This window comes from Bufo gargarizans, chromosome 7 (assembly GCF_014858855.1).
Source record: "Bufo gargarizans isolate SCDJY-AF-19 chromosome 7, ASM1485885v1, whole genome shotgun sequence".
NCBI classification, from domain to species: domain Eukaryota; kingdom Metazoa; phylum Chordata; class Amphibia; order Anura; family Bufonidae; genus Bufo; species Bufo gargarizans.
Genome location: NC_058086.1, coordinates 7,111,626 through 7,255,804, shown reverse-complemented (window position 1 = coordinate 7,255,804; position 144,179 = coordinate 7,111,626). Strand labels below are relative to the sequence as shown.

Below are 144,179 nucleotides of genomic sequence, written 5' to 3'. Positions count from 1 at the left end.
ATGTCTTAGCAGGGCGCTGGTATTCACGGTAGGATCGGAGAGGTTTGCACGGGACCAACGCTGCGGTCCGCGACATGTAGCGCTCTGAGATGTAGCAGAGTCGGGCGCTAAACGGTTGAATGAGGGTTGTTAGTTGGTTCAAGTCATGCACGCTGTGTTTTTATATCAATGGTAAGAAAAAAAAAAAAAAAAAAAAAATGCTGGAGTATTGCACTTGATGGCATGGTGCCTACAGGGCGGCATGCGATGCGCAGTACTCTGGTTCAAAGCAGAGCGGGGTGCTAACGGTCTAGTGAATGCTCGGCTGTCTAGGGGCTCGTTGGGGGTCATTGCATATAGTTGTTGGCCTAGCAGGCGTCTGGTGTAGGTATGGTCGCAGGTTTCCTCTATTAGAAAAAAATAAATAAAAATGTGTGTTTTTAACATGCAGGGGCACATCCGTAGCTAACGCCAAACATGCAAGGAGTTGGGGCATGTATACCAGGGGTCTCTATGTGGGGATCCATGCAGATCAATCGAGGCGCCCGCATTTGAGTTCTGATGCTCCTGTAGGTAAGAGTGGTTTATCTATAAACTGTATGTTATGGGCACGCATGTGTCAGCGGTTCTGTGCTGGGGTATAGGCGCACTATATGTTGCCTTATTGTCGTTGCTCCAAGGTTCATGTTCATACACGTTTGTGTTTTTTGGGTGGTGCTGTGGTGACCATCCCTGAAAAAAAAAAAAAAAAAAAAGCCTGCAGCATTATGTGGGGGCGTTCAGGGTACTGTAGTCCACCCATTCCAGTTATTACTTTAGTTGCTCTCCTCTGGACCCTCTCCAGCTCTGCTATGTCTGCCTTGTTCACAGGAGCCCAGAACTGTACACAGTACTCCGTGTGTGGTCTGACTAATGATTTGTAAAGTGGTAGGACTATGTTCTCATCACGGGCATCTAAGCCCCTTTTGATGCAACCCATTATCTTATTGGCCTTGGCAGCAGCTGCCTGGCACTGTTTTTTGCAGCTTAGTTTGCTGTTCACTAAAATTCCTTAGGTCCTTTTCCATGTCAGTGTTACCGAGTGTTTTACCATTTAGTATGTACGGGTGACTTGCATTATTACTTCCCATGTGCATAACCTTACATTTCTCAGTGTTAAATCTCATCTGCCACTTATCTGCCCAAGCCTCCAATCTATCCAGATCCATGTGTAGTAGTATATTGTCCTCTTCCATCAATTACTTTACATAGTTTAGTTTCATTTGCAAAAATTTATATTTTACTGTGAAAGCCTTCTACAAGATCATTAATAAATATATTGAAGAGAAAAGGGCCCAATACTGACCCCTGAGGTACCCCACTAGTGATAGTGACCCAATCTGAGTGTGTACCATTAATAACCACCCTCTGTTTTCTATCACTGAGCCAGTTACTTACCCACATACAGACATTTTCTCCCAGTCCAAGCATTCTCATTTTATATACTAAGAAATACAGGAGTGTGTGGTGGCTCACCTGTCATAGCAAATGGATAAGGTGCTGTCACGGACGGTGTACAGGAAACAAGACAATGCAACATGCATATATGACTCACTGGATCCAAAGCTAAGGAACCAAAAGGGAGACCCCTGCACAAGACCTGGCACTTTCCCTGGCTGCTCAGCCTATGCAAAGATCCCAAAGGTGGATGGTTGCATATCCACGTACCTTGACTATATAACCCCTGAACACCCTACAATAGTGAGGGGACACGACCACCGGCTCCCTACACCAGACACGGAGGGAGTCAGGGTCACCTGGGATCCAGCAAACAGAAAATAACAGATAAATGTACAGCACTTAACTTTGTAGCAGACTGGGAAACAGGATCAGCATGCACACACACTCCAGGAAGTAGTATAAGCCACCCATTAATGCATTATGGGGCGGAATTTAAAGGTATGCAATCAGTCCAACTACATGACATCTGAGAGAGGCTAACGAGATGAGGAACTGAACATCACAACAAAGAACCCCCAAGCGAGAACAGAAAGCCTTCCAGAATCTGGAAACAAACTGCGTGCCCCTATCAGAGACTATGTTTGAAGGAATACCGTGCAATTTGACAATGTGATCAATAAATGCCTGCGCCAGCGTCTTAGCATTGGGCAAACCAGGAAAAGGGATGAAATGCACCATTTTGCTAAAACGGTCCACCACCACCAGAATCAGTCTTCCCCGAGGAACGAGGCAGGTCCGTTATGAAGTCCATGGACAGATGTGTCCAAGGACGGGAAGGAATGGGTAAGGGAAGGAGAGGACCTGACGGCCGTGAATGAGGGACTTTGGCACGAGCGCAAGTCTCGCAGGCTGCCACAAAACCCTCAACCGACTTACGAAGCGCAGGCCACCAGAATCTCCGAGCGATGAGATCCAGTGTGGCTCTTGCACCCGGGTGCCCAGCAAGGACTGTATCGTGGTGTTCCTTAAAAATCTTGTGTCTTAAAGCGAGAGGTACAAACAACCTCCCAGGAGGACATGGATCAGGAGCCTCTGACTGGGCTGCCTGCACCTCTGCCTCCAATTCAGAAAAAAGAGCAGAGACCACCACACCTTCGGCCAAAATGGGACCCGGGTCTTCAAAATTCCCGCCTCCCGGAAAACAACGTGACAAGGCATCTGCCTTCACATTCTTAACCCCAGGGCGGAACGTGACAACAAAATTAAATCTTGAAAAGAACAAAGACCATCTGGCCTGTCTCGGGTTCAGACGCTTGGCTGACTCCAAGTAGGCCAGAATTTTATGGTCAGTAAACACGGTAATAGGGTGTCTGGCTCCCTCTAGCCGATGGCGCCATTCCTCAAAAGCCAACTTGATGGCCAACAATTCCCTATCTCCCACATCGTAATTTCTCTCTGCGGAGGAGAGTTTTTTCGAGAAAAAGGCACACGGTCGCCATTTGGCAGGAGAGGAACCCTGAGACAAGACCGCACCCACACCCACCTCAGAAGCATCAACCTCAACTATGAAGGGTAAAGAAATATCAGGTTGCACCAAGATGGGAGCGGAAGCAAAACTCTCCTTGATATTAGAAAAAGCCTTACGCGCCTCTACCGACCAAGAAGAAAAATCTACCCCCTTTCTGGTCATATCAGTGAGTGGTTTAACAATAGAGGAATAATTCAAAATAAACTTCCTGTAATAATTGGCAAAGCCCAAAAAACGCATCAGCGCCTTCTGATTCTCAGGAAGCTCCCACTCAAGCACAGCGCGGACCTTCTCGGGGTCCATGCGAAAACCAGAAGCGGAGAGAAGAAACCCCAGAAATTGAATTTCTGGAACCGCAAACACACATTTTTCCAGTTTCGCATGTAATTTATTCTCCCGCAGTATGAGCAAGACCTGACGTAAATGTTCCTTATGAGTTTTGAAATCAGGAGAAAAAATCAAAATGTCATCCAAATACACTAATACAAATTTTCCCATCAAATGATAAAAAATGCTGTTCACAAAATGCTGAAAAACGGCTGGGGCATTCATCAAACCAAAAGGCATAACCAAATTTTCAAAATGGCCCTCAGGGGTATTGAAGGCCGTCTTCCATTCGTCTCCTTCTCTGACCCTGACCAGGTTGTATGCCCCTCTTAGATCTAATTTGAAAAAGACTTTAGCCCCAACAACCTGGTTAAACAGGTCCGGGATCAGAGGAAGCAGATAAGGGTCACGAATAGTGATACTGTTCAGCTCCCCGAAATCCAGACAAGGTCTTAAAGAACCATCTTTTTTGTTAACAAAGAAAAAACCAGCGGCAACAGGTGACTTCGAGGGTCGTATGTGTCCTTTTCTCAGACTCTCAGAGATATAAGCACGCATAGCGATCCTTTCAGGTTGGGAAAGATTGTATAAACGAGATTTAGGCAGCTTGGCGCCTGGGATGAGATTAATAGGGCAATCGTACTCCCTGTGCGGGGGCAAATCCTGAACTCCACTCTCAGAGAAGACATCCGAAAATTCAGAGAGAAAAGATGGTACAGTCTTAGTAGCAACCTCAGAAACAGATGTCGTGAGGCAATTCTCTCTGCAAAAGTCACTCCAACCATTTATTTGCCTCGCTTGCCAATCAATGGTGGGGTTATGTTTAGTGAGCCAGGGTAGCCCCAACACTAGAGGAGTAGGCAAACCGCTAAGGACGAAACATGACACATCCTCAACATGAGCATCACTCACAATTAAACAGATATTGTGAACTATGCCTTTTAATGATTTCTGAGAAAGTGGAGCGGAATCAATAGCAAAAACAGGAATATCCTTTCCCAAAGTGCACACCTGGAAACCATGAGTTATTGCAAATTGATTATCAATGAGATTGACCGCTGCTCTGCTATCCACAAAAATCTCACAAAAAATGCTCTTGCTCTCTAGCGCTACCCTAGCAGGCAGGACAAAACGGGAACTACAAGCAAACGGAAAACCTTCAATTTCCGCCTCAACCCTGCCAATAGTAACAGACGGAACATTTTTAAAAGTTATTTTCCTCTTTGTTTCTTTATTACTCCCAGAGAACTGCCTGAATCTCCTAGAGGGACAAACATTTGCCAAATGATTTATACCTCCACAACAAAAACAAACCCTCCCATGCGGGCTGAATCTTCTATTGTCAGAAGCAATCAACCCCAGCTGCATGGGCTCCTGCTCAGAAGGGGCTGACAGCGACTGAGACCCCTGCGCACAGAATGGGACCGCTGCACTGTCCTGGGACTGAGTATGACAGGAAGGAGAGATCTCTCCTCTCTCTCTAAGATGCCTGTCAATACGAACGGCCTGAGACATAGCAGAGTCCAAGGAAATAGGCCTTTCATGAAAGGCAAATGCATCTTTCAATCCCTCTAAAAGACCATGGCAAAATTGGCTTCGGAGTGCAGCATCATTCCAACCAGTATCAGCTGCCCATCTCCGAAATTCTGAGCAGTATATCTCTGCGGATTGTTTACCCTGGCATAATAGACGTAGTCTAGACTCAGCCAGAGCAATATGATCCGGATCATCATATATCTGACCCAGGGCTAAAAAGAATTCATCCACTAAACGGAGGGGCCGTGCCCCCTCCGGCAGCGAAAAGGCCCAGGACTGAGCGTTACCCCTGAGCAGCGATATAATGATCCCCCACCCTCTGTTCCTCATCACCAGAGGAATGGGGAAGAAAACGAAAATGCCTCTCTAAAACGCACAAAATTCTCACTACCCCCGGAAAACGTATCCGGGAGCGAGATCTTAGGCTCAGAACAAACTCCATGAACGCCAGCTGAACCGGTCACTTGAAGCTGAGAAAAAGTCCTGCGGAGATCAGCTACCTCCAATGAAAGACCCTGAAAGCGTTCAGCCAAAAGTGAAACCGGATCCATGCTTGAGACGGTTTTGGCGGCTTATAATGTCACGGACGGTGTACAGGAAACAAGACAATGCAACATGCATATATGACTCACTGGATCCAAAGCTAAGGAACCAAAAGGGAGACCCCTGCACAAGACCTGGCACTTTCCCTGGCGAGCAGCCTATGCAAAGATCCCAAAGGTGGATGGTTGCATATCCACGTACCTCGACTATATAACCCCTGAACACCCTACAATAGTGAGGGGACACGACCACCGGCTCCCTACAACAGACACAGAGGGAGTCAGGGTCATGCATTATGGGGCGGAATTTAAAGGGATGCAATCAGTCCAACTCCATGACAGCTGAGAGAGGCTAACGAGATGAGGAACTGAACAGCACCAACAAAGAGAACTCAAGGAGGAGGTTCTGAAAGGCCTCTGTCAGAGCTTCTCAGCTGTCTGGTTGTGACAGGTGCTCTGTTAAAAAGGTTTCCCTGAAAATCCTCACAGAATAAATATGAATAATTATATATAATAGGCACTCTATCATTCAGAACTGCATCGAGTGTCTGTGCACACAGTGATATAGAGATAGTGTAGATTATGTATATTTTTGTATGTGACCGCCCTCCTATGCTCTCAATATCACAGATATAAGTATAATATAATAAAGAGTATCTGCCACGCCAATTAATTGTATAAAATATTATATAGATGAAAGCATATAACTACAATTATTAATAACACCATTTTAATAAGACGGTAGAGTTAATAATATTAAAAAGGGATTACGGTATATATAAGAAAGAAGAAAAAACTGAAAAAATAAAATGTATATATAAAAATATAAAAAATTGATAAATATATACTTTTATGGTTTAATTTAGTTCAATGTCTCCATATTTGATAAATTAGTATATTCGTTATCAAGTTGACCCAAAGAGGTAAAGTTATTCAGTGTCCAGTGATTGTGATGATAAAATAGTGAGAAAGTGTGTATATATCAAAAATGAAAAATTTATGAAAAAATATATAGAAAAAGTAAAAAATAAAAATATTAAAATAAAGAGTTGTATGAAAATGAGTATACAGTCGTGGCCAAAAGTTTTGAGAATGACACAAATATTAGTTTTCACAAAGTTTGCTGCTAAGTGTTAAGCAAAATACTAGTATTTTGCTGTATTTGTGAGAGGAGAGGCTGATTACACGGCTACTTACTTGCACCTGTGAGGCCAGGCTGGTTGGGTACTAGGCTATTTATAGGCTCCTAGGCTGACGACGGTTCAGCTGATTTCACTACCTGTGAGTCAGCTCTAGGATACAGCAGCATGGTGTGGAGGCTCCTTACGGCTGGGCGATGGCAGAATGTCTTAGCAGGGCGCTGGTATTCACGGTAGGATCGGAGAGGTTTGCACGGGACCAACGCTGCGGTCCGCGACATGTAGCGCTCTGAGATGTAGCAGAGTCGGGCGCTAAACGGTTGAATGAGGGTTGTTAGTTGGTTCAAGTCATGCACGCTGTGTTTTTATATCAATGGTAAGAAAAAAAAAAAAAAAAAAAAATGCTGGAGTATTGCACTTGATGGCATGGTGCCTACAGGGCGGCATGCGATGCGCAGTACTCTGGTTCAAAGCAGAGCGGGGTGCTAACGGTCTAGTGAATGCTCGGCTGTCTAGGGGCTCGTTGGGGGTCATTGCATATAGTTGTTGGCCTAGCAGGCGTCTGGTGTAGGTATGGTCGCAGGTTTCCTCTATTAGAAAAAAATAAATAAAAATGTGTGTTTTTAACATGCAGGGGCACATCCGTAGCTAACGCCAAACATGCAAGGAGTTGGGGCATGTATACCAGGGGTCTCTATGTGGGGATCCATGCAGATCAATCGAGGCGCCCGCATTTGAGTTCTGATGCTCCTGTAGGTAAGAGTGGTTTATCTATAAACTGTATGTTATGGGCACGCATGTGTCAGCGGTTCTGTGCTGGGGTATAGGCGCACTATATGTTGCCTTATTGTCGTTGCTCCAAGGTTCATGTTCATACACGTTTGTGTTTTTTGGGTGGTGCTGTGGTGACCATCCCTGAAAAAAAAAAAAAAAAAAAGCCTGCAGCATTATGTGGGGGCGTTACCTTCAAAGCTATGTCCATGTGTCTGCATTTACAATTTATACTCTGTTCACCACTAGAGCTGCGTTCATGCGTTGCTGTTGCATAACATTGATACCCTGTTATCTCAGATTGCATTCACAGCTGCGTTATACAGTGCTCTTCATGCTCACAGCTGGGCCCATACCATGTTTCAGGCACTACTCACATCCAGAGCTGCGTTCACCCACCTGTTCATACATCACTTCGGCTTCCACTTAAGGCCGCATTTTCCTTTTTATTGCTACATCATGGTTACTCAGTATTTTCTCTGGGGCAGTCAGTGCACCGCTCTGATACCGTTCTCCTAATGAACATAGCTGCTTTCCTTCAGGTTACATTTCTTCCCTCGCTGGCGCCTGGCCCCGCCATTAGGGTCTCTCGCGCCTGGCAGTTAATAAGTCCTGTCACGACTACAGGCGATTACAAAATCCTGTCACGTCTACAGGTTAATAAGTCCTGTCACGTCTTCAGGCAATTACGAAATCCTGTCACGTCTACAGGCGATTACGAAATCCTGTCACGACTACAGGTTAATAAGTCCTGTCACGTCTTCAGGCGATTACGAAATCCTGTCACGTCTACAGGTTAATAAGTCCTGTCACAACTACAGGCGATTACGAAATCCTTATATAGTATATAGTGGGCACTCAATACCTGTAGCTACATATAGGGTACAACACATTTATTTAATAACATTATACAATATTCATATATATAACTCAATAAAATTGTAGAAAAATGGCAATTGATATACTCATAAAAGTTACAATTAATATACTCCTAAAAATTCATATCCTGTGTTAAAAAATTCCTTTGAAAATTTGCCACATCATTGGCGATATAAAACAGTATTAAATTGTTATGCAGTTCATTTGATCTCGATATTCAATGTGCTGTATACCAAAATTGGTACGGATATACGGGGTAATGTTTATAGTTCCAGGGATGATATAATGCAGTATACTGATGGTACTTACTGCGTTAGTCCACTCTTTTTGTATCCCTGACCGTAATGGCGTCCCACTACAGATCAGGTCACTCACCCCTCTTCTTATGCGCTATGGCGTGTATCGCTCCACAGTTCGTCCCGATGTCAGTTTCCACGTTTATTCAATGGCGTTCTTCCTGCTTGTATTCAGCGTCCCACGTGTAATATCACGTGATCGGAGCTTAGCAAGATTGTCACGTGATCTATGCTTTGTTCCAGAGGCGGTACCAACCTCTCGCAGGTACTATGTGTAGTTTTTTTCAAGGCAGTCCTTGTGGAATACTGACAATGACTTTTGAGATGCTGTACAGTTTCTTCTTAACGCTGGGATCTCATCCGCTATCGCTATACGCGTTTCGGGGTTCTGTACCCCTTCATCAGTAGCTGGTTTATGAGATCCTCCTCCCTTCTTTATATACTGTTATAAGTTCCACCCCTTGTTCTAATTGAGGTTCTCTACAAAATCTGGTTAGGAGCCTCTAAGGTTCGGAATAGTTTGAGAAATTTCCGCAATTCTTTCTTTCATTTTTTTGAGCTTACTATAAAGATTACTTAATTATACATGTTCACAGGATATTGTTCGCAACATACTAATTTTCTCTATTGACAGACATAGTTAGTGTCCAATGTTCATAGGTTTATAAGTATTTCCTATCCTAGTTCTTAATTATCATTTTCAATATCCTATATAATATTATTATACAATATTGAAAAACATCATAAAATGATCATAAAACAATAAATCATGTTAAAATATTATTAAAATATTCTGATACATATTGCATTGATTCATTATTTGTGTTGTGAGATATGGTGTCTGGGGGAGTAAAGACAAGGGGCCCCACATCCAGAGGAGATCGGAGCGTCCATATAATAGTCAAACACCGATATCCAATCAATGTGGGGCACCAAATCATTTATAAGAATCCAAATATCTCGAAGTCCGCATTTAATCCTTCAGGTTGCAAGGTATTAAAATCATATATACGCCTTGCTTCCTGTCGCGACATGTTCGAGATATGGTCCCCTCCTCTCCAATGTACATCAATCTTTTCAAATGCCATAAATTTCAACAACGAAGGATCCTTATTATGATAAATTTTAAAATGTTTCGACAGTGAATGTTTTTCATATCCAGACCTAATTTTCGTCATATGTTCTCCAATTCTAGTTTTTAGCAGTCTTTTTGTACGTCCTATATACTGCTTCCTACAGGGGCATTCGATTAGATATAGGACGTTGGATGTATTGCAAGATAAAAAAGTATCAATTTCAAATGAAAATGTATTCGTGGTAGAGGAAGCCTTATCGGTCTTTTTAGGGAATTGTGTATTCTTGCAGTTGTTACATTTGTTGCACAGATAGAATCCTTTTAAATTGAATACATTATGCATAATATTCTTTTTCTTCCCATTCCTTACTGTTGGTGCTACCTTTAAGGATAAATTTGGAGCCTTAGTGTAAACCATTTGGGGACCCTTGGTTAAATTTGGTTAAATATGGTCCTATCAGTCTATCTTTGATGACATGATGCCAGTGATTCTTTATAATGGTTTCAATTATTTTATGTTGCACACTATAGGGTAGGATAATCCTCATTAGGTCATCCTCTTTATTGTCTATATCTTTATCTGTCCCTACGTGTTTTTTTTCTTCAAAGAATATTCTCCTATCCATATCACGTACTTCTTTAAGGGATTTTTCCAATTGTTTAATGGGGTACTGTTTGTTAAGGAATTGGGACGCTGAATACAAGCAGGAAGAACGCCATTTAATAAACGTCGAAACTGACATCGGGACGAACTGTGGAGCGATACACGCCATAGCGCATAAGAAGAGGGGTGAGTGACCTGATCTGTAGTGGGACGCCATTACGGTCAGGGATACAAAAAGAGTGGACTAACGCAGTAAGTACCATCAGTATACTGCATTATATCATCCCTGGAACTATAAACATTACCCCGTATATCCGTACCAATTTTGGTATACAGCACATTGAATATCGAGATCAAATGAACTGCATAACAATTTAATACTGTTTTATATCGCCAATGATGTGGCAAATTTTCAAAGGAATTTTTTAACACAGCATATGGATTCTGATTCATGAACTTTCAACACAGGATATGAATTTTTAGGAGTATATTAATTGTAACTTTTATGAGTATATCAATTGCCATTTTTCTACAATTTTATTGAGTTATATATATGAATATTGTACAATGTTATTAAATAAATGTGTTGTACCCTATATGTAGCTACAGGTATTGAGTGCCCACTATATACTATATAATCATTTAATTCTCTTGTGTGGTTGGGGTGAACCGCATTTAGTGTGAGCACCTGTTCATGATATCAGGAGGGGTGAGCTACTATATATATACGATTACGAAATCCTGTCACGACTACAGGTTAATAAGTCCTGTCACGACTACAGGCGATTACGTCCCGATCCATTATCAGAGTTAAGCGGCATATGCCATCCTCTAAGTTTTTGGGTCCTTTATTAATAATAAGAAATAATTTAAGCAGTGGCCTGGGGGATAAGTATAGGTGTAGTATTTGCTACCAGCAATAGTTGGTGTCCGAGCAGGGCCCTTAGCGAATGGTTGGACTTCATTAAGTCTTCCATCACATTCACCATTGTTATTTCAGTCGGCAGCTCCCGGGTTCAGACCTTCTTGTAATATGTTCATATGATCGTCAACATAGGGGTAAATCGTTTCTGACTACCGACCGCTCTTTCAAAACATCAATTTTAGCTACCTCCAAAAACAACGGCACGTGACAAAGAGGTAAGGTATAGAAGTCGCTGATATGTACGGTATATTCCGCACCTTCATCGGGTAGAGTTTTCGGCGTTCAAAGCGGGTATCGTAATGGTATGTATATATTTACTCTAAATAAGGTCTATGCTTTTTGGCCCCTTTAGGCTGCCCTACAGCAGCAGTTACGGCACAATTCTACTGCTTGTTGAAGTTAGGGTTAGATAGGTTAGGGACACCTTTCTGATAGCCGATCCGAACACAAGTGTTAAGCAAAATACTAGTATTTTGCTGTATTTGTGAGAGGAGAGGCTGATTACATGGCTACTTACTTGCACCTGTGAGGCCAGGCTGGTTGGGTACTAGGCTATTTATAGGCTCCTGTAGGCCTAGGCTGACGACGGTTCAGCTGATTTCACCCACCCACCCACGCCATCTTACAGTCACTTCATATAGGGGTGGCCCCCTTTAGGCTGCCCTACAGCAGCAGTTACGGCACAATTCTACTGCTTGTTGAAGTTAGGGTTAGATAGGTTAGGGACACCTTTCTAATAGCCGATCCGAACACAAACTTCTTTTAGATCTTTGTTTCAGTTGTTTCTGTGATGTAGTGAAATATAATTACACGCACTTCATACGTTTCAAAGGCTTTTATCGACAATTACATGTCATTTATGCAAAGAGTCAGTATTTGCAGTGTTGGCCCTTCTTTTTCAGGACCTCTGTAATTCGACTGGGCATGCTCTCAATCAACTTCTGAGCCAATTCCTGACTGATAGCAACCCATTCTTTCATAATCACTTCTTGGAGTTTGTCAGAATTAGTGGGTTTTTGTTTGTCCACCCGCCTCTTGAGGATTGACCACAAGTTCTCAATGGGATTAAGATCTGGGGAGTTTCCAGGCCATGGACCCAAAATGTCAACGTTTTGGTCCCCGAGCCACTTAGTTATCACTTTTGCCTTATGGCACAGTGCTCCATCGTGCTGGAAAATGCATTGTTCTTCACCAAACTGTTGCTGGATTGTTGGAAGAAGTTGCTGTTGGAGGGTGTTTTGGTACCATTCTTTATTCATGGCTGTGTTTTTGGGCAAAATTGTGAGTGAGCCCACTCCCTTGGATGAGAAGCAACCCCACACATGAATGGTCTCAGGATGCTTTACTGTTGGCATGACACAGGACTGATGGTAGCGCTCACCTTTTCTTCTCCGGACAAGCCTTTTTCCTGATGCCCCAAACAATCGGAAAGAGGCTTCATCGGAGAATATGACTTTGCCCCAGTCCTCAGCAGTCCATTCACCATATTTCCTGCAGAAGATCAAAGCTTCTTTGCTGCCCTTCTTGACACCAGGCCATCTTCCAAAAATCTTCGCCTCACTGTGCGTGCAGATGCGCTCACACCTGCCTGCTGCCATTCCTGAGCAAGCTCTGCACTGGTGGCACTCCGATCCTGCAGCTGAATTTTCTTTAGGAGACGATCCTGGCGCTTGCTGGACTTGGATGCCCTGAAGCCTTCTTAACAAGAATTGAACCTCTTTCCTTGAAGTTCTTGATGATCCTATAAATTGTTGATTAAGGTGCAATCTTAGTAGCCACAATATCCTTGCCTGTGAAGCCATTTTTATGAAACGCAATGATGGCTGCACGCGTTTCTTTGCAGGTCACCATGGTTAACAATAGAAGAACAATGATTTCAAGCATCACCCTCCTTTTAACAGGTCAAGTCTGCTATTTTAACCCAATCAGCCTGACATAATGATCTTCAGCCTTGTGCTCGTCAACATTCTCACCTGAGTTAACAAGACAATTACTGAAATGATCTCAGCAGGCCCTTCAATGACAGCAATGAAATGCACTGGAAAGGTTTTTTTGGGATTAAAGGGACACTGACGGGGCCAATAAGCATATTGAGGTCTATATATGTCACCACAGGTCTTATAATGGGTATTACAATCATATAAGTATCCCCCCTGTCCACATTATACAAACAGTAAACTTTAAGTTTTATAACCTGCTCCAACGGTCTGCAATCTGCCCAAGGGGCGGCGTTTCACTTCTCTTGCGCCCAGCCAGCCTCCCCAACTGCCGATTTGAAGCGCCGCCCAGCTCATGAATATTCAGTTTGCTGGGCGGCTTCTGCGGTCCCCGCTCTGAAGCGCTGCGCTGAACAGTGCCCTGCGCATGCGCCGGATCTTGTGAAGTCGGGGACAGTAAGCGCCGCCCAGCGAAGTGAATATTGATGAGCTGGGCGGCGCTTACTGTACCGGACTTCACAAGATCCGGCGCATGCGCCGGGCACTGTTAAGCGAAGCGCTTCAGAGCGGGGACCGCAGAAGCCGCCCAGCAAACTGAATATTCATAACATTCTGGAGTATATGCAAATTGCTATTATAAAAACTTAAGCAGCAACTTTTCCAATTTCCAATATTTATGTAATTCTCAAAACCTTTGGCCATGACTGTACAATAAATATAGTAAACATAGATATAAATAATAGGGATAGACTAGTGATGTTGCCGCATTTATGAATAGTTAGTGTGTCCCTCTGGTTATTACTTGATTGGGGTCTGGAATTGACTCCTTTGTATTAGGATATATGGTTGGTACCAAGCTCAGTATTTATATCAAATTGTGTCAATAATGCGCTATTAGCTACTATGTAGCTCAGTTACCGTATTGACTTCTGTGTTGTGATCTCACCGATTGAGTCCTTTCATTCATTCAGCGGCGGGCTGATACTGCTCCTGAGGTTGGCGTCCCACGTGTTGGCGCGCTTTCCCTCCGGGCTGTTTGAATTGCCGGGCTGTTTTAGATCCTCCTTGCGATTGGGGATTGTAGGAATCTCACCCCGATTAAGTTCCTGACACACTGTGTTCCATGGCTTACGGTAGTATTATTTTCTTTAGTGGATTATCTTTGCAGCGTACGGTGAACTTTTAGTATACAAGAAGCTTCTTTAAAAATACATTCATGCATGGGGAATACATGAATGTAATTTTAAAGAAGCCAATAAACGTGCGCGGAGTTACTGGCACTCACTGTAATGCCGTAGCCATGTTGGCTACTGGCATTACAGTGATTGGCTGGCCGGAAGGTGTCATTAGTTGCTATATATCACCCGATGACACGTGTGCGGCTCAGTCTTAGTCAGGGAGAGCTGTGCTAAAGAAGGGACAGATAGTGTAGGGAGTGAAATAGTAATATTTTAGTGAAAAAACTTGTTAGAGACCCAAAAGTCCTTTTAAGGACTATTGCATCTGGCTGCAATATACACTCACCTAAAGAATTATTAGGAACACCATACTAATACAGTGTTGGACCCCCTTTTGCCTTCAGAACTGCCTTAATTCTACGTGGCATTGATTCAACAAGGTGCTGATAGCATTCTTTAGAAATGTTGGCCCATATTGATAGGATAGCATCTTGCAGTTGATGGAGATTTGAGGGATGCACATCCAGGGCACGAAGCTCCCGTTCCACCATATCCCAAAGGTGCTCTATTGGGTTGAGATCTGGTGACTGTGGGGCCATTTTAGTACAGTGAACTCATTGTCATGTTCAAGAAACCAATTTGAAATGATTCGAGCTTTGTGACATGGTGCATTATCCTGCTGGAAGTAGCCATCAGAGGATGGGTACATGGTGGTCATGAAGGGATGGACATGGTCAGAAACAATGCTCAGGTAGCCCGTGGCATTTAAACGATGGCCAATTGGCACTAAGGGGCCTAAAGTGTGCCCAGAAAACATCCCCAACACCATTACACCACCACCACCAGCCTGCACAGTGGTAACAAGGTATGATGGATACATGTTCTCATTCTGTTTACGCCAAATTCGGACTCTACCATTTGAATGTCTCAACAGAAATCGAGACTCATCAGACCAGGCAACATTTTTCCAGTCTTCAACAGTCCAATTTTGGTGAGCTCGTGCAAATTGTAGCCTCTTTTTCCTATTTGTAGTGGAGACGAGTGGTACCCGGTGGGTTCTTCTGCTGTTGTAGCCCACCTTTCTTTCCCATTCTGACATTCAGTTTGGAGTTCAGGAAATTGTCTTGACCAGGACCACAACCCTACATGCATTGAAGCAACTGCCATTTGATTGGTTGACTACATAATCGCATTAATGAGAAATAGAACAGGTGTTCCTAATAATTCTTTAGGTGAGTGTATATTAGCCTCATCTCAGTGCCCCCTGGAGCACCTCAAGCTGCCGGACATACTTCACATGATAAGTACAGCGTGATTTATCTTTTTTGAGGTTGATATGTGCACTCTTCCGCCGCAAGCTCTGCTTAAATGATAAGTATAGCATCTCTTATCTTTGTTTAGGTGGATGTTTGTACTCTTTTTGCCGCTTGCTCTGCTTATACATTGTCCTTTTGGCTGCATTATCTCTGCATATTTTGTTATATGTCGGGCGGCTTGACATTGCCTTTTGGTGCTCCAGTATTTTGGTTTATGTTTTCTTTTGGATTGTCAATGTATACACGCTGCGGTGTGGCAGCGCTTTATTGGGTTGTTCTCTAGTTGTCTCCTGACGAACCTAATCCACAAGGGGAAACGCGTCGAGACGAGAACCTTTCGTTGAGACAATCATTTTGTATTGATATCTTACTATATTATATGACCTGGGCATCCATAAGGGTCTACTGTGTGTTGTAGGGTTTTTTAAGGACAGATAGGTTAGGCATGGGGACAGAGTGCTCCCACCATCTGGGTGCATCTCTGGGCTGAGTACGAGTAAGGGACACCCTAGGGCTATACTAGGGACCCCTCTGGCCAGCCCTTATTCCTACCTTACCATCCATCCCCCTGTCCTTAATTTAGCCCACTTGTGCTTGTTTGTTTGTCTGTCTAGTCTATTTTTTCCCCATGTGAGGGATTCACGGTAATTTTTAACATTACTTAATAAAAGTTATATTTTAGGTGGTTGACCTCTGTGATAGATATATTATTAGCGCAACCTGCGCTAAATAACTTAAAATTGTTAGTGCCGCTTCTGATAGTGACACAACCTCTGCTACAACTTTTATTTTACATTTGCGCAGCATAAATATCTGTGACATTCAGCGCAATTGTTTGGCCGCTGGTGACAGACACATTACCAACGCTACATCTACTGTATAACGTTTGTGCATCCTAAATATCAGTGAAATTAAATCGGTGTAATTTTTTATTAGCCGCTGGTGACAGCAACATTACTTGCGCTATACCTCCTGTATAACATTTGCGCATCCTAAAATTATCTGTGACATACAGTGTACATTTTTCATAGACGCTGCGGACAGCGACATTATCTGTGACATTCTGTGTACTTTATTTGCGTATACACTTACAAAACCTGCACTACTGTATGTGTGACATACTTGCAAGCATATATACCATTTAATATGCGCAAGGGCTAGCAGTAAGGGACGCTGATGGTGCACACAGAGGCCGTGGCGAAACTGTGCCTGCTGCCAGAGCACAAGAAACACACTCATCCACGATACCTAGCTTCATGTCCCAGTTTGCAGGGCGAGCAGAACACCACTTTCAAAGTCAGACCAGTGCGACCGGGTGGCCGATTATATTGCAGCAGATGATGCTTCCAGTTGGTTAAGCACCACCCTGTCTTCCACAAAGTCCAGTATCAGTAGCCAAGAGTCTGGTCAACAGAATCCTTACCCTGATACTCCTTTCTCCCACCATGGAAAGTCTTGGCAAACAAGTGATCCCACACTCGGATATTCCGAGGAGCTCTTTTCATCGCCATTCCTTGATTTGGGCCTCTCGACAAGCCTGCTTGAAGAGGGACATGAGGAGATATTGTGCCCTGATTCCCAAACTCTTGAGCATCCACAGTCACAAGTAGATGACGGTGGGGAACGGCAATTAGTGTTTTACGAGGTGGATGATGATGAGACACAGTTGCCAATAAGTCAACCGCAATTAGTGTCTCAAGAGGTTCATGATGAGGATGAGACACAGTTGTCAAAAACTGAGGTTGTTGTTAGGTCAACAATTAAGGAGGATAATCAGAGTGAGAAAGTGGAAGAGCAGTTGCTGGACGATGAAGTCACTGACCAAACCTGGAAAGGTGGCAAGCCGAGCGAGAACAGCAGTAAAGAGGGGGAGAGATCCACAGCACCACAGGCTGGAAGAGGCAGTGGGGTGGCAAAAGGGAGAAGGCGGGCCACACCAAACAGGCCCGTAACTGTTCCCTGGAGCACCCCCTTGCAGCAATTTCCCTTGCCACAGTGTTACGCAGTCTGGCGCTGTCACGGATGTAGTATGGGAGAACACCAAAAGACAATCAAGAAGAAAGGGGAAAGACACTAGGCCTCACCTCTAGGGAAGGAAAAGGCTCACCACCTATAAAACCCTGCTCCTGGCCCTAGCTCATATCCATATAGGCACCTCTTGATGGTAGAGATACCCATACACGGAAACTAGAAAACCCTGGTGACCCTCAGATACCCTAAAGATAATGACAGGGCACCACCTGTTCCTTCCCTGGTGAGGAGTGATGGGAAAAGTCAGACTAAATAGGGCAAGGTAAAGGTCACATGATCTACACCTGAACAGGAGGTGTGGACATACCAGCAACACACAGACAAAGTGAAACCAAAAGAGGTTGTCAGATCACTGTGTAGATAACCTTTCAGACCTTCTGGGACCTGTCACAGATGTGACAGGCGCTTTTTTGAGGAAAGTGCGGACGATAAAAGAATTGTCATTTGCAACCTGTGCCATACCAAAATGAGCAGGGGCGTGAACACTAGCAACCTTACCACCACCAGCATGATCCGCCACATGGCATCAAAGCACCCTAATAGGTGAGCCAAACGCATGGGTCCACAATCAGTGTCTGCGGGTCACAACACTACCTCCTCTTCCCCTGTGTTACATGCTGGCCAATCCCCTGTCCAAGACGCAGGCCTGGATGCCTCCCGCCATGCACCTGGACCTTGCAAGCACCATCAGCTAGCACATCCACTTCTGTGTCCCAGAGTAGCGTAAGTATCTATACTCCAGGCCTTTGAACGAAAGCACAAACACCCAGCCACCCACCCACAGGCCATAGCACTAAATGCGTACCTTTGCAAATTGCTGGCCCTGGAAATGTTGCCATTTAGGCTTGTAGACACTGAGGCTTTCCGCAGCCTGATGGCAGTGTCCGTCCCGCGTTACTCTGTCCCCAGCCGCCAATATTTTTCACAGTGTGCAGTTCCAGCCTTACACCAGCATGTGTCTCGTAATATCAACCGTGCCCTGACCAATGCAGTTATTGGGAAGGTCCACTTAACGACTGACACATGGACAAGTGCTTTTGTCCAGGGACGCTACATTTCCATTACGGCACACTGGTTGAACGTTGTGGAGGCCGGGAGCGAGTCGTACCCTGGGATGGCATAGGTCCTACCGACGCTAAGAATTGCAGGCCCTACTTCCATCAGGGTTTCCGCCACCACCTACATTAGTGGCTGCAACCTCCTTCTCCTCCTCCTCCACTTCCACCTCTGAATTATCATCTTGCAGCAACAGTCAGTTAGTAGCTGGAAGCAGTGTAGCACTGCAGTGGGGAAGTTGCAACAGGCTAAATAGCCCATGTAGCCATATCCACGCAGACACACCCAGTGCCACTCCAGTACGCAGACACACCCAGTGCTCACAGACTAGGAAGGGAATTAACCCTTCTCACATCAGGGAAGGGAAGACAGCAACTAAAAGGGGAATACACACAATAAACCCCGTGCACACCAGACAAGGAAAGTGCACACATAAACACACGTTGCCAAAGACAACCGCATGCATGTACGGCGAGCCGCCCAGCAACCAGCTCAGGCTGCTCCACTGCCCAACAACCACAAGTTGCCAGCGGCAACCACACGTGAGGCAAGATACTAGCCCTCACCTGTGGTTGACAACAATACCAGACCGCGGGCAAATGTATGCGGCTCCCAAGGAGTCACGACCATGACCATGGTCGTGACAAGTACGCAGCAGACTGTGTCAGCGTCCTCAGTGATCCCTCTGTGCCTTACAACACAGGTGTGTTGCACAAACTGGCACTCTACGCGCCTGCCCCGCCGCCAGCGTTTTGTCAGAGCATGTATTTAGTGCTGCTGGAGGCATAAAAAGTGATAAGCACATCCGCCTGTCGACTGAAAACGCTGACCAGTTGACTTATAAAAATGAACCAGGCCTGGACTGCCCCTGACTTCTCTACTCCAGAGGAAAGCGGCTGAACATAAAGGCACTCTAAATGTGTTTTTTATGGTGTATTGAATACACTGCATTCCCATGCACCCCTTCCACCTCTAAAAAGGGTATATGGTTCAATCTCCCTTTTCTTGTCCTCCTCCATCATATCAAAATCACCAGCAGGCCCTCACCCATAATGTTTCTGAGGGTCATCAGCAGGCCCTCAGCCATAATGTTTTTGAGGGTCACCAGCAGGCCCTTGTTCATCTTTTGAGGGTCACCAGCAGGCCCTCGCCTTTAATGTTTTAGAGGGTGTTAAAGGGGAATATTAATCACCAATATTTATTCAAATAATGACAATTAACCGCCTCCGGACAGCCTAATGCAGGATCGCGTTCCGGAGGCGGCAGCGCTGCACACAGTCACGCATATACGCGTCATCTCGCGAGACGCGCATGCATGCATGCGCATCGCGGGCCGGCAAAAGTTCGAGGGGGGTCACGTCACCAGCCTGCCAGCCAATGATCGTTGCTAGCAGGCTGGCGATTTTTAAAATATCAAATCAGAAGCCAGATAACACATCATATTAGTAAATATGATGTGTTAAATGGCTTCCCTGCTCCTCTGCTGGTCCTTTTCGTCGGTTGATCTCAGCAGAGGAGCAGGCTTCACAGTGAGTAGCACCAAACAGCACACTTAGCCCCAGATCATCCCCCTGCACCCCAATTAACCCCTTGATCACCCCTTCTTGCCTTTGTCAATCACTAGTGAAAGTGAAAAAAGTGATCAGTGTAAACTGTCACTTTTTTTTTTTCACTGGTATTGACTGTTAGGTTTTAGGGATAGTTTAGGCCCCTTGGTTAGGTAGTTTAGCGATCGGTTAGCGCCCAGCCCACCGCACCGCAGTCCCTTATTCGCTGATTAGTGTATTGCTAATCAGCATTTGTACTTTTATAGTATCTGTAAGTGATCAAAACTGATCACAGTCAGATCTATAATAGTATTAGTGTCACCTTAGTTCGCCCTCCACCCAAAACGCAGTGTTTGCCCGATCAGGCCTGATCGGTCGCCCACACGTGCGTTCGCCCGCGTCAACCCCGCCGCAGTGACAAAAAAAAATTTTTTTTTTGATCACTGCACATTCACTTTACAAGCGCTGCAGCAATAAAAAAATCAGTTTTGATATTTTTTATCAACCGCAGCGGCCTCCGGTACTTCGCTAGCCTCCCATGTGTAAGACAGGCTTGCTTTTTTTCTTGGGTAGTCTCAGGGAATACCCCTAAATTTAGTTGCCCAAATGTCAAACAGGGGGTATTCTTCTGAAGAGGCCTACAGGCTTCTGACCCAGTCGGATGAGGAATGGGAGGGTTCTGACGAATCTAGCGGGTCAAAATATGAACCTGTAGAAAGCAGTGGCAGTCTGACTCAAAGTTCGGACGAGGAGGTTGAGGTCCCTGATACCACCAGGCGTACCCGGCCCCGTGTTGCTAGACCACAGGTTGCGCAGGATCCGCTTCAAGGGCAGCAGAGTGGGGCTGGCGCTGTCGGATTACGTGGTGAGGCATACACCAGCAGCGCAGCCCTCCCTGGACCTAGTACCAGCATGGTGAAGTGGCGAGCACCAGAAGGGCAGTTGAAGCTGGTACGGTGGCACGTGCATTAGTTACCCCGTCGCAGCCACCGCAAAGACAGGCCCGTAGACCCCCTAGATTCCCTGAGGTGCTGGCAAATCCTGATTGGCAGCCCCAAACTTCAGCTGCACCATTAGTTCCCCCTTTCACCGCCCAGTCTGGAGTTCGGGTTGAGACAGCTCAGATCGGTTCGGCCCTGGGATTTTTTTAGCTGTTCTTGACTGCGGAGCTCTTGGACTGTTGTGGCAGAAACAAACCGGTATGCCACACAATTTATATCCGCCAACCCGGGAAGCTTTTATGCCCAGCCTTTCCGGTGGAAACCAGTCCAAGTTTCCGAATTAAAATTTTTTCGGGGCCTTCTCCTCAACATGGGTCTAACCAAAAAGCATGAATTGCGGTCATATTGGTCCACGAACCCAATTCATCACATGCCCATGTTCTCTGCTGCCATGTCCAGGGCACGATTTGAGGCCATCCTGCGTTTCCTGCACTTTAGTGATAACACCACCTCCCGTCCCAGAGGCCACCCAGCTTTTGACCGGCTCCACAAAATTCGGCCCCTCATAGACCACTTCAACCAGAAATTTGCAGATTTGTATACCCCTGAGCAAAACATCTGCGTAGACGAGTCCCTTATACATTTTACCGGGCGCCTTGGCTCCAAACAATACATCCCAAGCAAGCGCGCCCGGTATGGGGTCAAATTGTATAAGTTCTGTGAAAGGGCCACAGGCTATACCCACAAATTTCGGATCTATGAGGGAAAAGATCAGACCCTGGAGCCGGTCGGTTGCCCTGACAACCTGGGGAGCACTGGGAAGACAATCTGGGACTTGGTGTCACCCTTATTTGGCAAGGGGTACCATCTTTATGTGGACAATTTCTACACAAGTGTGGCCCTCTTCGGGCATTTGTTTCTAGAACAGATTGGCTGCTGTGGCACCGCGCGAACTAGTCGTGCGGGCTTCCCCCAACGGCTCGTTACCACCCGTCTTGCAAGGGGAGAGAGGGCTGCCTTGTGTAACGAAGAACTGCTCGCGGTGAAATGGAGAGACAAACGTGACGTTTACCTGCTCTCCTCCATGCACGCAGACACGACAATACAAATTGAGCAAGCAACCAGAGTCATTGAAAAGCCCCTCTCGGTCCACGACTATAATTTGCTCATGGGAGGGGTGGACTTCAATGACCAGATGTTGTCTCCGTATTTAGTTTCCCGACGCACCAGACGCTGGTATAAGAAGGTGTCTGTATATTTGATTCAATTGGCTGCATATAATAGTTTTGTTCTCTACAGTAAGGCTGGGAGAACAGGATCCTTCCTCAAATTTCAGGAAGAGATCATCGAGAACCTCCTGTACCCAGGAGGTTCCGTGGCCCCATCCACCAGTGTAGTTAGCCGTTTACACGAGCGACATTTCCCCAGTGTCGTTCCTGGTACCTCAACCCAACTGTCACCCCGAAAAAGATGTTGTGTCTGTAGCAGGAGTGGAATAAGGCGTGACACCCGCTATTTCTGTCCTGACTGCCCTGACCACCCTGCCCTATGCTTTGGAGAGTGTTTTCGGAAGTACCACACACAGGTACACCTAGCATAGGGATTGCATCTCAGAGGACAGGCACACAGGGCTATTAGGGCCCATTCACACACAGCTGCTGCAAACCTCTCCTTTCACCTGGGATAATATGCATAATGTACTTCGCCACATCTTTGGGCGATTTGCGCTTTGCACATTGTCCCATGGGGAAGGAGAGGTTTGTCCTATAAAGGTAAAAAAAAAAAAAAACACCAGTAAGCAAAAAAGTTAACGTTCAGTTTCAAAAGTTAAAAAGTTTATATGTTCAGTTCTAAAGTTATTATAAAGTTAATAAAAAAATTGCGTTGCGGCCTGGTTTTTTCTTTTTTGTTTCGTTTTTTTTACCTTCCAGGTGGACCAACCAATCGACTAGCTGCAGCACTGATGTGCATTCTGACAGAAGCATTGCGCTGCTGTCAGATTACACACAAGTCAGTGTATGCAGCGCTGCCAGATGAGATTTCTCCTCTGCAGTAAAAGATACGTTTGCCGAGGCATATGAGCTGAGGAGGTGGCGGTGTTCATATGCTTTGGTAAACACTTTGTATATAAAAAAATATATATATATAATCCCGGCAATGGTTTATTCATCCACATCGATTGATGTGAATGGAGAAATCTGGTTTGCCAGGGCATACGAGCTAAGTGGGTATGGATGTTGGGCGGAGCTCCTATGTCCTGGCAGACGCCTTTCCCCTCCTTTTTTTTTTTTTTTTTTTTTTTTTTTTTTTTTTTTGGCAGAGATTTTTTCATCCACATTGATCGATGCGAATGAAGAAATCTGTGCCGTTCATTTTTTCTTTCAGCCCAGAGGCTGAACGGAAAAAAAAAATCTCATTACCCGTATGCTCACTATAAGGAGAATAGCAGAAACTCCTAATGCTGGCCATACATGTAATGATTGCGGAGACCCTCAAATGCCAGGGCAGTACAAACACCCCACAAATAACACCATTTTGGAAAGAAGACACCCCAAGGTATTCTCTGAGGGGCATATTGAGTCCATGAAAGATTGAAATTTTGGTCTCAAGTTAGCGGAAAGGGAGATTTTGTGAGAAAAAACAAAAAATAATCAATTTCCGCTAACTTGTGCCCAAATTTTTTTTTTCCTATGAACTCGCCATGCCCCTCATTGAATACCTTGGGGTGTCTTCTTTCCAAAATGGGGTCACATGTGGGGTATTTATACTGCCCTGGCTTTTTAGGGGCCCTAAAGCTTGAGAAGAAGTCTGGGATCCAAATGTCTAAAAATGCCCTCCTAAAAGGAATTTGGGCCCCTTTGCACCCCTAGGCTGCAAAAAAGTGTCACATGTGGTATCGCCGTACTCAGGAGAAGTTGGGGAATGTGTTTTGGGGTGTCATTTTACATATACCCATGCTGGGTGAGATAAATATCTCGGCAAAAGTCAACTTTTCCCTTTTTTTTATACAAAGTTGGCATTTGACCAAGATATTTCTCTCATCCAGCATGGGTATATGTAAAATGACACCCCAAAACACATTCCCCAACTTATGTGTGACACTTTTTTGCAGCCAAGGTGGGCAAAGGGGCACACATTCCAAAGAGCACCTTTCGGATTTCACCGGTCATTTTTTACAGATTTTGATTGCAAACTACTTCTCACGCATATGGGCCCCTAAAATGCCAGTATAACTACCCCACAAGTGACCCCATTTTGGAAAGAAGACACCCCAAGGTATTCCGTGAGGGGCATGGCGAGTTCCTCAAATTTTTTATTTTTTGTCACAAGTTAGCGGAATATGAGACTTTGTAAGGAAAAAAAAAAATCATCATTTTCCGCTAACTTGTGACAAAAAATAAAAAGTTCTATGAACTCACTATGCCCATCAGCGAATACCTTAGGGTGTCTACTTTCCGAAATAGGGTCATTTGTACTGTCTGGGCATTGTAGAACCTCAGGAAACATGACAGGTGCTCAGAAAGTCAGAGCTGCTTCAAAAAGCGGAAATTCACATTTTTGTACCATAGTTTGTAAACGCTATAACTTTTACCCAAACCATTTTTTTTTGCCCAAACATTTTTTTTTAATCAAAGACATGTAGAACAATAAATTTAGCGAAAAATTTATATATGGATGTCGTTTTTTTTGCAAAATTTTACAACTGAAAGTGAAAAATTTCATTTTTTTGCAAATAAATCGTTAAATTTCGATTAATAACAAAAAAAGTAAAAATGTCAGCAGCAATGAAATACCACCAAATGAAAGCTCTATTAGTGAGAAGAAAAGGAGGTAAAAATCATTTGGGTGGTAAGTTGCATGACCGAGCAATAAACGGTGAAAGTAGTGTAGTGCAGAAGTGTAAAAAGTGGCCTGGTTATTAAGGGTGTTTCAGCTAGGGGGGCTGAGGTGGTTAAAGACGTTTTTTGGGAGTAAGTCATCATTATCTGAGTAGTGGGGGTCCAACACTGATCAGCTGTTTAAAGAGACCATGGAGCTCTGAGTGCTGCCTCCTTACAGCATACCAAGCACAGCGCTGCATGCTGTCTAGTGGCTGTGCTTGGTATTGCAGCCCAGGACTGAGTTACACATAGCCCATGTGGCCATTGGCCTAAAAAGAAACCACAGCCTCTTCAAAGCTGATCGGACTCCCACCAATCAGATATTGAGGACTTATCCTGAGGCTACATCATCAATATTCTACTCCCGGTAAACCCCTTTAATAAGTCTAGCAGGATGTGACAGATTCCCTTTAATTGTATGGAGTTGGAGAGAAAAAAGAAAACAATTTGTTTGTTGCCCATTTTTTTTTTTTTTTTGGAAGCAGACCAGACTGAATAAATCGGCAGTTGAATTGTGAGAAATTTGGAGAAAGTGTATAAAACGTTTTAACGTAACAGATTGTGACTGATACTGACACATAGCAAACAGATTGGAACATGAGAAATGGAGGCACGATTACTCAGTTCTGACCAAACACTTTAGTAGGAGAGGAAAAAAGCTCATCTTCTGAAGACACAATTGGGGGAACATATGCTAAGGTGTGTTTCCAGGGGTGTAGAAGCAAACTGCTCCTAAAAAAGGCTCATGTGCCGGCCAGGCCCGCATTGCGCCCTGCAAACAGCGGACGTTTCTGCACCGCATCAAGAATGCGGACCTATTCACTTGAATCTGGAAGGTCCGATGTGGAATGGAGGCACAGAACCCCATGGAAGCACCACGGAGTCCTTCTGTGGGGTTTTTCTCCGTGCCTCTGCACAACAAAAAAGTAGTGCATGTAATACTTTTTTGCAGTGCAGATGGATCACGGACCCATTCAAGTTGAACCGGTCTGGATCCATTGGCGGAATCCGCATGGATGTTGCCTGTGCATTGGGAACCGCAAATTGCCCGCAATGCACACAACGACTGGGCAAAGGCCGTGTGCATGAGCCCTGAGACTGTTACCTCTGATCGATAGAGATAAGATGACAAATATACCTGTCACACTGATGTGAAAAACGTCACATAGGGGGTAAAAGTCGGCCACGGTTTTGGCTTTAGGTACATGTATTTCCAGACAATGCTGTAAACCTTCATTTACAACTGTGTTATTTCATTTGTTCTGCTCTATTTTAGGGGCATGTAAGAGGGTTGAAACAAAGTGCACCTCCTTTACAAAGAGCTCTATTCTTTCATTTACAAACTTGTCCTAAAGGAAGCAAATCCGTGTGCCTAGAATGAGATCTACGCCTGGTCATGGCTGGCGAAGATTTCAGTCATCACTTACACCAGGAAACTGGTATAAGGGCTCATGCACACGACTGTATTGAAGATGGCAAATAGTGGTCCACAACACACGGGCACCGGCCATGTGCACACATTGGCTGATGTGAACCCATTGACTTCAATGGGTCAACGATCCGCAAGATGTGGACAAAGATATAACATGTTCTATCTTTTTGCGGTGCGGAGGCACGGACCCAAAAAGCCCACGGAACCACTTTGCAGTGCTTCTGTGGGCTTCACATCAATGCCTCTGCTCTGCCAAAGATAGGTTAAGTCCTATCTTTGGTTCTATATTGCGGATCGTGGACCCATTCAAGTCCACGGTCTTGTGCATGAGTCCTAAAGGATGATAAATCTGCAGAGGTTGATGGCCCCATCCACGCCACAAACCTTTTTGAAATCTGGCTAGAACGGCGTAATAATACCATTTGCCCAAAAAAAATTGCTAATTTATAAAGTCGTAAACCTGAAGTTGATGCTAGTTTTGTGGTGTTGGGGCACAATAAATATCTTAATTAAATAACCCCTTTAAAGATTGTATGGGTACTAACTTACACAGGTGCTGGTAGTGGTGCAGCAGAATGCCACACGAAAGAAATCACAGTGAAAACTGCACATACAGTAAATCAGCAGAGTTCTACACAGTCAAGTTACATTATTGTGGTCACTTTCTACTTTCAAATTCATCAGCTCATGAAGGACATCACGTGTGGTGAGCTGGCTTGGTGGGTATATAAGGTGTGTGATAGGCTGTCTGCACACATATCCCTTGTTGCTGTCATGGGTAATCTATCAGAGTTGCAAAAAGAGATAATTATTGGCTTTCTAGCCAACGTTGGTCGTATTTCTGAAACTGTGAATTGTTTGTGTGCTGTTGTGGTGAAAGTGTTTGTTGAGTGAACGAATGGCACCAGTGATGTGGAAACTACAAAGCACCAAGTGCTATTGATATGAGAGATGACCAGCAACTTTGATGGTGTGTGAGGGCGAACCGACCCACTACATGGAGCAGCTCACTGCCAAAAAGAACCAGGGGGCTACCTGATGTGTATAAAACAACAGTTCTGTGAACTATTATGTAAAGGCTCCGAAACAGGCGGATGTTGCATTGGCCGTATCAATTTTCATGGCCGTATCATAAATGGAGCTCCGCTGATTGCCAACGGGTTGCCTTCTCCGATGAGTAATTTTTTCTGCTGCATCAAATGGATGGACATGGTGTGTCAGGTGAGAAACATCAGTGTCACGAGGGTGTCAAGAGCCACGTCTGACTCCGTTATACCCGGGGTCAGGAAGTCGCAGCGGGTGGCTGCGCGCTCTATGTCTAAAGATCACACTGTTTCTTAATGATAGTTTTCTGTGTTTGCCTTACTATCCTTTTGTCTCACTCAGGGATCCGTAGCTTCTCCTCCTCAGCTGTTTCTTGTCTGTCACTCCCAATCTCCTTATATTCTCCTCTCTCACTTCTCTGGTTGCCAGATATAGAGCTTCCTGCCTAGACTTCTATACTGACCCACTGGAGCTGTGAATCCTGGTTGTTGTTCCAGAGTGTTACCCTCCGGATCCCTGTTGGGCTTTTTGTTGTCTTCTGTTGTCGCCCACCTGGGATTATATGTTTGTTGTCTGTATTGTCTGTCCTCCCCTTGGTGTTTTCCTTTAGAGTTAGTGGTGCGGACTAGTGTTCCCACCGCCCTATTCACTATCTAGGGCTCATCTTAGGGAAAGCCAGGGTTTTAGGCACGCGATCAGCGTACGGGTGAGGAACCCGTCTAGGGACATCAGGGCAGTCAGGTGCCAGCCTCAAGGTGAGATAGGGGTCACCACCTTTCCCTCTCCCTTGGACAGAGCCTTCCCTTTTCCCTCCCTTTGTGTCACGTATGTGATAGGCACGCCGGTCGTGATAATCAGAGAGCAAACACGTTGCAACCATTGCTGGAAGTACACAAGCTGGTGGTGGCAGCAGCACTATGGACCGGGGAATGTTTTTGTGGTATTCTCTGGGCCCACTCATCCTTGTGAAAGGCACTCTCACCCATTTTGGGTATGAATCCATCCTTGCAGCTCATGTATAACCATACATGCTATCTTCCATGGGGCGGGTGGGATCTTCCAGTAAACAGTGCGACATGTCACATGGCTAGAAATGTCCAACATTGGAAGAACACGACCAAGACTTCCAAGTACTACCCTAGCCCCCTTAATTCCACAGACTTGAACCCAATTGAGCATCTGTGGGACCACCCTCAATTGTCATGTTCGCTCTGTGGATCCTCCCCCACGCTCCCTCCAGCTGCTGAGGGATGCACGGCAGTCAGCCTGGCTCCAGATACCTGTGACAACCTACCCGGACCATACTGAGTCACTCCCAGGCCATGGTTACTCTGGATATATTAGCTGGTGTCCCTAATAATTTTCCAGTATGTGCTGGTTTGGTAAAAATGCTGGGATGCTTAATTCCCAGACCTATAACTTTTTTCTGCTTGAGGGCTTGTTTCTTGTGGGATGAGTTATACTTTTAACGACATCATTTAGGGTTATATTTATTGTATTTGATAACTTTCACCAAATGGAAAAAAGCAGCCGTTCTGAATTTTTCTTCAGGAATTTGGGGCACGTTTTAGATGCTGGTCTTAATAAAGACCTAAACTGAAGGTGGATCAGCGGAAGTTATGAAGAGGTGCAGACCTCTACATAACTTCAGTGCATCCAGCACCAGTTCTAAATGTAAGACAGTTTTCGAGTGGTCTTACATTTAGACCATCTTCTATTTCAGCATAGTAAATGACTCCCTTTGTTTTTATATCACTTATTCTCCTGTACTGCAATGTGTTATGCCTGTCTGCAATGCAGAGTCGCTGTTATCTGGCTGCAACATCTGAAGAGTTGAATGGTTGTGATAGTAGTTATCTGTGTCACAACTAGCAGCCTCTTCTGACCGTTTGGTCGGGGAAGTAACAAATTAATAAAGAGCTGGGCACTCACACTTATCTGGAGTAGGTGGTAATTTCGTTTTAACATAAAATAAAGATTAAAATTAAATATAACATATACTTTTAAAATGCATGCGTTTACATATAAAAAAAAGTCCTTGATAAGAGGATGATCAATTGGTAGTCTGGCCAGACTCTAAAAGGGCTATCAATCCACCAAAATCAGGGACTAGGCACGGATTTATCACAAACATTCGATTGTATGTCCGAACCAGTCCACCGTGTGACGAATCTACACTGATCTAAAATTATTCATATAATTCGTCCATCCAGCAAGTGCAAAATCAGAAAATAAATCGCATGTGGTAAGTCAGTCTATCAATTGTGCTTCCACAATACTTGTAACAGGAAATTGTCCGTAGTATTCCAAGTTTAAATACCTTAGAACTTTGTCCACACAATTGTCGACTCGGTACCAAATTTGTAAGAACGTTAAGAAATGAGCATCACACCCAGCAAATCACTTGAACATTCCTCTGGATCGTACGGTATACTCACAAACAGGCTCTTTCACGGGCGGGATTCGGTGCATGCTCCGCGGCGTCCCGCGTGGTATGCTGCACCAGGCCCCCTGCTCCTGTTTACTTACGTGAGTGCCGATGTGGTTTGTCAGAGGCGGAAGTCGAGGATGTTGGTTCGTAATATCATGTCTCGAACAAATGTTTTCTGTTAGTCCATATAGTCCTTACCGGCGTCTGTCATATGCAGATAATTTCGTAATTGGCGCCAATACTTGTGCCAGTAACTTCAGATCACTGGTCACCACGGACTTCAAAGTTTTCTTTCGGCGCCAATTGCGAAATTATCTGCATATGACAGACGCCGGTAAGGACTATATGGACTAACAGAAAACATTTGTTCGAGACATCACAATACGAACCAACATCCTCGACTTCCACCTCTGACAAACCACAGCGGCACTCACGTAAGTAAACAGGAGCAGGGGGCCTTTTTTCAGGAAACAAGTTTGAAAGCGGGGTGCATTCCGTCTCTGCCAAAAGCGTACTTTAACCCCTTAAGGACACAACCATATTTCACCTTAAGGACCAGGCAATTTTTTGCAAATCTGACCAGTGTCACTTTATGTGGTGATAACTTTAAAACGCTCTGACTTATCCAGGCCATTCTGAGATCTTTTTCATCACATATTGTACTTCATGGCACTGGTAAAATGGATCATTTTGGGAATGACATTTTATTTTTTGGGGATGTTACAAGGCTTAGAAGTTTAGAAGCAAGAAATTTTCAAAAACCCACTTTTTAAAGGGCTTCTGTCACCCCACAACAGTCATTATATTTTTTTTTGGCTAGTTACATTCATTATAGCGCGATATATGAGAATATAATGTTGTCACTTACTTTCATGCGGCCGTTTCTTGAGAAAACTTACTTGCTGGTAGCCGCCGCAGAAAACCGCCCCTTCGTCGTGTTGATTGACAGGGCCAGCCGTGATCTCCTCCTCCGGCCGGCCCTGTCAGTATTTCAAAAATCGCGCGCCTCTGTTTATTCGGCGCAGGCGCTCTGAGATGAGGATGCTCGTCTCCTCAGAACTCCGTCAGTGCGCCTGCGCCGATGACGTCTTCTCTTTCGGTGATGTCATCGGCGCAGGCGCACTGAGAGTTCTGAGGAGACGAGCCTCCTCATCTCAGAGCGTCTGCGCCGAATGAACAGAGGCGCGCGATTTTTGAAATACTGACAGGGCCGGCCGGAGGAGGAGATCACGGCTGGCCCTGTCAATCAACACGACGAGGGGGCGGTTTTCTGTGGCGGCTACCAGCAAGTAGACGCCCTACTTGCTGGTAGAGACCGGATTTGCATATTATAAAACTTCGTTTTCTCAAGAAACGGCCGCATGAAAGTAAGTGACAACATTATATTCTCATATGTCGCGCTATAATGAATGTAACTAGCCCCAAAAAAAATATATCACTGTTGTGGGGTGACAGAAGCCCTTTAAGGACCAGTTCAGGTCTGAAGTCACTTTGTGAGGCTTACATAATAGAAACCACCCAAAAATGACCCAATTCTTAATTGCAAATGGAGTTAATGGCAAATGGAGATAACATTTCAGAATTTAGATTTTTTTCAAATTTTCAATTTTAATCAATTGTTTCCAGTTACAAAGCAAGGGTTAACAGCCAAACAAAACTCAATATTTATTGCCCCGATTCAGTAGTTTGCAGAAACACCCCATATGTGGCTGTAAACTACTGTATGGGCACACGGCAGGGCGTAGAGGGAAAGGTGCGTTGTGTGGTTTTTGGAAGGCAGATTTTGCTGGACTGGTTTATTTACACCATGTCCCATTTGAAGCCCCTCTGATGTACCCCTAGAGTAGAAACTCCATAAAAGTGGAAAGAAACTACATCTAAGAAACTACACCCCTCAAGGTATTCAAAACTGATTTTACAAACGTTGTTAACCCTTTAGGTGTTGCACAAGAGTTATTGGCAAATGGAGATAAAATTTGAGAATTAAAATTTTGGGCCAGATTTTTCATTTTAATCCACTTTTTCCAGTAACAAAGCAAGGGTTAACAGCCAAACAAAATGCTATATTTATTGCCCTGATTCTGTAGTTTGCAGAAACACCCCATATGTAGCCTTAAACTACTTTACGGGCACACGGTAGGGCGTAGAGGGAAAGGAGTGCTGTGTGGTTTTTGGAAGGCAGATTATGCTGGACTGGTTTATTTACACCATGTCCCATTTAAAGCCCCCCTGATGCACCCCTAGAGTAGAAACTCCATAAAAGTGACCCCATTTTGGAGACTACGGGATAAGGTGGCAGTTTTGTTGGGTACATATGATTTTTGGTTGCTCTATATTACATTTTTGTGAGGCAAGGTTACCAAAAATTGAAATTCTGAAATGTCATCTCCATTTGCCATAAACTGTTGATGAACACCTAAAGGGTTAATAAAGTTTGTAAAAATCAGTTTTGGATACCTTGAGGGGTGTAGTTTCTTATATGGGGTTGCTTTTATGGAGTTTCTACTCTAGGGGTGCATCAGTGGGGCTTCAAATGGGACATGGTGCCAAAAACAAAGTCCATCAAAATCTGCCTTCCAGAAACCATACGGCATTCCTTTTCTTCTGCGCCCTGCCGTTTGGTCATATAGCAGTTTACAACCACATATGGGGTGTTTCTGTAAACTGCAGAATCAGGGTACTAAATAATAACTTTTCTTTGGCTGTTAACCCTTGCTTTGTTACTGGAAAAAATTGATTAAAATTGAAAATTTGCCCAAAAATATCTGTTTTGGCACGTTTTTTTTTTTTTTTACCGTGTTCATCCGTGTTCCTCATAGGGTATTTTTATAGAGAAGATTCTTACGGACGCGGCGATACCTAATATGTCTAAAAATAATAATAATTTAGTTTTAGTGTCTGAGAAACATAGTTTTTTTCCAATTGTCAGTGGCTAAAATTGGGGAAGGGGATTATAAATTTAGTACTCTATGGAAGTGTGGTACTCCCTGAAGCAACCGTCAATGCAGAGGCCAGGATGATCGGGGCATGTGTCACAATGAGATGTGGTGTCCTTCCGTATTCCCCTCCTGCGACACACTGCACTTTTTTTGGGTCCGTCCCTTCTTTCCAGTATGGGGGACCACACCTGGAAAGTGTTGGCCAGGGACGATCGGGGCGCCTCCAGTTTCCGAGGTTCTCCGGCCTGCTCTTTCCCAGTCAGAAAAGATCAGGGCCTTGAGGACTGCCTCATAGAACTGAATGAATTTCCCTGTGATGCCAGAGGAGCACAAAAGAGTTGTACAAGGCAACCTGTACCGAGTAGACCGCAACTTTTTTGTACAATGCCCGGGTTTTGCGCATGGCATTATATGGCTTGAGGACTTGATCAAAGAGATCAACTCCTCCCATATACCGATTGTAGTCGATGATACAATCGGGCTTGAAGACCGTTGCCGCGTTACCTTGCACAGGGACAGGGGTAATGCCGTTACTGTGAATTGTGGACAATACAAGGACATCCCTCTTGTCCTTATATCACCTCTCAGGATCGCAGGATGGCGATTGGTGGTGTATTATCACACCACCGATCACCATCCTGTTCCAGGTTATCGGGTCCCCAGAGACCCGAATAACCCGGAAATGCAGCAAACCGCAGGTTCCGCCAGTGATCGGAAATAACCAGGACGTACCTGTACACCCTGTGTCCCTAAGAGGTTAAGATGTGGTTCCATAGCTCTTATGTTAGCGCCTCTAAAGGGGTGTTGCTATCTCAAAAAAATTACCCTTTAACCATATCCTCACACAATCTGACCCTGAGGGATGCTATATTTCATTAAGGGTAAAATAGGAGTGGATGTTGTTACGCTTGCAAGTCTATATGCACCCAATAGAGGCCAAAAACAATGGCTCAAAAGGCTTACTTTGGCCAAGTTACATCAGTTTGCTGAAGGTACGGTATTCGTATAGAAGGTGGTGACATCAATGTCGCCCTATCACCTACAAATGGCTTAGTAAAGAATCCCCCACTTTAGAGCAATGGGTCAATAAAGTGGATCACATATGTCGCCTTGAAGACCTGGCGGGGTGGAAAAACAGGAATCACCAGAGATATATGAAACTTTGGGGACCCTGGAAACTATACCGTGCGTCAGGACCTAACAAGGTGCCATAGACACCACAACCTTTTATCTGGGCAGCCCTATCTTGTAAGCATATAGATCACACTTTGTCACTTATGGAATACTGAGGCAGTTCCGTACGGCTATCTATTGGAGAATTGCTGGCCACATGGAGCCCTCCCCCTCTCCCCCTATGTATCCTTCCCTATTCCTCCCCTTCCTTTTCTTTTATTCATTATTTCAGTGTTTACATATCTTTTTGGTTTGTTCATATTACGTTCTGCAAACTTAACTCAGTGATAGTAGTCTGACTTTTACTCTTTATATCAGAGAGAATTATAACATCTCCTTAAAATGGTGTCAGATGCTTTACCTTTATTTGCATTTGTGAACTATTGTGAATTACAATGTATGTTGTCAAATTCCGAAACACCCTCCAAAACTGTGTTCCATCTCGAGACAAATCGACAAACTGAGAGGGTCAACCAGGTATTGGTGCAGTTTCTAAGGTGTTTTATTTCTGACTGCCGAAATCAGTGGAAAATGTTTTTGCCCCTGGCGGAGTTCGCTATTAACAACTGTGTCCGCTCATCTAGTGGTATTTCACTTTTTTATTTTAACTATGGTTTTAATCCGTGTTTTTCCTCTGTATCTGGGTCCAGCTCGGTAAATCCTGCTCTGGATGTTATCGATGAGGATCTGACAACGAACAAGCAAATAGAAATCGGTCCGTAGGTCCAAACTTTGTGTTGGGTGATCTAGTATTGCTTTCTACCAAAAATGGACACCTCAGAGTGTAGTTCATAAGAAAGAGAAAACTGTAAAACCCCTTTGAGGGCTCATTCACGTGACCATATGGTCGCCATGTCCATGCTGCGAACCGCAAACAGCAGTCGGCAATGCATGGCAACCGGCCCTGAATCCCATACTGTGGTGTGGACCCATTGACTTGAATGGGTTCGTGATCCGCAAGAAATGGCAGATCTGCAAGAAATGGCAAAAGATAGGACATATCTTTTGCAGTGCGGAGGCATGGACCCGAAAGCCCCACGGAAGCATTTCCGAGTGTTTCCGTGGGCTTCCGATCTGTGCCTTCGCTCCACAAAGGTAAGGACATGTCCTATCTTTTGATGCATTTTGTAGATCGCTGACCCATTCTGCATTCGCAGCACGGAGTGCACATGGCTGGTGCCCATGTATTGTGGACCCGCTCTTAGTGCCCATTTTGGTAGCAGTTGTTTAGGTTTTTGCTAAAGGGGTTGTCTTACTTCAGCAAATGGCATTTATCATGTAGAGAAAGTTAAAGGGGTTATCCATGTTCTCAAACAGCCCCCCATGTGCCGGGCCCCTCACAGGAAATACACTTACCCTGCTCCCTGCACCGCTCCTGGTCCCCGCACCGCTGCTGCTGCTTCTCCTTGTACACAGATGAGAACATCCGGTGTCGGGAGCAGCCAATGGCTGGCGGAGATGGGGACGAGCCTCCCTAGCGTCGACCACGATGCTAGGCAGGCTCGTCCCCCTCTGCCATCGGCTGCTCTCCCCCGACACGGGATGTTTTCATCCGTATACAGCGAGAAGCAGCAGCAGCGGTGCGGAGCGGGGTAAGTATATTACCTGTGAGTGGCCCGGCACATAGGGGGCTGTGGAACATGGATAACCCTTGCATTGTGGGTCAAGACGGATCCGTTATGCTCTGCATTTCAGGATGGAAAGCAAACCGCATCATGCTGCGGTTTTCTCTCCGGTATGAGAATGGAATGGAATGCATTTTGGAACATTCCGTTCTGCTCAGTTACATTTTGTCCCCATTGACAATGAATGGGGACACAACAGAAGCGTTTTTATCCGGCTTTGAGCCCCTATGATGGATCTCAATACCAGAAAATATTAACACTAGTGTGAAAGCAGCCTTAGTTCTCCTCATAAATGGACTAGAAAATAGTAGACATTTTTAGTGAATAAGCCTGGAGTCAAGGTGTTTGTGTCTCCAGGAGGGGCGCTTAGCTCTGGGTTTTAGGGGGCAGCCCTCTCTGCCTCTTGGGGGGGGGGGGGGGGGGGGGTGTAACTTGAAGAAAACTTTTACTCTTAAGAGCGCTTGTTCGTTTTCAGACCAGGCTTTCCCTTTAAGGCCGGGCCTGCTGCTCCCGGACACACGCCCTGTACGTGGCAGAACTTTTCCCTCACAGTTTTTGTCGGCGGACTCTCCCCTGATGTGTATGGAGCCCTCCTCCTCCTCCCCCTCCTCCCCTCTCGTGCAGTGCCCCGGTGTCCATGCAAGCAGCAGCCACGTCACCCGCTCGCAGGGAGTCAGACGGGCACCCTCTGCCAGCCGCACACCGGGCACCCAGCACGGCGCGGTTTTAGTTGCTCAGAAAAGATGAATGTCTTCAGGATTTTAGGAGATGTGTCCCATTTACTGGCGATGATCATCCTGCTGATGAAAATGTGGAAGAGCAAGTCCTGCGCTGGTATGTTCTGGGCAGGGGAGGGCAGGTAGAGGTGTGTAGGTGGCTTCTTACAACTTTCTGTGTGCCCTGACTCCAGAGGGGACTCCTCTCCATCACTGTGGATTGCCCCTTACACGATTGGCGATTTGGAGGTCTTGTTAAAATAGCCCCATAACACAGTCCTGACGCGTTTCAGCAGGCGACCATTGTGGTCATTTCTCACCGTGTGGCCAGTATCATTGCAGCTTTGTTAAGGGCCTTTTTACGTGGACAATAGTCGCCCAATAATTCGTACGACATTCCCGGTCATCGCCCAGTGTGGGTCCAGTGATGGAGCGATGTATGATAATGAATCATCTTTAGTTGGCAGTACGTCCTTCATGTAAACGGGATGTGCTGCCGACAATTATAGGATCTGTACAAAAGGAATGATTTTTTTGTAAAATAAAAAATTCACAATAATCACAATATTTAAAGGTTAGTAAATGGGCGCTGATCGACCTGCTACATTAATTGGTGATCTTTAGGGGGTTAATTTATCTGCCTTTAGGATACATTCACATCAGCGTTTTGAGATCCGGCAGGCTGTTCCTCTGCCGGAAAATGCCACACACGGCTGGATCCCCAGTGACTACTCAGGGATCCGGACGCTTTCCGGTGTAATGCCTTTGACCAGACAAAAAGTTGTGCATGCAGGACTTTTTATTGGGCCAAAAGCCGGCATTTATGGAGGAAAGTGCCTGGATCCCCGTCAGATCCCTGTAGTCAATGGGGCACTATCCAGCTATACTGGATCCGGTGAATTCCTGCAGGCTGCTCCTCTGCCAAATAATGCCACACACCACTGGATCCAATTTGACTACTCTGGGATCCATCTGCTTTCCGGTATAATGCTGACTTTTGGCCGGACAAAAAGTTGTGCATGCAGGACTTCTGAGGATCCTTTCACACTAGCGTTTTTACTGGATCCAGCAGGGTTCATTACGCTTCCATTACTGATAATACAACCGTCTGCATCCGTTTAGAACAGATCCGGTTGTAGTATCTTTAACATAGCCATGACGGATCCGTCATGAACTCCATTGACTTGCATTGGGGGTCATGACGGATCCGGTTTTGCCTTTTTCCCAAAACATGTTGCGGTTTGCTCTCCGGTATGGGAACGTAACTAATCAGAACAGAATGCATTTTGGAGCATTCCGTTCTGTTCAGTTCAGTTTTTTCCCCATTGACAATGAATGGGGACAAAACTGAAGTGTTTTTTTCCGGTATTGAGCCCCTATGACAGATCTCAATACCAGAAAACTTAAACGCTAGTGTGAAAGTAGCGTTACTGGGCTAAAAGACTGCGGTTCCTGTCAGATTCCATTGTAGTCAATGGGGATCCAGCAGTGGAAGGCATTATCTGGCTATGCTGGATCCGGTGAATTCCTGCAGGCCGTTGCTCTGCTGGATTTCAAAACACTGATATGAACGTAGCCAAAAGGGCATTCCGGGTGTAGCAAGCGTTTCTCTTTTCCGGTGTTGAGTTCTGTCCTAGGGGCTCAATACCGGAAAATAACTGATCAGTGTTATCCTAATGCATTCTGAATGGAGAGCAATCCGTTCAGGATGCATCAGTTCAGTCCCTCTTACGTTTTTTGGACGGAGAAAATACCGCAGCATGCTGCAGTTTTCCCCCCCGGCCAAAAAGACTGAACACTTGATCCGGCATTAATTTCCATTGAAGTGTATTAGTGCTAGATCCGGCATTAAGTGTTCCGGCAAGACGGATCCGTTTTTTTAGGTCTGCGCATGTGCAGACCTTTAAAAATGCAAAAAAATAAAATAAAATACCGGATCCGTTTTTCCGGATGACACCAGAGAGACGGATCTGGTATTTCAATGCATTTGTCAGACGGATCCGGATCTTTCTGACAAATGCCATCCGTCTGCGTGAGGATTGCCGGATCCAGCAGGCAGTTCCAGCGACGGAACTGCCTGCCCAAATCCTCTGCCGCAAGTGTGAAAGTACCCTAACTATTACATCAGTGGGGGTCCTACTGCTTGATCCCCCACCAATCATAAGAACAGGGACCCAGTGCCATGCAGTACTGCCACAGGTCAGGCATGTGCACTGCTGCTCCATGTATCTCTATGGGAGAGTACGCCCTCGTCCATTTCCTGAACTCCCATAAAGATGAATGGAGCAGCAGTGTTCACTTGGGGGTGGATGGTACTGGAATGCTCCTTTACATGAGCAGTGTAGATCACCTAATGAGCGTTTGTTGGGTAAAAGCATTTACTAATCCTATAAATGGTCTAAGCTTAGACAGACTGTCTATACTTGCCCCAGATGTATCACAGGGGCTCAGGCTGGAGGATGACTCGGGTGCAGGGATAGACACTTGGCTCTGACTCTATACTAACTATTGGTTATCTTACTTTGAGGCAGAATTTAATGGCAGCATTGTGGCCTCATTTTGGCGCAAAATTGTGCATCTAAGGGTCCGCCCCCTTGTCGAGTATGTCAGGGGTAAAATCGTAGAAACCATAGATGTGCAAAATTTTTGGCACAGACACATTGATCACAGCAGCGACTGCTCATCCTTAGGGCTCATGCACATGAACGTATATTCTTTCCATGTCTGTACCCTTTTTTTATTTTATTTTTGAGGACTGTATACAGAACTATTCATTTCAATGGGTCTGCAAAAAAACCAGAAGTTACTCCGTGTGCATTCCGTTTCCGTATGTCCGTAACAGAAGTTACTCCGTGTTTCCGTTCCGCAAAAGAATAGAACATGTCCTATTATTGTCCGCATTATGGACACGGATAGGACTGTTCTATCAGGAGCCAGAAAAAAAAAATACGGAATGCACATGGATGTCATCTGTATTTTTTGCGGACCTCAAAATACATATGCTGCATGTAAATGATGAGCAGGCAATTATCGGGAATGAATGGTTAATTCCCGATAATTGCCTCGTCGGTAGAACCTCGTAAAGGGGCCTTTAGTTAAGCTCTTATAATTAACTATTGCCTAGCGTAAATGCACATACAGATCAGTGATATACAAAAAAGCCATCACCTATCACGGATGAAAATTGATCAAGCTTGTTTAAAGAGGACCTCTAACCTCTTCATCTTTCTGTTTTAATAACAATTCTGGAGCATCACAAGCAAATTATAAAATATAATAAAATCTGTCCTATGCAGGGAAACCCCCCGACAATTCATTCATAACTTCTAGCAGGAATAATAAAGGAATTGCACAGTATAGAGTCATAAGAATAGATGCTCTCTGCCGTGTATAAACAGTACCCTACCAGTCACCTGTCCAAAGGGCACAGCGGGCGCTCCCCTTATGGATACATCAGCTCAGTACCATAAGTCTGCTGTATTCTTAATAGCTAAATGGCACAACGTTCTTTGTTAAAAAAAAATAATAATTGACCTATAGTTGTAGCATGCCACCCTTCTATATAATAAGCGGCGAGATCACCACTCCTCATGTGTGCAATTGCCGCGGTGTGCCAGTGATTGATGTTCCATTCAGATATGGTGACATACAGTATGTACATTGATCTTACTGATGACACTGTCCTATTTTTTCAATCCATCGAATGTTCTTTAGGGCTCATGCACATGGCTGTAGTCGTTCCCAAATTGAGGATCCACAAAACACGGATACGGGCCGTGTGCATTCAGAATAGAACGTACTGTCCTCTGTAGAACTGTTCTGTCCATATGCGCAAAACAGACAAGAATAGGACATGTTCTATATTTTACATTGAAAAGAATGGGTCCACATCCGACCGGACAAAAATGTGGATCGGATGTGGACCAAAACCACTGTCATGTGCATGAGCCCATAGCGGTCTGAAAGATGGCAGCCTGTAAATGTGGTGAGCATAATTTGTGTTGTTCCCTGCAGGGTTGCATTTATGGGACCAGTCGGAATCCCGATTTGCAGGTTTTGATGTTGATATATACATACAGTGGAGGAAATAATTATTTGACCCCTCACTGATTTTGTAAGTTTGTCCAATGACAAAGAAATGAAAAGTCTCAGAACAGTATCATTTCAATGGTAGGTTTATTGTAACAGTGGCAGATAGCACATCAAAAGGAAAATCGAAAAAATAACTTTAAATAAAAGATAGCAACTGATTTGCATTTCATTGAGTGAAATAAGTATTTGAACCCCTACCAACCATTAAGAGTTCTGGCTCCCACAGAGTGGTTAGACACTTCTACTCAATTAGTCACCCTCATTAAGGACACCTGTCTTAACTAGTCACCTGTATAAAAGACACCTGTCCACAGAATCAATCAATCAAGCAGACTCCAAACTCTCCAACATGGGAAAGACCAAAGAGCTGTCCAAGGATGTCAGAGACAAAATTGTAGACTTGCACAAGGCTGGAATGGGCTACAAAACCATTAGCAAGAAGCTGGGAGAGAAGGTGACAACTGTTGGTGCGATTGTTCGAAAATGGAAGGAGCACAAAATGACCATCAATCGACCTCGCTCTGGGGCTCCACGCAAGATCTCACCTCGTGGGGTGTCAATGGTTCTGAGAAAGGTGAAAAAGCATCCTAGAACTACACGGGAGGAGTTAGTTAATGACCTCAAATTAGCAGGGACCACAGTCACCAAGAAAACCATTGGAAACACATTACACCGCAATGGATTAAAATCCTGCAGGGCTCGCAAGGTCCCCCTGCTCAGGAAGGCACATGTGCAGGCCCGTCTGAAGTTTGCCAATGAACACCTGAATGATTCAGAGAGTGACTGGGAGAAGGTGCTGTGGTCTGATGAGACCAAAATAGAGCTCTTTGGCATTAACTCAACTCGCTGTGTTTGGAGGAAGAAAAATGCTGCCTATGACCCCCAAAACACCGTCCCCACCGTCAAGCATGGGGGTGGAAACATTTTGCTTTGGGGGTGTTTTTCTGCTAAGGGCACAGGACAACTTATTCGCATAAACGGGAAAATGGACGGAGCCATGTATCGTGAAATCCTGAGCGACAACCTCCTTCCCTCTGCCAGGAAACTGAAAATGGGTCGTGGATGGGTGTTCCAGCACGACAATGACCCAAAACATACAGCAAAGGCAACAAAGGAGTGGCTCAAGAAGAAGCACATTAAGGTCATGGAGTGGCCTAGTCAGTCTCCGGACCTTAATCCAATCGAAAACCTATGGAGGGAGCTCAAGCTCAGAGTTGCACAGAGACAGCCTCGAAACCTTAGGGATTTAGAGATGATCTGCAAAGAGGAGTGGACCAACATTCCTCCTAAAATGTGCGCAAACTTGGTCATCAATTACAAGAAACGTTTGACCTCTGTGCTTGCAAACAAGGGTTTTTCCACCAAGTATTAAGTCTTTTTTTGTTAGAGGGTTCAAATACTTATTTCACTCAATGAAATGCAAATCAGTTGCTATCTTTTATTTAAAGTTATTTTTTCGATTTTCCTTTTGATGTGCTATCTGCCACTGTTACAATAAACCTACCATTGAAATGATACTGTTCTGAGACTTTTCATTTCTTTGTCATTGGACAAACTTACAAAATCAAAAAAATTGAGGGGTCAAATAATTATTTCCTCCACTGTATATATATATATATATATATAAAGAAATATAGGGTATAGAAAAGTAATGGCGGCATTGAGCAGACTGAGGGCGGGTGCTATGTCCAAAGCCCAAATGTAAAAAACTGGAAATCGGACAGCACTCCAAATGAAAAACAAAATTTATTCACCCATGTGGCAAAAGAAGGAGCTGTTGCTCCTTTTTTTGCCACATGGGTGAATAAATTTTGTTTTTCATTTGGAGTGCTGTCCGATTTCCAGTTTTTTAAATATATATATATATTTATATTTATATATATATATATATATATATATATATATATATATATTTTTTTTTTTTTACTGAAACCAGAAGCTGGTGCAGTAGAAAAGATGTAGAAGTTTTTCCTTTATACTTCTCCTCTCTAAGTGCTGCTCCTGCGCTGAACCAGAACCGCACGATGTGAACATGGCCTGACACTCCTTTTTCCATAGCCGTTTAGGGACATACAGTTGTGTGCGGCTGTCACTGTCTGTTGACTGTGGTGGCGTGACTGTGTGGCAGTGTATTCTCACCTGTGTGATGTGATCGGCCGGTTGTAGTCTTCCATTAGCTCTGTACAGTTAGTTACCACGCTGGCATTTGCTGCCTTGAGGGAAGACCTGTTAAAACAAGGCTTTAAGCTGTGCAAATATCATCCACTTGTTGACATACTATATGACGTTGACACCTGGCAATAGGGGGTTAACCGCTGGGGCACCTTTTGGTCACAGGAACAGGTGTCGTGTTCCCCCCATGCATCCATCCAGCTCTATGTGACTGCCTTACATAGCTGAGTACAAGTGCTCCGCTCTCTTCATCAGCGACATGTCTTCCAGTGCATTCACATGGGAAACCACAGGCCCTCGTGCATGGTGGGGGCCCCAGCGGTTGGACCCCCGCCAATAAGACACATTCCCATTATCCTCTAGATAGGGGTTAAGTAGTTGTAATGGGACAACCCCCTTTAACCCACCAGTATGCTTTGGGATTTTGAGAGGAAATATCCTTGCAACCAGAGGGAATGTACAAATTCCACATACAGTGCCTTGCAAAAGTTTTCACCCCCCTTGTTACATTACAGCCTAAGGCTACTTTCACACTAGCGTTGTTTTAATCCGGCGTTCAATTCCGACACTGGAACTGCCCACCGGATCCGGAAAAACGTGTGAAAACGGATTACATTTAAATCCTGATCAGGCTTTCGATCACAATGGAAAAATGCATTGGAAAAAACGGATCCGCCATTTATGGACTTTAACTTTTTTTTCACATTTTTCGGGTTTAACATGCAAAAGCCGGATCCGTTTTGACTGAACACACGGGGCCGGATCCGGCGTTAATGCAAGTCAATGGGAAAAAAGCCTGATCAGGCGTTCAGTCAAAGTGTTCAGGCTTTTTGGCCGGAGGTAAAAATACTGCATGCTACGTTTTTCTGAAAAGCCTGATCAGTCAAAAAGACTGAACAGAAGACATCCTGATGCATCCTGAAGGACTGACTCTCCATTCAGAATGCATTAGGATAAAACTGATCAGTTCTTTTCCGGATTTGAGCCCCTAGGACGGAACTCAGCGCCGGAAAAGAAAAACGCTAATGTGAAAGTACCCTTAGGTTCAATGTTTTGTTAATCTAAATTTTATGTGATGGATCAGAACACAATAGTCTAAGTTGGTGAAGTGAAATGAGAAAAATGGCATGTGCGTATGTATTCACCCCCTTTGTTAGGAAGCCCATAAAAAGCTCTGGTGCAACCAATTACCTTCAGAAGTCACATAATTAGTGAAATGATGTCCACCTGTGTGCAATCTAAGTGTCACATGACCTGTTATTACATATACACACCTTTTTTGAAAGGCCCCAGAGGCTGCAACACCTAAGAGGCCTCACTAACCAAACATTGCCATGAAGACCAAGGAACTCTCCAAACAAGTAAGGGACAATGTTGTTAAGAAGTACAAATCAGGGTTAGGTTATAAAAAAATATCTAAATCATTGATGATCCCCAGGAGCACCATCAAATCTATCATAACCAAATGGAAAGAACATGGCACAACAGCAAACCTGCCAAGATACAGCCGCCCACCAAAACTCACGGACCGGGCAAGTAGGGCATTAATCAAAGGCAGTACAGAGACCTAAGGTGACCCTGAAGGAGCTGCAGAGTTCCACAGCAGAGACTGGAGCATCTGTACAAAGGACGACAATAAGCTGTACGCTCCATAGAGTTGGGCTTTATGGCAGAGTGGCCAGAAGAAAGCCATTACTTTCAGTTAAAAACAAAAAGGCACGTTTGTGAGTTTGGGAAAAGGCATGTGGGAGACTCCCAAAATGTATGGAGGAAGCTGCTCTGGTCTGATAAGACTAAAATGGAACTTTTCGGCCATCAAAGAAAATGCTGTCTGGTGCAAACCGAACACATCACATCACCCAAAGAACGCCATCCACACAGTGAAACATGGTGGTGGCAGCATAATGCTGGGGGGATGGGACTGGGAAACTGGTCAGTGTTGAGGGAAAGATGGATGGTGCTAAATACAGGGATATTCTTGAGCAAAACCTGTACTACTCTGTGCATGATTTGAGGCTAGGACGGAGGTCCACCTTCCAGCAGGACAATGACCCCAAACACACTGCTAAAGCAAGACTTGAGTGGTTTAAGGAGAAACATGTAAATGTGTTGGAATGGCCTAGTCAAAGCCCAGATATCAATCCAAAAGAAAATCTATGGTCAGACTTAGGCTACTTTCACACTAGCGTTTGGGTGTCCGCTTGTGAGCTCCGTTTGAAGGGGCTCACAAGCGGCCCCGAACGCATCCGTCCAGATCTAATGCATTCTGAGTGGACGGGGGTCCGCTCAGAATGCATCAGTCTGGCAGCGTTCAGCCTCCGCTCCGCTCAGCAGGCGGACACCTGAACGCTGCTTGCAGCGTTCGGGTGTCCGCCTGGCCGTGCGGAGGCAAGCGGATCCGTCCAGACTTACAATGTAAGTCAATGGGGACGGATCCGTTCGAAGATGACACACTATGGCTCAATCTTCAAACGGATCCGTCCCCCATTGACTTTCAATGTGAAGTCTGGACGGATCCGTCTGAGGCTACTTTCACACTTAGAAATTTTTTAACAATATAATGCAGACGGATCCGTTCTGAACGGAGCCACCGTCTGCATTATATGAGCGGATCCGTCTCAGACGGATCCGCTCTGAACGCAAGTGTGAAAGTAGCCTTAAAGATTGCTGTTCACAAGCGCAAACCATCCAACCTGAAGGAGCTGGAGCAGTTTTGCAAGCAGGAATGGGCAAAAATCCCAGTAGTAAGATGTGGCAAGCTCATAGAGACTTATCCAAAGCGACTTGGAGCTGTGATTGCCACAAAAGGTGGCTCTACAAAGAATTGACTTTAGGGGGGGTGAATAATTATGCACATTGACTTTTTCTGTTATTTTATCCCATTTGTTGTTTGCTTCACAATAAAATAAAAAAAAACATCTTCAAAGTTGTGGACATGTTCTGTAAATTAAATGATGCAAATCCTCAAATAATCCATGTTAATTCCAGGTTGTAAGGCACCAAAATACGAAAAAGTCAAGGGGGGCTGAATACTTTTGCAGGGCACTGTAGATGTTGTAAGTCCACATTTACCGTAAATGCAGTGGATTTTACCTAAGGATTTGTGCAGGTAAGCTCTGCAGCTGAATCCAGTAACACAGAGATGATCAACCTACAGCCCTCCAGCTGTTGTAAAACTACAACTTCCACCATGCCCTTCTGTAGGCTGATAGCTGTAGCCTGTCCGGGAATGATGGGAGTTGTAGTTTTCCAACAGCTGGAGGGCCTCAGGTTGAGCATGCCTGCAATAACAGATCTTACAGATCTCACCACATGCAGAATGTCAAATACTGGTGCAGATTTTACCATCTAGCAGATGTGAAATCCATGGTGAATCCGCATGCTACCCATCAACAGGGTTAGGCTACATTCGCATGACCGTGGTGTAGTCATTCCCATGTAGCAGACCCCAAATCAGGGGTACCGGCCATGTCAACTCCTTGCTCCGGTACAGACCAATTGACTTGAATGTGCCTGAGATCCGAAAGATACAGCAGAAGATAGTGGCCAGCTAGCCAGATATTCCATCCAAGAGTTAGTCGAGCCTAGAGGAGGATATGGCAACAATTCACAAATCCAACATTTTGTAGCAGTAAACTGAAATATTAAAGGGGTTTTCCAAGATACTTTTGTTGGTGACTGTGAGGTATATGGATTAATATTTACTGTCAGCCATGTCCTCACACCCCCATTTTCTGACAAATAGCAGAGGTAGTGAACTCCACAGGAGGGCCCTGCTTCAAAGCCCCAGCCCTGATTGTCATTTGAGTCACCTCTTGGCATGTACATCAGTGTACAGTACAGACCAAAAGTTTGGACACACCTTCTCATTCAAAGAGTTTTCTTTATTTTCATGACTTTAAAAATTGTAGATTCACACTGAAGGCATCAGAACTATGAATTAACACATGTGGAATTATATACATAACAAAAAAGTGTGAAACAACTGAAAATATGTCATATTCTAGGTTCTTCAAAGTAGCCACCTTTTGCTTTGATTACTGCTTTGCACACTCTTGGCATTCTCTTGATGAGCTTCAAGAGGTAGTCACCTGAAATGGTTTTCACTTCACAGGTGTGCCCTGTCAGGTTTAATAAGTGGGATTTCTTGCCTTATAAATGGGTTTGGGACCATCAGTTGCGTTGTGGAGAAGTCAGGTGGATACACAGCTGATAGTCCTACTGAATAGACTGTTAGAATTTGTATTATGGCAAGAAAAAAGCAGCTAAGTAAAGAAAAACAAGTGGTCATCATTACTTTAAGAAATAAAGGTCAGTCAGTCCGAAAAATTGGGAAAACTTTGATAGTGTCCCCAAGTGCAGTCACAAAAACCATCAAGCGCTACAAAGAAATTGGCTCACATGCGGACCGCCCCTAGGAAAGGAAGACCAAGAGTCACCTCTGCTGCGGAGGATAAGTTCATCCGAGTCACCAGCCTCAGAAATCGCAGGTTAACAGCAGCTCAGATTAGAGACCAGGTCAATGCCACACAGAGTTCTAGCAGCAGACATCTCTAGAACAACTGTTAAGAGGAGACTGTGTGAATCAGGCCTTCATGGTAGAATATCTGCTAGGAAACCACTGCTAAGGACAGGCAACAAGCAGAAGAGACTTGTTTAGGCTAAAGAACCCAAGGAATGGACATTAGACCAGTGGAAATCTGTGCTTTGGTCCGAGTCCAAATTTTAGATCTTTGGTTCCAACCACCGTGTCTTTGTGCAACGCAGAAAAGGTGAATGGATGGACTCTACATGCCTGGTTCCCACCGTGAAGCATGGAGGAGAAGGTGTGATGGTGTGGGGGTACTTTGCTGGTGACACTGTTGGGGATTTATTCAAAATTGAGGGCATACTCAACCAGCATGGCTACCACAGCATCTTGCAGCGGCATGCTATTCCATCCGGTTTGCGTTTAGTTGGACCATCATTTATTTTTCAACAGGACAATGACCCCAAACACACACCTCCAGGCTGTTTAAGGGCTATTTGACCATGAAGGAGAGTGATGGGGTGCTGCGCCAGATGACCTGGCCTCCACAGTCACTGGACCTGAACCCAATCGAGATGGTTTGGGGTGAGCTGGACTGCAGAGTGAAGGCAAAAGGGCCAACAAGTGCTAAGCATCTCTGGGGACTCCTTCAAGACTGTTGGAAGACCATTTCAGGTGACTACCTCTTGAAGCTCCTCAAGAGAATGCCAAGAGCGTGCAAAGCAGTAATCAAAGCAAAAGGTGACTACTTTGAAGAACCTAGAATATGACATATTTTCAGTTGTTTAACACTTTTTTTGTTATGTATATAATTCCACATGTGTTAATTCATAGTTTTGATGCCTTCAGTGTGAATCTACAATTTTCATAGTCATGAAAATAAAGAAAACTCTTTGAATGAGAAGGTGTGTCCAAACTTTTGGTCTGTACTGTACATGCAAAATAAGTTCCCACCCCCCAGCCATCTGAGTGTCAGCTGGCAAGGAAGAAAGCCCCAGGGGTCCAGGCTTCAGATGGAGAAGGTCACACCTCTTCCAGCAGCTAGGAGCCAGGCCAAGGTAACAGGAAGGATCTCTCAGTATGGGGTCCCAACCCTTCCCCAGTTCAATCAGATTAGGGTACTTTCACACTTGCGGCAGTGTGATCCTAGCTGTTACTTTGTAGTCCTGGCGCCAAAACTACACCACTCTGTCCAGTGGACGAGGCTGGGGATTCCAGGACTGCTCCCATTCACTTCCATTAGTTACCAGCTCTGTCCACCGCACTCCAGCCGATCTGATATTACTAGGCTGTCTTCAGGACAGACCAGCAATGTCAAAACCTGGACAACCCCTTAATTGTGTGTCATGGCAGACTTGTAAATAGGTAACTAATGATAGTAAGGAGGATTCTTTGTGACTTCCAAAATGTCTAACATGCAGTTCAAGAATCCTACACATGACTGTCATGCAGGCCCATGTGCCGGCCGTACATTTAGTGCCAAGATCGGATGCTGTGTAATCAGGGAAGCCATGGCTATGCGCTCATGTCATCAGATGTACTGACCTTCTGATATTCCAGGTTATTGTTTTATTTTTTTTTAGGAGAATAAGATGTCAAAGGTTTATATAGAAAATGAAAAGCCTAAAATCATTAATGTGGTTTGTATCTTTATTCCAGGTATATCAGGGAAAAGTCAGCTACTGTTTGCTCTGGTATTTACCTCGCGCTACTTGGACTTGCTGACCACATACATATCTCTCTATAACACAGTGATGAAGGTAAGGAGATGCCTTAAAGGGACCCTCCAGTTCATGATAAATAAATAGGGACATTCATTCATAAATAGTGCAAAATTTTGGGACTTTTGGGGGGTTTCAGTTGCTGCTTGCCACTATAATCTACATCAGGAAATTGGCAGAGATTATAGCGTAAATCTACTTCGGCTATAGATCTGCGCGTTGGCACACAGACCTGCAAAGATGCGACACTCATATTAAGAGGTATCAGCACATGGGGGGAATTTATCACTTGCGGTATCTTGACGTCCATTTTGCTGGAGGCAACGTTGCTGTCGTTATTTGGAACAAGTGTATCAAAACATTGCACAATGTTGATAAATGAATATTATGGTTAAATATCTTGAGATTTTTCTAAAGTGTTTATGCCAACCACCTACTGGAGCGAGACGGCGAAAACAATCTGTGACATTATATAGATATTTGCAGAAACATGGTGTGCACTTACTTGCCTAGCTAACTATGCCCACTTCACTGCCAAAACCTAAAAGTGACGCACACAACACAGATTTGTGGAAAGAATGGTGAAATTTATCATTTATTATTAAAACAGTATTGGCACTGTACATATAAAACCCAATGATAAATATGAACAAATATTTAACATATAAATTCAGCAAACACAGCGTCTCTATGCATGTCTTTAATTCTTTACTGTGAAGGGAGGGTTGTTTCAATTTATTGCATATGCCATGTATGATCAGTGGGGATCCTGAGAAAGGGAACGTCAGGTAACCCATTTTCCAGCAAGGTTGCTTTCCCACCATAGTGAAAACCCTAGCGTGTCCACTTGGCTGTTTTCCCCTTCTTACTTCAGGTCAATAACTCCTCCCGACTTTCTGCAAGCAAGCCCAGCGTCCTGCCTTCTTCAGCGCCTCTGCTCCTGAAATCCCATGCCTGCACACTTTAACGCCAGGCAGGCAAATGGCGCATGCACGGTCCAATCAGTGATGCAGCTGCCCACAGTGGGTATAGTACAGCACATTTTGGGGCCTAGCGGTAATATGTGTAAGAGCGGGATTTCAGGAGAGATATGCTGACATAGGCATGCACTGGGCCGGCTTATAGAAAGACGGAGGAGTTATTGACCCGTTAGGGCTCATGCACACAAACTTTTTTCTGTGTCCGTTGCCTTTTTTTTTCGCAGCCTGTATGCGGAACCATTCACTTCAATGGGGCAGCAAAAAAAAAAGGAATTGAGTCTGTGTGCATGCTGTGTCCATATGTCAGTTCAGAAAAAAAATAGAACATGTCCTATTATTATCCACATTACGGACAAGGATAGGACCGTTATATTAGAGGCCAGCCGTTCCGCGGAATGCATACAGCTGGTATCCATGTTTTGCAGATCTGCAATTTGCGTACTGCAGAACATCCAACAGTCATGTGCATGAGCCCTAATGCTGAGGGGCCCAGGCACTTGTAGCAATAGAAAACGCCCCTGGGCACTTGCGAGCTGATAAACATATCACTTCAAACTTAGTTTTTCCACCATTCAGAGAAGGTACCATTTGTGTACTGCGTGTATGAGATATAATGTGATTCTAGCAGGCTGATGTGAGAAAGGACAGACTACCTTTAACATACTCCCTGTGATGACGAGAATACTTCTGCAGACATCCAGGCAGCATAACAATGCCATTCACACTGAGCTTTTAGTGCATATGCACAATGCAGATTTGCCCCAGATCTCACCTGTTGCATTTCAAAGGGTGAAATCAGCATTGAAAATCCACCCAGACACTTGACATGCTGGGATTTCAAAGTCTGCAGCATAGCATAGTAGATTTTCTGAATGAAAATACACGTGGAAAAAATACATGTAATACGCATTTTTAAGGACATTTATTAAGTCATATACCCCACTTGTTGGCGTATTAAAGTCACAGATTTTGTCGCATTGCTCACGACACTTTTCCAGAGTGCCGAGAGAAGGGGGTGTGACGCGGGCACATATGCACTTGCCCCCCTTTGTACATATACCCTTAAAGCACCTTTGAGCCCACTCCCCTATATTCTAAGTTGTAAGATTTAGTTTTCCGCTATTGTGGATCTATGAATTAGTCACCAGGATGCTGTAGGGAGAGGGGCTTCTACGAGAATGAACTTCTAGTATAGTATGGTACCAAAGGCTTCGATACTACATATTCTTACATTTTTCCACAGATCATATTCCTACTTTGTGCATATATCACAATTTATATGATCTACATAAGGCTTCGGAAGACATACGACAGTGAGAACGATACATTCCGACTGGAGTTTCTCTTGGTGCCTGTTATTGGGCTCTCCTTCCTGGAAAACTATGAATTTACACCTTTAGAGGTAAGAGACCAAATTCTACAAAGCCGACAAGGCTGTGGCCAACATTCTTTTACCACATAAGTCTTTATTATGTATATTATAATGTTATAGTTGATGGTTTGATCATTGAGGTGCTGAGACCCCCACCACTCGCCAGCAGCAGAAGCTCTTGGCTGGGCCCCATTTGTAGTTGGCTCCGCTATGCTTTCCTTGGAATTAGCAGGGTCTGGATAGATTTCTGTGAATCCATACATTGCCTTCTGGTAGACAAGTAAGAATGTCACAAAGCATCTCCATTAGTAACAGTAGGAAAATATTAGATAACTGATTTCATATTATCCCCTATAAAGCCTGTATAAGATGGCAGATTCTCTGCCAGCTAATCTCTTAGTGGTCTTAGTAATACTCGTAACGATGATCTGGCAGTGTAATACTGCCACCGATTACCCAATGATTTGCTCGTTCATCGGGTAACCCAAATCTTTTGACATCTTTTATATCAAGCCCTGCCCCTTTAACCTACTGGGTGTATTTCCCCTTATAAACATTGCGGGACGTTTAGAAAATCAGATATGCATGCTTTGTGGCTTTAAAAAATCGCAAGTCACGGCAACTGCGCCGTTTTCTGTGACATTTGGTGTTCCTCACCACTTTTCTAAGTGGTCTGTGTTTAAGAGGTAAAAGTGAGATTAGACCTGGATTATAGCTTATTTACTATGTGCGATTTTTGCAAAAGTCACAACCTATGCCAGGCCACCCCTTGGTATACTTTTACACATATAGGCGTAAACCACATCACACTTCCACCAAATATATTATTAAGGAGCACCAGTTCATAAATTTGGCGCAGGCACAGAAAGCAACAACAGACTTCTAACTGACACAGAAAAAAACTGCAAATGACAAATGTCCACCATTGTTTTTAGGGGAAATTAGCTCATAAATGCTCAGTTTTGCCCTAATGCATATGATACAACACCTTAAGCTACTTTCACACTTGAGTTTTGGCTTTCCGTTTGTCATATCCGTTCAGGGCTCTCATAAGCAGTCCAAAACGGATCAGTTTTGCCCTAATGCATTCTGAATGGAAAAGGATCCGCTCAGAATGCATCAGTTTGCCTCCGTTCAGTCACCATTTTGCTTTGGAGGCGGACACCATAACACTGCCTGCAGCGTTTTGCTGTCCACTTGACGAAACTGAGCCAAACTGATCCGTTCTGACACACAATGTAAGTCAATGGGGAAGGATCAGTTTTCTCTGACACAATAGAAAACGGATCCGTCTCCCGTTGACTTTCAATAGAGTTCATGACAGATCCGTCTTGGCTATGTTACAGATAATACAAACTGATCCGTTCATGACGGATGCATGTGGTTGTATTATTGTAACGGATCCGATTTTGCAGATCCGTGAAGGATCTGCCCAAAACGCGAGTGTGAAAGTAGCCTTATACGGCAGGAACCCTTCTAACCCAAGTCATTTCAGGACTGTAATGTACACCTTTATAAATATTTACTGAGGCATTACTGCAAGGCGGAGGGTGGAACTGGTGCAGAACTAAACTCGGAGTAGAATTACATTAGATTTAAATTTCATAATCCATAAATCATCCACAGTTGTGTCAAATACACTGCGATCTCCCTGCAGTCAGTCCAGTGTCCTCCAGTGTCTACAAGTGTATTATGACTCCGCATGCATGAATTCTTAGGGTCCTACGGGTAGTCCATTCACCCATGTGGCACCTGTAGAAGCAGTACAGCACATGATGGGGCATGCCAGGAAATTATTTTTCTCATCATACAGAGTTCTTCAGAAAAATTACTTAGTATGCCTCCATATAAAATCAGTGATACAATATAGGCCCATACCAGACTTTTCATGGATCCTTATAGAGGTTATCTACATTGGATGACCCCTTATTGCTCGAAGAGTCTCCCTCTACTCGGGCCCTTCAGTGCACTTGGTTGTATTTTGTGGGCGAACCTGGCAGGGGAAATTAGGCATTATACAGTTGTCACTGAAATCAATGGGCTGTACATATAATACATGGATGTGCCAGGTACTTTTACACAAGGCATTACTGTGAATTAAAGGGGTTGTCCCAGGACAGACACTTCTCCTCTATCCACAGTATAGGGGATAAGAATTTGGTCGGTGTTCATGAGAATGGAGACCAGTGTTCTCCCTTGAATGGTTAGGAGGTCACACATACACCGTGTCGCTCCCTTCAACTCTATAGGACTGCAGGATATTGCCCAGCACAGTACTCTGCTATCTCCGGTGGTCCCATAGAGTTCAGTGTAGCGGCAGTGTGCATGCCTGACTGTCACTACATTCAAACGGAAACTGCTCCTTTTGACAGCATTATAATGATTTATAAAGCTGTGTGATCCAGAGAGTTTTGGAATCTACAGAATTACACTGTGATTGTAATAGAATAGTATGCAGTTATCACAATGACTCACGGCCTTAGGCCCCATGCACACGGCCGTTGTTCACGGCCGTGTGCGGGCCGTGGAACCGCGGCCTGGATCCCTCCTGAGAGCAGGAGCGCACGGCGTCACTGGTTGCTATGACGCCGTGCGCTCCCTGCTGCCGGCACAGTACAGTAATACACTGGTATGATCTATACCAGTGTAATACTGTATTGCGGCGGCAGCAGGAAGCGCACGGCGTCATAGCAACCAGCGACGCCATGCGCTCCTGCTGTCAGGAGGGATCCAGGCCGCGGTTCCACGGCCCGCACACGGACGTGAACAACGGCCGTGTGCATGGGGCCTATCAATGCTGTTTGATCCTGTCAGAGGAGCAGCGGTCAGGACGGGAACTCTCACTGACACACGCTGCGAGTTCCTCGCATTGAACTGACTTGTGTGTGCCTGAATAAATAAATGAAAGGGCCACAGCACACCAGTGACCATTACATACACCTTGTTCTGATAATAGGCAGCAACCCCCATTGATAAAACACTAATGTCCCATTAACAAACTGGACAATCCTTTTTTTTATTCAGAAAAACTTTAACCTTTTCTGGGAAAATTATGACACAAATAAAACCTGAATTCTAAAAAAATAATTATTTTATGTTGGCACCCTTACTAATGGTAGACACCTGACACATTGTAAAAATGCCACCCAATACATTATACTCATGGGCATTATGTAATTTTGCAAACATCTGATTCAACAAATAGCCTAATTAGTTGGCGGGGTTGATTTGATGTGTAACTTTTACACAGTGTGACAAATTGAGCGCTTGTGTCTGTTCCTGTTGGTAAGGTGTGATGACCTGTATCACATCCTGGTGTGATGGGCGGCTGTACAGGGGGTGGATGACAGCAGCAAACTGTGATCGGTATTCCTGTGACTTGCAGCTCCCCTCCCTCTTCCTTCAGGCTCATGCACACGAACATGTGCCGGCCGTGCCCATATTGGGGCCCACAAACAATGGGTCCGCAATCCAGAAGTTCTGTACCGCACTGCAACACAATAGAACATGTCCTATTATTGTCCGCATTACGAACAAGGATAGTACAGTTCTATTAGGGGCCAGCTGTTCCGTTCTGCAAAATACATATGGTCATGTGCATGAGTCCTTACACAGATATTGGGGCACATTTATTAAGCTAGTCTGTTTTTAGGCTAAAAATTAGACAGGCGTATTTCATCTAGAGGTCTTTCTTTTGCAAAGTATTTATTAAAAGTCGCACAGCTGTTGATGAATTAGGCGTATTGCTATTAGTCTGACCTCTGGTGGTTCTTATTCATTTAGTCTGGTGTAATGTATTTGCGCCTGAAAAAATGTTGCATCTGTGTGGAGAAAAGTCACACACAAAAAAAAAGGTGCAAAAAAAAAAAGTTTCGACTGTTTTTGTGACAAATTCTGGCTCAAAAAGGCTCATCTACATAAATAGATCAGAAAAAAGTTGCAGTTATTTATTTATTTTATGCACTTATATATACAATAAAACTGCACCTCATACAGAGTGCTGCCTATATTCTCTGTTGTGGACTCTTCATTTGAGGCGAGTTTGACCAAACCCTGTTGTGGCGTGGCATGGCAACGCACCTCTGAGGGCTCATGCAGATGGCCGTTCCCCTGGAACCCCACGGAAGCACTAAGGGTCTGGATCCGTCTGTGGAATCTGCACAGATGTTGCCTGTGCAATGGGCATGTGCATGAGCCCTAACTGTTTATACACACAGATTTGGAGTGCTGTTTTCCACTTTTTTGCTGTATTGGGAGTTGGGATCAGTTAACCCTACCTCAGTAACTGACCACACCGGTGTATCCTTATATTAGAAGCACATACCTGGACCCTTTGTGATAACCATTACATTTCCTAAATATATTCAGTTTTTCCTGCAGGAATAGTATAGTCAGGGCCGTTGCTAGGGTCTCAAAAGATCCAGGGCCCAAGCCCCAATGCATATAGCCCACTTCTCTAAGTCGATCCCCCGCCAACACTCCTCCAAACACTAGCGCTGAAGTTATAGCGCTGCTATACAGTAGCACATACCTCTCACATCCAGAGCCTCCAGGTGACGCCTCCTCTGATGTAGATCTAATCATCTTCTCCATTCGGTCTGGACACTTCTCTCAGCTGTCTCGTCTCTGCAGAGTGTGACACACAGACATCTTAGGCTCCTCACTTTTCTATTATCATCCCCAAACAGTGTTATCCTGCTGCTCACTGTGCTCTCCAATTCCCCCAAGTACTATCCCGAAGAAAAATGAGTCCCCCCCCCCCCTTCATAGTAATGGTGCTCCTCCAAGTCCCATCAATAGTAATTCCCTTCTAGAATGCCCTCGTTAGTAATATTGCCCCTAACAGTGATAGTCCTCCCCAAGAGCCCTCCAGTATTAATAATGCCCTCATAGAGCCCCCACTAGAAATAAGGCCCCCCTATTGTTCCCCCAGCTTTCTACAAACCCCACAGTAGTAAGAAGGCCCCCTATAGTGCTCTTAGTAGAAATAATGTGGATATATAAGTCCCTCTTTTAGTGCCCCCAGTAGTAATAAGAATGCCTAATGTCCCCTACTGTTATAATGCTCACCCCGACGTGCCCCCGGTATTTATACTGTGCCCCCTGTAGTTATATTGCTCCGTTTAGTGTACTCAGAAATTATAATTTCTCAGCCCCTCAACCATACAGTCCCATGTAAATAACATTATTTCCCTCCCTCCTCCGTAGAGTCCCATGTAAATACCATCACACCATCTCTCCAGCCCCCTCCAATATACGGTCCCATGTAAAGAACACCACCCCCTCCCCAGCCGCCTTTAACATACAGTCCCATGTAACTATCACCCCCTCAATATTCAGCCCCATGTAAATAACATCACTCCCTCCCCCAGAGACCTTCAGCATACAGTCCCATGTAAATAACATCACCCTCTGCCAGCCACCTCCAACATGCAGTCCCATGTAAATAACATCACTCCCTCCCACAGCCGCCTTCAACATATAGTCCCATGTAAATAACATCACCCTACCCCAGCCACCTCCAACATGCAGTCCCCATGTAAATAACATTACTCCACCCCACGTAAATAACTTCCCTCCCAAGAATCGCCCCTGAGGACAGTGTAGGTCAGACTCAGTCTCCAAGCAGTATTTGTTGATAAAGTAGGAATTTATATGAGCATACCTGTGTTCCTTTTAGATACTCTGGACTTTTTCGATTTACCTGGAGTCTGTAGCCATTCTGCCGCAGCTCTTCATGATCAGTAAGACGGGGGAAGCTGAGTCTATCACCACCCACTACCTCTTCTTCTTGGGCTTATATCGTATGCTTTACTTGGCCAACTGGATCTGGCGCTACCACACAGAGAAGTTCTATGACCAGATAGCGGTGGTCTCTGGAGTGGTGCAGACCATCTTCTACTTTGACTTCTTCTACCTCTACATCACTAAAGGTAAGAGTTCGGAATTGGAGGCTGAGTAATATGGAACTGAGGGTACAATACACGAAATCGGATCATTACATAGCATTTATTCATATTTGAAGTCTCACTTGCTACAAATGAAATATCCTGTGTAGATTGTAATTACTGTATATTCCTGCATATAAGACTACTTTTTAACACATGAAAATCTTCTCTAAAGTCGGGGGTCGTCTTATACGCCGGGTATGGCGGGCGCTGCAGTGCCGGGACGCCCGAATTATCAACAGAGAGAGCCCGGGCTATTGCCTTGTATCCCCAGCAGCTGAGAGCTGCGATGTAACCCACGGCATATGCCCCCCCTGCGCTGTACCTTGTATACCGCCCCCTGCTCTGTACCTTGTATGCCTCCCCCCTGCTCTGTACCTTGTATGCTCCTTGTACCGCCATCCTCCCGGCCGCTCGCATCTCGCTCCTACGCATGTGCGAGATTTCATGCGGCAAGCGTGGATACACGGGATCCTCACGGCCGCTCGCTCCTGCGCATGTGCGAGATCTCCGTGCGGCGTATCTAAGTGCGGCGCAGATGTGCATATGTATATGTGAATATGAAGAATAACATAACAAAAACATGTTCAGGGTATAGGTGGCACATGTTTAGGGTCTGGGAGGGAGGACAAGGAAGGTGGTGGGATGCAGGGATGGTGGTGATACCATGGGATGGCGGTGGTATCTAGGGATGGTGGTGGGATGCAGGGATGGTGGTGGGATGCAGGGATGGCAGTGGTACCCAGGGATGGTGGTGGGATTCAGGGATGGCAGAGGTACCCAGGGATGGTGGTGGGATGCAGTAATGTACTGCTGTGTGTTGAAAAAGGGGTAGTCTTATATGGCGAGTATATCCCAAACTCTATATTTTCAGTGTAAAAGTTGGGGGTCGTCTTATACGCCGGCATATACGGTATGTTTTAGAGACATACATGGCGCACACATATTTAAAGGGAGGTCTGTCATCTCTTCTGACATGTCTCTTTTCGTAAGTATTTGCATTCCCCATAAAATAATTCTGAAGCATCTATTCCTAAGACTGTATGTTGAGCATTTCCTCTGTTATTCCTACTAAACGTTCATGAATGAATTGCCAGCATTCTGCAGGAAAGTTTCATTTGGGCGTCACCAGTTGGAGGTGTGCCTCTTCACAGTGGCACCACTGATTGGATAACGTCAAACTCTGCAGGGACACACCCCATTGGTACCACCCAGATGAACCTTTATTGCAGACTACTGGCAGTTAAAGGGGTTGTCTGAGTTATGAAAAAATAAATATAGCGCTGTAAATCTGATGGTCAGCAATATATACATAAGCTAATCAAGTTTTGGGCCAAAAAAAATGATTTCCTCATTTCCCTGGTTCTCTTTTGACCCTTTGTTTACCTGCACTAACAACAATCTCTGAGGTTTTCCTCATGAATATTTGTGCCCCTCCCCCTACTCTGTATAGGGAGTGAATACAAGTCTGCCCTGAGTGACATGTCCGCCTGCTGGGAGACTCAGCAGCATGTTGTATATGTAGGACTACAAGTCCCAGATGTACAATAACACTGCTGATACACACAGGATCTTCCCCTTACCTGTTCTTGTGCAATGCTCTGCAGAACTCCCCCAGTCTGTCAGCTCTGTGTCTGCAGGATGAGGAGGGAAGATCCTGTGTCTGTTCGCTGCCTGCAGCTACTCCAGCAAAACGTCAAGCCCTGAGTCTGTGCTGCTGAAGGGGTTAAAGTTTCCTGAATAATCCAGGGAGAGGGCAGACAGCAGTGCAGGGGGCGTGGCCAGAACTGTGACATCGTGTACAGACACCTATCTGCTCTCTCCGGCTTGTGCACGAAACATCTTCAGAGCAGGGAGAGAAGCTGACATCACAGGTCATGTGACCCTCAGTAAAATCTGAGAAAGCAGCCAATGCAGATGAAGTAAGTGCATTGTAAAGCATACAATAGTACACAAAAAAGAACCCTGACAACCCCTTTAATTTTTAAATTTCTAGTAGGAATAATAGATGAACTGTACAACACAGTTGTATGAAAAGCTGCTCCAGAATTGTTATTAGATTGTAAATGCAAGCAGTTAGTAAAACAGACATGTCAGGAGAAGTGACGAGTCCTTTTTTTTAAAGGTTAATTGTTTTTGTGTCTCTCCAAACAGTTCTTCGTGGCAAGAAGCTCAGCCTCCCTATGCCAGTTTAACACCGGGACTCCGGGACCCAAGCCTAATGACATTGAAGAAGCTTATGGACTATGCAAAGGACAGCGTCACTCTGAGTTCACTTTTTGTGCCCTATTAACGCCTAGCACAACTGGGTGATGACAGTATACTTGGTTTTATATTTTCACCTCTTTCCTGAAAATAAAGTATATTTGGGATACACACTTGTAAATATCTTTGTACAAATAAATGAAGCAATGCTTCTCCATGGAAAAACACATAAAGGCTTTTTTTTATGTTGGATTTTAAAGTTTTAGCTCAATGACTTATTTGGCAAAAGTTTTCTGGAGCTCATATATTAAGAATATGTAAGACGATGAGGATGTGCCTAGTGCTGGAAGAGACAGGGTGTATAGTCATTGTGCCAATCACTTCTATAAGTAATGTGAATTTTCTGTTCATTAAAATAATAAAAATCTTTCTATAGCGCCAACATACTCCATAGCAATCAATTCATATTGAGGATTTCACTTGACTGTTTGCAGAGGACAGTGGTCTGCAGATGGTAACCTGCTTTGCAAAAATGATATTTATTTGCTGCTGTGATAACAGTTGGACACTAGTCTACATCTCAGAATCAGAAGAACAGCATATGCTTCACTTGGCCAACTGGATCTGAAGTTCTGTGACCAGACAATGGTGGTCTCCGGAGGGGTGCAGGCCACCTAGAGCACCTCCACATCACTAAAGATGGGAGTTCTGAATCAGAACAATATGTGACCAAAGGCGACCTGACCATATAGCTTATAGGGAAATTTTCTGGTTGGCTGATGCCAAGGGGCTGCCCAACCCATCCTCTCTGCCGCCGTCCATTTGCATAATGAGCTCTCAGCAGTAATTAACACTGTGAGGGTCCATTCACACGTCCGTTTTGGTGTTCCGCGTCCGTTCCGATTAAAAACGGAACGTTATGCGGATCCATTCATTTTCAATGGAATCAGCAAATAATCGGACAGCACTCATGGTGCTCTCCGATTCCGTGATTCCGTTCCGTGGGTCACGTTATTCGGATCCTGGAAAAAAAATATACCCTGTCCTACTATTTGTCCGATTTTGCGTTCCGTCATCCCATTCTAGTCAATGGATCCGTCGAAAATCTGGAAGACATGCTAAAAGCATCCTCATGTCATCCAGATTTTCGGATCCGCAAAAAAGAGGAACGTTTATCTGGAAAGGTAAAAATACTGACGTGTGAATGGACCCTGAGAATGAGGTACTCATGTACACGGCCAGAGACCTAAATTCAACTGCGGTCGTAACGTCCCATCTTCTAACCCAGGAATCAGCAACCTCCAGCTGTTGTGAAACTACAACTCCCAGAATGCTTCATCTACTTACAAGAACAGCTGAGTGTGCATCCTGGGAGTTGTAGGTTCACAGCAGCTGGAGTGCCGAAGGTTGCTGACCCCTATTCTAACACATACACCCGCTGGAGGAGGACAGAACGTGGCAGCTATTGATGGCCACCATAGAGGGACAGCTTTTGGGGCTGTATTTTGTGCAGCACTGTAGTATATGCTTCTGATGGGTCGGTATTTTGCGCTATGGTATTGCTGACCCCACCTACCTTCTGTCAGTTGGGACCACTTAAGTTTTTTTTTATTCCAGGGTCACTTAAAGTTCCCAGTTTTCCCATGTTCTTGACAGAGTACAACATATAACTTTGGTTGATTAGATACCACTTGTTTCCTTTTCATGGTAGCAGTTGCAATTTAAAAAAATCTCATCCACACACTGTGGAACAAAATCCACTACGTAAACTGACATGCAGCGTGGATTTTAAAATCACAGCATGTCAATTTTTGTAGTGATTTCAACCTTTCCAATGCATAAGATAAAATCTGTGGCAAAACTGCAGCAAAATCTGTATCTACACTGGGATTTAGCTGCCGCAACGTCCACAGCAGTAATTGTAAATGTGCTGCAGCGACCCTTGCTTTAAACATAACATTGTAGAAACATCAAATTACAACTTCTTTGGTATCATTTATTATAAAGAAAATATTACACCATTTTACAAATCGAAAAAAAGGAAAAGAAATATAATGCAGAAGGAACAAAGTGCTAACTCTACTTTTACAACAAGCTATTGATATTTTTGCTGGATCACCCAATTGTGTCTCACAGTGTCTCGTATACCAGGTATGTTAGAAAATAGACATTTTTTATTTATTTTTTTGTATAGAGGGATAAAAAAAAAAATGAAAAAAGGGTCATGAGAATGTTGGAAGTCTTTGGCCTGGCAACCAAATTATTTTCTAGTTGTAGCTGTACTAGTGCAGGTTCTAAAATGCAAGCTAAGAGGTTCCTACAGGTTGCTCTGGCCCATTGTCCCAGGGCAAAAAAACATGGAGTACGTAATCCAGCAAAATCACAACTTACAATATATTCTCGGTATTTCCCTTGCAGCAATACTTGCATTTCCTCAGGAGTTTTGCAAGTCAGCATATTAAAGGGAAAATGTTCCAAGACCAGAGAGTGCAGGAGATCTTCAGCGTCCTGTACGAGTCAAGTTCAATTGTGTCACTTACAGACGTCTTCCTTATTCACACAGAGAATACAGAAGATCAATCTCATCCAAATAGTCCTCAAAATCAGAGCTGAGAAAAAAAGATAATAAAAAAATGTCAGTCCAGTTAGGGCTGGGCGATATAGACGATATGCGATATAAACTATATAAATCTGGCCAACGATAGAGATTTCATTTATATCGCCAGATCGCAGTAGAACATGGCATGCACCGCTCTCGGCACTCACCATGTTCTCCTGAGACGGCACAGTGGAGGAGGGAGTCCATCCCTCCCTCCCCAATGTGTGCGGCTGCCGCTGACCACCAATGAGAACAGACTAGAAGGAGGAGGGGAGGGACTGTGGCCACTGTGCCACCAATGAGAACAGACTAGGAGGGGAGGGACTGTAGCCACTGCGCCACCAATGAGAACAGAGGGGAGGGACTGTGGCCACTGCGCCACTAATGAGAACAGAGAGGAGAGGAGGGACTAAATACAAACGTAGCCTGCATGTGCCGGCCATACCCGGCCTCTATTACTGCGCACCGTGATCTGCCGCAATTAACCCCTCAGGTCCTGAGGCGTTAATTGCGGCGGATCACGGCACGCAGTAATAGAGGCCAGGTATGGGATATGGCCGGCACATGCAGGCTACGTTTGTATTCAGGCATATTAACTATATTGATTGGTGGCGCAGTGGCCACAGCCCCTCCCTTCTACTCCCCCTCTTCTAAGTATTATATTAATTGTGCCTCCACACGATTAAATCATTGTTGGCAGTGAAACACGGTTTGGGAGCCCCAGCAGTGTATTCGCGGGGCTCCGATCGGTTACCCTTGCAGCCAAGACACTACCGAAGCCCTGGCTGCCATAGTCGGCTCCCTGCTGCTGTGTGTACTATGCAGCAGAGAGAGTGTGAAGTCCTATTCACCCTAATAGAGCTCTATTAGGATGAATAGGACAAGGGTCCTAGCCCCTAAGGAGGCTATTCGTTATTAAATAAAAAGTATTAAAAAAAAGTTTAAACCCCCCCTCCCCCCCCCCCATGCTTAAAATTATATCGCAATATAGATTTTAGGCCATATCGCCCACCCCTAAGTCCAGTTTTATGTGCAAAATTGCAACCTGCATGGTGGATACTGCAGACTCTAATTCCATACTGTACTTGACATGACAACATCACCATCCGTATGGAGCAGTGTCATGGTCTGCCCTCTCCTCTGCATTGACAAAGATTCCTTCCAATGAATCCCCTAAAGTCAAAAGGCGAGATCCACCAGGCAGCGCAATGGCTCAGTGTTTAGCACTGGGGCCTTGCAGAGCTGGGGTCCTAGGTTCAAATCTGACCCAGGACATCTGCATGGAGTTGTATGTTCTCCTTGGGTTTTTGTGGGTTCCCCCCTCTTCTTTCCTACAATCCAAAGACATACTGATAAGGAACTTAGATTGTGAGCTCTATTTGGGATACCAAGTGAAGATAATGTCTATAAAGTTATAAACAGAATATGTCAGCACCATAGAAGTCAATCAAATAAATATGGCATACTACAGTACTGTTCAGTGCTCAGCTACCTCCATCAGACCCATAAATACTGAATGGAGCAGTAGGCCATATGGGTGGACCACTCCATTAAAACTTATCTGGATTGGGGGGTTCAAGACCATATTTAACAAGGTCCAAACAATCAAACCGCTCCCCCCCCTGATGATTTTCAAAAAACCAAATCAGAAGCCAGTTAACACTTTATATTTATAAATATAAGGTGTTAAATGGCTTCTCTGCTCCTCTGCTGGTCCTTTTGGTCAGTTGGTTCCAGCAGAGGAGCAGACATCACAGTGAGTACACACCAAACACTACACATAGCCCCAGATCACCCCCCATCACCCCAATTAACCCCTTGATCGCCCCTGTCAATCACCTAGTGAAAGGGAAACAAGTGATCAGTGTAAACTGTCACTTTTTATTTTTTTTTCACTGGTATTGACCGTTAGGTTTTAGGATAGTTTAGGCCCCTTGGTTAGGTAGTTAGGGATCGTTTAGCGCCCACCGCACCGCAGTCGCTGATTAGCGTATCGCTAATCAGCATTTATACTTTTATAGTATCTGTAAGTGATCAAAACTGATCACAGTCAGATCTATAATAGCATTAGTGTCACCTTAGTTCGCCCTCCACCCAAAACGCAGTGTTTGCCTGATCGGTCGCCCACACGTGCGTTCACCCACGCCCGCCCCGCCGCAGTGACAAAAATATATATTTTTTTTATCACTGCACAATCACTTCACAAGCGCTGCGGCGATAAAAAAAATCTGTTTTGATATTTTTTATCAATCACAACGGCTTCCGGTACTTCGCTAGTTCCGGTACTTCGCTCCCATTTGTAAGACAGGCTTGCTTTTTTTCTTGGGTAGTCTCAGGGAATACCCCCTAAATTTAGTAGTCCAAATGCCAAATAAGGGGTATTCTTCTGAAGAGGCCTACAGGCTTCTGACCCAGTCGGATGAGGAATGGGAACCCTCATCTGACGAATCCAGCGGGTCAGAATATGAACCTGTAGAAAGCAGTGGCAGTCTGACCCAAAGTTTGGACGAGGAGGTTGAGGTCCCTGATACCACCAGGCGTACCCGGCCCCGTGTTGCTACACCACAGGTTGCTCAGGATCCGCTTCAAGGGCAGCAGAGTGGGGCTGGCGCTGTCGGATTACGTGGTGTGGCTGTCACCACCAGACATCTGAGAAGCTCTGACAGACGTCCTTCAGAACCTCCTCCTTTAGGTTCCTTTTGTTTTGCTTTCATTTTCTCATCTCGTTAGCCTCTCTCAGCTGTCATGTAGTTGCACTGATTGCATCCCTTTAAATCCCTTCCCATACTCCATCACTTTGCGGTTTATAGAACTTCCTGGAGTGTGTGCATGTTGGATGCTACTACTGAGTCTTCTACAGATAAGTTTTGTTCATTCATTTGTATTTTCCTGTTTGCTGGATCCCAGGTGACCCTGACTCCCTCCGTATCAAGTGTAGGGAGCCGGTGGTCGTGTCCCCTCACTATTACAGGGTGTTCAGGTGTTATACAGTCGAGGAACGAGGATATGCGATCATCTACCATTGAGATTTTTGCATAGGCTGAGCAGTTAGGGAGAGAGCCAGGTCTGTTGCAGGGCTATCCCTTTGGTTCCTTAGTTTTGGATCCAGTCAGTCGGATCTTCATTTTGTGTCTTCTAGTTTTCTGTACACCTTCCGTGACAGTGGCATACACCAGCAGCGCAGCCCACCTTGGACCTAGTACCAGCACTGCCGTACAACATGGTGAAGTGGCGAGCACCAGAAGGGCAGTTGAAGCTGGTACGGTGGCACGTGCAGTAGTTACCCCGTTGCAGCCACCGCACAGACAGGCCCGTAGAGCCCCTAGAGTCCCTGAGGTGCTGGCAAACCCTGATTGGCAGTCCCCAACTTCAGCCGCACCATTAGTTCCCCCTTTCACCGCCCAGTCTGGAGTTCGGGTTGAGACAGCTCAGATCGGTTCGGCACTGGGATATTTTGAGCTGCTCTTGACTGCGGAGCTCTTGGACATAGTCGTGGCAGAAACAAATCGGTATGCCACTCAATTTATAGCCGCCAACCCGGGAAGCTATTTTGCCCAGCCTTTCCGGTGGAAACCCGTCCAAGTTTCCAAATTAAACATTTTTCTGGGCCTTCTCAACATGGGTCTAACCAAAAAGCATGAATTGCGGTCATATTGGTCCACGAACCCAATTCATCACATGCCCATGTTCTCTGCTGTCATGTCCAGGGCACGATTTAAGGCCATCCTGCGTTTCCTGCACTTTAGCGGCAACACCACCTCCCGTCCCAGAGGCCACCAAGCTTTTGACCGGCTCCACAAAATTCGGCCCCTCATAGACCACTTTAACAACAAATTTGCAGATTTGTATACCCCTGAGCAAAACATCTGCGTAGACGAATCCCTTATACATTTTACCGGGCGCCTTGGCTTCAAACAATACATCCCAAGCAAGTGTGCCCAGTATGGGGTCAAATTGTATAAGCTCTGTGAAAGGGCCACAGGCTATACCCACAAATTTCAGATCTATGAGGGTAAAGATCAGACCCTGGAGCCGGTCGGTTGCCCTGACTACCTGGGGAGGAGTGGGAAGACAGTCTGGGACTTGGTGTCACCCGTATTTGGCAAGGGGTACCATCTTTATGTGGACAATTTCTACACAAGTGTGCCCCTCTTCAGGCATTTGTTCCTAGAACAGATTGGCTGCTGTGGCACCGCGCGACCTAGTCGCCGGGGCTTCCCCCAACGGCTCGTTACCACCCGTCTTTCAAGGGGGAGAGGGCTGCCTTGTGTAACGAAGAACTGCTCGCGGTGAAATGGAGAGACAAGCGTGACGTTAACATGCTCTCCTCCATTCACGCAGACACGACAATACAAATAGAACGAGCAACCAGTGTCCTTGAAAAGCCCCTCTGTGTCCACGACTATAATTAGCTCATTGGAGGGGTGGACTTCAATGACCAGATGTTGGCTCCTTATTTAGTTTCCCGATGCACCAGATGCTGGTATAAGAAGGTGTCTGTATATTTGATTCAATTGGCTGTATATAATAGTTTTGTTCTCTACAGTAAGGCTGGGAGAACAGGATCCCTCCTCAAATTTCAGCAAGAGATCATCGAGAACCTCCTGTATCCAGGAGGTTCCGTGGCCCCAACCACCAGTGTAGTGAGCCGTCCCCAATGTCGTTGCTGGTACCTCAACCCAACCGTCACCCCGAAAAAGATGTTGTGTCTGTAGCAGGAGTGGAATAAGGCGTGACACCCGCTATTTCTGTCCTGACTGCCCTGACCACCCTGCCCTATGCTGTGTTTCCGGAAGTACCACACACAGGTACACTTAGCATAGGGATTAGGGCCCAATCACACAGAGCTGCTGCAAACCTCTCCTTTCACGTTTGACAAAGTGCATAATGTACTTTGCCACATCTCTGGGCGATTTGCACATTGTCCCATGGGGAAGGAGAGGTTTGTCCTATAGAGGTAAAAAATAAATAAAAATCACCGGTAAGCAAAAAAGTTAACGTTCTGTTCAAAAAGTTAAATAAAGTTTATATGTTCCGTTCAAATGTTATTATAAAGTTAATAAATTTATTGCGTTGTGGCCTGGTTTTTTCTTTTTTCATTTGTTTTTTTTACCTTCCAGGTGGTCCAACCGATCAACTAGCTGCAGCACTGATGTGCATTCTGACAGAAGCATTGCGCTGCTGTCAGATTACACAAAAGTCGGTGTATGCGGCGCTGCAAGACGAGATTTATCCTCTGCAGTAAAAGATACGTTTGCCGAGGCATATGAGCTGAGGGGGCGGCAGTGTTCATATGCTTTGGCAAACACTTTGTATATAAAAAAAAAAAAAAATCCCGGCAATGATTTATTCATCCACATCGATTTGCCAGGGCATACGAGCTAAGTGGGTATGGATGTTGGGCGGAGCTCCCATGTCCTGGCAGACGCCTTTCCCCTCCTTTTTTTTTTTTTTGGGCAGAGATTTTTTTCATCCACATTGATCGATGCGAATGAAGAAATCTGTGCCATTCATTTTTTCTTTCAGCCCAGAGGCTCAACGGAAAAAAAAAATCTTATTACCCGTATGCTCAATATAAGGAGAATAGCAGAAACTCCTAATACTGGCCATACATGTAATGATTGCAGAAACCCTCAAATGCCAGGGCAGTACAAACACCCCACAAATGACCCCATTTTGGAAAGAAGACACCCCAAGGTATTCGCTGAGGGGCATATTGAGTCCATGAAAGATTGAAATATTTGTCCCAAGTTAGCGGAAAGGGAGACTTTGTGAGAAAAAAAATAATAATAATAAATTTCCGCTAACTTGTGCCAAAAAAAATAAAAAATTCTATGAACTCGCCATGCCCCTAATTGAATACCTTGGGGTGTCTTCTTTCCAAAATGGGGTCACATGTGGGGTATTTATACTGCCCTGGCATTTTAGAGGCCCTAAAGCGTGAGAAGAAGTCTGGGATCCAAATGTCTAAAAATGCCCTCCTAAAAGGAATTTGGGCCCCTTTGCGCATCTAGGCTGCAGAAAAGTGTCACACATGTGGTATCGCCGTACTCAGGAGAAGTTAGGCAATGTGTTTTGGGGTGTCATTTTACATATACCCATGCTGGGTGAGATAAATATCTTGGTCAAATGCCAACTTTGTATAAAAAAAATGGGAAAAGTTGTCTTTTGCCGAGATATTTCTCTCACCCAGCATGGGTATATGTAAAATGACACCCCAAAACACATTGCCCAACTTCTCCGGAGTACGTCAATACCACATGTGTGACACTTTTTTGCAGCCTAGGTGGGCAAAGGGGCCCACATTCCAAAGAGCACCTTTAGGATTTCACAGGGCATTTTTTACACATTTTGATTTCAAACTACTTCTCACACATTAGGGCCCCTAAAATGCCAGGACAGTATAACTAACCTACAAGTGACCCCATTTTGGAAAGAAGACACCCCAAGGTATTTCGTGATGGGCATAGTGAGTTCATGGAAGTTTTTCTTTTTTGTCACAAGTTAGTGGAATATGAGACTTTGTAAGGAAAAAAATAAATAAATAAATATTTTATCATTTTCCGCTAAGGCTACTTTCACACTAGCGTTCGATTGGATCCGTTCTGAACGGATCCGATCATATTAATGCAGACGGAGGCTCCGTTCAGTACGGATCCGTCTGCATTAATAACTTAGAAAAAATTCTAAGTGTGAAAGTAGCCTGAGCGGATCCGTTCAGACTTTCAATGTAAAGTCAATGGGGGACAGATCCGCTTGAAGATTGAGCCATATGGTGACATCTTCAAGCGGATCCGTTCCCATTGACTTACATTGTAAGTCTGAACGGATCCGCTCGCCTCCGCACGGCCAGGCGGACAGCTGAACGCTGTCCGCCTGTCCGTGCGGAGGCGAGCGGAGCGGAGGCTGAACGCCGCCAGACTGATGCAGTGTGAGCGGATCCGCTCCATTCAGACTGCATCAGGGCTGGACGGAGGCGTTCGGGTCCGCTCGTGAGCTCCTTCAAACGGAGCTCACGAACGGACCTATGAACGCTAGTGTGAAAGTAGCCTAACTTGTGACAAAAAATAAAAAGTTCTATGAACTAACTATGCCCATCAGCGAATACCTTAGGGTGTCTACTTTCCGAAATGGGGTCATTTGTGGGGTTTTTCTACTGTTTGGGCATTGTAGAACCTCAGGAAACATGACAGGTGCTCAGAAAGTCACAGCTGCTTCAAAAAGCGGAAATTCACATTTTTGTACCATAGTTTGTAAACGCTATAACTTTTACCCAAACAATTTTTTTTTTTTTTACCCAAACATTTTTTTTTTATCAAAGACATGTAGAACAATACATTTAGAGAAAAATTTATATATAGATGTCGTTTTTTTTTTATTATTATTTACAACTGAAAGATGTCATTTTTTTGCAAAAAATTCGGTAAATTTCGATTAATAACAAAAAAAGTAAAAATGTAAGCAGCAATGAAATACCACCAAATGAAAGCTCTATTAGTAAGAAGAAAAGGAGGTAAAATTCATTTGGGTGGTAAGTTGCATGACCGAGCAATAAACGGTGAAAGTAGTGTAGTGCAGAAGTGTAAAAAGTGGTCTGGTCATTAAGGGTATTTAAGCTAGGGGGGCTGAGGTGGTTAAAATGTCACCATCAGTATGAGAGCCAGTCATACAGCCTGCCACTGTGAGATGTCTACATAGTAGTGAGTGATCTTTTCTAGTCCAAGGGCCACAAAAACGTAGTGGTATCACCAACTGAAATATTTCTGAGATATCGAAAGTATATGCCCTAGATACCTGATAGGTGCTGGTTTTATTCCAGGACACCTACAATACCTGTCTTGAAAATGAGTGGTCTGTTCACACTGTACAAAAGAGAAGGCCATGTATAGGAGTGTTTCATTTATCCCATAAACTACCATGAAGATAGCTGGATGCCTGCATGGCTACATCTCCACCTCATCTACTGTCACAAAAGGGTGATCCCCATTCTGCCAATATATGAGGTACCACCAGACATAGCCACACAGTGCACCATCAGTACTTACCTGTCCGTGCCCCCACACTGTGCTCCATTGGTCACTGATATGGAAACTACATGTGAGCAGCCATCTGACTGACCAGATTATGGGAGCGGTACAGTATGGCACTCAGGGATGCATTGGGCACCTGGCTGGTTATGCACCCTGGCTAAGGAGGCCTGGAGGAAATCACTGGCTAAGGGCTCATTCACACGACCGTTGGTGTACCGTTCCCGTATTGTGGACCGCATTTTCCGATCCGCAATACACGGGCACCGTTCCGTTGTCATTCCGCATCACGGATGCGGACCCATTCATTTCAATGGGTCTGCAAATCCGGAGATGCGGAACGGAACACTAAGGAAGCACTACAGAGTGCTTTCTGGGGTTCTGTTCCGTGCCTCCGCACCGCAAAAAAATAGAACATGCTCTATCTTTTTGCGGAACGGAGGGATTGCGGACCCATTCAAGTGAATGGGTCTGCGATCCCCATGCGCCTGCCCCACGGAAAGTGCCCGTGCATTGCGGGCTGCAATTTGCGGTTCACAGCACAGGCACAGGACACCAACGGTCGTGTGAACGAGCCCTAAAGGGAAGTAAGAGGCCCAGGTGGAGGACAAACAGATTTATTTTCAGGATCCAGGGAGCAGTAAGTATGGTGCTCCTAGTCCTAGCTCTGGTATTAGTTCTCTGGGTGCCTGCACTGCAATAAGTCCTGGCAGCGCACAGCTTCAGAATGCGTAGTAGTGCACTATGACCCGATGCTGTGCGACGTCAGGAACTCGGTGTAGAGCGTGCCTAGACGTAGTGCTGCACGAAGAGCAGAGGTGCAATAGGAGAGTTTTGTTTTTTGGTCAGAAATAGAGGAAGGGGTGGCCCCTTCAAAACTTTGCTGTGGGGGCCATTCAGTTCTAGCTACGCCTAGAATCGTAGCACCCAGACTGAGAAGTAATGGCTACAAGAAAGCCGAGCTTCAATAGTTAGAATCATGTCCAAAAGCTTTTGTTTCCCCCATTTTTTTTAAATTCTGTTAGCGTAAATATACAATAAATATAAAAATAGTAGGGCACACCAGCACCTGGATTTCACACGGAGAGTTTAGATACAATAATATGTATTTATTAAACACAAAAAACAATCTATTCCGACATATTATAATGCATAGATAAAATCTATAAAAGACATAGATACAGTGGGTATGTGAATATAAAAATATAAAATATAATATAAAACAGAAATAAAAATTCCTTATATTGACCTATGGGTCAGAGTCTTTTGAGACAAAAGGACTTCACGTGCTCGGCAATAAATTGTTGCTGCAAAGTCAGTAAAATAAATTCACTATTGGTAATAGAATAGATAGGTCGCAGTTGTTTTACTCACTGTTTCGACACTGACGATTTAATTGTAACACTGGTGGCGTCCCACGAGTGATACTATTCTTAATGCGTTACGGTGTAATAGGAATTTCCACCGAGTCTATGTGAATATCAGGTCCGGGATCTTCAGTGATGTAAGAAGCTGTGCTGTCGTAGAAGCCGCTCAGTGGTATCTTAATGCTGCGCTGTTTGTTTATATCACGCAAGCTGTAGAGTCACCAAATGCGCTTCCCATAAGTTACCGACAGGTATCCAGCTTTCCTTTATGAAAGTATATTCTCACCGATCCCTTGGCTGTTGGTTCCTTTTCTTTAAGCGCTTTAATCTTCTAATTCTGTGTCTTATTTCATGGGATTTACCAGTGGTAAATCCCATGAAATAAAACACAGAATTAGAAGATTAAAGCGCTTAAAGAAAAGGAACCAACAGCCAAGGGATCGGTGAGAATATACTTTCATAAAGGAAAGCTGGATACCTGTCGGTAACTTATGGGAAGCGCATTTGGTGACTCTACAGCTTGCGTGATATAAACAAACAGCGCAGCATTAAGATACCACTGAGCGGCTTCTACGACAGCACAGCTTCTTACATCACTGAAGATCCCGGACCTGATATTCACATAGACTCGGTGGAAATTCCTATTACACCGTAACGCATTAAGAATAGTATCACTCGTGGGACGCCACCAGTGTTACAATTAAATCGTCAGTGTCGAAACAGTGAGTAAAACAACTGCGACCTATCTATTCTATTACCAATAGTGAATTTATTTTACTGACTTTGCAGCAACAATTTATTGCCGAGCACGTGAAGTCCTTTTGTCTCAAAAGACTCTGACCCATAGGTCAATATAAGGAATTTTTATTTCTGTTTTATATTATATTTTATATTTTTATATTCACATACCCACTGTATCTATGTCTTTTATAGATTTTATCTATGCATTATAATATGTCGGAATAGATTGTTTTTTGTGTTTAATAAATACATATTATTGTATCTAAACTCTCCGTGTGAAATCCAGGTGCTGGTGTGCCCTACTATTTTTATATTTCTTGTCATAAATTTCAGAGGAGTGGGTGAATCCTCTTGTAGGAGCACCCATATCATTTTTGACTAGTAGGTGAGCCCTCTCTAACCTATACTCTTTGTAAATATACAATAACCACAGAAAACATTATTTAGTATCAGCCGACATACAAGCATCTTCGGAGGAATTCGCATTGTTCTGCACAGACCGCAAAGGGTTAACAGCATTTCATTGCCATAACAACCTAATACTTAACATGTTGTGCTTTTAATTATTATTAGAATCGTTGCGTTCATTTGCATGCGCCCCCTCCCCTGATATCTTTGCTAATGACTATACAGCATCATCCGAGACTGGATTTACTTGTAAGGAGATCAGTAGTTTATCTTCCTGCTGGGAATAAAGATCCGACCTGGAGCTGAAATTATAGGCTGGGGGTCTATAGATACCCACCCCAGGGCACGTCTCCCCCATGTTCAATGTATGGCTTTTCAATATGGAGTGTTAACTATGGGGGCAGCCATATGTCAGGTGATGGAAATGGTTTCTTAAAGAAAAGATGTAACGGTCACATTCATAAATGCATGCGGATCCAATCATATCTCAGTAGTCATGGGATTTCAATGAAAATATTAAGACCTCTTAAAGTGAATCTCATGTCCCAAGCATGTTGCCCAAAAACTCTTTCGCTTCATTGTGACATATCCACAGGATATGGCATGTGTCTGACAGGTGGGGCACCACCATCAATTGGGGGCATAGGGGTGCCCCGACCCCCATTCTGCAATCCAAACAAAGGCAGAGTGTTTATGTGCTTTTCATGACAAGAGAACAATAAATACTACATACGGGCAGATTTATGTTTCTATTGTCTATTATGTTTACAGGTGGAGTCCCAGCGCCAAGAACCATGTGTCTCCTGCCTGCAGCTAAAGTGGTGGTGGGAAAAAAATACTGCAAAATCATATTAAGAAGGGTCTGTCGAAAAATAAATGGTCATTTAAAGAGCTAGGAGGCTCCTAGACAAAAAAAATTTAGGAACCAAATAAAAAAAATTGTTGACCCAGACCACCACTAAAATGCCCCCAGTAATAATAAAACCCTATAGTGTGCTCCCAGTAATAATGTCTGTATAGTGTTACCAAAAATAATGTTGCCTTCTTTGCTCCTGTAATAGAAATGCCCCTACAGTATCTCCAGCATTAATATCCCCTTTTTTACCCCCAGTATTAATATTGTCACCTATAGTGCCCCTAGTAATTCCACCAATAGTGCCTCAGTACTAAAACGCCCCAGTGCCACCAGTAATGCCCGTTTTACTGTCCCCAGTATTAATTCCCCTAGAGTGCCCCAATAATGCTGCCAGTTATGTCCCCCACAGTGCCCCCAGTATTAATGTTCCCCACAATGCCCCTCCATTAGTAATGTCCCTCACAGTGCTCCTCCAGTAGTAATGTCCCCAGCAGTGCTCCCCAAAAGCAATGTCCCCCACAGTGCCCCTCCAGTAGTTATGACCACCATAGTGCCCCTCCAATAGTAATTTCCACCACAGTGCATGTCCAAGAGTAATGTCCCAAATAGTGCTCCTCCAATAGTCCTCCACAGTGCCCCTACAATAGTGATGTCCCAAACAATGCCCCTCCAGTAGTAATGTCTCCCATATTGCACCCCCAAGAAAAGTCCCTCATAGTGCTCACCTCTTCTCCCCTTGAATAATGTCCCCTAAAGTGCGCCACACAGTGCTCTCCTTTCTGTCAGTAATGTCCCCCACGTGGGCACTGATAAAAGGCCAAAAAATAATACTCACCTGTGTCCCATGTTTGCCGGTGTTTGCGATGCAGACCACAACCTCTTCTGGTCTATGGCCTGGGATGGTGAGACGCAGGCAGCCAGTTGCACGCACATCATCGCATTGTATTCCGCAAAGGTGAGCGCAATGACGTCATCACACCTGCCTGCGCCGGGATTTACCACCTCAGAGGCTTCAGACATACTAAGTCTGAGGCCTATGAGGGTGATCAGGGAACTATCAGCTTCCGTGCCCTGCCGCAGTATTTAACTGCAGCGTAGTGGCAGGTCTTATCGCAAATGGCAACAAGAAGCCTTTGCAAATTTGAATTCTAAGTACCGATTTAAAGCTAAGTAAGTAACACCTTTAAAGGGGTTGTTCATCTTCTGGGGGTTGTTCCGGCAAACCCAAAGCAAACTTACCTGCTACTAGGTCCTGCTCCTTCGCCCTTTTCCCTTACTACTGCTACAGCATTTGGATCCCTTGCCAACATCCAGATTGATGCTGCTGCAGCTAATGACTGGCTGCAGCAGTGACCTGACCCCCCAGCCTATAATTTCAGCTCCAGGTCGGATCTTTATTCCCAGCAGGAAGATAATTTACTGATCTCCTTACAAGTAAATCCAGTCTCGGATAATGCTGTATAGTCATAAGCAAAGATATCAGGGGAGGGGGCGCATGCAAATGAAAGCAACTATTCAGTTGGTCACATGACACAAGGGGGAGGATCACCACTGCAGCCAGTCATTGGCTGCAGTGGCATCAAAACAATTGATGACACTGAGGGGACCCCAGCGCTGCAGTGGTGACAGGGAGCAAAGGAGCCAGGTCCCTGCAGCAGGGAGCAGATAAGGTCTGTTTTAGAAATAAAGTAGTGCAGTAACTGAATGGAGATCTCAGGAACTGAGTGATATGACCGTATAACCAGTCCATGGACGTGCAGCATATAGACATGAAACCATACATATTCACCCTCATATAGTTTGGTGCCCAGATCTCGGTTCAGGGACCGCACTGAGATACTAGTTTAGATATATTAGAAAGTTTAATTTATTTCATTGCTAAAGCATGCCTTTTAGGGCCTATTCATGAGAGATATGTATGTCAAGGGTGAAACAGAGAGCACACAGACATCGTAGTCTTATATGGGCAAATACACATGTGCAGTTCTTCATGCAGCACTTTGGGCCAACTCTAAAAGAGGTGAAGGCAGGAACTAGAAGTCTGTGGACCAGCTTTACAGTGACATCTGCAGCTTCTTCTACTATGCCACCCAGCCATGCCCCCTCTATGGACATGGAAAATGGAGCACAGTTGGAGACAGTGGGGCAGATTTATCAAGACTCGTGTTCCCATACACCATTCTTGATCCCCTTGCTCTAAAGTAATATGCGCCTAATTTATTAAGAGGCAGATGCCTTTTAATAAATTCGTTGCATCTCTGGTCCTCTGTGCAGGCACTCTAAGCCGCACCCCTCCCTCTAAGCCCTGCCCTTTTTTCTGGCCATTTTGGAAAAGTGGGAAGAAGATCCAAGAGGCACAAATTATGGCGCAAATATAGCATGCACCATAATTTGTGACTTTTTACACCCCAAAAGTGCAGTAAATAGCTTAATAAATGTCCCCATGATACCACACGGATGAAAAATCGTGTCTTTAGTGGATAGATGATGGACAAGTTTTACAACGCTCGTCTGATTAGACCTTATTCACACAAACCAATTTTTTTTAAAATTAAACATTGTACATCTCATATTTAATAGATTGCACGTACATAGTGTAATGGTGCTTTTAGCAAAGGGTGATATGCATCTTTAAAACACAACATATTGACTAAACATGTATCTAACACAAAAAAGATAAACCCTGATAAAGAGGCAGATCCGATACCCTTAACAAGAGTGACCAGGAAGAGCATATTTTCACACCCGTACCCAAATGAAAAGGTGCAAATAACCGGTACCTATGGAGACTGGAAAATGTCACCCATAAAAGTTGAAGGCACAGAAACAAGCAAACATGTCAGATCTCATCTGCAAGACTTTAGACAACAACAAGACCGTGACTAACAAGGAGCACAGGGGGAGGGGGGGGGGAGGACACATATAAGAGTACTAAGAATGAATCCTCTAGTTTCTCACGCCAGTAAGTTCTGAAAACCCTGGGAGTCCTGGAAGGAGAACCACGGGGCCCAGGCATTCAGAAAGGCACATAGCTGCGAAGTGAGTTCCTCCATTCTCCGGATCTCCTCGACCTTTTGAATCCAGCAGCCGGTCGTTGGAGGCAAGGAGGACTTCCACCTCGCAGGGATGCATGCCCTCGCCGCTATCACCAGGGAGCACAGACAAGACTTCCGAAGCACGCTCATTGGTAAAACTAATAAAAATAATAGGAAAAAAACAGGCGTATTCGGGATTGAGAACTGAAAAATTGAAGACAGCGCTGCTTGGATCGACTGCCAGAAGGGACTGAGTCTGGGGCAACCCCAAAAAATATGAAGCATCGAACCCATGGCTGTTTCACAATGCCAGCACAATGGGGACGCAGATGGGAACATTTTCTGTAATCTGACCGGGACATAATACCATCTGGACATTATCTTATAGCCCGCTTCCTGAAACCTACTCGCAATGGATGACTTGTAGAGCAGGCCGAATAGTTTAGGCCACCAGTGGTCAGGGGGACATTAACTCCCAGGTCCTGCGACCATTTCATCACATATGGGGCCAGATAGTCCTGTAGTGTAGCCACCAATGGCTGGGATTTTCTAGAAATGGGAACAACGGGGAGGGAGAGGGCGAGATTAAAAGATTTTCTTTAACCTTATGGAATTGTGTAATGGTGGGACCGATTGTCGGATGAGTAGAGAGGGGCGGAGGGAGTTTCAGATCCACCCATGGCAAGGAGGCCAGAGGAGAGCTCGAGTACAATTGTTCAATAGAGACCCACTGTTTGTATCGAGTGTGTCGACACCAGTCTATAATCCTTTGGAGCAGGGAGGCAGAGCAATATTTCCGTAAGTCCGGAATGCCCAACCCTCCTTTGTCCCTTGGGATGTGTAAAAGAGATCTAGCTAATCTTAAACTGCCCCTTGCTCAAATAAGTCTGAATAGGTCCCCGTGAATCCTATCGAAAAAGCTAGAGAGGAGTCTAATGGGAAGAGTCTGAAAGAGGTACAACACACACGGAAGGATGTTCATTTTAAAAATAGCACATCTTCCAAACCATGTGTGCAGTCCCTTCGACCATTTCTTAAGGTCTTCTCTTATCTGATCCCGGAAAGGGATATAATTCCTCTGGTATACCTCCTTCAGATCTGAGGGGATATAGAAGTACCCAGATATTTCACTGCTCCGGTTGCCCACTTGAATGGGAAGGATGCGACCAGATCGGACAAAAGAGAATCCGGTAATGATACATTCAAGGCCTTTGATTTCTGAAGGTTGATCTTCAGGTTAGAGAGGCCATGAAATGTGTGGAATTCCAACATCAGATTTGGGAAGGAAATCCTGGGGTTAGTGAGTGTGAACATTAAATCATCCACACATGCTGCAATCTTAAATTCTCTGCCCTCAACTGTAAGTCCCGAAATATTTGAGTTCTGTCGTACAGTCCTCAAGAGAGGTTCCAGAGTAAGCACGAAGATAAGTGGGGAGAGGGGGCATCCTTGGCGGGTCCCATTCCGGATCGCTAAAGATGAAGAGAGCGGGGGGCGTGGCCAACTGCCGACATGAGCGCACGCACTTGAGCTCTGCTCCGTACCCCGATCTACATCCTTCAGCATCCTGACATTCTGGCTGCACAGAAGGACGAGTGGCAGGTGCAGAGGAGGAAGAAAAGACCTGGGAGGACTGACATGGGCCCCAGCAAGGCACAATCAGCGGCTGAAAAGCTGAAAGAATACGTCCGGCAAGAGGCCCAAAATGGCGCCGCTGGTCCTGCTACCCCGCGTGCGGCGGTGACGAGAGGTCAGGCAGCGCTGCAGACGGAAGCGGAGGGAGTGGAGGAGCCGGAGGTGACACTTAAGACTGTCTCTCATCAGCTCCTCTCTGCGATTTCTACCTGCCAGACGTCCCTTACCTGTAAGATTGAGGAGGTGAAGGTGGATCTGGGCCTTCTCAGACAGGACGTGCAGCAGCTCAGAGAACGGGTGCGCCACACGGAGGACAGGGTCTCTGCTCTGGAGGACTTTACCAGGCCTCTAGCAGGCAGGCTGCAGGCTGTGGAGAGGTCTGTTGGCCTTTGGCAGCAAAAATGCGACGACCTCGAAAACAGGGCCAGGCGCAATAACGTAAGAATCCTGGGGCTACCTGAGAGGGCGGAAGGCTCAGACCCGGCCACTTTCCTGGAACTCTGGTTCAAGGCACAGTTCCCTGATGCGCCATTCTCTGGTGCCTACGCAGTTGAGCGAGCTCACCGGGTTCCCGCCAGGCCTCCCCCCCCTGGGGCTCCCCCTAGACCTCTGCTGGCGCGGCTGCTTAATTGGAAGGACAGAGATCTGATCCTAGGGCAAGCAAGAAACAAGCGGGATATTAAACATGAAGGCGCGAATATATCACTATTTCCTGATTTCTCAGCGGAGCTGCAAAAGAAGAGGGCTACCTTCATCTCTATCAAGCGGCGCCTCCGTGATATGAATCTGCAGTACTCCATGGCCTATCCGGCGCGCCTCAGGGTGGTAGATGGCGAGAAGACGGTCTTTTTCGTGGACCCTAAGGAGGCGGAAGAATGGATCTCTAAAAGGCCAAGCCGTCCGGATCCGCGCTGAGGACTCTATATTTTGGGACAGCTACAGCCCTCCGGAGCGGTAACGTTATGTTTTATAGGGGCATCTATGACTTTGGTACCATAACTTGACTTATGGAATTGCCCCATGTTGGGTGCTGCTGCGGACACGTTGCCTGCAGAGCATTCTTATACATTCGCTGCTGGGACTGTGGCTGTCCATCTTATCCCTTTTGTCATGCTCCTGATGTCCGTTTTCCCCCCCTCCCTGTGTCCCCTTTCCCCCTTCTAGTCTTGATTTATGTTGCCCGCTATAACCAGATATGTCTCATTGATATGGGGTTGAGCGGATACCTGCATAGGTTTTTCATCTTCATGCACTATGCAGGTCCCCGATACATCAGCCATGAAACGGGATGACAGAGATGTCACCGACTACAGAGTCACTTATTCAGTCGTTATCTTGTTATTAAGTTGTAAATGGTGTATACTGTTAAAGGCATGGTATGTGAGACACGAGGTGACACCACGTGGGGTGTGCATGAGATGGCCAGAGGTGGGCAGCCACGGTTCATGTGCAGGGAGATGGATGTATTGCATGGAGACTAGTTTACTATATCATCATGGCTGATCTCAAAGTTATGTCGTGGAATGTGAGGGGGCTGGGTAAGCCGAAGAAGAGAATTTCTGTATTCTCCCATGTCAGGCAGTTTACCCCTCATATCCTGGGCTTGCAAGAAACTCATTTAACCCCGGAGACAGGCAACAGGATTAAAAAACCTTGGGTTCAATGGTCAATGAATGCATATGGATCTACACATTCTAGAGGGGTCGCTTTGTTGGTCCACAGGAACATCAGGTGGGAGGTTCAGCGTTCGGTTGCGGATCCTGAGGGTCAATACATCCTGGTGTATGCCTTCATTAACTGCGCCCCATACATTGTAATTAACATCTACAACCCCCCCCCGGCTACTACAACCATATTCCAGGTGGTGATGGGCTTTGCGGCGCAATATCCCAATGCCAAATTTATTTGCATGGGCGATTTTAACCTAGTAATGCACGAAGATCGGGATAGGTTTCGTTCTGGGGACAGAGTGGGTGGCCACACTCCGGGAGATACCACTATGGCTAGAATTGCATCCGAGCTTGGGTGGTTAGATATGTGGAGATTGCGCAATCCCCTTCAGAGAGAGTACTCCTGCTTCACCCCCGCCAGGGGCGCACTATCCAGAATAGACTATATTTTTGGTAGCGCTGCTGTATACACGGATCTTGGTAGTATTGAATATGGTGCACAGGGACCCTCGGACCATGCTCCGGTTTTAGCTCAATTTACTCTATACAACGGCATTAGGCAGAGTGTAAAGATGCGTGTTCACCCTTTTTGGTTGTCTTTGTTGTCTTCTAATGATAGAGTCCCTGATCAGCTCCAGGTGTTCCTTGCTATGCAGGACGAGATGACGGACGGACTGTTGCTCTGGGAGACACTGAAGGCCTATCTGAGAGGGTGCCTTAAGTCATCTATTTCTTATATTAAAAAGGATTCTGCGAGTAAGGAATTAGAGCTACATTCTAATTGTAAGGCGGCTGAGAACTCCTTCAGGTCTAACCCCACGGATGCAAATAGGCAGGACTGGATGCTGAAAGGTAGGCTGTATATGACGCATCTCAGGGAAAAGAGCGAGCGCAAGCTGTTCTTCTTGAAGCAACAGAACTTTGAACTGGGTAGCCAAGCTGGCAAACTACTGGCTCATGTGGTACGTAATAATAGCATGTCTCCCCCGATAATTAGGATAAAGGACGCAGCTGGGGTGGTGGTGGAATCGGTGGGGGACATTCTAAACAGATTTAAGGGCTTCTATCAGGATCTTTATAGTTCAGCGGCTCAATACTCTGCTCGAGAATTGAGGGCCTATCTGGATCAGGTCGTGCATCCGCAACTTAGTGAGGAGGACAGGTCTTTATTGGAGGCTGACATATCACTGGAGGAAATTCAGATAGCCATGTCGGAGCTACCCACTGGGAAAGCACCGGGCCCTGACGGGATCCCAGTGGAGGTTTACAGGAAATACAGTGAGGTTCTAGGGCCTGAGCTCCTTAAACTTTACCAGGCGGCTCAGCAGAAGCGTAGACTCCCGGATTCGATGTATGATGCCACCATAGTGGTGATTCTCAAGCCGGACAAGGATCCCTTGGAGTGCGGGTCGTACAGGCCGATATCACTCCTAAATTTGGATTATAAAATTCTTACAAGACTGATCGCCTCCAGACTGAACAAGGTGATAGCCACTGTTATACACAGAGACCAGTCGGGGTTCATACCGGGACGATCAACGTCTGATAATATCAGAAGGGCGCAGGTTGTAGCTCAGGTAGGAGTGGCGAGGGATAAGCGCTGGGCCATGGCATCTCTAGACACTGCCAAGGCCTTTGACTCTGTGGAGTGGGTGTTCCTTTTAGAGGTGCTACGCTGTTTTGGCTTTGGCCCTAGGTTTATCGAATGGGTAGAAATTCTGTACCACCTCCCCAAAGCTAATATACTGGTAAATGGGTCGATGTCTGAATCCTTTAGCCTCCACAGGGGAACCAGACAGGGCTGCCCCCTGTCACCACTTTTGTTTGCCATAGCCATTGAGCACCTTGCTTTGAGAACTCGGCAGGATCAGGTCTTTAAAGGGATCTCTATGGGCGACAGAACGGACAAAGTCAGACTTTATGCGGATGATCTCCTCCTCTTTATGGACAAGCCCGAGACGACACTCCCTAGAGCGATTGATATAATTGGCGAATTTGGAAGGTTCTCGGGCTTGCACATAAATTGGACGAAATCGGCACTCATGCCCCTGTGGTCGCACACGTGGCCTCCTCAGTATTGTAATCTGCCAGTTGTGGACTCCTTCAAATATTTAGGAATTGTGATCACCAGGGACCCCCAGTTGGCGTACTCCCTGAATATTGCTCCTCTGGAGACCCTGTTTATGGATAAATTTAGGATATGGCAGAACCTACCGCTCTCCATTATGGGTAGATTGAATCTGGTTAAGATGACACTTTTGCCCAAAGGGTTGTATCTGTTGGCGCATGCGTGCTCCCCGGTACCGCAGGGCTTTTTCGCTCGCATCCATTCGTCAGTGGCTAAATTTGTGTGGGGGGGGGCCAGACGGAAGCTGTCTCTTCAGGTTCTTCAGAGGCCCAAGCTAGACGGTGGCGCTGCTTTACCTGACTTCTTCCTTTATTACCTGGCCGGGCAGCTGAGGTTCCTAATTCCTTGGGTCCAGCAGCTGGACTTGCCCAATGCAGAACACTACCTCAGGGAGCACTTGGGCCTTTCCTCTCTGTGGCCGGTGTTGGAAGGGCCACGTTTCATATCCAAGCGCTTGCTCCCCATCCATAGAATGGCCCACCAGGTATGGTCAGCTGCGAAGTTGAGGTCGTTCAGAGACATTCCGGATGACATCCCCCTGTGGGACAATCCTATGTTTGCCCATTTGATAGACTTGGAGGGAGCCAGATGGTGGAAGGTACAGGGCGTCAACAAATTGAGCGATTTATACACTAACGGTAGCTTGTGCTCCTCCTCTCAACTGCAAGAAAAGTTTGAATTGCCTCGCTCCTTCCTTTTCAGATATTTACAATTAAGGCACGCGCTGGCGGCACAGTTTGGGTCGGGGGGTCGCAGAATTTCTAATTATCCCCTGATAGGTGTCCTTAGGTCGCAGGGACCGAGAGGTATCATCTCTGTTCTCTATACGCACCTGCTCAACAATCGGACACTGATGAACCCCCTTGCTGTTGAAGGGAAATGGGAAAACTCCATCCCCTCCCTATCAGCGGATGATTGGAATGAGGCACTGCTGTCTCCAACACGGGTATCCCCGTCGGTCACTAACAGGTTGATTCAACTGTTTATTTTGCATAGAAGCTATCTTACTCCTGTCCGACTGCATAAAATGGGCAGATTGTCACATAGTAGGTGCCACAGGTGTCATCAGGACGGGGCAGACTTCTGGCATCTCATGTGGGATTGCTCGTACTTAAAGAGCTTTTGGGAAGCTGTGGTGGGGGTGCTATCTGCAATAGTTCCAAATACAGTTCCGCTATGCCCTAAGAGTTGCCTACTCGGCATCCTAGATGAGGAGGTTTGGGGTCATCATCATAGGATTTTTCTGAGCGAAACCTTATTTTTTGCCAGAAAGGCCGCCGCCCTGAGATGGATGGATGACAGAGCACCTACACTGGGTCAATGGAAAGCGCTGGTCAATCAGGCTGTAGGCATGGAAAAGGTTGTCTATATTCACAGGAAGTGCCCACAAAAGTTTGACAAAGTGTGGGGTGAATGGTGTGCGTCCCCTTTGACTGTGCACAATGCTTGTATGTTTTCAGCTGCTGATGTGTGATATATTGTTTATATCTATTGAGGCGCTAGCCTCTTCTACCTCATGGTCTATAAACGTCCTCTGACTTGTACACCTCCTTGTTGTACAGGACCTAACGCAATACTATCTTGTACTATTGTGCTTGTACTGTATCCCCTGCGCGGGATCGAACCTGGATTTGCTGCCTCTATGCTTGTGATAATGTAACATGCCTTTCTTGTTAAACTTCAATAAAACGAGTTTAAAAAAAAAAAAAGATGAAGAGAGCACAGCATTTACCTTTGTGGCCGCGGACAGAGACTCATATAGAGCTTGAATCCATGTCGCCATAGGGCCAGTAATGCCTACATAGCGCAGCACCACGAACAACCAAGGCCACCCCACCCTGTCAAAAGCTTTTTCAGCATCCGTAGATAAAAGGCAGAGCGGGATGCCACGTGTCCCAGCTTGATGAATCAGATTAAGTACCTTGGTGGTATCTCTCGCCTCCCGCCACTGAACGAAACCCACCTGGTCATTGTGTATGAGCTCGGATAGCAGCGGGACCAGACGTGTGGCCAGAATTTTAGGGAACAATTAGAGGTCCACGATTAGAAGGGAAATCAGACGGTAGTTAGCGCAGAGGGTGGGGTCTATTCCTTCCTTGTGTATGACCGTTATGTGTGCGTTAGAGATATCTGCAGGGAGTGAGTGTCCAATACTGAGAACACTTAATGCTTTTGCTAGCGGGGTCTGGAGAAGAGGTAAAAATCTTTTGTAGTAAGAGGCCGGGAGGCCATCTGGGCCTGGGGCCTTGCTGGGCTGCATGGTTTTAAGTGCTAATTCCTCAACAGAGATTGGCCTGTCTAAATCTTGGAAGGTGTCTGCAGGAATCTTCGGCATACCATTGCTAAGCACAGTGACCCATTAGAGACGTTGGGTTGTGGAAGGTTATATAGAGATTGGTAATATTGAGCAAAGGCTTTTGCGATAGCAGTGGGGTCATTCAGGAGGGAACCAAGGGCGTTGGCTACGCGAGGAACATAATTCCTCGCTCTCTGATCTCTGAGTAATCTGGCTAACAGTTTACCACTTTTGTTTCCAAACTCAAAGAAATGTCTACGCCCCTTTGCTAAAATTGTTTTCGTACGTACATCCAATTTCTCTTTGGGTTTGCTTCTGGCCAGGAGGAGGGAAGTGCGCGCAGCCGTCGCATGGGATTTTTTTATGGGTCTGCTCAAGGTTAGCAATTTCCTCTAGGAGCTGAGAGATTTCAGCCGCCCTTTCTTTTTTACGTCTTACTCCATGTTTGATGAATTCCCCACGGATTACACATTTGTGAGCTGCCCACACCGTGATAGGCGACATATCATCACTCTGATTGATTTCAAAGTACTGAGAAATCGCCGTGTGAACTCCCTGAGCTACTTCTAAGTCCTGCAGTAAGGACTCATTCAATCTCCACTGCCATGATTTCAGAGTGCGGAGAGGGGACTTCAAGGAAACATGGAGCATCGCATGGTCAGCGGGTCTATTGCGGATGAGTTCAAGAGAGACAGCGCTGAATGTCTCAGCAAGAAGTAGTGTGTCCCTCGCTGCCAAATAAAACGTGAAGTCTTTGACCTCCGGATTAAGTATCCGCCATACGTCTATTAACTGATGGGTGTGGAGAAGTTTTTTGATGCCCCGGAGATCTGAGTGTGCAAGATGAGAGGACCCCCTTTATCAACGACAGGATCTAACGCCACATTAAGATATCCCCCAACCAACAAGGTGCCCCCTGCAAAGTCATCCAAGCCAGACAAAATCCAAGTCAAAGCCTTGAGTTGTTTGGTATTTAGTAGGTATACATTTGCTAGGGTGTACAACTGTCCAGCTAGCTGTCCCTTAAGAAACTGAAAACGACCATTGTAGTCAGTACGAGCATCTATGAATTCCCAAGGAATCGACCTGGCTATGAGTATGCTCACTCCCCTTGACTTGGACCCTGAATAGCAGCTGTGATAGGTGTCAGGAAATCTAGGGGATTTAAACGAAGGCATAGCATCCCTATGGAAGTGGGTCTCTTGAATAAAAGCTACCTGTACCTTTTTACTCCATAGGAGCCGAAAGGATAGAGGAGCGCTTCTCAGGTGTGTTCAGCCCATTGGCGTTGATAGATGAGAACTTTATAGATGACATGGATTCAATCTGTAAGGAAAGGAGTTTAAGAGAGACACAAAGAAACAAGCGGAAGAGACAAGAGGGGGAGGGTAAAAAAAACAAAAACAAGACAGACAAAAAAAGGACTTGCCAGTCAGACCCAAACCTGCTACTCCAGTGAGGGTAAAACAAAATCTGCGAAGTAACCCTCCACAGAACAAAGGTGGGGAAAACCCCCACTATGCGATTCTTGGGAGACCCGAATTGAGTCGACCAAGACTCGCTGACCTAGTTGGAGAGAGGGAGAGCAATCAGGAGATGCGTCCCCGACCCTGGACCCAGATCCCAAAAATTCACTTGGCCACCAGATGCATCAAAAACATTCTAAAACTAAAGCGACATGCCCTCGCTATAGGAGAGCGAGAGATAGTGGGTTCAAGACAAACCCACCCAGAGGCCCCAGGAAAGCCTATTGGTAGCAGCGACAAAGAGGGCCCTCAAGGCTCGCCACCCGCCCATTAATCCGGAGCAGACCTGGGAGAACGTTCCCGCCTCCTTGCTGGTCCCCCACGAGGCGGTGCCTGACCGTCACCCTGTCCCTGGGTACTAGACGAGGCCATAGCCGAGGATATAAGAATCGGGACGTCCAACCAGTTCGGCAGGGACAGAACAGGAACCTCCAAAAAGCGGGACAGGTCCTCCACCTGGCCCGCTGTGTGAAGAGCGAACGTGGTTCCGTTCCTGCAAATAATCAAGTGGAAAGGATGTCCCCATCTGTACGAGGCCCCAGCCTCAGTGATAATTTGGAGGATCGGCTTCAGTGTGCGCCTCATCAACAAGGTCCTCCTGGACACGTCCGGTAAAACTTGGATTTGAGAGTTTGCAAAAGGCACTGGGCCTCGTCTCCAGGCTCTCTGTATCAGGTCCTCTTTTTCTCTGAAGAAATGAACGCGGCAGAGCACATCCTGCGGGTTGGAGGCACCTAATCGACGGGGTCCCAGGACTCGGTGAACCCTATCTAATTCAATCTCGAACTCATCCGGTCTGTCGAGGAGGGTGTTAAAAATAGCCATCACTGCTGTACGCAATCCGGAAGGTTTGATGTCTTCTGGAATCCCCCGCAGCTTAATGCTGTTTCGGCGCCCTCTATTCTCCTGGTTCTTCAAGTTGAAGCAATAGGTGTCTGTTTAGGGCTTGCTGGGAGGACATGCACGCCTCAACCTGCGTAAGACGTAAGTCCAGAGAGCTAGTAACATGTTCCTGGGAGGTCACTTTAGTGGAGATTGCGGCAATATCAGCTTTAACGGACGCAATGGCTTTGTCCCGTTTAGATTCAAGCTTCAATAGCATCGACTCTAAGTCCGTTTTAGTAGGAAGATTGCTGAGCAGCGACCAGATGTCCCTCAATTTGGGCCTCTTAGAGCGGTTGCTAGGAGAAGAGGAGGCTGAGGATGATGAATCTGAAGCCTCCGCAGCCGTCTGAGTACGGAAAATGCACTCCACGGAAAATGCACTCCACATTTTGTTCCCCATTTCCCCCCAATACACCAACATGCACCCAATATGTGCTCCTAAAATGATGTATGGGTGCATGGCAGGGTCCAAAAGGGAAGTAGCGCCATAGGGCTTTTGGAGGACAGATTTTGCAGGATTGGCTTTTGGGAACTATGTTGCATATAAAGACACCCTGAGTTAGCCCTACAGTGGAAATCCCCAAAAAGTGACCCCATTCTGGAAACTACACTCCTCAAGGAATATTTCAAGGTGTGTAGTGAGCACTTAGACCCATCGTCACAGAATTAGGAAACGCTTGGCTGTGAAAATAAGAAATGACATTTTTTTTTTTACAGAAAAAGTAGCTTTACACCCACATTTTTCACTTTCACAAGGGGTAGCAGGACAAAACGCATCCCACATTTTGTTCCCCATTTCCCCCCGAATACGCCAACACCCAATATGTGCTCATAAAATGATGTATGGATGCATGGAAGGGTTCCAGAGTCAAACAGATTTTGCTGATCTGAATTGGCAGACATGGATTTTAGCTGCCATGTCACATTTAAAATTTTTCCAGAGGTCCCCAGAAATGAAAAATCCCCAAAAGTGACCTCATTTGGGAAAGAGCACCCCCGTACAAACATTTCAAGTGGTGGAAAGGGTACTTTTTTACCAAACAGGTATCTCACAAAAGGCAGAAATACTTGAGACAAGCATTTCATAGCACACATTTGTAAAAATTACTAGCAGACCCCAATTTTTCACTTTCACAAGGGGTTAAAGGAGAAAATGCACCCCAGTATATGTTCCCCATTTTCTCCCCATTTTGTAAACACCCCATATGTGCTCGTAGCCTGCTGTATTGGCTCATAGCAGGCCACTACAGGCAAAGTACAATTAGCAGGCCTGAATTGGCAGACGTGGATTTTAGCTGTCATGTCGCATTTAAAACATTTCCAAAGGTCCCCAGAAATGAAAAACCCCAATAAGTGACCCCATTTTGGAAAGGGCACCCCCATACGGACATTTTAAGTGCTGGAAAGGGTACTTTTTACCAAACAGGTGTCTCACAGAAGGCAGAAATACTAGAGAGAGGATTTCAAAGCACACATTTGTAAAAATTAAAAAGTACTAGCAGACCCCAATTTTTCACTTTCACAAGGGGTTAAAGGAGAAAATGCACCCCAGTATATGTTCCCCATTTTCTCCCCATTTTGCAAACACCCCATATGTGCTCGTAGCCTGCTGTATTGGCGCACAGCTGGCGGCTACAGGCAAAGTGCAAAATATGGTTTTTGCAGGCCTGAACTGGCAGACACCCCCGTACGGACATTTTAAGTGGTGGAAAGGGTACTTCTTACCAAACAGGTGTCTCACAGAATAGATTATGTAGTGGTTGTTGAAAAGTGGTTATGCAAGTGAGGTGGACTAAATAAGAGATATGGAAATATTACAGGGAGCATAAAGGATGAAATTAAAAATCCATGGATGAGTGGTAGGTTCGGAAGCATTCTTTCATGCAGAGGCCAGGTTTATCAGGCCAGGTGTCGCACTGATAAATGGTGTCCTTTCGTATTCCCCTTTTGTAACAAACCCGACATCTTTTTGGGGTTTTTCCCCTCTTTGCTGTTTGTGGGACTTCACCAGGGAAATGTTGTCCTGATACAACACGGGCACCATGACCTCCTGAAGTACTCGGGCCCTCCCCTTCCTGACTTTGGAAAATTAGGGACTTGATTACCGCCTCTTGGAACTGAAGCAAAGTTCCTGTCTGGCCTGCAGTTCTATGTAAAATGTAAGCATTGTACATTGCCATCTGTACAATGTATACGGCCAGCTTTTTGTACCACACCTTAGTTTTAAGCATGGCACTGTAGGGCTTCAGAACTTGATCGGACAGATCAATCCCTCCCATGTGCCTGTTGTAATCAATCAAGGATGCAGTCAGGTTTGTTGACAGGAGTACTGGTACCTCGCACTTGGGCAGGAGAACTGGTGTTTGTGTGAATGGTGGTTAGTACAAGGACATCCCTCTTGTCCTTGTACTTAACCGCCAGCATGTTCTCATGGAGGAGAGCCTTACTGTCACCATGCCCTACCAGGGATCTAGGGAGCCCTCTCATTTTTTCGCACTGTGCCGCAAGCCACAGTATCTCGGGCTTTTAGGGACATGAATAGGGGTATGCTGGTGTAATAGTTATCTACATAGAGGTGATAACCATTATCCAGCAGTGGGTGCAGTAAGTCCCACACAATCTTGCCAGTAATTCCTAGGACGGGAGAGCATTCAGGGGGTTGTATTCAGGAATCTTTCCCCTCATAAACCCGGAACCTGTAGGTGTACCCAAAAGGTACTTGCGCGCAGCTTGTACATTCTTATTCCGTACCGTGCCCGAGGTACTGGCGAAATTTAACCCTTCCTTTAAAATGTACAAGGGACTTGTCTATGCTGATTTCTTTTGCTGGGGTGAACACCTCTGTAAATTTTGAGTTGAGGTGCTCCAGAAGGGGTCTTATTTTGAATAGACGGTCAAAATTTGGGTCATTTGGGGGGGGGGGGGGTCACTCCTCCTCACCTTCATCTAAGATGGCTTACTACTGATTAATGCAGTCAGTTTACTCCGGTCACCGTGCGATTCGCCGCGGTGACCGGAGTTATCCATGACGTACTATTATGTCACGATGCAGTAAGTCACCGACTTTCATGACGTACTAGTACGTCATGTGTCGGGAAGGGGTTAAAAGGGAACTTGTCACATTGAACATGGTGTTTGATTTGATGGCGGCATGGTATAGAGCAGGAGGAGCTGAGCAGATTGAGATGTAGTTCTGTGGGAAAAGTATGTACTTTGTATGTACTTTATACATTTAAATTCCTGCTCATTCTGGTCTTTGAAGTCCAGGAGCCGGTCCTATCAGTGACTGACAGCCTTCCCCCTATGACAGTGTGTATACAGAGAGAGCTGTCAGTCACTGATAGGACGTCTCCTTGTCTTCAAAGCTGAGAATGAGCAGCAATGTAAATGAATGAAATACAAGTTATACTGAATCTTTCCCCATAAAACTATATAACAATCTGCTGAGCTCCTCCTGCTCTATAACATACTGCAGCTCAGACACCATGTTCACTATGACAGGTTCCCTTTAAATACTGCCCATGTGTTGCAGCCCTGATGACTGAATGAGGCCAAAGCCCTTAACGATAAGAGTCAGCGGGATCACATAATCAGATGGCACAAACCTGGCAGGTGTCTCAAGGATCATGGGAATCTCATTAAACCGGGGCTCGTTCATCACCTTTCTGAATCCCTCTACACCAATGTGACCTCTGCCTATATTTTCATGACGGTCCAGTCGACAGCCAACTTTACCTGGGAGGATATAAAAAAGTGATTAGCAGAATTTCTACAATGTGTGCAGATTGTTGTGAGAGCAAATGAAAGCAATTATAAATGGGTGGTCTTATCCCAGGCATTGGTCAGCAATTTCCAATCAGCGGGGTCTAACCTCTGACACTACACCCGATCAATAGAACAAGGGGCAGTGGCGACAGAAAATCACCATGTGACTATGTCTGCCAGCTTCGCCTTTTATATGCAATTAAACCTCTAGGAACAACAGGGGTGTTGCCATTACACCTAGAGCCTCAGCTCTCTCTGCACTTTGACAGGGCCAGGCAGGTGTGATCACGTTAACACTGCTAGGCTCTGTCAATCAAAAAGTGAAGAGGGTGCGGCAGTTTCAGAGAAAGCAGAGCCTTTAGGTGTAATGGCAACGCCCCCATTGCTCTTAGAGGCTCATTTGCATATATTACAACATCATTTTTCTCAGCAATGCACATATGAACCTAGGACCAACACAGAGGCCTTCACCTGCCAAGTGCACATGTAACAGGTCAGGCAGTGTCATTGGTACAAAGCTGCCGACAGATGCCCTTTAAGAACTAATTTTTCATGTACTGTAATGTATTTTCCTACTGTCCCCTTTAGTTGCAGTTCAGTTAAAGTGCTGCCCACTAGCACATCCCCAATAAGAAAGGGGGGCCGGCTGCCTGACCTTTAATGACAGAAGACTGTAAATTAACTCTAAATTCCAATCCTTTGCAAATAACAGAGATACAGTCATGAGCAGCATCAAACTGATACAGAAACCTCTATGGATAAAGATGGAGTAATGCTGCACAACTGTGATGTATGGCGCTATTCACACACTCCTGATTAGTAATATCATGAAGGAATTCACATCTATGTAGGAACGTCAGGGAAGATTTACTAGCGAAAAAAAGCTCCAGAATTCTACTGCACATGCCGTGCACCACATTTACTGAGTGCCTTAGACATCTTTTGCACCTTGCTCGACAGACGAGTAGCTATAAAGGAGGTTGTTTTTGTCCGTTTTCATAGCAGTATGAAGGCTTGGTTATTGCAGGACAAGTTATTCTAATGGCACTATTTGTTATTGTATACAATGTACTTGAAAGCTGGAAATTAAAAAACTAAATGGGATGGAAATGGAAAAAAACGCAATTCTGCCATAGTTTCCAGAGTTTCGTTTTTTTTTTTTTAACTCATTTTATTAAAGAGAATAATACAAGTATGGCATACATATAATATATATGATGGCCCACGCAGGGGCACTTCAAAAATGCTGAGAAAACAGTGATACATAAGGACGTCGATATACAGCAGAATTCGCTCATATGAACATACACAATTCCTACTCAGATGGGGTGCATTATTCACGGGGTAATCATATCCCACACATAGATGCTCCAGCATAGACATCAGTATCAATAACACTGCAAGGTATCTACATATTGATTCGAGGATCAGTGAGGCCCGTCGGCTGTCGAGGAGAGGCACACCAATCACCCCAGACTTTCTCAAATTTTTGTGGGCACCCCCTATGTTTATACACAACAGACCCTGTGAGCCACTGTCCCTTCGAGGGGGGGGGAGTCTCCCATCCATCTTATGGCAATTGCCTTTCTAGCTAGAAATAGTGTTGCCGCTAAGAAAATTCTGTGGTAATGTGACCACGATTCTTCATCAATGACTCCCAGAATGCACATCTTGGGACATAGCGGCAGCATCACAGGGACCTTAGTTGCGAGGACTTCCAGAACTGTCGAATGAACTCACAATCCCACATCATATGCCAAAAGTTGGCTCCCTCGGCATCGCATCTATGGCACCTGGAGTGACTAATCCTACCCATCTTTTGAAGTCTGGTGGGCGTGAGGTAACGGTAATAAAGGATAAAAAGCTGAATCATTCTATTGTTTATGGAGGGTGATACCTTGTTCGGAGCCATCAATGCCTCCTCCCAATCCTCGGAAGATAAAGAGGGAATTAGCAACTTCCATCTGTCCTCAACAGCCAAGGGGTCACCAGCAGGCGGCAGCCCAACAAGTGTGTATATAGCGCTGAGACTATGCCTCTAGGGCCTTGCGATGTCAAAACCCCTATAATAGGGTATTTAGAGATACCCCTGTTATCGCTTCTGAACTGGGCCTGCAGTGCATGTCTCAATTGAAGGTATCTGAAGAAGAGAGTGCGCGGCACCTGAAACTTATCCTGAATCTGCGAAAATGACCTAAGCTGCCCACTTTCATATAAATCTCCCATCGTGAGTATGCCATGTCTCTTCCACTCAGACACACCCTCTAGCTTAGCCAGATGTGGGAACATACAATTATCCCATACGGGAACTTCATTTGGCAAATCCTTGTAGGAGTTTAACTTAGATGCCTGCCATATCTGGTGAGCTAGCCTATGTATTGGGAGAAGATCCTTTTGAATATGTCGAGAACCTTTCAGAACAGGCCACAACGTGGGGATTTGCAAGTATTCGTGCAGGTAGTATTCTGCGTTCAGCTTTGAGGCGTCTGTGACCCAATACCTCAGGAATCTAAATTGGCTTGCTACATAGTAAAGAAAGAAGTCTGTAGCTTCGGTCTCTGTAAAACTGACAATGAGAGCTTCCTCCTAGCTTTACCCCATATAAAAGGAGGCTACTATAGCATGTATGCGTTTAAAAAATCCCCTTGGAATTGGAGTACAGGCGTGTGACAGCAAATATAGACCTTTGGGCAGGAGTATCATCTTTACTAGATTCAGTCTGCCCATGACCGACAATGGGAGGGTCTCCAATGTTTTTACCTTATCTTGGAATACCGTCTCTAAGGGTTCAATGTTCAGGACATAGGAGAGTTAAGGCTCTTTAGTGATTATTACTCCTAAATATTTAAACCTGTCAACTACAGGCAGATTGTTTCGGCAACTAGGCCAATCGTGCGTCCAGAGGGGCATGATGGCAGACTTGCCCCAATTTATGTGCAGCCCAGAATATAGCCCAAAGCGCTCAATGATTTCAACTGCTCTTGATAAAGATGCTTCCGGGGCCGACATAAAGAGGATCAAGTCATCCACATACAGTCCAATCCTGTCCTCCCTATCTCCCCCGCTAACACCTGCATAAACCTGATCCTGTCTGAATCTGATGGCCAAATGTTGAATAGCTAGCGCAAACAGCAAAGGCGAGAGCGGGCATCCCTGCCTCGCGCCTCTGAGTAAGGGGAACCTGTCATAATGAGAACCGTTCAGTTGAATGCTAGCAGTGGGTTTTTTGTATAGAGTTTCTATCCATTTAATGAAGTTGGGACCAAAGCTACCTAGCACGGCTGTCAGAAAGGGCCATTCCAACGAATCGAAAGCCTTGGCTGTGTCCAGTGAAGCCAGAGCCCATCTCTCCTTCTTTGCCACCCCTAACTGGGCAATTACCTGAGCTCTCCTAATGTTGTCTGACGTGGAGCTCCCAGGCATGAAGCCCAACTGATCAGCATGGATTATTAACGTGATAACCTTATTCAACCTGTTGGCCAGAACTCTGGTCAGTCCAAGTTTAAAAGAGAGATTGGACGATAAGATCCACACTCCAATGGGTCCTTGCCAGGCTTCAAGATCACAACAATGGAGGCGTCATACATGGAATGTGCCACAGGAATGTGCCGCTCTATACAGGTTCAGCAACTGAGGGCTCAGATTGTCCCCATACCTAGAAAATACCTCTACAGGGACGCCATCTGGGCCAGGGGCCTTCCCTGTCGGCAAGTCCTTAATTGCCTTCTCCACTTCCTCTAGTGTAATATCCTCCTCCATAAGACTCCTATCCAAGTCCCCTAGCCAAGGATGAGACACTTCAGCGAGGTAGGACTCTAAATCTTGCCCTGAATAGGTAGCAGCTGATTTATATAGGTCCCTGTAAAAATTATGAAAGCACTTCAATATGTCTTGCGCCGATTCCAGTATGCGGCCACCAGGCTCCTGTATCCTGAGTATCGGGGGAGACATATTATTGGTGCGTGCTATATGTGCAAGTAACTTCCCTGTCTGACTGCCTGTTTCAAACGACTGCTGCTTAAGGAAGAAAACCTTCCTTTTGCTCTTTTCCTCCAGGTGCATCATGTACATTCTCCCTCTGAATAACCACTCTACCCTGCGCTCTTCAGAGGGGGACTCAGTGAACGCCCTCTCGGCTTCCTTACAACTGGCATGCAACTAATTTTTCTTACGCTGCGAATCTCTCTTAACGTATGAGATTGAGGATTTGATGCATCCTCTAAGGTACGCTTTCATTGTCTCCCATAGCAACAGAGCGTCCGTGGACTCGCCCTGTATCTCAAGAAACATCCTCAGTTGATCAGGGATTCTGTCATTTAAACCAAACAAGGACAGCTAGAAAGGGTGTATACGCATCTTACTGCCAACGCCAGCACAGTCAGTCGGTGCCAGCTCCGCCAGTAATGGGGCATGATCAGAAGGACCCTGTGGACAGTGTCTAATATTCACCAGATCAGTATATACCATGGCATTGCCAAACAAATAATCAATTCTGGACAGGGCACCACTGGCACGGGTAAAGCAAGAGTATTCCCTTGTTAGCGGGTTCTTGGCTCTCCACAAGTCCACCCATCCCATCTCCTGCGATATTCTGGCAAGAACCGCTGTATTCCCTCCCTCCCGCCCCTCCTCCCTCTGTTCTATAGCTAAATCTATCTAAATCCTCACTAACTACCTGATTAAAGTCTCCCATGCATAGGAGACGGGCATTAGGATAATTAGCCACAAAACCCGTGACTGCTTGTAGAAGGGATAGAGATGCAGGAGGGGGATTATACAAATTAACAATCACATAGGGGACACAATTAATGTGAGCATATATGAAGATGTACTGTCCTCCCTGATCCACAGCTGAGTAGTGAATCTCCCATCTGAGGCTTCTATGGAACACCAGGGCCACACCTCTGGAGTGAGAACTCCCATATGAATTGAATAAGTGTTGCGCCCAGTTTTTTTTTAGCCTGTTCCCAGTTTCCGCGATAAGATGGGTTTCTTGGAGGCCCAGAATATGTGGGTTAAAGGAGCATATTTGTGAAAAAAAACGCTATCCTCTTATTAGGGTCTCCCAGCCCCCTCACATTCCAGGACATTACTCTTATGGAGGCCATGGCGTCGCCAAGTTTAAATCAAGGACATATACAGACGTGGACAAAATTGTTGGTACCCTTTGGTCAATGAAAGAAAAAGTCACAATGGTCACAGAAATAACTTTAATCTGACAAAAGTAATAATAAATTAAAATTCTATAAATGTTAACCAATGAAAGTCAGACATTGTTTTTCAACCATGCTTCAACAGAATTATGTAAAAAAATAAACTCATGAAACAGGCATGGACAAAAATGATGGTACCCCTAACTTAATATTTTGTTGCGCAACCTTTTGAGGCAATCACTGCAATCAAACGCTTCCTGTAACTGTCAATGAGACATCTGCACCTCTCAGCAGGTATTTTGGCCCACTCCTCATGAGCAAACTGCTCCAGTTGTGTCCGGTTTGAAGGGTGCCTTTTCCAGACTGCATGTTTCAGCTCCTTCCAAAGATGCTCAATAGGATTGAGGTCAGGGCTCATAGAAGGCCACTTTAGAATAGTCCAATTTTTTCCTCTTAGCCATTCTTGGGTGTTTTTAGCGGTGTGTTTTGGGTCATTGTCCTGTTGCAAGACCCATGACCTGCGACTGAGACCAAGCTTTCTGACACTGGCTAGTACATTTCTCTCTAGAATTCCTTGATAGTCTTGAGATTTCATTGTACCCTGCACAGATTCAAGACACCCTGTGCCAGACGCAGCAAAGCAGCCCCAGAACATAACAGAGCCTCCTCCATGTTTCACAGTAGGGACAGTGTTCTTTTCTTGATATGCTTCATTTTTTCGTCTGTGAACATACAGCTGATGTGCCTTGGCAAAAACTTCGATTTTTGTCTCATCTGTCCACAGGACATTCTCCCAGAAGCTTTGTGGCTTGTCAACATGTAGTTTGGCATATTCCAGTCTTGCTTTTTTATGATTCGTTTTCAACAATGGTGTCCTCCTTGGTCGTCTCCCATGTAGTCCACTTTGGCTCAAACAACGACGGATGGTGCGATCTGACACTGATGTTCCTTGAGCATGAAGTTCACCTTGAATCTCTTTAGAAGTCTTTCTAGGCTCTTTTGTTACCATTCGGATTATCCGTCTCTTAGATTTGTCATCAATTTTCCTCCTGCGGCCACGTCCAGGGAGGTTGGCTACAGTCCCATGGATCTTAAACTTATGAATAATATGTGCAACTGTACTCACAGGAACATCTAGTTGCTTGGAGATGGTCTTATAGCCTTTACCTTTAACATGCTTGTCTATAATTTTCTTTCTGATCTCTTGAGACAGCTCTTTCCTTTGCTTCCTCTGGTCCATGTCGAGTGTGGTACACACCATATCACCAAACAACACAGTGATTACCTGGAGCCATATATATAGGCCCAATGGCTGATTACAAGGTTGTAGACACCTGTGATGCTAATTAGTGGACACACCTTGAATTAACATGTCCCTTTGGTCACATTATGTTCTGTGTTTTCTAGGGGTACCATCATTTTTGTCCATGTCTGTATCCACATCCATACTGCATACACTGACATTTCAGGCATCTGGTCAATGGGAAGCATAAACTTCCCTGCTGCTACCAAGAGATGGGACGGCCATACTTGAGACAAATAAGCTTGAGCATACAAAAACATAGTACAGAACAATAACATTATAAACATGAATATGTCGGATCCCGATCCGACTAACTTGGTGGCCCATAACTCGGGGACCTGTAAGGTGCAAATAGATGTTATAACCATACAGGTACTGCTCCTACCCCCCATTCAGCAAATATATGCAAAAACTGCTAGCCTTAGTACAGGACAATGAGATAAGCTGACAAAGTGTCCAGTGCTGTACATAGGGAAACACCCTAAACCTAAGTGAGATCTCACACAAGACTATCAGATGCAGTCCAGAACATGAAATATAAAACCAGAAGTAGCTGAGGTATATATTAACTAACATCATGCGCATAGTAAACACGATCAAGTCCCCTCAGAATCAGACATAAGAGGGTTCTTTAATTCTTGCTGTGAACAGACAGCGAAAGGTTCAGCGCGGTCCAGGACGCGCAGATTTTCTTGAGGCCCAGTCCTCCGCTTCTCGGGGATCACTGAAAAATACTGTTTTATCGCCGTCTACGACTCTGAGACGAGCCGGGTAAGCCATCGAGTATTGGAGATTTAAATCCCGAAGGCGACGTTGAACCGCAACAAATGTGGCTCTCCTCTTCTGAAGGTCTGCAGAGAAATCCGGAAAAAGGGAGACCTTTGCATTTTCATGCCTGATGTCTTGCTTGCTTCTGGCCTGGCTGAGGATAAGATCCCGGTCTCTCCAATTTAGCAGACGCGCCAAATGGGGTCTAGGAGGAGCCCCTGGCGGGGGATATCTGTCTGGGACCCGGTGTGCTCTCTCCACGGTATATGCAGGAGAAAAGGGTGCCTCAGGGAACTGCTCTTTAAACCAGGCCTCTAAGAAGGCCGCAGGATCTCTGCCTTCAGCTTATTCTGGTAGGCCCAAGATCCTCACGTTGTTGCGGCGCGACCTATTCTCCAGGTCGTCACATTTCTGTTGCCACTGACCTACGGATCGCTCCAGATCTTGCAGCTTCCCTGCCATGGGTCTGGTCAGGTCCTCCAGCGCAGACACGTAGTCTTCCGTATTTTTGACCCGGTCTCTAAGTTGCTGCATGTCATGGCAGAGCAGGCCCACATCCACTCTCACCTCCTCCAGCTTCCCGGTGAGTGAGGTTTGGCATGATGATATTGCCACTAGCAGCTGCTCATACGCTGTCTTTAGGGTGAACTCCTGCTCAGCGCCTTCCTCTGCATCCGCCTGCCCACGGGTAACAGCCGCACGTGCAGGGGTCGCAGACGCGGCTCCACCTTGGGCCTCTGACCTGGCAAACTCTTTAAAGGGAACCTGTCACCTAGATTTTGTGTATAGAGCTGAGGACATGGGTTGCTAGATGGCCGCTAGCACATCCGCAATACCCAGTCCCCATAGCTCTCTGTGCTTTTATGGTGTAAAAAAAACGATTTGATACATATGCAAATTAACATAAAAGAGTCATATCTTACTTGTGTGACCAGAGAAGAGTCATATTTTCAAGCTCTGACTCATCTCAGGTTAATTTGCATATGTATCAAATCGTTTTTTATACACAATAAAAGCACACAGAGCTATGGGGACTGGATATTGCGGATGTGCTAGCGGCCATATAGCAACCCATGTGCTCAGCTCTATACACAAAATCCCGGTGACAGGTTCCCTTTAAGCTTTTCCGCGGCCGTTTGTGCTTTGCTGGGTCCCATATTCGGTGTGCGGGGTCTCCTTCGCCTCCTGCACACCGTCCACTCTGTGCCTGGAGTCGGCAGTTTGTCAGGATGGTGAAGGATTAGCGAGGGTAAGCGGAGCTACTCACAGAAGCGTGCTCACATGCCGGCAGCCGGCCACGCCCCCAAGGTACATAACTTTTAATGCCCAGAGTTTCGTTTTTACTCTGTTACCATAAGAGTTGCCATCATTCTCCAGGTCAGTTACGATTACAGCGATACCACGGTTATATAGTATTTCTTGTGTTTAAATATCTTTTTCTTTGCATTACCATATTCTGACCACCATAACCATTTTTTTTATAGTTATTATTATTATTTTATTATTATACTCACTTATGTAGCACTACTATATTCTTCAGCGCTTTACAGACATTAACATCAGCCTGTCCCCTTTGAGGCTCACAATCTAAGGTCCCTATCAGTATGTCTTTGGAGTGTGGGAGGAAACCAGAGAACCTGGAGGAAACCTACACAAACATGGGGAGAACATACAAACTCCATGCAGATGTTACCCTTGGTAAGAATCTAACCTAGCACCCCAGCGCTGTAAGGCAACAGTACTAAGCACTGAGCCACCATGCTGCCCATACTTATGACTATGGAGCTGTATGTGGCCTGTATGTATGTAGTTTTTAATGATATAAAAAAAAGACATACATAGTCCAAAGTTATAACTTTTTGGGGAGGTGAAGTGACAAAAAAAATGGTATATCGGCCATTAGATTTTTTTTTCCATTATTCTGTGCACCATATAGGATAAATACGTTTACATTTTAATAGTATGGCTGTTTTGAGGTGAAAATTATTATTTTTTTTATTGTTTTTTAATTTTTGTTGATTTTTATCATGGGGAAAGGGGGATGAATTGAATTTTTATATATTTTTAATTTTTTTTTTACTTAAGTCCCCTTAGGGAACTTGAATGCAATCTTTAAATCGCTTCTCCAATATACTGCAATGAATTAACATTGCAGTGTATAGAAGATTCACTATGTTGCTATGAAAGCCCTGCCACCTACAGGGCTCTATAGGAACTATAGCTATAATAGCCTTGATTTCTTCAAAAAGACCAAGGCTGTTACAGAGAGGAAACGGCTTCCCCCATTTCCGCACAGGCAAGCCTTTCTGGCCCCAGGAGCTCAGTGTTCCTGGGGAAAGCTGCCTCAGATGCCATTGTCATAACTGCTGCTCACAAACATTAGCCCATACACTGTCGAATTAACCCATCTTCAGAGAGAGTGCATTATGGAAGCCCATTTATCCCCTAGTTATAGTGATTAGTGGGGGTCTCAGTGCTCAGACCCCAACTGATCAAAACCTGGAGCATGCACACTGCACCTGTTCTGTGTTTAGAGCTGCACCTTGTTTTGGCTCAAAATCACTGATGGAAATCAATGATCAAACACTGATGTGTGAATGAGGCATTGGTTGGGTATCCAGCAGTATTCTTAAAAATGGCAAAAAAAACTGAAATACAAAGTATATTAGAAAATGTTGCCGTTTTACTGGCTAGGGCAGAGTTAAATCCCGCCCATCAGTGCCGGTGATGTCACCGGGGTTCCTGACAGCCCCATGGAGAGCCCCGGTACATCACCGGATCTCCCAAAAATGCCTTTGCCCTGCGCAATTTAGGCAATTTGCCCTGCTGGTAGGCAATTTTCTTAAAATTCCAGACAACCCCTTTAAACTGGGTTTGCTACAATACTGTCACGTGCCTGCGCCGCCTACTTCATTCATAAAGTATGCGGCGCAGGCACGTGACGTCAGTGAGTTACGTCCGGCTGCCCGCCCTGCTCTGCCTGCTACAATACAATTAGTAAGTAGTACAGATGGGGCTGGCGATTGGAACTTCAATTAAAGTTATTATTATAAAAGGTTTAGTCAATAAGGAAGTGAGTGAGCAGCGGGGCCGGAGTACAGTGACCGCACCGGCCCCGCTGCATTTGCATGCCACCGGCTACTCGGACTATTATAGGGTGGGGGATATGTGGATGGCACTGTTATTGGGGGGGGGATATGTGGATGGCCCATAACAGTGCCATCCACAGATCCCCCCCATAACAGTGCCATCCACAGATCACCCCCCCACCATAACAGTGCATCCACAGATCACCCCCCCCCCCATAACAGTGCCATCTACAAATCACCCCCCCATAACAGTGCCATCCACAGATCACCCCCATAACAGTGCCATCCACAGATCCCCATAACAGTGCCACCCACAGATCCCCCATAACAGTGCCACCCACAGATCCCCCCATAACAGTGCCACCCACAGATCCCCCCCCATAACAGTGCCACCCACAGATCCCCCATCATAACAGTGCCATCCACAGATCCCCCATAGTAGTGTCATGCACAGACCACCATTAGTTAAAAACCCACCAAAAGCACACCTTTTGGTTAAAAATATTTTTTTCTTATTTTCCTCCTCAAAAGCCTAGGTGCGTCTTATAGGGCGAAAAATACGGTATTAAAAAGTCAAAGTTTGATTTATGATTATTATTACGTCCCATTACTTTTGGTACCTCAACAAGTGGGAGCACATATGCAAACTGTTGTAATTCATACACCGTTCACCTGATTTAGATGTAAATACCCTCAAATTAAAGCTGACAGTCTGCAGTTAAAGCACATCTTGTTTGTTTCATTTCAAATCCATTGTGGTAGTGTATAGAGCCAAAAATGTTAGAATTGTATCAATGTCCCAATATTTATGGACCTGACTGTATAAAAATTAATTTCTGTCCATCTGGACGTTCTTTATGCGCGACCAAACGACTGGACCGATCTTCACTAAATTTGGCACACAGGTACATCAGGTGTCCAGGAAGGTTTTAGACCGGGTTTCATCTCTTTAGGACGTACCTTTTCTAAGATATTCATAAAAAATGACCCACATTAGCCAATACAAGCCTGCAAGTCTCTCTCTTCAAATTCCAACTGCCATAAACACAATTTTACTCCAGGTTTCCATAACAACCCAGACATTTTTCTTTACTGCTTTGAGGGGCGGACACAGTGGAGGTCACGATTATTAAAGGGGCGACTACTGTGGAGGTCACTTATTAAAGGGGCGGGCGCTATGAAGGTCCCTGTTAAAGGGGCGTTCACTGTTAAATTGGGCAGTCACTGTGAAAGTCACTGTTAAAGGGGCGATCACTGCGAAAGTCACTGTTAAAGGAGCGGCCACTGCAAAAGTCACTGTTAAAGGGGCGGCCACTGCAAAAGTCACTGTTAAAGGGGCGGCCACTGCAAAAGTCACTGTTAAAGGGGCGGCCACTGCAAAAGTCACTGTTAAAGGGGCGGCCACTGCAAAAGTCACTGTTAAAGGGGCGGCCACTGCAAAAGTCACTGTTAAAGGGGCGGCCACTGCAAAAGTCACTGTTAAAGGGACGGCCACTGCAAAAGTCACTGTTAAAGGGGCGGCCACTGCAAAAGTCACTGTTAAAGGGGCGGCCACTGCAAAAGTCACTGTTAAAGGGGCGGCCACTGCAAAAGTCACTGTTAAAGGGGCGGCCACTGCAAAAGTCACTGTTAAAGGGGCGGCCACTGCAAAAGTCACTGTTAAAGGGGCGGCCACTGCAAAAGTCACTGTCAAAGGGGCAGCCACTGCAAAAGTCACTGTTAAAGGGGCGATCACTGCGAAAGTCACTGTTAAAGGAGCGGCCACTGCGAAATTCACTGTTAAAGGGGAGGCCACTGCAAAATTCACTGTTAAATGGGAGGCCACTGCAAAAGTCACTGTTAAAGGGGCGGGCATTATAGAGGTCATTGTTAAAGGGGCGGGTACTGTGGAGGTCATTGTTAATGGGGCGGGTACTGTGGAGGTCATTGTTAATGGGGCGGGTACTGTGGAGGTCATTGTTAAAGGGGCAGGTACTGTGGAGGTCACTGTTATGGCGGAAACTGTTGATATCTTTTTACGACACGGAAACATAAAATGAAATAGATGAAATCTACCCTTGTGAAGTGGGGGCCTTCTGCTAGTATATATATATATATATATATATATATATATATATATCCAGAAAAAGGACGGCACTCCGGTCTTGTAAAAGTAGAAAAGTTCTTTATTCAACCATGCGGTGCAACGTTTCGGCTCCACTGAGCCTTTCTCAAGCAGTGTTACAAATCAAGTGATTGCAATTATATAGGTGAGTTAATTAAAATTCACATCATGTGATCACACCACACCCATAGGGGCGTGTTCAAAAAATACCATTGCATAGAACATGAGATGCACAGTGCAAGTGCAAAACTAGAGCAAATGTCATATATCTAGTGATAATACATCATGAAACTGTAATCAAGTACAAAATCAGACATTTGCGTATTAAAGTGAAAGAGGACAGACCCATCGATCGCACTCTTATACAAGTGCACAACCCGTGGGTATGTCCAGTGTACATGGAAACACACCGAGGGGGAGGAGCTGAGGGACGTGTTAAAGGACACCTGCAAACATTAAAGAATTCCTTCCAGGCGTACACTAGATTGTCTATACACATACACTTACATCGGAGCGGCATAGCATCAGACAGGAAGTAGTGATGACATCTACTACAGGACGCCGAGCGTCATCAGAAGCGGCCCACGTTCCTACGTCACCACAGCGCCACCGCAGTCAGTCTGGGCGTATTGCGGCGCATGCTCCGTCCATAGACACTCTCAGGACGCCATCTTGGAAATTGGAAAAGCAGCCCTTACCTGTATGCGGCCACCAGCAGGGTATTGCAAATTAGACCAGCACGGGCAGCCCGGTAACCAGATTGCCCTCATGCTGCACCCTGATTAGAGGCCACTGACAATACGGAAAACCCGTTATGTACAGGAAGATCTCCATCAGGGGTGTCTGGTCGCATATATACCCAAGGAGGGTTCTCCTCCAATTAGTGCCCAGGTATCACAGGGAGCAAAGCCATACCAACATGATGGAAAAGCAATTATAGCAAATAATTGCTTTTCCATCATGTTGGTATGGCTTTGCTCCCTGTGATACCTGGGCACTAATTGGAGGAGAACCCTCCTTGGGTATATATGCGACCAGACACCCCTGATGGAGATCTTCCTGTACATAACGGGTTTTCCGTATTGTCAGTGGCCTCTAATCAGGGTGCAGCATGAGGGCAATCTGGTTACCGGGCTGCCCGTGCTGGTCTAATTTGCAATACCCTGCTGGTGGCCGCATACAGGTAAGGGCTGCTTTTCCAATTTCCAAGATGGCGTCCTGAGAGTGTCTATGGACGGAGCATGCGCCGCAATACGCCCAGACTGACTGCGGTGGCGCTGTGGTGACGTAGGAACGTGGGCCGCTTCTGATGACGCTCGGCGTCCTGTAGTAGATGTCATCACTACTTCCTGTCTGATGCTATGCCGCTCCGATGTAAGTGTATGTGTATAGACAATCTAGTGTACGCCTGGAAGGAATTCTTTAATGTTTGCAGGTGTCCTTTAACACGTCCCTCAGCTCCTCCCCCTCGGTGTGTTTCCATGTACACTGGACATACCCACGGGTTGTGCACTTGTATAAGAGTGCGATCGATGGGTCTGTCCTCTTTCACTTTAATACGCAAATGTCTGATTTTGTACTTGATTACAGTTTCATGATGTATTATCACTAGATATATGACATTTGCTCTAGTTTTGCACTTGCACTGTGCATCTCATGTTCTATGCAATGGTATTTTTTGAACACGCCCCTATGGGTGTGGTGTGATCACATGATGTGAATTTTAATTAACTCACCTATATAATTGCAATCACTTGATTTGTAACACTGCTTGAGAAAGGCTCAGTGGAGCCGAAACGTTGCACCGCATGGTTGAATAAAGAACTTTTCTACTTTTACAAGACCGGAGTGCCGTCCTTTTTCTGGATATATTAACTTGGGGTAAGAAGTCTATTCCCTTGGAACGTGCACCCAATTTTCTCTACACAGGGTCAGTGCCGCCATTTTTCGTATCTATATATATATATATATATATATAAATAAATATATATATATATATATATATATATATATATATCACAAAGAAAGGACAGCAGCACTTGTAAGTGAAGTCGGGTGCAGAGATCCTCAAACCTTAGGCAAATCGGCCATCAAAATGGTTGTAGTTTTCCAAAAATGAGGCAGCACTCCAAGATAAAGGTGAAATTACCCAGTGCAGTCTTTATTGCAGTCTTTCTCAAGCATAACAATTGGTGTCAAAATATCCACATTTATACCCACAATGCTTTGTGAGTCAATTAATAAAATGAGTAATAATTACATAATCAATTATATGAAAAACATAAAAATACATAAAAAATACTTGATTCTATGTGAATTCATTGTATACAGCATATGTCAAATCATTAGTGCACATCCATTGTGAAACCTTAATCGATGATCTTCCAAAGATCGCAAACATAAATAGCCATATTAATAAAGCGCCTTGTGCTTTAATTAAAGTGAACACCTGTATGTGCTAAGTGGCCGCACATTAATTATAAAAGATAAACTTACACAGCGGAGTACTGTGATGGCGCTTGCCTCAGCGTCCCCGATCCTCCATTGCGCATGCTCGGTAGCCAGGCAACCAGTGTATACAATCAGTGACACGCCCCCTGGAATGTGACGGCAGTCACGATGCGCACACCAGCAGCCAAGCCCCTCCCCCGAAGCGTGACAGGTCAGAAGGCAACGCACCTATGCCCAGCCTCCGGATCACATGACAAGTCATATGAGCCATCGCCTGGCAACCCGGAAGCGTCTGCTCCACCGACATGTCACTTGCCTCCAGGGTCGGACAAAGCACCGCAATGAGGCCTATGCAGGGAAATAAAGCACCACATAGGGAATGATCAGGTTGTCAAGTCCTAGTAGCTAAATTGGTATAGATGAATACTGTAAAACCAGGATATCAAGCCGTAAATATCGGAAGACATGCTCCCCTTAAAGGAACAGTACATAAAATTAAGTTGACTGAAGAGGGTGCGGTATATGTGGTTGTGTCACCTGAGTGACCATCCCCACAGATCTATTATGGCTCTAGGGTACAGAGTGTTGTCAACACCCTATATCCTTTTAGCCAACATCCACCCTTGTATCTCTTCTGTAACTATAGCAACTTCCATTCACGACTTATCCACTTTTTCTTTCCTTCACAGTGAAGACTGTAATTCCAACTCCATTGCCAGGACATAGGAGCTCCGCCCAACATCCATACCCACTTAGCTCGTGTGCCCTGGCAAACCCGATTTCTCCATTCACATCAATCGATGTGGATGAATAAATCATTGCCGGGATTATTATTTTTTTAGATATAAAGTGTTTGCCAAACCATATGAACACCGCCGCCCCCTCAGCTCATATGCCTCGGCAAACGTATCTTTTACTGCAGAGGAGAAATCTCGTCTTGCAGCGCCGCATACACCGACTTTTGTGTAATCTAACAGCAGCACAATGCTTCTGTCAGAATGCACATCAGTGCTGCAGCTAGTCAATCGGTTGGTCCACCTGGAAGGTAAAAAAAACAAAACAAAAAAGAAAAGGCCGCAACGCAATAAATTTATTAACTTTATAATAACATTTGAACGGAACATATAAACTTTATTTAACTCTTTGAACAGAATGTTAACTTTTTTGCTTACCAGTGATTTTTTATTTTTTTACCTTTATAGGACAAACCTCTTCTTCCCCATGGGACAATGTGCAAAGCGCAAATCGCCCAGAGATGTGGCGAAGTACATTATGCACTTTGTCCCAGGTGAAAGGAGAGGTTTGCAGCAGCTCTGTGTGAATGGGCCCTAATAGCCCTGTGTGCCTGTCCTGTGAGATGCAATCCCTATGCTAAGTGTACCTGTGTGTGGTACTTCTGGAAACACTCCCCTAAGCATAGGGCAGGGTGGTCAGGGCAGTCAGGACAAAAATAGCAGGTGTCACGCCTTATTCCACTCCTGCTACAGACACGACACTGGGGAAATGTCGCTCGTGTAGACGGCTCACTACTCTGGTGGTTGGGGCCCTCGATGATCTCTTCCTGAAATTTGAGGAAGGATCTTGTTCTCCCGGTCTTACTGTAGAGAACAAAACTATTATATACAGCCAATTGAATCAAATATACAGAAACCTTCTTATACCAGCGTCTGGTTCTGCTGGAAAGTAAGTAGGGAGCCAACATCTGGTCATTGAAGTCTACCCCTCCCATGAGCGAATTATAGTCGTGGACACAGAGGGGCTTTTCAATGACACTGGTTGCTCGTTCAATTTGGATTGTCGTGTCTGCGTGAATGGAGGAGAGCATGTAAACGTCACGCTTGTCACTCCATTTCACCGCGAGCAGTTCTTGGTTACACAAGGCAGCCCTCTCCCCCCTTGCAAGACGGGTGGTAACGAGCCGTTGGGGGAAGCCCCGGCAACTAGCCCCGGCAATCTGTTCTAGGAACAAAAGCCTGAAGAGGGGCACACTTGTGTAGAAATTGTCCACATAAAGATGGTACCCCTTGCCAAATAAGGGTGACACCAAGTCCCAGACTGTCTTCCCACTGCTCCCCAGGTAGTCAGGGCAACCGACCGGCTCTAGGGTCTGATCTTTACCCTCATAGATCCGAAATTTGTGGGTATAGCCTGTGGCCCTTTCACAGAGCTAATACAATTTGACCCCATACCGGGCGCGCTTGCTTGGGATGTATTGTTTGAAGCCAAGGCGCCCGGTAAAATGTATAAGGGACTCGTCTACGCATATGTTTTGCTCAGGGGTATACAAATCTGCAAATTTGGTGTTGAAGTGGTCTATGAGCGGCCGAATTTTGTGGAGGCGGCATGGCAGCAGAGAACATGGGCATGTGATGAATTGGGTTTGTGGACCAATATGACCGCAATTCATGCTTTTTTGTTAGGCCCATGTTGAGGAGAAGGGCCAGAAATGTTTTAATTTCGGAAACCTGGACGGGTTTCCACCGGAAAGACTGGGCATAAAAGCTTCCTGGGTTGGCGGCTATAAATTGAGTGGCATATCGATTTGTTTCTGCCACAACTAAGTCCAACAGCTCCGCAGTCAAGAACAGCTCAAAAAACCCCGGTGCCGAACCGATCTGAGCTGTCTCAACCCGAACTCCAGACTGGGCGGTGAAAGGGGGAACTACTGGTGCGGCTGAAGTTGGGGGTTGCCAATCAGGGTTTGCCAACACCTCAGGGACTCTACGGGACTGTCTGTGCGGTGGGTGCAACGGGGGAACTACTGCACGTGCCACCGTACCAGCTTCAACTGCCCTTCTCGTGCTCGCCGCTTCACCATGTTGTACGGCAGTGCTGGTACTAGGTCCAGGATGGGCTGCGCTGCTGGTGTATGCCTCACCACGTAATCCGACAGCACCAGCCCCACTCTGCTGCCCTTGAAGCGGATCCTGCGCAACCTGTGGTCTAGCAAAACGGGGCCGGGTACGCCTGGTGGTACCAGGGACCTCAACCTCCTCGTCCGAACTTTGGGTCAGACTGCCACTGCTTTCTACAGGTTCATATTCTGACCCGCTGGATTCGTCAGATGAGGGTTCCCATTCCTCATCCGACTGGGTCAGAAGCCTGTAGGCTGCGCATGCGCGGGCCGGCTCTGACCGAAATCTCGTGAGATGACGCGCCGGCGCGTCCAGGAGGAATTACAGGGCCGCCGCGAAGACGCATTCCCTGCGTGCGGCGGTCCTGAGGTTAAGGGACGCATGTCTTCCGATATTTACGGCTTGATATCCTGGTTTTACAGTATTCATCTATACCAATTTAGCTACTAGGACTTGACAACCTGATCATTCCCTATGTGGTGCTTTATTTCCCTGCATAGGCCTCATTGCGGTGCTTTGTCCGACCCTGGAGGCAATTGACATGTCGGTGGAGCGGACGCTTCCGGGTTGCCAGGCGACGGCTCATATGACTTGTCATGTGATCCGGAGGCTGGGCATAGGTGCGTTGCCTTCTGACCTGTCACGCTTCGGGGGAGGGGCTTGGCTGCTGGTGTGCGCATCGTGACTGCCGTCACATTCCAGGGGGCGTGTCACTGATTCTATACACTGGTTGCCTGGCTATCGAGCATGCGCAATGGAGGATCGGGGACGCCGAGGCAAGCGCCATCACAGTACTCCGCTGTGTAAGTTTATCTTTTATAATTTATATAAAATAGAAGTGGGGCACTCTCTTAAGTAAAGGGATCTTTATTATAATAATATGTATAAAATTGCAGTAGAATATAGCAATAAACGGACAATAAAATTGATGCAGGTAGCAAGTAAAACAGAATTACAATCCTATTAAAATTGTATTAAATAACGACATATAAATTGATCCCAAAATAAATAAATTATTCCATTATTTTCACTCTGGTAATAGTTCATTCATGTAACAATTCAATTGATGTTATAATTTATTTAGATGTCAGAGTTTCCAGATATAACCAGTCTCTTCATAAACTTCAGTCTGTGACTGAATACAAAGTTCTCCTGTTAGGGAATAGTGGACTCCACTTCAATGTATCCGCAACATTGTGTGCGTATGGTAACTAAAGTTCAAGACGATGTAGCTGTTCGCTAGTTGCGAGTGATGTTAAAGCTACTAATAAGTACAGCGGCGTCCCGCTGTAATATTTCGGCAAGCGATCGCTATAAGGGCAGTATAATCTTACCCGGAGGTCTTTTGGCTGGACGATGAGCCCTCGACTCAGCACGTTTAGTTTCTATAGTCCCGGTCTCAAGGGTTGCTGCTTGGATTCAAATCTTGGCGCCACTTGGATTTGTTTGATCCACGTGTTTCTGGCGTCTCTGATATCACAATTAGTGAGTTTTGAAAAAAGTCCTTTTCATAAAGCAGTGTCCAGATCTCCGGAGTTACACAGGCCTTGCTTTCTTTAGGGGGGAAATTTGTACCAGACGCGTTTCGGGGATTTATAGTATTGACCCCTTCCTCAGTGAGGAAGGGGTCAATACTATAAATCCCCGAAACGCAGCAACCCTTGAGACCGGGACTATAGAAACTAAACGTGCCGAGTCGAGGGCTCATCGTCCAGCCAAAAGACCTCCGGGTAAGATTATACTGCCCTTATAGCGATCGCTTGCCGAAATATTACAGCGGGACGCCGCTGTACTTATTAGTAGCTTTAACATCACTCGCAACTAGCGAACAGCTACATCGTCTTGAACTTTAGTTACCATACGCACACAATGTTGCGGATACATTGAAGTGGAGTCCACTATTCCCTAACAGGAGAACTTTGTATTCAGTCACAGACTGAAGTTTATGAAGAGACTGGTTATATCTGGAAACTCTGACATCTAAATAAATTATAACATCAATTGAATTGTTACATGAATGAACTATTACCAGAGTGAAAATAATGGAATAATTTATTTATTTTGGGATCAATTTATATGTCGTTATTTAATACAATTTTAATAGGATTGTAATTCTGTTTTACTTGCTACCTGCATCAATTTTATTGTCCGTTTATTGCTATATTCTACTGCAATTTTATACATATTATAATAAAGATCCCTTTACTTAAGAGAGTGCCCCACTTCTATTTTATATTTATTCCACTTTTTCAGACTGGGTGTAGTCTGTTAGTGGGAGCACCTCTGGTGGATCCCCCCCTCATTCTGGTGCGACATTATTTTATTTTTCTTTTATAATTTATGCGGCCGATTGACCGCCACTTAGCACATACAGGTGTTCACTTTAATTAAAGCACAAGGCACTTTATGAATAAGGCTATTTATGTTTGCGATCTTTGGAAGATCATCAATTAAGGTTTCACAATGGATGTGCTGCCTCATTTTTGGAAAACTATATTTAAAATCAGGCTTGAGAAAGGCTTCATGTTGGAGCCGAAACGTCGCGTCACCACTGGGTGAATAAACAGCTTTCTTTTTTTCACCTTACTGGAGTGCTGCTCTGTTTTTCATTGATATTATCCTGGGACGCTATTCCCACCAGAGCTTGCACCCAATCTCCAATATATTCCAAGGTGGGTGCTGCCATTTATTATATTTTGTGTGTATATATATATATATATATATATATATATATATACACATACACAGTATATATATATATATATATATATATATATATATACACACACATATACACACACACACCTGTATATGTAAAACCCCTATATGTGTAGTGCCAGAATACGTTTTATTTTCCCAACTTGTGTTTTTTCTGCAACTTTTTTTTCCTAATTAAAAACTCCACGGGAAAATGTCTAAAAAAAAAACTCCACATCCAGACCATGCTGTGAGTAAAAAAGGGAGCAAAAACACAACAAAAAGGAAAAGGTCACTACAAAAAGCAGTGTTTGTAGAGCATTTTATAATTTTCTATTGCCCAAAGGTAAATAAAAAAAGGTTGTGTGAAACCTCCTTAAGGACTGTTTAAAACTACAGAAAAACCTGAATTTCTATCTGTGTTATCAATAGTTAAACACATGTATCCAGTTTCAACTCAGAAACAGGATTTAAATAGCAGCTGATCCCCACATCCTAAACCTCCTTACAAAGTAAATGCAATTCCTGATATCAATCTCTGAATCACAACCAGAGTGACCAGAAACCTCAGAGCCGGTGCACTGTAAGGTCTCTTTCAGACGACATGTCCTGTGTGAGTATCATTTCCCATTATGGACACTGCTTGTTTCCCAGGATCACAAACCTTATAATGGTTTATAATGCTGTCACTACATGACCTTACTTCTACAGAATTATACTGACAGCATTATGTCAGTATAATTCAGTAGATACAGGTCATGTAGAGACACACAACATTATAACTCATTATAATGCCAGCGATTCTGTGAACCGAGCAGTGTCTCACACACTGGGCATGATTTCCACACAGGACACACTAGTCTGAAAGAGGCCTAAAGGTCCTTTTACACAGACTGATGCGTCAGACAACTATTGGGAACGAACAGACGCAGAGAAGAGCGGTACATTGACATGCAGCAATCACCTCTACTGTAAGGGGACAAACAATCACCATAGAATGCTTGTCCCCATAGAAAATCATCCTTCCTGTGCAGAGATCAGGGCCGGCGCTTCCATAGAGGCAAGGGGGGCAATTGTTTTTCGCCCCAGGGCCCCATTTCACCTAGAACCGGCCCTGGCAGAGATCACCGCCACCCTTTAGGGTACAGCCACATGTTCAGGTTTTTTATTTACTTTTTAAAGCCAAAACCAGGATTGAAAAAAGTGGAGAAATTGCATCTGTCTGTTATACTTTTTCTACTTTTATGATCCACTCCTGATTTTGGCTTCAAAAACTATAAAAAAATAAATAAAAAAAAAGCCTAAACATTTGACATTTGGCAGCGCTCATACAGAATCCAATTATTGGGAATAAGCTCTTATGCAAACAGTCGTCCCCGATAATTGGCCTGATTATCAGTCCTTGTAAAAGGACCTGAACACTTTACCAAGAGCAGTTTGAGGACATAACACTCATTTAGTTCCATTTACATGTGGCAATCACCTGTATGTACCTGAATTACTGCAACTGTTCGGTCACATCCATTACCGTCATGACACTCCTGTTTACACCGGGTGATGTGTTGCTGGCATCCGATTTTTAATGTTGCATAAAAAAAATGCATTCAGAGGTATGTTTACAACATATCACTGAAAAAAAAAAACATACTCCTGACGTAAAAGTAAAAGTTTTTTTTTTGGGGGGGGGGGGGGGGGGGGGAGTTTAAAATTGATGGCCTATCCTCAGGATAGGTCATCAATATCAGATCGGTTGGGGTCCGACACTGCCAATCAGCTCTTTGAAGAGGCCGTTGCACTCCAGTGAGCGCTGTGGCCTCCTCACATCTCACCAAGCACAGTGTTGTACATTGGATAGTGGCCGTGCTTGGTATTGCAGCAGAGACCTTTTCAGTTAAATGGGACTGTGCCTAGGTCATGTGACTGATGAACGTGACGTCACTGGTCTAAGAAGAGGCTGGAGCTCCGCTGCCTCACCTAACATATCATCGGCCTTGGAGACAGTAGTCGGACCCCCAGCAATCAGATATTGACGACCTATCCTGGGCACAGGCCATCAACATTAAACTCTTTCAAAAGCCCTTAAAAACACTAGATCACTACAAGACACAGCCAGGCCCCAATGGTAAAATATAGAGGCTGTACCAATGCAAAATACTGATGAACATTCACTCACAAACCTACCATCTAGGAAGAAGATGGATGACAATGAGAACCATCAACATGGGTTACAAGCTGGTATATTATATAATATATAACATCATTTCTGCAGGAAGAAGGGAGGTCTGGTCACATCAATGGGATATTCTTGTAATCGGCTACATATGGCTCCATCAGGTTTGCCATTTTTAAGATATAGGGAAAGATTTATCATCTCCGTACGTCATTTTTACATTGTAAAAAAGTCACAAATCCTGTGTTTGCAACTTTTTAAATGCCCTTGCGCTTCGTCATAAATTAAGCACATCCTCTGGCAGCACAGGGGACGTCAAGACCGGCGCGGCGCAGGGGACGTCAAGACCGGCGCGGCGCAGGGGACGTCAAGACCGGCGCGGCGCAGGGGACGTCAAGACCGGCGCGGCGCAGGGGACGTCAAGACCGGCGCGGGGCAGGGGACGTCAAGACCGGCGCGGGGCAGGGGACGTCAAGACCGGCGCGGCACAGGGGACGTCAAGACCGGCGCGGCACAGGGGACGTCAAGACCGGCGCGGCACAGGGGACATCAAGACCGGCGCGGTACAGGGGACGCCAAGACCGGCGCGGCGCAGGGGACACCAAGACCGGCACGTCACAGGGGATACTAAGACCGGCGCGGCACAGGGGATACCAAGACCGGCGCAGCACATGCAAGTCTTGATAAATCTGCCCCATAGTCTGCCATTCTACTTTACCCAGTACCAATGAAAGATTAAATTCTATGGGATGCATTAGGCTTCTGTTTAGGGCTGATGGTCAGTCGTGGCTCCCGTGACCTGAACTATTATAGTGATTTATGATACAGCCCTGATCGCAGGGCTATTGCAGTGTACTCACATCATCATTGCAATAGCCTTGGTATCAAATAGAGACTAATTGTATCTAAAATTAGTCAGTCCAGGTCAGGGGAGCCACGGCCGACACATGGACTGTGTTTCCAGTGCCAATCACGGTCGTGTGCATGAGCCCTTAGATCCACTAAAACTGGAGTCATTCATCATGGATCAATCAGAAATGGAAGCTTTAATGTTCTTTGGGAATTTAGAAAATGAAAATACTTAAATATTACTTTATTGTAAATATATTCCCATATACATTTCACTATTTATAATGGCTTATGTTTTTTAGGGAGCATCATTAGGAGAAACAAAATAGCCACCGTCCTAGTAATATACACAAAACCTGTCCTAATCATACAGGAGGACATGTTACTTCTGAGCACTGAGGTAAAAAGCTGCCTCATCCTCCTCTCCTACTTGTCAGGGGTTATGATACTGAATACTGATTATAACTTTAAATTAATCTCTGTGGGAATAGAGTTCATGAGGAGATATGAAGTACAGAGAGGACGGACAGGACAGACTGTGGTAATGGAGACAAGTGCTGCTGCTCATCAGCCACATCCCCACCCTCCTCTCTGTACTTCATGTCTCATCAACTCCATTTCTACAGAGATTTAGCTGAAACTCATATTAAACTGTATTCAGGATCATAGAAGAAGATGAGGCAGCTCTTTGGCTCACTGCTCTGAAGTAACTTGTCCTCCTGTGTGATTAGGACAGGTTTTCTGTGTACTAATAGGACAGCGGACATTTTATTTCTCCTAGTTATTGCTCCACAGACAAAATGAGCCATTATTACTAATGAAAGGTATTTGGGAATATATTTATAATAAAGTAATATTTAGGTATTTTTATTTGGTGACTCCAAACTGTACCACTGTAGTGACCAAACCGCTATACAGCATCCGAAGAACATAGCTATAGTAGCACTTGTAACTTGCCTTTTCAGTGAATATTCTGGAGTGGGTGATGAAGGCCATAAGGTATATAACTCTTCTGCTTCTCGCTTAATTTGGTTGCAGTGAAAAATTAAAAACACGCATCCCATTCCCTGTTATAAGGTTGTATATTATATTCCATAAATAACTCAGCCTTTTTACGAATGCTAGCTAGTTATGTAATAAAGCACGGCAGCAGCTAATTAAAACTCTCAGCACCATTTAAATCTTTATTATGTGTGTGGAAAGAACAAAGATGCAATATGGTGACGTGGAGAACAATGGCTCCTCTGCCTCTTAATTAACAGACTAAAAGTGCTGTTTACATTGAGGAAGACACGAGAAATTCTTGCGGGGGTCCGAAGGAATAGCTGTAGATTAAAAGACCATTTGGCTGACAGCTATCGAAGATGTTTGACCACCTTTAGTGAATAAGGAATTGTAGATACTTTAGTTCTTCCAGTAAAAACTAATGAACCGCCGGGCAACAGTAGGAAATGAAAGTTTCCCATGCTGCCCTCGTGGCACAGGGCGCTGTTAGAGCGCATGCATACGACCGTGATCACTGTTCCGTCCAAGCCATAGGCCATCAACTGAATATCTCAGAAAGCATCTTCACAAAGCACCAGGAAGGTGGTCTTGCCTCACAGAAATTTCACTTTTATGTTCTATTATGCAAAAGTCTGGCACTTGTCAAAGGTGAAGGGAAATGCTAATAATGCACACGGGCCGAGGATCGGCCAGATAACTGCTGACAAGCATTCATACAAACGCACTTTAGCGATTATCTGGCAGTGTAAAGGTGCCGCCAATTACCTGATGAACGAGTGTTTCACTTATTCATCGGGTAATATGCTCGCTTGTGCAGTCACCTGCAGTCACTCATCATCATTTGCAGGCAATAGCCTTTGCTGCCAACAAACAAGGATTATGTATGGGAATGAGTGATGGCATAAGTGATCGCTCCTCCCCATACTGTGGAGGAGATCTCTGCATGTAAATGCAGTGGCCTCCTTCACTGACGAGTAGACGCTTCCTTCCCGACAATCACCTGCTCAATTGTCCCATGTAAAGTGACCTTAAAGCTATAAGACTGGTTTCACACACAGGTTTTTAGTGGCGTTTTCTGACCTTTTGCACCATTTTTGTGGTGTTAGCTGAAGGTCTATGGGACATATGAAACACAGGATATACAAGTTTGTTTTTTTGCTACTGGTGTTTTTTGCTCACTTACTGTGGCATGCAAAATTTTGGGCACCCCTGGTCAAAATTATTGTTATTTTGAACAGTTAAAGGGGTTATTCCACTAAAAATATTGTAGTTTTTAAACCAGCACCTGGATCTGAATAAACCACCTTCTCTTTATTCTTTTTCTTATTTCTTTGACCTGCTCACTGAGAAGGCTGCACATGCTCAGTTTCATCCTTCAACTGCCTCCTGAGCTGTGATAGGGAGAGAATGGACACACCCCCTGAGCTGCAGAAGAAAAGACACCTCCCCCTGAGCTACCAGCTTGATATAAACCTAGCAGTGCAATGAATGGGGAGAACTCTGGATCCATGTGAGGTAAAAAGCTGGTTCTGGGTCTGTTAGAAAGAGACTGGCATGATGTCTGATTTTCATTTTGTAACATTAATCATGAGTTATCACTGATAAGCAAGTTGAAGATGAAATAGTATCCAAAAGGCATCAAGTTAAAGATGACACATTGCCTTTGTATTTTAAGAAATTTAAATATCTTTTACATTTTCAAACAACAAAAAAAGAACCAGAAGCAAAAATTTGGGCACCCTGCATTGTTAGTACCTAGTAGCACCCCCTTTGGCAAGTAATACCTTTTTTTGTAGCCAACAAAGAGACTTTCAATTCTTGCTAGGGGAATTTTCATCCATTCTTCCTTGCAAAAGTCTTGCATGCCCTACTCTTCTGAGGTCTATCCACAGATTTTCAGTGATGTTCAGATCAGGGGACTGTGAGGGCCTGAGGGCCATAGTAAAACCTTCAGCTTGCACCTTTTGAGGTAGTTTATTTTGGATTTTGAGGTATGTTTAGGATCATTATCCATTTGTAGAAGCCATCCTCTTTTTAACATCAGCTTTTTTTTTTTTACAGTTGGTGTTATGTTTGCTTCTAGAATTTGCTGGAATTTCATTGAATAATTTCTTCCCTTTACCTGTAAAATTTCCCCATGCCATTGGCTGCAACACAACCTCAAAGCATGATTGATCCAACCACATGCTTACTGGTTGGAGAGGTGTTTTTTTCATGAAATGATGTGCCCCTTTTTCTCCAAACATACCTTTGCTTACTGTGGCCAAAGAGTTCTATTTTATCCTCATAGGTCCACAGGACTTGTTTCCAAAATGCATCATGCTTGTTTAGATGTTCTTTTGCAAACTTCTGACACTGAATATTGTGGTGAGGACGCAAGACGGGTTTTCTTCTGAAGACTCTCCCATGAAGGCCATATTTGTACAGTTTGTACAGGTGTAGCTGAAAAGTAGTACAATAAACAACTTACGAGTATGCTAAACCTTCCTGAAGATCTTTGGCAGTCAAGCGGGGGGTTCTGATTTGCCTTCTAGCAATCCTACAAGCAGCTGTATCGGATAATTTTTCTTTGTGTTCCAGACCTTAACTGTTTGTGTTAATTGTCATTCCTTAATTAAATTTCGAACTGAGTATATGGTAACCTGAAAACGCTTTGGTATCTTCTTATAGCCTTCTCCTGCTTTGTGGGCCTCAACCATTTTCAGAGAGTGTTAGGCAGCTGCTTAGAAGAACCTATGGCTGCAGTTTTTTTGGGACAAGTTTAGTGGAATACTTATAAAGCTTTGAATTTTGCATCACCTGGCCTTTCCTAAAGATGATCGTGAACAAGCCTTAACCCTAACAGGCTATTTAAAAGCGGGTAAGCCACAGCGCTAATGCCAGCGCCGCTGCTGATCAGCGGAGGTCCTGGGTGTCGGATCCCGCCAATCAGATACTGATGACCTGCACAAAGGATAGATTATCAGTAATAAAAAGGTATAAAACCCTATTAAGGTCGGAGACCTCAGTGAAAGTTATCGGAGTGCTCAAATCTCCTTGGGTTCCCGCACTTTTTCAAGGTACTCTTTTCTTCTTTTTACTCAAAGTGTACAAAACCAAAATAATACATTGATTAAAATGTTGAAAGCTGTGTTTAATTTTTAACTTGACTGGTTGACTGTTCACAGTAACAGTAATTTTGACCAGGAGTGCCACTGTATATAATGCTGATGTGATACACTTTACAGACGATATCATCACTTGCTGTCCTTAGTGTGTGGAAGTAAAATGGAGCACCGGGAGGAAACCCCATGCAAACACAGGGTGAACATACGAACTCCATGAAGGAGTTATCCTTGATCAGATTCAAACCTAGGATCCCAGCGGCTGCAAGGCACCAGTGCTAATCACAGAACCAACTAGCTGTATTTCTGGCTTCTTTACAAAAACACTGCATGCTGGAACTTTTGGTGTTTTTTCAGGCGTTTTGAGATCATCTTCGCTATAGAGGGAAAACACCATGAAGACAATGCTTGTGGTAAGCCCCACTGTGTGCAATAAAATGCCAGAAAATACAACACAAACACAACAAAAAAAACGCAGGTGCAAAAAATAATACTTGCTTATTCTGGTGGGGGGTTTTTACAGGTAAAAAACGCCAGGACCAAATTTATGTTTGTAAGTACCCAAAGGGTAGTGACAAGTTTCACCTCCATTTTGGAAACTAGTAACATAATAAGTTACTGAATTCAATCTTTATAACATATCACAACAGAGAAAACCCTAAGTACAGGGACAGCACTCCCCCTACTGGTCACACCAGGCATTGTGACAACTCTAGGTGGGTAGTGTTCACTGTGTTTTGTATTAAGCCGTTACTTTTTCATAAATGTCATGAGGTGATTAAAGAGGTCCTAGAATGTATGTTATTTAGCATTGTGGGCTTCAAACATGAAACACTGGCTATATATTAAACGTGTGGAGAAGACGATCCTACCACTTCAGCAGCAGAGGAACAGAAATGAAAGAACCACTTAGCACTGGTAAATCTGCAAATTTAAGCCACTGACCTTTGGAATCATTCAGGTGGACAGCTTTCAGGTATGAAAGCCCAACAATCTTATTAAACTCATCTAACATACGTTGAAGGCCGGTCTTTTCTGACAAGTTGTGACCTGAAACAAAAGGGTCAGAGGGAAAGCATTGACATGTCACCATCTGTGAAAGAGATATACGGAGAGACAGGATTTATGGGCATAAAACTCACCAGCAGCAAAAGCGTGACATGTGTCTAGGCATACGCCAATACGAGACTTATCCTTGATGTGGTCAATGATTCCTCGCAGCTCCTCAAAGCGACCTCCAACCGTGCTGCCTTGACAGCTCATATTTTCTAACACTGAGGAGATGACAAAATAATACACAGGCTGATAAAATATGCAGAAAGCTATTGGACAAGCAATACACATGGAAAAAGAAACATATAGGTAGAATATATCTGACCTAAGGAAGGACAATCGGTGAACCAATGAAAGGGAGCCCAAAGCTCATTGAGACCATGGGGAGCAAAGACACCTGTCGGGTACAATCCCACAGAATAGCTGCTGGCCTCATCTGATAAATCATTTTTTTACATCACATGGATGGTTTTGGATGGAGAGAAGATGGCACTGGGATGCATAGAAGAAGGCAAGCTGGAGGCGGCATTGTGGACCAACACCAAGAGTGAAATTACTAAAAACGATTGAGAAGGCGCCACTGTACAGTAACGCTGAGGCCTTCTCCCTGCTCACCAAGAACAGAGCCGTACATTGTATAGTGCTGAGCCCTATTCACTTCTATGGGGCTTAGTTGCGTCTAGGCCATGTGACCAATGAACATGACATCACATGGCCTAGGCAAAGCTGAGAGAAGACCGCAGCGCTACTGCAAGCACTGGTGCCACTACCTTCTCAAACAGCTGATTCACGGGGGTCCCAGGTGTCAGACTCCCACGGTCAGATACTGATTACGTATCCTGGGGATAGGTCATCAATAAACATATGTGGGAAAAAGTGCTGAAAGATACTTATATGATATCACTAATGTGCCAGGTGTAATAATGGAAAGCTGTTTGACAATGGCTCTCATCCACTAAACCTACTATTCTATAAGCTCCTAGTCAACATATACAACATATGGTGGATCATTTCTGCTGCGGTTAAGGCTTCAGAATTGCAGGAAAATATAAGTGCTACATGCAGATTTTGCCCTAGTTTTCACCCTTTTGCATTATAGACCCACAGCAAAAATCCTAAAGAAATCTGTGATATGTATATAAATATTTTTGTTTTATTTATTTTTAATCTGCAGCATGCCCTTAAATCTGTGTTTTTCTCCACAGAATGTGAACAGGGTTTTGTCCCTTGTTAGGATGTATGAGATTCACCACTGGCAGGGACAGGGTTCAGGTAACTGCTGTGCCTGCTACCAAGATACTTACAGCAGTTTTGGCCCTGTAAGGCTACGAAATACTTTTCAGCAGGGTGTTGTCGAGGTAAATGGAACGGTATCTTCAGAAAATGACCAGCATTTATTTTATAAAGCATATTTTAAAAAATTGCAAGTTTTTTAATTTCCCTGTCACAATTCAAATTTGCAAGCTAAAAAATGCCTCACAACAGTCTGACACTTCCTGTTATGTAGAGATCACTTTTCAGCAGTCATCTCATTATCAGCACAGGCAAAATTACTATGAAACACTATACTATATACTATACTAATTACTATGGAAAACACATGATCGCACCACTCAGAGTTAGGCCTCATGCACACGACCGTTGTGTGCATCCGTGGCCGTTTTCCTTCTTTTTTTTTTGCGGACTCATTGACTTTCAATGGGTCCGTGGAAAAATCGGAAAATGCACCGTTTTGCAGCCGCATCCGTGATCTGTATATCCTGTCCGTCAAAAAAATATGGCCTGTCCGTCAAAAAAATATGGCCTGTCCTATTTTTTTGACGGACAACGGTTCACGGACCCATTCAAGTCAATGGGTCCGTGAAAAAACACGGATGCACACAAGATTGGCATCCGTGGCCGTAGGTTGCTTTCATACAGACGGATCCGAAGATCCGTCTGCATAAAAGCTTTTTCAGATCTAAGTTTTCACTTCGTGAAAACTCATATCCGACAGTATATTCTAACACAGAGGCGTTCCCATGGTGATGGGGACGCTTCTAGTTAGAATACACTACAAACTGTGTACAAGACTGCCCCCTGCTGCCTGGCAGCACCCGATCTCTTACAGGGGGCCATGATCCGTACAATTAACCCCTCAGGTGCTGCACCTGAAGGGGTTAATTGTGCGTATCATAGCCCCCTATAAGAGATCCGGGGCTGCCAGGCAGCAGGGGGCAGACCCCCTCTCACCCCAGTTTAAATTTCATTGGTGGCCAGTGCGCCCCCCTTCCTCCCTCTAGTGTAATAATTCGTTGGTGGCACAGTGTGCGGCCCCCATCGCCCCCCCCCCCTTCCTCCCTCTATTGTAATAATTCGTTGGTGGCACAGTGTGCACCCCCCATCGGCCCCCCCTCCCTCTATAGCACACTGGCCACCAATGTTGTTAATGCTATAGAGGGAGGGGGCTGATGGGGGGCTCACACTGTGCCACCAACAAATTATTACAATAGAGGGAGGAAGGGGGGGCGATGGGGGACGCACACTGTGCCACCAACAAATTATTACAATAGAGGGAGGAAGGGGGGCCGATGGGGGGGGGGGCGCACACTGTGCCACCAACGAATTATTACAATAGAGGGAGGAAAGGGGGGGGCGCACACTGTGCCACCAACAAATTATTACAATAGAGGGAGGAAGGGGGGGGGCGCACACTGTGCCAGCAACGAATTATTACAATGGAGGGAGGAATGGGGGGGGGGGGCGCACACTGTGCCACCAACAAATTATTACAATAGAGGGAGGAAGGGGGGGGGGGGCGCACACTGTGCCACCAATGAATTATTACAATAGAGGGAGGAAGGGGGGGGGGGCGCACACTGTGCCACCAATCTATTATTACAATAGGGGGGGGGGGGGCCGCACTGGCCACCAATGATATTCAAACTGGGGAGGGGGGGGGGTCTGTCCCCTGCTGCCTGGCAGCCCTGATCTCTTATAGGGGGATATGATAGTACAATTAACCCCTTCAGGTGCAGCACCTGAGGGGTTAATTGTGCTGATCACGGCCCCCTGTAAGAGATCGGGTGCTGCCAGGCAGCAGGGGGCAGTCATGTACACAGTTTGTAGAATATTCTAACTAGAAGTGTCCCCATCACCATGGGAACGCCTCTGTGTTAGAATATACCGTCAGATATGAGTTTCACGATGTAGCTCATATCTGACAGTATATTCTAACATAGAGGCGTTCCCATGGTGATGGGGACGCTTTAAGTTAAAAAATACCATTGGATTGGAGAAAACTCTGATCCGATGGTATAAAAGGGACTCCTGACTTTACATTGAAAGTCAATGGGGACGGATCCATTGACTTGCATTGTAATTCAGGACGGATCCGTTTGGCTCTGCACGGCCAGGCGGACACCAAAACAACTTTTTTTTCATGTCCGTGGATCCTCCAAAAATCAAGGAAGACCCACGGACGAAAAAACGGACACGGATCACGGACCTACGGACCCCGTTTTTGCGGACCGTGAAAAAATACTGTCGTGTGCATGAGGCCTAAGTGTTGCACACAGCTCACCTCATCCCCTCCCTGCACAGTGACAGCAGCATCTTACTCCTGTGCTGAAGGATCAAAACTGATATATGGGAACGCCAGCTGCTCAGGCAATATGCCCCCCCCCCCCCCCCCCCAATAATTATGTACAGAAAACAGAATTAAAACCCTACAATCAAAAAATAAAGTCATTAAAAATAGAAGAAAAGAATATGTTTCAATATCTGGTTTTAATTAGTATTAGTAAAACAGAATACAGATTCATTTTAAAAAGTATCCAGGTTTACGTCTTTAGAGAATAGGCAGTTATACAATTTTCTCATATACATGTATTTAAAATTCTGCTCACAGACTTTATTATATCTGCAGAATAGCCTTTTTCTAAAAAAAAAATAAAAAAAAAATGTCCTGTAAAATCCATCTGTAGGAGATCTGAATAGGGCAAAATATGGTATCAGTCATGTGACCCTAAATCCTGTCATGTGACCTCTGGCATTCAGTGAATAGTAATTTCTTGAGATGCAGAACATATGTATACAGTATATATTGTATTACTGCCTCCAGCAGCATCTCATGTCTGTCAGCGTAGAAGCACATCTAATATTGTTCTCCCTGTCTCCCCTGTACTGTTTGTAATTTATTTTTTACAGTTAACTTTATTAACATGACAACATCACCTAGAGACAGTCAGTCATTTTACAAATCACCTAATAACAGGCAGCCATGTACTCATACAGAGAAGTAGCAGTTGTAACAGCCGCAATGGTTGCCACCATTAGTCCTATATACAGTTAGGTACAGAAATATTTGGACAGTAACACAATCTTCATGATTTGAGCTCTGTATGCCACCAAATTAGATCTGAAATGAAACAACTGAGATGCAATTGAAGTGTAGAGTTTCAGGTTCAAATCAAGAGGTTGAACAATAAATATCCTGCGAAACGTTTAGGAAATGCAACCAGCCGAGAGTCTGCACTTTAAGCCCATATTGATTATATAACTGTATCTTGAATATCTTTTGGTAAATAGCTAAAATGCCAAAACTTATGTCACTGTGCAAATATTTCTGGACCTAACTGTAGTTATCCCATGAAAGTATCCTGTGTACTGACCCAGCACATATGTCATGTAACACTATTGTTTACTAAATGTCAGGCTACTTTCACAGTTCACACTGGCAATTTGGCTTTCCGTTTGCGAGATCCGTTCAGGGCTCTCACAAGCGGTCCAAAACGGATCAGTTTGCATTCTAAAGCATTCTGAATGGAAAAGGATTCGCTCAGATGCATCAGTTCAGTCTCCATTTCGCTTTGGAGACTGACACTAAAACGCTGCTTGCAGCATTTTGGTGTCCGTCTGATGAAACTGAGCCAAACGGATCCGTTCTGACACCCAATGTAAGTCAATGCGGACGGATCCGTTTTCACTGACACAATCTGACACAGCAGAAAACGGATCCGCCCTCCATTGACTTTCAATGGTGTTCAAGACGGATCCGTCTTCGCTTTGTTAAAGATAATACAAACTGATCCGTTCTGAACGGATGCAGACGGTTGTATTATCTGAACGGATCCGTCCATGACGAAAGTAACCGATGCCATGTTTCAGTTAGGCCATGGATACATTACACGGGATATACTGACACATGAGCTAAACCATTCTACTATGCAGATAGGGGCAACAACTTGATACAAGAAAGGTATGTTAGCAAAAAAAAATATACATGTATAATTGAAAATTGTATAATTTCCTATTATTTAAACAAATACATAAAATAAAGACCAGAATACGTATTTAAAGGGCTTATCCAATAGTACAAATAGCCTCCACAATGCCCTGGCCCCCCCTATAGACGATGCTTAGCCGGTCCGCGGCATTCCTGCACGGTCACCGCTGCATCTCTCCGTCGCGCAAAACAAAACATCCTGCGACAGGGGGATCTGCTGATAGCAGGCCACGACAGTGACCAGCCTCCCCCTGTCACCAGATGTTTTGATCCACACGATGGGTAGATGCACCGATGGCCACGTGGGTGCCAGGGACCAGGTAAGTATGGTCTATAGGAGGGGCCTGGGCATTGTAGGGGGTATTTGTACTATTGGATAACCCCTTTAACTGTTTGAATTAAAATAAAGCTTGGGTGCCATTCTGGATAGTACTGGTTTTTATAACAGATCCAGTGATTTATTCTGATTATCATGAAGAACATAAATTGGAGAGTTTTTTTATTTTATTATTTCCTTACCGACTGTAACTCCAGGAACTTGTGAGTGGGCATGATTTATGCCATCAGCAATGAGTTCTAGGCACTTGTCGACTGGCATTTCACCAATATGGGATCCAGGGTGAATATTATATAATGTAAGGCCAAGCTTCTGGCACCGGTTTAATTCTTCAACTAGCAAAGCACGACTCTTCTGAAACACATCTTTAAAAAAAATGTGAGACTATATCATGCACATAATAGAAATAATATATCAAACTATAGCCATTTTAAGTATACCTGGCTTAGGTGAGCCCAGATTCATAAGATATGGGCTATGTGGCAGTATATAACGGGACTCAAAGCCCAACTCATCGCATGTTCTCCTGAACTTCTCAGCAGCCTCATCTTCTAGGGGTTTACTGTTCCAGGTTCTCTGAGACCTCAGAAACAGACCAAATGCTCTGGCCCCCATACGTTTGGCCTCTAGTGCTGCTTTCCACAGTCCTCCTGTGCCCTCATAAAAGAAGACAGCGTACATACTGTATTATGGATCGTAATTTAAATCGGTCACTTATTCCCGAAATGCACTTTTACGTACCTTGAATGGATACATGTGCACCTACATACTTGTGAGAGCTCAAACTAAGGTGCAAATGCTTAGGTGCTGCCTCAGCCACTTCTTCTACCTTCTTGTCATTTTTGGGTTTGTTCACTCTTTTCTCTCTCTCTAAATGAGGAACAAATAGAGACCATTTAAGTTGATCCCACAGTGGTTACATATTTCTCAGTTATTACTAATGCATTTATATATTCAGAACAGACATAATGTGCAAACAACATCTAGACTAAAGGCGGATTTACACGGCCCGATTGGGCAGATTCTTGGGAATGACCATTCCTGCGAACACTCATTGCCAACAATCTGCCCATCTTACGCTCGTTCATTGGGTGATCCTGTGGTCCGTGCAGGCACACCAATTATCATTTCTGGGCAGCAGATCATGCTCTCTGAACAGTGATCTGCTGCCCAGAAACATTGATTCTGTATGGGGATGAGCGACAGCAATAGTGATCCCTCGTCCCTATACTGTGAAGGAGATCAGTGAACTGTCAGGGAGGAACGCTTCCTTCCCAACAATCGGCATTAACATTGTGCGGTGTAAACCCGCTTTAAGTTCTGACCTCCATGATTTCTGAGTATAACTATAAGTGACCATGTAACGGGGTTGTTATCATGGTTGTGCCTTTAATGAGGTTATCCAATTTGGACTACTCCTTACTAAATAACAGTTCTCATGGCAGGAAGGGGTCCTGCTGCAAACAGCTGTTACTACCAGTTGAAACTACTGCATAGTCCTCATATTCCTGGCAGCGACACCGTGGTAGAAAAGATGTATTCTACACTGCTAGCGGAAATCCATGGATCACTACTGTAAGTGGCGTAACTAGAAAAAACTGTCCCCAAGGTCCCCACCTCCCACCCTGCAAGCCGCACCCCTGTTACTAGTCAAGATAGCTCTGTCGACCAGGCCCGGCAGCCGCTCCACCCGTTTCCTACACATTTATACTGTATATCATGTCACTGTATTATACTATTGAAGGAGCCCTGACAATAAAATCTATTAGTCCTTCTTCTGAGATCGGGCCCCACAGTAACTTTGACTATATGGATTTTTAGTCACAGAAATATATGAAATGAATCTGTTGCATGTAAACAATACCCCAAGTTACTTGAGCCCTTAAAGGGACAGTGTCAGCAGTGATCTCCCTATCCACGTTTCTGCATAGACACTTAGCCGTGGTTCACCTGATTAAAACGCTGTTCTTCTTTTGTTGATCTGAGGCTCTGTCCCCAAGTTATGATAATTTGTCTTAGTATGCAAATTAGGCCTTAAGTGCAATGAGGGTGTCACCACTGCTTTGGTTACACCCAAGCTCCACTCCTTTCTGTACCCAGCCCCTCCCTGGCTGCTTTGCCACTGCCGGGCCTTGTCAATCAAAGCAGCCAGGGAGAGAGGGCCACAGAAAGGATCGGAGCTTGGGTTAGCAATGACTGGCTACAAAGGTGATGTGTCCCCCTTTGACATGATACATGGGGGACACATCACTGCTGATGAAAGGGGATCAAAGTGCAGTGAAGTAAGCTGGGGAACCACAGAGCTGTGACCGCATAACCCTGTGGCAGAGAGCAGCAAAGCATGCTTTCCTTGACCGGGCTAGTGGGGGCTATTTTCTAAAATAAGTAAATCCTGGAATTTTACCGTACTTTAAGTGGATCCATCATCTGAATGTGTTTTTGGGCTAAGGAATGTACTTTACATAGGGCAGCATATGCACATGACAGATCCATGTTGTCTGGTAGTCCGGTCCTCAGGATAGGTCATCAATATCAGATTGGCAGAGGTTCTACACCCGCAATATCGACAAAGAGCAGGTAAACAGTGAAGAGGACGCAGCGCTTGTACGAGCCATGCGTTCTCTTCAAACAGCTGATCGTGGGGGTGCCAGGAGTCAGACCGCCGCCTATCTGATATTGATGACCCATCCTAAGTATAGGTCATCAATATGAGAAAACCAGACAACTCCTTTTAGTAAGACTACTTTCACACTCCCGTTTTGGGCGGATTCGTTACAATAATACAACCACATGCGTTTGTCATGAATGGATCCGTTTGTATTATCTGTAACATAGCCTAGACAGATCCGTCATGAGCTCCATTAAAAGTCAATGGGAGACGGATCTGTTTTCTATTGTGCCGGATTGTGTCAGAGAAAACGGATCCGCCCCTAATTGACTTATATTGTGCGCCAGGACGGAACAGTTTGGCTCAGTTTCATCAAGCGAACAGCAAAACGCTGCAGGCAGCGTTTTGGTCTTCGCCTCCAGAGCGGAATGGAGACTGAACAGTGGCAAAATGATGCCTTCTGAGCATTAGGGCAAAACTGATCCGTTTTGGACCGGTTGTGAGAGCCCATGACAGATCTCACAAATGGAAAACCAAAACGCCAGTGTGAAAGTGGCCTTACCCGTTTCAGGTTTCATGTTGGTAGTTGTGTCTGTAATAGTTTTCTGGGCTTTTTTTGTCGTTTCTCTTTTTTTTTTTTTTTTTTGCTTCTTGTCGGGTCCTGATTTAGAAATCTCATTCGAGCATACATTATCTAGTACAAAAGTCAACATATCAGATGGACAACAACATGAACTCTACTGACGTGAAGACTACTTATGATACACATGCTGGGAGGGACTGATCACAATTTTTACAGGCAGTACATTTGGGCTGGATAGGACATTCTGCTATTTAAAGATACGCGAAATGAGTTACACTGTTTCCATAACTTAGGAGGTACAGAAACAGTATAGCTTGTGTAATACACGGTTTGCATAACTCCCATTTACTGCTATGGGAGCTAGGGAAACGGTGGAACGCAATTTCCATAGCTCCATCTCCCTGGGCTGCCTCCTACTGTGGGTTATTGCTATGTCAGCCATGAAAGGCTTGAGATTGGACAACCCCTTTGAGAAACACTATATTTATATTCATTTACGTCAAGGTGACCGGCCATCATGAAACGCCCCATGAACAGAAGAGAGACTAATTCTCCAAGCTCTCTTTCCCTGAAGTAAGCCTCCAAACAGTCCCTGCTCATTATATTGTAATGCATCTCCCGGACTCTTAAGTCCTGAGAAACAGTGCAACGAACTCCAGGACGTTTTCAGGCTTACTGCGGGAAGCGAATGCGAGTTCATGGATAATAATGACATCACTGAAATCTGTGTTTTGTCAACTATCCACCCATTATGGTAGTTCAGGGGGATTCTGAACAAAGATTCCCTTTCTTATACCATCTTTTCTCCTCCATCTTTTTACTTTGTTTTCATCAGGGACTTGTTTTTTCTGGTCCTGGGAAATGGAACCGTCTTTCCCATCCGTATTTTGAGGGTGAACTTAAAACAATATAAATATCCTTGTTGGCAGTGGTAAACGATCAACTCCTATCCCTCTATGCTTAAAGGAGTTGTTCAGCCTCATATCAATTTGTAAACCCTGCCACCCCACCCTGTACTTATCTGCTCACTGACATACGGTTTCTGCTCCTAGGAAAACATCCGGCACGGATGGGGGTCAGCCATGCTCACCCAAAATATATTTATACTGTACATAGGCACAAGTTGTACCTGTGCTAGACAAACTCCATTAACCCCACACTGGACATCCACTCCAAGTCTGATTTTACGGTTAGACTTCAGAACATAAAAACTGGATCCAGATTTGTTGCTATGGGCAAAAACGACAGGTAATCTAAGACGTTTTTCATATAGGAGACCCTTTTAGGATTTTGTTTCACACTGACTGTGGCCAAATACGAGGCAGTAATTACGTTTCTTGTCTCAGTTACGGAAACAGTGAGGCAGTTTTCCCAAGAAGGACAAAATAGAGGCAACAATGTATTGTCAGTCGTACCTACAGTTTCTGGCAGGACTGGCTGACATTCTAATGTGTATGGGGAGCTCCTGACTCTCTAAAAAGGATCGGCTGCACTGAACTTCATTGCCCGATCCTGGCTGCTTTTTTCCTCACCCCACTGAAAACACACAAACCCTTGGCCGATCATGTATGTGTATGGGGGGTGTCAGAAGAGACAGTTACTGAAGGTATATGAATACCTTACATTTAGTACAAGTACAATAGACAAGCCTACATTAGTTTAGCAGTTGTTATGATTATGGCAGTGCAAAATAGGTGTATTTTTATTAAATATTAAAAGGTTTTTTAGATTTTTTTTATTTTAAAATGTATAATGTTATGCATAGGGCAGTCCCTGCCATCGCAACTCATAGCAGGCAACAGAAACAGCACCTGTGCCTCACATGTACAGCGTGGGGGGTGTGAGGGGTTAAAAGCAATTCTATCAAAAGCCATTCAAGTGATTATAAAAAAAATAAAAAATGTAGAAAACAGAGGAAATAAACATTTTCTAATGTATTTACAGAGGAATTTTTATTGCCCTCTATGTGATGTAACAACTAGGCTGCAGTTACATATGCAAGGTACCCACAGCTACTGTGGACCATTACGGCACTGCAGCCTGTAGCTACTGGATGGCGCAGCGTTTAGAAGCAACACCTATAGCGATACCTGGAGGCTACTAGTGGTGTGACCACCCGATCCCATGAAATGCATGTGCATCAGAATTTGAGAGCTTCCAATTGCAAAGTACATGGGCTAGAAGGGTTTGTCTGTGAAAGACTGATGCATCAGCCATACTGTATATGTACTACAAGTCAGGGAACATCAGTGGAGATCCCAGATGTCACATTTGCAGAAATCTGACTTTAGGAAAGGTTCCAGGAGAATAATATATTGCATGGCAGTGGCAGAAAGGTCTACCTAATCTAGATCTACCTAATGCTAATAGGAACTAAGCTTTAAAGAATTAAAATGGCACATGTACATACAGGATAAACAAGAACACCCACATGTATACGTAGTCATCCAGTGTATACATGCATACACCAATATACACAACATACCGTATGGTAATTCAAGGAGAAATGCACCTAAAACACAGTCGTCTGACATCTCAGAATGTGACAGCACCGAGGTCATTTAGCTCAGACCTCAGGCAATTTCAACACCCAAAGGAGGTATCAGCGCTCTGTAAAGCCACCATGGCCAAACCTTTTCAGTACAGGAACTACTGGTCATAAAGAGTTGCACCCGAGTTTCATGATCTACCAGGGTACCAAGGACAGCCATATGGGGAACAGTTCTGTATCCCCCCCTTAGGCTACAAACACGTGTATTTTTTTTGTGGATCTCACGTGGACCTCTTGTATTTCTACAGGGCCGAAAAAAAATATAGACAGCACACAGATGTCATCCATGTGGTGTCCACATCCATGCGGCTGTGCCGCAAATGATAAAAAATGTCCTATTCTTATCCGTTATGCGTACAAAAAGAGACAATTTTACAAAGGGGCCCACAAAAAGTGTGAGATGCACATGGACCACATCCATATTTTTCAGATCTGGTATTTGCAGATCACAAAACGGATAAAGTCCTGAGCATGAGGCCTTATTCTCAGGCCTCTATCTATGTTAAAGGGGTTGTCCGGGTTCAGAGCTGAACCGGAACTCCACAAAATCTTTTTGCCCTGTGCGATTCAGCGCAGGGCAAAGGAGAGCATCGAAGCATGAAATGCTCCGATGCTCTAGTCCAGTGTTTCCCAACCAGTGTGCCTCCAGCTGTTGCAAAACTACAACCCCCAGCATGCCTGCACAACCAAAGGCTGACCAGGCATGCTGGGAGTTGTAGTTTTGCAACAGCTGGAGGCACACTGGTTGGAAAACACTGGACTAGAGCATCGGAGCATTTCATGCTTCGATGCTCTCCTTTGCCCTGCGCTGAATTGCACAGGGCAAAAAGATTTGGAGGGGCTGCGTGGGTGAAATTCTGGGGATGTCCGGGTTCAGCTCTGAACCCGGACAACCCCTTTAATATACAAGGTAAGCTACTTATTGCACTGCTCCAAAGCTATGCCTTGTTATTCCATGACCACATTCCGCCTCTTCTTCTGTGCTACAGTCCCTCCTTGGTTTGCCTATGAACATTTCACTAGAAAAAGGTAATGACTGGCACACTGAATTAGGAACCTATGAGGAGGCAGTGTTTCCTCTTCTGTATCCTGGAAGCATAACATTGATGACCTGTCCTCAGTATATGGGTGGGGGTCTGACTCCCGGCACCCCTGATGATCAGCTGTTAGAGAATGCAGTGCTCGTACCAGCACTGCGTTCTCGCCACTGTATACCTGCTCGCAGTCAGCATTGTAATGACAGCTCCTCCGTACCATTCACTTCAGTGAGACGGAGTGTAACTACAACTCCTTCCCATTCAAGTGAATAGCACAGAGCAGATATAATTACACCCGCTTGCTGCTGCAATGTCAACAGCAAGGAGGTAAACAGCGCTGGTAGGAGTGCTGCCTTCTCTCCAAACAGCTGATCCTGGGGGTGCCTGGTGTCATACCCTCACCAATATGATATTGTTGATCCATCCTGAAGATAGGTCATCAATATCGGAAATCGGACAGCCCCTTTAAGATAGTCCTACTGGTAGAACATGTTATATGGTCACTTCTGCTATAAATAACATCTCTGGCACTGCTCAAATCTGAAGGGAATGTCACTATCACCAGCCTTGTGTTGGCACTGCTTTACAACAGGCTGTGATCTGGAGTCTTTGCTGATGCTCACGTCTGTCAGGTTTCATTTCTGTAGCTAGGTCTTCAGTATTCTGTGCCTGGCATTTGCTTGTAGTTTCTCTTTTCTTCGTTTTTCGCTTGCTGTACAGCTCTGATTTTAGATTATCATCTGACCCCGGATTTTCTAAGTAATAAAACCAGATCAGTAAAGTATAAGTTGTTATCCATGTGTCTTTATTGAAGACTATTTCCACCCAAATATGATTTATCTATACATGTAATAAGGACATTTCTTTTCAATTTGCACCAATGATGCACCAGCGAAGGCCACATTCAAGCTTCTCCATTCCCCATTAATGCCATGATGGAGAAGGCTAGATGCCAGGAGTACTGGGGTTGACAAATTTAGCAATTACCCAGGCACGTAGTCTAGATTTTGCATTGTTAAACACAATTCTGCTTGTAACCTGGAAACAAGTAACAGACTATAGTTTTAAAAACCAGTCTGTAATGTTTACTGCCGAATATTCAGTCCTCATGGCTCGGCTGTCTCTATATAGCCTATTTTTGGAGAACACAATAAAGAAACAGTACAGGTACAGTACGAGTGGGCTTTTAAATGGCCACTAACCTTTCAGTAAACTGTGCATAATTCAATAATAAAGGTGAATATAAGAAACTTTGTAATATATCTTATCAGAGATAAATGGCTCTTTCTCCACTTATCAGGCTTGAGTGAGCAAAACAGAGTGTCAGCCATCTAAAGGATCAGAATACATGCTGTCCATAGAAGTCTATAGAGCGGGGAGGGGCTATAGGGGAAGTGTGCTGAAAGTCCATCTCGCTCTCACAAGATGGAGAATGTTAGTTTAGGAAAGAAGGATAAATTGAGCCATTTTTCCTGTGATAAGGTTTCTTATATTCACCCGCACTATTGATTTCTGCAATGTTGTGTGAGAACTTTAGAGACCATTTAATGAAACAACAAGGAACTCCTGTGCTCTTTTTTTTTAAACATATTTTTATTTATAATGCATCATCTTACAAGGCAATTTTCATATATGTCACATAAAGGCAGAAAAAAGATGCATTACTTTTTTGAGTATATATCAGGAAAAAGGAAAACATAGTTCAAGTACAATGAGGTGGCATAGACAGTGCATTGCATATGGAAGTAACAAAAAAAAAAAAGAATAATAATAAACACCCCTTCCCTCCCTAAAGATGTTTGCTTCTGCTTCCCCCCTCCCAATTACAAAATCAGAAGTGTATTGTTCATGTGGATATTGATTAGGGCCCCTGAGTACCTACAACTAATTTCCCTATGCCCCCAGTCAATAACGCCTTTGAGTACCACTCCGTGTATTTAAAAGATGCCATTAGCTCTGTAATATCTCTCCGTGGAAGATGTTTTTCAATAAAGATTTGCCATTTGCAGAAAAAGGCCACGGAGAGATATTAACAAGGCCACGTCAACTATCAATCTGGGTTTGGAGGCATCATCAAATATGTGAAAAAGTAGCGCCTCAGGATTGTGGGCTAGAGTATCCCCCCACGTGTCTCTGACCCAACTAGATACTGCCTTCCAGAAGGTCTGGACGGATGCACACGACCACACACAGTGCAACAAATCTGCCCCATCAGTACCACACTTCGGGCAAGCCGTCAGATATCCTTTCCTAGATGACTTTCTTGAAACATTGAATGCATGAATAGCTGAGGGTATGAGGCGGAAGTGTGATTCTCTCCATTTTTCGCATGGTACTGCCTTGCAGACTCTCGTCCACCCCATCAAAACCTCATCAACTGGCAACGGTATTTGTAATTTCCTCCCCCATTTTTTGAATAGGCCGGCCTCCACTTTCTTGTCAACTGACTCTCTCATCATGCGGTATATTTGTGAACCAGAATACCTGGTGTCTCTGTGGATTAATGAAAATGCCAAAGATTGATTTGTGCATTCACACATCTAGCAATCTCTGCCTACAGAAGTGGATAATTTGTTGGTAAAACTGAGAGTTTCCGAGGCCATATTTATTACACAATTCTGGGAAACTCCTGTGCTCTTGATGGTGGAGGGTTCAAGTGCTGAGGACCCAAAGGCAGAATACCCGTATAAATTATTACATAGTGACCTCTCATACCATCTTTCTTTGGCCGCCTTTTTACTGTATTGCCAGTTCGGAGATTTTTCTTGAGCTGTTGAGCAGTGGAACCTTCTTCTTCTCCATGCCCATCCATACTCCATGTGAGCTGTAAAACAATTACATTAGTTATGTAAATGAAGGGGCTGTCCCATTTGAGCAATCTCATCCCAAAGATGTGCCCCTTAAGAATCATGCACACGACCGTAAGCCATCAGTGCCAAATAGGCCTTCATAAAATTATGTTGACAGAAAAATAAAAACGTTATGGCTTTTGGAATAGGACGATGGGAAAAAAGAACTGCTGCACCCTAATAGCACATCCTTTAAAGAGGACCTTTCATGGGTCCAGACATTATAAACTAAGTATCAGGATACGTAGGGGATAGTGCAGGGATCTAACCGCACTTACTATTTTTCCTGGGCGCCGCTCCATTCGCCCGCTGTGGCCCCCGTTGTATTGCTTGTAGCTAGGACTTCAGTATTCTGAAGACAGTCCTCATGGCTTGGCTGGTATGCTAATTTTAGCATCGGAACATTGAGGAGGAGACTGAGTCTTTCTCCGTGGGCGTCTCCTTCTCCCTGGCTGTAGCGCTGTCCAAACACAGCAGAAAGCGTCACAGCCAGGGAGAAAAAGAAAAGAGCTCACCTTCTCCCTGGCTGTGACGCTCTCTGCTGCGATTGGACAGCGCTACAGCCAGGGAGAAGGAGACACCCACGGAGAAAGACTCAGTCTCCTCCTCAATGTTCCGATGCTAAAATTAGCATACCAGGCGGGAGAATACAATGGGGACCACAGCGGGCGAACGGAGCGGCGCCCAGAAAAAATAGTAAGTGCAGTTAGATCCCTGCACCATCCCGTAAGTATCCTGATACTTAGTTTATAATGTCTGGACCCATGAACGGTCCTCTTTAAAAGGAATGTGTCATCAGAAAATGAAATATTGTTTAAATACTTTTTTATGTTAAACAGAATAAAAATATAAAAATGTTGGCGCTGTTATTATAGTTTTCCATGTCACTATATTACAAAAAACAAACAAACATAAAATCCTGCAGTTTTCGTTCTGGCTACTGGGCCTAATTTTAAGCACCACTTCTTGATCTGTATAGATCACTTTACTGCCAATATCTCATTGTCACACAGATATACCTCTGTATAGGTAAGACAGGATCCACCATTCACAACAGGTGATATTACAACTTTTCTACTCCTTCCTGACCTCTGCACAAGTCACAGAGCATGCCTAAAAACTCTCCCATAGAAGTCAGAGTCCTCTCCAGCCGTTTGTGTCTATGGTCATTGGTGGCATATCTCTAAATGCTCTTTAAGGGGTTGTCCGCTTTTCCTATATTGATGACCTATCATCAGTACAGGTCATCAATATCAAATCAGCGGGTGTCCGACTCCCAGCACCCCCGCCGATCAGCTGTATGAAGAGAATGCAGTGCTGATATGAGCAATGCCTTCTTTTCGCTGTTTACCTGCTCCCTGGCAACATTGCAGCAGTGAGCAGTGTAATAACAGCTCCTCCACCCCCGTTCACTTCATGTGAATAAGGAGCTGTCCAATTGAAGTGAATGGGACAGAGATGCTGCAATATCCAGCTCTGCTTTCTCTTCAAACAGCTTATTGGCAAGGCTGCGGGAGTCGGACCTCCTGCCGATCTGATACTGATGACTAGTGAGGATACATCAAAATAGGAAATGCAGAGAACCTCTTTAAAAACAGCCTGGGCAAGATGGTTGCGCCATTTACCATGCTAAGGAAATTTAATATAAAAAAATATATATTGAGATCAGAAAATAAAATGAGAAAAAACTATACGTGTCACTACCTGGTTTTAACTGGCAGAAAAAAATAACATTTGACACAGTGTTTATCCAGCAAAAAGTATTAACCCTTTTGCTATCAGCGCCATACATGTACGGCACTGGTAGCGCTGTGCAAGCATGACGCCCGCTCGCGCATGCAGCAGGAGTCATGGCCGGCAAGTCTCTGCTGTTTCAAACAGCAGAGACCTGCGACTAGGGATCGACCGATATTGATTTTTTAAAGGGATTCTGTCACCTCCCCTAAGCCAAAAAACAATTTTAAAGCAGCCATGAAGCACAGCTTACCTGGATTAGGCTGTGCTCTTTTATCTTTAAATCCGTCCAGCAGTTACTGCAAAAAACGACTTTGATTGATATGTAAATGTGTCCTGAAGGTGCCCAGAGGGCGTTTTGTTCTTCTTAGAGAGCCCAGTACCGCCCCTCTTTCAGTGCCCAGCCCGCCTTCCTTGCACTGTCTAACCGCCCCCAGCCTGCCACAGCCTCTCCTCCCCCTCCCTCACGCCGAACGAACTTTCGCACAGGCGCAGTACCCACTGAGGGCTGCGCCTGTGCGATCAGCAGGAGACTGAGGGCAGCAGCTTCATCCTCGTCACTGGGCATGCGCTGAGCCCAGTGACGTCCGATGCTCGCTCTTCCCTCAGTCAGCAGGGAAGAGCGAGCATCGGACGTCACTGGGCTCGGCGCATGCCCAGGGATGAGGATGAAGCGCCTGCCCTCAGTCTCCTGCTGATCGCACAGGCGCAGCCCTCAGTGGGTACTGCGCCTGTGCGAAAGTTCGTTCGGCGTGAGGGAGGGGGAGGAGAGGCTGTGGCAGGCTGGGGGCGGTTAGACAGTGCAAGGAAGGCGGGCTGGGCACTGAAAGAGGGGCGGTACTGGGCTCTCTAAGAAGAACAAAACGCCCTCTGGGCACCTTCAGGACACATTTACATATCAATCAAAGTCGTTTTTTGCAGTAACTGCTGGACGGATTTAAAGATAAAAGAGCACAGCCTAATCCAGGTAAGCTGTGCTTCATGGCTGCTTTAAAATCGTTTTTTGGCTTAGGGGAGGTGACAGAATCCCTTTAAGGCCGATACCGATAATTTGTGAACTTTCAGGCCGATAGCCGATAATTTATACCGATATTCTGGGAATTTTCATTTTTGAAAAAAATAAATAAAATTCCCACAAATCTGCTGAAAATTAATGTTTATTGTTAATGTGTATTTTTTTTGTAAATCTTCCTTTTTCATTTATACTTAATATTTTGGTGTTTTATTTTTTACTAACTTTTAGCCCCCTTAGGGACTAGAACCCTTGTCCTATTCACCCTGATAGAGATCTATAAGGGTGAATAGGAGCTCACACTGTCCCTGCTTGCTTTGTGCTTTGTGCACACAGAAGCATGGAGCTTATCATGGCAACCAGGGCTTCAATAGCGTCCTGGCTGCCATGGTAACCGATCGGAGCCCCAGGATTACACTGCTGGGGCTCCGATCGGAGGAGCAGGGGAGAGGGGATCCTGGGGGGGGGGGGGCGCACTGCGCCACCAATGTTTTTAATACTGGGGTGGGGGGGCGCACTGCGCCACCAATGCTTAATACTAGGGGGGGAGGGGGGGCGCACTGCGCCACCAATGTCTAATACTGGGGTTGGGGGGGCGCACTGCGCCACCAATGAAGATGAATCTCTCATTTATTCATATACAGGAGACGGGAGCTGGCTGCAGAATCACATAGTCAGCTCCCGACCTCTATGAGCTGTAGCTGCGATCCGCGGCACCTGAGGGGTTAACTACCGTAGATCGCAGCTACTTGTCATAGAGGTCGGGAGTCGGCTATGTGATACTGCAGCTCCCGCCTCCTGTATATGAATAAATGAGAGATTAATCTTCATTGGTGGCGCAGTGGCCATAGCTCCTCCCCTCCTCTTGTCCCCTGCCCTTTCATTGGCGGCAGCAGCAGCAGCACAGGGGGAGGAGACACTGATTCCTTCTCCCCTGTGCTGCTAAGGGGAACACGGAGAGCGCTGTCTGCAGCGCGATCTGTGTTCCCCATACGCTATCGGAATATCGGCAAAATAGATGCCGATAGCGGTCAAAATCCTGAATATCGGCCGATAATATCGGTAAATCCGATAATCGGTCGATCCCTACCTGCGACTAATTACCGCAACCGGCAATAATGTCTATCGCGGTAATTAAATGCTTTAGATGCCGTGATCAAGTGAGATCACGGCACCTAAATGCACAAAAAAAGAGTGTCCAATCCGGGCATAGATAGTTACTGAAAAAGCTAGCAGTATTCAAACGGCAATTCTTATTGTGGCCACCAAATGGCAGGCCAGGGTAAGAAATTAGCAAAAGTGAGCAAAATAAGCTAGTAATAAATTTCGGATAAACTAAAATAAAAAATGTAATAAGCTCATATATGAGGCACATAATGATCACAAAAAATAAATAAAAATAAAAATGTAAAATAATATATAAAATATAAAAAATATATAAAAGTTTAAATCACCCCCTTTTCCCTATAATTAAAAAATACCTAAATAAAAATAAATATAAAAAACATTATGGGTATCACCGCAACCGAAAATGCCCATACTATTAAAATAGAAAAAAAAAATCCAATACGGCGAATAGCTTAACGGAAAAAACAATAAAAATTGACAATTTGCCATTTTTTCATTGCTTCTCACCCAAAAACATTATGTAAAATGTGATAAAAAAAGTCACACATACTCCGAAATGATATAAATTAAAAGTACAGATTGTTCTGTAAAAATTAGCCCCTAAACAGCTCAGTAGACATAAGTATAAAAGTTATGGGGGTCAGAATATGGTGATATAAAAAAATATTCTCAAAGTTCACATTTATTTTTACACTATTTAGACATAAAGAACCTATACATATGGGGTATCGTTGTAATCGTGCTGACCCAGAGAATGAAGGGCATGGGTCAGTTTTGCTGTAAACAAAACTCACTGGGAACAAAACCCTGTAAAATGGTGGAGGGATTGCGTTTTTTTTCTTTCCAATTTCATCCCATTTGGAATTTTTTTTACCGCTTCCCACAACATTGTATGTCATACTTAATGGTGGGATTAGAAAGTACAACTTGTCCCACAAAAAATAAGACCTCATACAGCTATGTGACCAGAAAAATAAAAAAGTTATGGCTCACGGAAAATAGAGAAAAAAGATGAAAACGAAAAAACCTCCGGTATCCAAAGAGTTAAGGGTACTTTCACACTTGCGGCAGAGGATTCCGGCAGGCAGTTCCGTCGCCGACGCAAACGGATGGCATTTGTCAGACGGATCCGGATCCGTATGACAAATGCATTGAAATACCGGATCCGTCTCTCCTGTGCCATCCGGTATTATTATTATTGTTTTGCATTTTTAAAAGTTTGCGCATGCGCAGACCAGAAAGCCGGATCCGTTTTGCCGAAACACTTAATGGCGGATCCAGCACTAATACACTTCAATGTAAATTAATGCCGGATCCGGCAAGTGTTCAGCATTTTTGGCCGGAGAGAAAACTGCAGCATGCTGTGGTATTTTCTCCATCCAAAAAACGTAAGAGGGACTGAACTGATGCATCCTGGACGGAATGCTCTCCATTTTTTTCCGGAATTGAGCTCCTGTGACGGAACTCAATACCGGAAAAGAACACCGCTAGTGTGAAAGTAGCCATCTTGTACCCACAGGACAGGCGATAAATATCACGCCGCAGCGGTCTGACCGGTGGGCCCCCAATAGTAATCCCTAGAAGGAGGAGGTCACTTTCTGGATAGAGCGGTAGCACCATCGCTCCATTCACTTCTGTAGACTGACACCATGGAGAAAAGGAACAACATGCACACTGCTGCTCCAGTCACTGATGGGCCCCTCATTCTCTGGATCACTGGGGGTCCCTGCCCCCTGCCATCTGATATTGATGACCTGTGGATGGGTAATACATGTAGGATAACACCCCCTTTAAAGGGTTAATGCAGCTACGAACACTACAATGAGGTTTCTTGCATTATTAATAGACAACTAAATATCGAAGTGAACATGGAAAACGACAGAAACCCACATTACACGTCTGTTGTCAGCACAGAATGGGTTAACGAGGCGGGCCGCGCGCGCTCTGATCACAGCCCTCTGCGGTAACGGATCCTCGCCGAGAACACCGCGACTGCGAACACTAGAGGCCAAAGTGTACCATCCTCCCTCCAGCGCCACACATCAGGGCTTCTTAAAAATGGCCGCTTACTTCCATACTAGATGGAGAGTGGGAAGAAACAGAGACGAGGCAGAACTGTGGGTCGTGTAGTAATACGTTTCTTGTGGAAACACTTGCATGAAAGGTTACGTGCTCAGGTCAAAGCTCCGCCAATGAGCGCCTCATAGAAACCCTTTGTAGGTTGTATACGCAGATGGGAAGGTCGTTAGTGTATCAGCTGCCTGGTTTACTGGGCGTTTGTCGCCCTCTAGCGGTTGTTGCTGAACATAACGGATAACGCGAAAAAAACAATTCCTATGAAAATGTCTCTGCTGCTGTTGTGAAGCTTTGGGGTGTGATCCATAAAACCTCCTCCCTGCACCCATCATCTGTGTGATCAGTGCAGGGAGTAAACAGGAAGTTACAGCCAGGGCAATATACACCACATTAACTCATTGCCCTCCGCCAGGAATCACTGGCCAAGATCACCAACCATACTGGAATTAATGCCCTCACTTTCCTCAACCACCAGGTGTTCTGACATTAACCCCTTCCTGACCTTAGACAAGGAGGGAAGTTTACATTAAAGGGGTTCTGCGCTTTCATTTAACTGATGATCTATCCTCTGGATAGATCATCAGCTTCTGATCGGCACCCGGGACCCCCGCCGATCAGCTGTTTAAGAAGGCAGCGGCGCTCCAGCAGCGCCCCGGCCTTCTCACTGTTTACCGCCGGGCCTCCCGCCCACTGACGTCACGACTAGTATCAACTAGAGTGGGCGCGGCTAAGCTCTGTTCACTTGAATGGAGCTTAGGCTACTTTCACACTTGCGGCAGTGTGATCCGGCGGGCAGTTCCGTCGTCGGAACTGGCCGCCGGATCCGCCGATCTGCCGCTGACTGAAAGCATTTGTGAGACGGATCCGGATGCGGATCCGTCTCACAAATGCATTGCAAGGACGGATCCGTCTCTCCGCTTGTCATGCGGACAGACGGATCCGTCTTGTACATTTTTTCAAATTTTCGCCGATCTGCGCATGCGCATGCCGGAACGACGAATCCGGCATTCCGGTATTCTGAATGCCGGATCCGGCGCTAATACATTCCTATGGGAAAAAATGCCGGATCCGGCGTTCAGGCATGTATTCAGTTTTTTTGGCCGGAGAGAAAACCGTAGCATGCTGCGGTTTTCTCTTTTGCCTGATCAGTCAAAACGACTGAACTGAAGACATCTTGATGCAAACTGAACGGATTACTCTCCATTCAGAATGCATGGGGATAAAACTGATCAGTTTTTTTTCCGGTATAGAGCCCCTGTGACGGAACTCTATGCCAGAAAAGAAAAACGCAAGTGTGAAAGTACCCTAGCCTAGTTGATACAAGTCATGACGTCAGTGGGCGGGCGGCCCGGCAGTAAACAGTGAGAAGGCAGCGGCGCTGCTGGAGCGCCGCTGCCTTCTCAAACAGCTGATCGGCAGGGGTCCCGGGTGTCGGACCCCGGCCGATCAGAAGCTGATGATCTATCCAGAGGATAGATCATCAGTTAAATGAAAGTGAAGAACCCCTTTAACTCTCACTGTCCTGAACCACTATTAAAGGAGCTGTCCAAGACCCATCAAAAACAAAATAGTGCCCCCAGGTTTTAACACATTTGATGGGTCTTAGACAACCCCTTTCAGGCCAGGTTCACATCACCATTTATTCTTCAGTTCTTATAACCCTTCAGAAAAAAAAACGGGCCCTATATCTTGAGTGTCTGCGGTGCTTATTTTGCATCCTCATTTGTCTGTTTCGTTTTTTTTAGTTCGCTTCTAAAATAACAGATCTCTGACAGAACTGACAAAAACAGATGTAAGGGTGAGTTCACATCACTGTTATGGATTTCGCTATTGTTTTCCGTTATAACATGGTTCTAACGGAAAATAACGGAATCCATAAGATGGAAGTCAAAACGGAAGCCTTTAAGAGGCATTCCGTTTTGATGCTTCATAATATAAATCTATGGGCAGAATAACGGATCCATCCTGGTTTCCAGTCCTGCATAACAGAAACCAGGACAGACGTTATGCTGCCCATAGACTTCTATTATGACAGAACGCAAAACAAAAGCATTCCGTTTGGCTTTTGTCAACAGAACTTTGTTTTCTATCTTGCATAAGAAGAAGAAAATCCCTTTATTGTCCCTCAGTGGGGACATTTTGGCATAACAGCAGCAATCACATTCACAACAGGAGCAAAAATAAGAGTAATTAGAAATGAAAGAGTAAAATACAAGAAAAACAAAACACAGAATTTACTTTAAAAATTCACTACTGAGTTTCTGGGAACAGTGGTGGTTATAAATCCTAACCGCTGCTGGGAGGAAGGACCTCCGATAACGTTCCTTCGTGCACCTAGGATGCAGCAGTCTGTCACTGAAGGAGCTCTCCAGCTCCACAACAGCTTCATGCATGGGGTGGGAGACATTGTCTAACAGGGATGTTAATTTTGCTAGAGTTCTTCTGTCACCCACCTCCTGCACTAGATCAAGGGGACAACCTAGGACAGAGCTGGCCTTCTTAATGAGCTTATCTAATCTCTGTCTCTCAGCCACAGATAAGCTGCTCCCCCAAAGAACCACACCATAGTATATGGCTGAAGCCACCACTGAGTCAAAGAAGGTCTTTAGGAGCGTCCACTGCACTCCAAAGGACCTCCGTTTCCTCAACAGATAGAGTCTGCTCTGACCCTTTTTGAAAAGAGCATCAGTGTTTTTACTCCAGTCCAGTTTGTTGTTCAGGTGAACACCCAGGTACTTATATGAGTCCACCACCTCAATGTCCGTTCCCTGTATGTTCACTGGAACCAAAGCAGAGGGCCTGTGTCTGCGGAAATCCACCACCAGCTCCTTGGTTTTGCCCGAAAAAGCACAACACCGCGTTGATCTGGAGCTGGTTCCGCTGACACCAGTCCACAAAATCCTGTGTCCCCTGTCTGTACTCTGAGTCGTCCTCACCTGTGATAAGGCCGACTATGGCAGAGACATCACAGAACTTCTGTAGGTGGCAACCTGGGGAGTCGATGTAGAAGTCTGCAGTGTAGAGGGTGAAGAGGAACGGTGACAGCACTGTTCCCTGTGGTGTCACTGTACTGCAGATCAGCTTGTCAGAGACACAACCCTGAGATTTAACAAACTGGGCGTTGTGTGAGGTAGTCAAGTATCCAATGTGACGTGGTGGTCCACTCCTGCCATCTCCAGCATGTCTCTCAGAAGTCCATGTTTGATGGTGTTAAAAGCACTAGAGAAATAAAAAAACATGAACCTCACAGTGCTTCCAGGCCTCTCCAGGTGAGTTAGAGCTCGTGTAGGAGGTAGATGATGCCATCATCCACCCCGATGCCAGGCTGGTAGGCAAACTGCAATGGATCCAATGAAGACCTCACCAGGGATCGTAGATGGTTGAGAACCAGTCTCTCCAGGGTCTTCATCAAGTGTGAGGTCAGTGTTACCGGCCTGTAGCTGCTGAGGTCTTTCGGGTATGAGGTCTTTGGCATTGGTACACACATGAGGGCTTCCACAGCTGTGGAACCTTCCCCAGCCTCAGGCTCATGTTGAACATGTGACCCATGATGCCACACAGTTGGTCTGAGCAGCACTTCAGGAGCGTGGAGCTGATGCCGTCTGGTCCTGCAACTTTACGCACCTTGATTTTCTGTAGTTCCTTCCTCACCTGGAATGTGATGAAGGACAATGTGGGGAGGGGGGTGAATGATGGAGTCTTCTGGTGTAGAGGGGGAGAGTGGTGGTAGGTTGCTAAGAGGTGAACAGGCAGTGATAGTAGTGGTGGGGGAAGAAGATGGGTAGTTGTTTGTAGCAGCATGTTGGATTTTGTCAGGGGAGGGGTGGGTATCTGGTCAAACCTTTCGAAGAACTTGTTCAACTCATTAACCCACCCCAAGTCACCTGCAGTCTGGATTTGACCCGGTTTGTGACCTGAGATGGTTTTCAGGCTTTTCCAGTCCCCGTGTGTTATTCTACTGCAGCTGGTCCTCCATCTTATTCCTGTAGATGGTTTTCCCCTCTCTGATCTTCCTTTCCAGCTCCTTCTGCACAGTTTTAAGCTCCTCCTTGTTTCCAGATTTAAAGGCTCTTTTCTTTTCCTTGAGGAGAGCCTTTATTTCTGGGTTAATCCAAGGCTTATTATTAGAAAAACACTGTTGCAGTCAGTAATG

General features: G+C 45.0%; 2 protein-coding genes across 2 annotated transcripts; one reads left to right on the top strand and one right to left on the bottom strand.

The window, feature by feature from the left end:
- The first annotated feature begins 36,161 nt into the window (after positions 1-36,161).
- KDELR3 (KDEL endoplasmic reticulum protein retention receptor 3) lies at positions 36,162-59,533 on the top strand. The gene is made up of 5 exons (XM_044301226.1): positions 36,162-36,406; positions 48,740-48,840; positions 51,025-51,183; positions 56,834-57,086; positions 59,256-59,533. The coding sequence occupies exons 1-5, from the start codon at positions 36,316-36,318 to the stop codon at positions 59,294-59,296; spliced, it is 645 nt and encodes a 214-aa protein (XP_044157161.1). The 5' UTR covers positions 36,162-36,315; the 3' UTR covers positions 59,297-59,533.
- A 1,773-nt stretch (positions 59,534-61,306) lies between these two features.
- On the bottom strand, positions 61,307-139,941 carry LOC122943607 (probable endonuclease 4). Its single transcript, XM_044301483.1, has 10 exons — positions 139,841-139,941; positions 133,943-134,051; positions 131,851-131,982; positions 125,190-125,318; positions 124,889-125,098; positions 124,631-124,813; positions 118,935-119,066; positions 118,738-118,842; positions 90,085-90,214; positions 61,307-61,915 (listed from the first exon to the last, which is right to left on the bottom strand). The coding sequence occupies exons 2-10, from the start codon at positions 134,037-134,039 to the stop codon at positions 61,858-61,860; spliced, it is 1,176 nt and encodes a 391-aa protein (XP_044157418.1). The 5' UTR covers positions 134,040-134,051; positions 139,841-139,941; the 3' UTR covers positions 61,307-61,857.
- Between the last annotated feature and the right edge of the window lie 4,238 nt (positions 139,942-144,179).

Excerpts from the sequence above, each read along its gene's own strand:
- KDELR3 (XM_044301226.1), top strand. The coding sequence starts at position 36,316 with ATGAATGTCTTCAGGATTTTAGGAGATGTGTCCCATTTACTGGCGATG. Across the intron at positions 51,184-56,833 it reads ATGAATTTACACCTTTAGAG|ATACTCTGGACTTTTTCGAT; the intron begins GTAAGAGACCAA and ends TGTTCCTTTTAG. Across the intron at positions 57,087-59,255 it reads CTACCTCTACATCACTAAAG|TTCTTCGTGGCAAGAAGCTC; the intron begins GTAAGAGTTCGG and ends CTCTCCAAACAG.
- LOC122943607 (XM_044301483.1), bottom strand. The coding sequence starts at position 134,039 with ATGGATGGGCATGGAGAAGAAGAAGGTTCCACTGCTCAACAGCTCAAG. Across the intron at positions 124,814-124,888 it reads TCTGGGCTCACCTAAGCCAG|ATGTGTTTCAGAAGAGTCGT; the intron begins GTATACTTAAAA and ends TTTTTTTTAAAG. Across the intron at positions 119,067-124,630 it reads AGTTCCTGGAGTTACAGTCG|TGTTAGAAAATATGAGCTGT; the intron begins GTAAGGAAATAA and ends TCATCTCCTCAG.